The sequence below is a fragment of the Ranitomeya imitator genome, chromosome 9 (genome assembly GCF_032444005.1).
Source record: "Ranitomeya imitator isolate aRanImi1 chromosome 9, aRanImi1.pri, whole genome shotgun sequence".
In the NCBI taxonomy this organism is placed as follows: domain Eukaryota; kingdom Metazoa; phylum Chordata; class Amphibia; order Anura; family Dendrobatidae; genus Ranitomeya; species Ranitomeya imitator.
Window position 1 is genome coordinate 142,618,041 of NC_091290.1, and position 144,179 is coordinate 142,762,219.

Consider the following 144,179-nt stretch of genomic DNA (forward strand, 5'->3'; position numbering starts at 1 on the left):
TTTTTAAGCAAAAAATAAAAAGTGGAGTCTGATCGTGGCTAATCCCTGATCTGATGCTCATACTTCTTTGTCGGAAGGACGACCCTTCTCTGCAAACACTTCTCCAGCCGCCGCGCTCGCTGAGATGACTTTCAATCTTATTATGCCATAACATAAGCAGTCATCAGCTCGGGCCATATTTATACCTATCCTGCCCTAAATTGCTTTGAGACCGTGCCGCACTCGAAATCGGGAAATAAGAAAGCAACTGTGTATATTGGAAGTGACGCCGGCCCCTTTGAACCCTGTTCACACACCACCTTTGTTTTTTTTTCTATGGGGAGGCGAATGTTGTGTCACTTTTTTTGCATATTTTTTTTTATTGAAGACTAATTCTCATCAGTATTTGTGGGGAATAAAATTAATGGTACCGCGATGGGCACGGACGTTAGGTCTCTGAGATTGGCACCAGCAGCCAGGATCTCAGGTGTTAGTCTGATGCTTTGTGATGTGCAATTTTGCTTTTCTTTTTCCTCCCCTCCGGATGTTGACGCCAGATTTGGTTGACTGGCAGGAGGTAAGAGTTAACTCCTTAATTTCTCCTGACATGTAATATTCCAGGAAATCCATGCTACGTTGCTATACTATGTTGAAAGCTAGAGGAAAAGCTGAGAAATTCATTATGAGGGGCTAATTAGGGGAAAACTGCAATACTGCACTCAGCCAGTGCAAAAGAGTGGCGCTGTTTTTGGGGAAATAAAGCAGCCACGATTTTAAACTCTTGCACAACACCCTTTGACGAAACACTGACTATTCACTTATACTGTACAATTTCTTAGGGGGTATTAAAAAATGCAAACACCTTTGGGGGGGTAATTTTTTATTGAAATGCATTTATCTTGGGCTAATTATTTTTGCAATTGGGTTTCATTAAAAATTTTGCACCGTTTGCCGGCCGCAGAATGAGTTAACTGAGAATCTGTCAGTGAGCTCGTTGCAACAAGGAATTTCTATCTCTTTTCTCTGTTTTTTTTTTATCTCAGTTGATTTATGAGCACATGAAAATTCGGTTCAAGTTCGATGTGGTCAGCGCTCATCAGTCAGCACGGGGGAGTTTAGAAAAAGACAAAATGGTTTCATAAGCTCTCTTCTCAGAAGGAGCTCACTGACTGATTCTAAGTTAACTCATTCTGCGAAGGAGAAAAAAAAAAGCCAAACGGTGCAAATATTTTAACAAAAATCAATTGCAAAAAAAATGGTTTAAGGCTAAAATATATGGATTTAAGTGAAACAAATGTCTCAAAAGTTTAATGAATGCAAAAGTTGCTGCGCCCGTTCTAGTGGGAGATTTCTAATACACTGCTGAGTGTTTGTTACAATTGTATCGGTTGTGAGCAAACTCCAGAACTCTTCTCCTGTACTTATACATTGTAGCAAGGAGACATTTGTGCCCTATGTGCGACTAATGGCATCTTCAGGTGACATGAAAAAGGACTAACACGTGGCGGCACAGGGCTCATTTTGTAGTCGTGGAGACGCATAGGTCACATAGGAGCGGTGTACTCAAAACGGTAATGGATTAGTCTTTTTTTTTCTTTTGCAAAAGTATTCATACCGTTTAATATTTGCATTAGGCAAATGGAGGCTAGCGCAGTCCGGAACGCGTAAATATGAAATATATGTAAATAGCGCGGGTCGAGCACAATGTCAGTAATATTTCATGCCGTACACCCACTGTATAATTGAAGGGGGGGAAGCGTATCATTATTTTATGCAAAGAGCATAAAAGCCTCTCCATGGCGCAGGCAGATGTATAAATCATCACTTTCCGTCCCAGGAATAAGTGTGAAGGTTCTGGAGGTAAGCAATATTCCGAATGCAAACAATATTACAACTCTTTAATCTTCCGTTCACGGCACAAGTCAGCTTCCTACTTTGCATAAATCTCAGCGGGGGGCGACACAGAAGTAAACGCTGTAACGCCGTTGTGTCGGTGCCTTGTTTCCCCGGCGTCACTCTTCATGTCTGTGCTCTTACCCTTTGCTCCTTTCCCCCTGACCAGCTGGGATAGTGTAACGCCGCTGTGTCTGTGCCTTGTTTCCCCGGCGTCACTCTTCATGTCTGTGCTCTTACCCTCTGCTCCTTTCCCCTGACCAGCTGGGATACTGTAACGCCGCTGTGTCTGTGCCTTGTTTCCCCGGCGTCACTCTTCATGTCTGTGCTCTTACCCTCTGCTCCTTTCCCCTGACCAGCTGGGATACTGTAAAGCCACTGTGTCTGTGCCGTGTTTCCCCGGCGTCACTCTTCATGTCTGTGCTCTTACCCTCTGCTCCTTTCCCCTGACCAGCTGGGATACTGTAACGTCGCTGTGTCTGTGCCGTGTTTCCCCGGCGTCACTCTTCATGTCTGTGCTCTTACCCTCTGCTCCTTTCCCCTGACCAGCTGGGATACTGTAACGTCGCTGTGTCTGTGCCGTGTTTCCCCGGCATCACTCCATGTCTGTGCTCTTACCCTTTGCCCCTTTCCCCCTGACCAGCTGGGATACTGTAACGCCGGGGTGTCTGTGCCTTGTTTCCCCCTGACCAGCTGGGATAATGTTGACTGTTACCTGGATGGATGCGGCTCAGTTCCCTGCTCTGCTGCGTAGCCGTACGTCTTTGCTCTGCAGCACGACCATCCGCGTGTGCGTTCCCTGGTTGCCGCTGTGAAGCTCTCTGCAGGTTGTGAGGTCCTCTGCGGCTGGTGCATGACTTTCCACGTGTGTCCAGGCCTCAGTTCCTGTGCTGGCTATGCTGGTTTCTGTGTGTACTTAGGGTGCGCACGGCCACACCTTCCCCGCTTTTATTAGTGGCAGGGTGTGCACTTGAATTGCTGTCCCTAACCAATTGCTGAGGGGCAGCTCCTATTTAAAGTTCCTCTTCCCTGTTGTGTGTTGCCAGAGCTCCTCATTAGGTTCCTGAGCTTAGCCATGTGTGTTTGGGCCTTCTGGTCTGCCTGCTATCAGTTCTAGGAAAGCAGATGTCTTTGTCCCTGGTCCCATCCCGTCCTGTCTATATGTTGGTACCAAAGTCCTTGTCTTGAATGTGGAACCATGTACCCAGCGACAAAGTTTCTTGTAACCTGTGTCTGGAAAATTAAACCTGTGTTTGTCTTTTGAAGTTGTAGTTAACATAAACCAAAATAACAGCGTCATACATGTTAAAATAATAACGGCATGTAGGAGTTAAATAAAATAGCACACAGTGTCCAGGAATTGTGCCATGTAATAAATAATAATGCCATACAGTGCCAATAAAACATCACATCGTGCCTAAATAATAATGCCATACAGTGCCAATAAAACATCACATCGTGCCTAAATAATAATGCCATACAGTGCCAATAAAACATCACATCGTGCCTAAATAATAATGCCATAGAGTGCTAATAAAACACCATGTAGTGCCTAAACAATACCATGCAGTACCAACAAAACCCCATGTAGCTCCTAACAAATACCACTATAGAGCGTCTAACACCATATAGTGCATAAATAATACCGCAACACAGTGCCTTAATAACATCAAATAGTGCCTAACTAATACCATAATACAGGGCTGTAAAATTAATATCCTGTAATGCCTAAATAATATTGCCATATGGTGCTCTAATAACTGCACCAATTAGCTCCTAAATAATACCACCATATAGTGCTAAAATAATATTGACATGTAGTGCTTATATAATAATGTCATCAGTGTCCTGATAATACCATGTAGTGTTTTAATAATGATGCATTGTAATACCCTAATAAAAGGCTATATTTAGCTTCTATAATAATGCTATATAGTGCCTTAATAATAATACCATATAGTCCGGGAATAATAATGCCATAAAGTGTCCAAACATTACCACTATGTAGCAGCGAAATAATGATATCATACAGTACCCCGATAGTGACACTGTACAGTGCATAAATATGACAGATCAGTGGTTGTTATAACGCGATACCGGGTGCTAATAATACCACCTGACCATACCGTGGCCTGGAAGTACCGCTATACCGTGCCTAAATAACACCTATGAGCAATATCCAGATTACAGGTTCTGGGGTTTTAGTCATAAAAGACTTGGAGAGACTGGTGCAGTTACATGGTGGGGCCCAGGGCATGATAGGGGTCCTTTAGCGCCCTCCTATGATCTGACCCCCTTCATGCCATATGTAGACATCTTTTATTGTTATAATTGCACCATTAATTAGTAAATAAATTCTAATTAAAATCTATAAAAAGTTTCCTTTTTTCGGGTTCTGAACGTGAGCCTTATCCTGGTCGTGCCATTTCATGGCGGCACAGGTCCCCCGTATGCAGAGCCGCACAGGTTAATCTCCACAGCCTCCGTATTAGGAGCCCGATAAGAGGTTTCCACATTCTCCGTATGACCTCACGTGAAAGGGATCGCATTATTTTCCGGAGCGCAGTGAGGCGTGTGCATAAAAACCCTGAAGAAAGACTCAGCGAGGGGTCGCACTGTAAAATGCCGCATGCAGCCCCGGTCTCTGCCCACGCCTCGTTCTATGTTCTGAAGCTCTTGAACATGTAAAAAGAGGAGATCTGGAAAAAGTAGGGGGCGAGCGAAATAAGTGATGTCCTGGTGCTAACTATCCCAGAAACAATGACGTCCACCTCCACAAAGTGCATGGATATTTATGAAAAAAAAACAAGGAAATTTTACTTGTGCCATTAAATATGTCTGGCCCCGGAGGGCCCCTGTGACTCCAAACTACATAACATTCTATGATCCCACCCTTCTCCGGCTTTGCCCCATTGATAATTAGCACCTTACTAAATAGGAGCCCCCCTTTAGACATCACAGAGGAAGCACTTTGATGTTCTGAAATACTTTGTGCTGCTGTGGACTCTGGTCCTATCACTCGTCCACAGTCCTGATACTGACATTGCCCCTATCGCAGGCACCTTTTGTCTGATTATTGGCTCATAATTTGATTGGATAGGTCACTGTTCACTACAAAGTCAACATACTCCTGACCTGAAATACTCTGTTCCTCTGGAGGACCATGGTTATTCTACATCACTTTCATTCCCTCCTCACACATACATACATTCCTTCCCTTACTAATGTCACCACATGAGTGAACAGGTCACTGCCCCCTTACAAAATCAGCACACTTGTCTGGTGAAATATTTGTGCTGCTGTGAACTCTGGTCCTATCACTCATCCACAGTCCTCTCCTCAGATGCCTGATTATTGGCCCATGATTTGAGTGGACAGGTCACTGCTCCCTACAAAGACAACATACTCTGTCCTGACCTTAAATACTCTGTTCCTCTGGGGGAGATCTGTCTTCTTTATTCCCTACTCAAAAACACAACCCTGTCTTTACTAGTGTCATCACGAGAGTGAACAGGTCTCTGCCCCCATACAAAGTCAGCACACTTATCTAGTGAAATATTTGTACTGCTGTGGTCCTATCACTCATCCACACCTCAGATACTGACATTGCCTTTATCACAGGCACCTTTTGTCCAATTAGTGGCTCATAATTTGAGTGGATAGGTCACTGCTCCCTACCTACCAACCTACTCCTGACCTGATATACTCTGTCCATCTGGGGGACCATAGTCATTCTACATCACCTTCTGCTTTCTTCATTCCCTCCTCACACATACATCCCTTTCATAGGTCACTGCCCCCTTACAAAATCAGCACACTTGTCTGATAAAATACTTTGTGCTGCTGAAGGGCCCTGCATCTTCATCTATCTATCTATGACTATCTATGACTTTCCAAATATCTCCCTTACCCTCCTCACATCATGACGTGCCTTTAAGGACCAGACAGGTCATCTTCTCCTGACAAGATCAACTCGCTCGTCTCCTGCTGCTTCTGTTCCTTCCAGGTTCTGATTGGCTACGCCATGTTCTATCTCCTCCCCTTTTAAACAAGCTCCTCCCAAACTTGCAGCAGATGAAAAAAACAACAGAAATGCTACACTTTTAGCCGATTAAACAAATCACCCTACATAAAAAAAAATGTGGAAACAAATGAAAAAAAATAAAAAAATCGCTTTCGTTGGGTTAATAGGACTCCTCCAGCAGTGCGTCCATCACTGGAGCGATCGCGCACGCCTCCTGTGCAACACAATGTAATTACAAGCAGCATAACAAGAATTAACTAGACAAAGGACGCGGTCTGAAACGCGATGGTTTCCATAGAGACTGAACGCCGCGAGGAGAGATCACGTCCCAGACCTTACTACTTGGAGGAATCGTAAATTACAGAATGGGCTGTCACCTGTGAGCACAACACATCATCTCCATTTAATGACATGTTGGAAGTGTTATGTGTTCATTCTACTCAGGTCGAAGGCTCGAAAGGAAGGAGTTGGCAGAAGAAGAGGTGGAATCCACCGATGATCGGTTACTGGGTGAGAGTAACACTCAGGAAGTACTGGCCCAAATCATTTATGCATTTGCGCCTTTTTTCGGATACTTTTGGATGTGTTTGTTGGCTTTGTATTTGCACTTTATTTTTCTATTACTTTACGCCTTTTTAAAAATCTATTTATATGATCGCCTGGCTTTTTCTTTGAGGGTGAGATTTGGGATTTCTAGACGCTTTCTGCTAATTCATCAATTTCAACTTTAATTTGCTGGAAATGTTCTCCAGTCTATCCCTCCACCTCGAAGCAGATATTTTGGAGTCCTGAGATCGGAGCTTTGGAGCCCTGAGATCGGAGCTTTAGAGCCGAGATCGGAGCTTTAGAGCCCAGAGATCGGAGCTTTAGAGCCCTGAGATCGGAGCTTTAGAGCCCAGAGATCGGAGCTTTAGAGCCCTGAGATCGGAGCTTAGGAGCCCAGAGATCGGAGATTTGAAGCCCAGAGATCGGAGCTTTGGAGCCCTGAGATCGGAGCTTAGGAGCCCAGAGATCAGAGCTTTAGAGCCCTGAGATCAGAGCTTAGAGCCCTGAGATCGGAGCCTTGGAGCCCTGAGATCAGAGCTTCGGAGCCCTGAGATCGGAGCTTTAGAGCCCTGAGATCGGAGCCTTGGAGCCCTGAGATTGGAGCTTTAGAGCCCTGAGATCGGAGCTCTGGAGCCCAGAGATCGGAGCTTTGGGGCCCTGTCCTGAATGGAGCTGAAGTGTTAATTCCAGCACTTCGGCAGTCATGTGGACAGTTAATAATGTGCAGACCGAACATGCACACCACAACTCTATTCAAGAAGGGGCTGCACAGCTCTGTTCTCGGAGTTTCAACATCATGGTCTTGGGTCCTGATTGGTCAGCAATCAACGTAGGAATAAAGGGTAACTAGATATATATGGGGAATAACCTTTTAAAGTCGGATGACATGTGAGGAGCATTGGGCGGTGTACCTTGAAGGTGCTTGATGTCAGATGGGATTTCAACAAGGTACTCTACCATGGAAAGGGTATTGAGATACTGGGTTGGGACATCAATCCAAATATTTGTCTACCCCATGAGGGAACGTTTAGAAATGACTGAGTGTTGATATCCAGAATGGATAAATGGCCTGAGACACCTAGTATTCGTAGGCCCAACTCAACCTACATGGTCTACACTAACCCTCATCCTCCTGAGGTCATCAGGAACACTCATCATGGCCATGGTTTTGGCATTATTCGTTGAAGTGATCAAGAAAAATCTGGATAAGGCTCCTGGGAAGTCATAAAGCCGTGACAGATTTGGCAAAGAATGATCTAAATAACACCAAACTCGCCTCACTAACTCATTTTGAGGTTCACCAAGGTTTTGGGATTTTTGTCGTCAAAAGGGATAAACAGACAACTATGTCTGCCAAAGTAAGAAAATCTAAAAAATGGTCAAGATTAAACAGACAATATGTAACATAGTAACATAGTTTGCAAGGCCGAAAAAAGACATTTGTCCATCCAGTTCAGCCTATATTCCGTCAGAATAAATCCCCAGATCTACGTCCTTCTAACGAACCTAATAATTGTATGATACAATATTGTGATGCTCCAGGAAGGCATCCAGGCCTCTCTTGAACCCCTCGACTGAGTTCGCCATCACCACCTCCTCAGGCATCAAATTCCAGATTCTCACTGCCCTAACAGTAAAGAATCCTCTTCTATGTTGGTGGAAAATCCTTCTTTCCCCAAGACGCAGAGAATGCCCCCTTGTGCCCGTCACCTTCCTTGGTATAAACAGATCCTCAGAGAGATATTTGTATTGTCCCCTTATATACTTATACATGGTTATTAGATCGCCCCTCAGTCGTCTTTTTCTCTAGACTAAATAATCCTAATTTTGCTAATCTTTCTGGGTATTGTAGCTCCCCCATCGCCTTTATTAATTTTGTTGCCCTACTTTGTACTTGCTCTAGTGCCATTATATCCTTCCTGAGCACCGGTGTCCGAATCTGTATACAGTACTCCATGTGCGCAATGCAATCCATGATCCTGTTTGCCTTGGCAGCTGCTGCCTGGCACTGGCTGCTCCAGGTAAGTTTATCATTAACGAGGATCCCCAAGTCCTTCTCCATGTCTGATTTACCCAGAGGTTTCCCGTTCAGTGTGTAATGGTGATATTGATTCCTTCTTCCCATCTGTATAACCTTACATTTATCATTACCACATCTGCCACCTCTCGGCCAAAGTTTCCAACTTATCCAGATCCATCTGTAGCAGAATACTATCTTCTCTGGTATTGACTGCTTTACATAGTTTTGTATCATCTGCAAATATCGATATTTTACTGTGTAAACCTTCTACCAGATCATTAATGAATATGTTGAAGAGAATACAAACATTGACCCCTGCGGTCCCCACTGGTCACAGCGACCCAGTTAGAGAATCTACCATTTATAACCACCCTCTGCTTTCTATCACTAAGCCAGTTACTAACCCATTTACACACATTTTCCCCCAGACCAAGCATTCTCATTTTGTGTACCAACCTCTTGTGCGGCACGGTATCAAATGCTTTGGAAAAATCAAGATATACCACGTCCAATGACTCACCTTGGTCAAGTCTATAGCTTACCTCTTCATAAAAACTGATTAGATTGGTTTGACAGGAGCGATTTCTCATAAACCCATGCTGATATGGAGTTAAACAGTTATTCTCATTGAGATAATCCAGAATAACATCTCTCAGAAACCCTTCAAATATTTTACCAACAATAGAGGTTAGACTTACTGGCCTATAATTTCCAGGTTCACTTTTGGAGCCCTTTTTGAATATTGGTACTACATTTGCTATGCGCCAGTCCTGCGGAACAGACCCCGTCGCTATAGAGTCCCTAAAAATAAGAAATAATCGTTTATCTATTACATGACTTAGTTCCCTTAGTACTCGTGGGTGTATGCCATCCGGACCCGGAGATTTATCTATTTTAATCTTATTTAGCCGGTTTCACACCTCTTCTCGGGTTAGATTGGTGACACTTAATATAGGGTTTTCTTTGTCTCTCGACATTTCACCTAGCATTTTATTTTCTATACCGTGGAGAAGAAGGTGTTTAATATATTAGCTTTAGCCTTGTCATCTACAACCATTAGGTCTAAAAGTGCTGCTCCTCCTGGTTGGATTCTGCACCAATTGGGAAAGATAATTTTTCTTGGTTACAAACAGAAACCTGTTGCCTTTATGGGATTCTCAGGTCTTTGTTTCCCTGTTCATATCCGGGTCGTTAAAGCCCCCATAACAAAGACCTCATTATGGGTTGCAGCTTCATCTATCTGCCTTAGAAGTAGACTTTCCATGATTTCGGTTATATTTGGGGGTTTGTAACAGACCCCAATGAGAATTATGTTAATATTTTTCCCTCCATGTATTTCGACCCATATGGACTCGACATCCTCATTCCCTTCGCTAATATCCTCCCTTAAAGTGGACTTTAGACAAGACTTTACCTAAAGACAAACCCCTCCTCCTCTCCGACTTTTACGATCCTTTCTAAACAGACTGTAACCCTGTTATTCCCAACTGTAGATATTTCTGCTTCTAGTTCTTCCATCTTGTTTGTCAGGCTTCTGGCGTTTGAGAACATGCAGTTTAGAGGATTTTGTTTTGTTCCAAACGTCTTGGTCTTCCAGCTCCCCCAGGGTTTCGTAGACATCACTTCATCCTGAACCCACTCTACAACCCCCGGGTTCCGTAGACATCACTTCATCCTGAACCCACTTTACAACTTGTTACACCTCCCATCAAATTGTGGCCCCCGAGGGCCTACACCCACCATATTCAGGGCCCGGAGATCGAGTAGAATTCACGTAAATTGGACAATCTTAATTCTAATACACATTGCATTCCGACTTCTTTTATTTCAGAGATCAAAGCCAATGGAAAACATCTAAGGGAAAAGTTAGTAAATGTAGAAAGCCACAAATACCGCACTAATGACTTACTGCAGGCAGGAGACAATGTCGGGCACTGACCTTCGCCGTGCTCCAGTCCTGCTTATCCATAGCAGAATGCAAATACTGTAAAACTACCGGTGTAAATAATGAAAAGATCAATACAGTGTGAGACGTGATAGTATCCTGACTTCATAAAAAGGAAGCTCCACCCCGAAACATGATAATTGTCAGCAACACACTGAGGAAGCTAGGGTCAGAATCCATCAAGAAACATTCTTCGTTATATTCTGGCAAAGACCACTGCAAAATGTTCAGTTTGTCTGATTTTTCTCTTTCTAGGTCTATTTTTGAGTAAAATGTAAATTGTTCTTTTATTCTATGAACTGCTGACAACATGTCTCTGAAGTTCCAAGCAATAAATTTTGTATTTATTTTCTGAAAATGAGAAATGGTCAAAATAACAAAAAAATACATTGCTTGCAGACCTCAAATAATGCAAAAAAAAAACAAGTTCATAATAATTTAGAAACAACAATACTAATGTTTTAACTCAGGTAGAATTCAGAAATCAATATTTTGTGGAATAACCATGATTTTTAATCCCAGCTTTCATGCGTCTTGGCATGCTTTACACCAGTCTTTCACACTGCTTCTGGGTGACCTTATGCCACTCCTTGTCCATCTTCCTCTTGATTACATTCCACAGGTTCTCAATGGGGTTCAGGTCTGGAGATTGGGCGGCCATGACAGGGATTTGATGTGGTGGTCCTTCATCCACACCTTCATTGACCTAGCTGTGTGGCATGGTGCATTGTCCTGCTGGAAAAAAACAGTCCTCAGAGTTGGGGAACATTGCCTGAGCAGAAGGAATCAACTGTTTTTCCAGGATAACCTTGTATGCGGCTTGATTCATGTGTCCTTGTACATAGGAGCAGTATTATAGTAGTTATATTCTTGTACATAGGAGCAGTATTATAGTAGTTATATTCTTGTACATAGGAGCAGTATTATAGTAGTTATATTCTTGTACATAGGAGCAGTATTATAGTAGTTATATTCTTGTATATAGGGGTAGTATTATAGTAGTTATATTCTTGTACATAGGGGGCAGTATTATAGTAGTTATATTCTAGTACATAGGGGCAGTATTATAGTAGTTATATTCTTGTATATAGGGGTAGTATTATAGTAGTTATATTCTTGTACATATGGAGCAGTATTATAGTAGTTATATTCTTGTACATAGGTGGCAGTATTATAGTAGTTATATTCTTGTACATAGGAGCAGTATTATAGTAGTTATATTCTTGTACATAGGAGCAGTATTATAGTAGTTATATTCTTGTACATAGGGGGTAGTATTATAGTAGTTATATTCTTGTACATAGTGGCAGTATTATAGTAGTTATATTCTTATACATGGGGGTAGTATTATAGTAGTTATATTCTTGTACATAGTGGCAGTATTATAGTAGTTATTTTCTTGTACATAGGGGGTAGTATTATAGTAGTTATATTCTTGTACATAGTGGCAGTATTATAATAGTTATATTCTTATACATAGGAGCAGTATTATAGTAGTTATATTCTTGTACATAGGAGCAGTATTATAGTAGTTATATTCTTGTACATAGGGGGCAGTATTATAGTAGTTATATTCTTGTACATAGGTGGCAGTATTATAGTAGTTATATTCTTGTACATAGGAGCAGTATTATAGTAGTTATATTCTTGTACATAGGAGCAGTATTATAGTAGTTATATTCTTGTACATAGGGGGTAGTATTATAGTAGTTATATTCTTGTACATAGTGGCAGTATTATAGTAGTTATATTCTTATACATAGGGGGTAGTATTATAGTAGTTATATTCTTGTACATAGGGGGCAGTATTATAGTAGTTATATTCTTGTACATAGGAGCAGTATTATAGTAGTTATATTCTTGTACATAGGGGCAGTATTATAGTAGTTATATTCTTATACATAGGGGGTAGTATTATAGTAGTTATATTCTTGTACATAGTGGCAGTATTATAGTAGTTATATTCTTGTACATAGGAGCAGTATTATAGTAGTTATATTCTTGTACATAGGAGCAGTATTATAGTAGTTATATTCTTGTACATAGGAGCAGTATTATAGTAGTTATATTCTTGTACATAGGAGCAGTATTATAGTAGCTATATTCTTGTACATAGGAGCAGTATTATAGTAGTTATATTCTTGTACATAGGAGCAGTATTATAGTAGTTATATTCTTATACATAGGGGGTAGTATTATAGTAGTTATATTCTTGTACATAGTGGCAGTATTATAGTAGTTATATTCTTGTACATAGGAGCAGTATTATAGTAGTTATATTCTTGTACATAGGAGCAGTATTATAGTAGTTATATTCTTGTACATAGGAGCAGTATTATAGTAGTTATATTCTTGTACATAGGGGCAGTATTATAGTAGTTATATTCTTGTACATAGGGGCAGTATTATAGTAGTTATATTCTTGTACATAGGAGGCAGTATTATAGTAGTTATATTCTTGTACATAGGGGCAGTATTATAGTAGTTATATTCTTGTATATAGGGGCAGTATTATAGTAGTTATATTCTTGTACATAGGAGGCAGTATTATAGTAGTTATATTCTTGTACATAAGGGGCAGTATTATAGTAGTTATATTCTTGTACATAGGGGCAGTATTATAGTAGTTATATTCTTGTACATAGGGGGCAGTATTATAGTAGTTATATTCTTGTACATAGGGGCAGTATTATAGTAGTTATATTCTTGTACATAGGGGGCAGTATTATAGTAGTTATATTCTTGTATATAGGAGCAGAATTATAGTAGTTATATTCTTGTACATAGGGGGCAGTAATATAGTAGTTATATTCTTGTATATAGGAGCAGTATTATAGTAGTTATATTCTTGTACATAGGGGCAGTATTATAGTAGTTATATTCTTGTACATAGGAGCAGTATTATAGTAGTTATATTCTTGTACATAGGAGCAGTATTATCGTAGTTATATTCTTGTACATAGGGGGCAGTATTATAGTAGTTATATTCTTGTACATAGGAGCAGTATTATAGTAGTTATATTCTTGTACATAGGAGCAGTATTATCGTAGTTATATTCTTGTACATAGGGGGCAGTATTATAGTAGTTATATTCTTGTACATAGGGGCAGTATTATAGTAGTTATATTCTTGTACATAGGAGCAGTATTATAGTAGTTATATTCTTGTACATAGAGGCAGTATTATAGTAGTTATATTCTTGTACATAGGGGCAGTATAATAATAGTTATATTCTTGTACATAGGGGCAGTATTATAGGAGTTATATTCTTGTACATAGGAGCAGTATTATAGTAGTTATATTCTTGTATATAGGAGCAGTATTATAGTAGTTATATTCTTGTACATAGGGGCAGTATAATAGTAGTTATATTCTTGTACATAGGGGCAGTATTATAGTAGTTATATTCTTGTACATAGGAGCAGTATTATAGTAGTTATATTCTTGTATATAGGAGCAGTATTATAGTAGTTATATTCTTGTACATAGGGGCAGTATTATAGTAGTTATATTCTTGTACATAGGGGGCATTATGATTACTCTTCACACATAAGCATACTATATATGATATAACATCTTTTCTTATAATTTCTATCCTTTCTTATTCTACTTGTGCTTACCTTGTACTCTTCCTATTTTTACACACCTTAGATCAGTCACACATTTTACATCACTAGCTCAGGCGCCTCCTTCCCCAGAGACCTTTGTGTTAAAGTATTTTGTGTCTCAGGACTAGCAGGTGAATCTGTGGACAACCAATCCGTCTTTACTCACCTGGGAACTGAGACCTTGCTGGAGCAGGAGCCCCGAGGCATCTTGTCTTCCTGGAGACTTGACCGATCTGCACATTTATTCTGTAGCTGCAGTGATTCCTGCACATACATTTTAGAAAAAAAGAGATTATATTCATTCAATTACCCAATGGAACAAGCAAATTACTATATTAGAAGAATACGTTGCATAGTCTATTTATTTGTATATAATCCAGCCCTCAGGGGACTTGATAAATGGAAATGGCGAATTATTGGATTATAAAAAGTCCACAAATCCTCAGTTATGTAGGGTTACTTAAGTATCTGCAGTCTAAGGCCAGAGCACCAATGCACCACTAACATGTAGCTTCAAGTTTATGAGGGTCCTTGGGTGGAGTGGCAGTGGGACCCTATGTGCAGTTAAACCCTGATCTTCCAGGATCTCTGCTATGTGTCTCCCTGCACTTTTCAGGACATCTCCTGTCTGCCTGCATCTTCCTGGACCTCTGCTCTGTTCTTGACCTTCCATGACCTCTGATACACATCTCCCTACATCTTCCAGGACGTCTCATGTCCGACTGTGGCTTCCAGTACCTCTGCTACCTGTTTACGATCTTCCATAACCACTGCTACATGTCTGCCTATGGCTTTCAGGGTGTCTCCTGTCCACCTGTGGCTTTGCAGATGGCCTGGCATGCTCCCATATTATCATCTGACTGGGCCTATATAAGGCCTACCAAAACACACACTTGTTTCTCAGTTATCAGACTTTCTAGTAATTCTGCTATCTGTTTCTGGTTTTCCTGTACCTTGGCTATGTGTCTGCCTGTGACTTCCAGAATATCTACTGTCCTCCTGCAGCTTCCATTACCTCTTCTACCTGTTCCTGGTCTTCCAGGACCTCTGCTATATATCTACCTGCAGCTTTCAAGACATCTCCTGTCCACCTGTGACTTCCAGTATCTCTGCTACCTGTTCCTCGTTTTCTAGGACCTCTGCTTTGTGTCTGCTTCTTCCAGGATGTCTCCAGTTCACCTGCGGCTTCCAGTACCTCTTCTTCCTGTCCCTGGTCTTCCAGGACTTCTGCTTTGTATCTCCCTACAGGTTCCAGGATGTCTCCTGTCTGCCTGGGGCTTCCAGTACCTCTGCTTCCTGTCCCTGGTCTTCCAGGACTTCTGCTTTGTGTCTCCCTACAGCTTCCAGGATGTCTCCTGTCTGCCTGGGGCTTCCAGTACTTCTGCTACCTGTTCCTGATCTTCCAGGACCTTTGCTTTGTGTCTGACTACAGCTTTCAGGATGTCTCCTGTCCGCCAGCAGCTTCCAGTATTTCTGCTACCTATTCTCGGTCTTCCATGACCTCTGCTACATGTTTCCCTGAAGCTTTCAGGACGTCTCCTCTCTTCCTGAAGCTTTCAGAACCTTTTACCTGTTCCCAATCTTCCATTACCTCTGCTACATGTCTACCTGCACTTTCCAGGATGTCTCCTGTCTTCCTGCAGCTTCCAGAACCTCTGCTACCTGTTCCCAGTCTCCCATTACCTCTGCTACATGTCTACCTGCACTTTCCAGGATGTCTCCTGTCTTCCTGCAGCTTCCAGAACCTCTGCTACCTGTTCCCAGTTTTCCAGGATCTCTGCTACCTGTTCCCAGTCTTCCAGGATCTCTGCTACCTGTTCCCAGTCTTCTAGCACGCCCGCTACTCGTCTCTGGGCTCCTATCTGTTGTCTCCCTTTCCTCTGCTGCCTAGTAAGTCTAACAAATGCCCTAGGCAGCTGCCTAACCATCACATGGGAATACTCATGGAAGACTTTTGAAATATTGTAAATCAATATAATGGATATTAACTTGTAAAGAAACAGCTAACAGCTAGCAAGAAAAAGAATAATGTTTATTCTGATGTTTCCTTCCACATGCTGGGGCGGAAAAAAGCCCACAATTATCATTATGGGTGACTAAAACCTCTTTAATTCATACATTTTGGAAGAACTGACCACGGTGGATATTATGTTCGTATTTAGAACAATTCTGCTCTTTTCTCAGCTTCTTGCCCTTTTATGAGCTCTCTGCTTTGTCGAATATCTCTTCCTCTAATGGGATTAATTAAATCTTGCTTGTCCTGGCTTTATGAATGTAGCTACGCTCACCTATTGCATTAACTGGTCAACTTCAGCTCCATCACTATCTATCTTCATGTCAGCAGAACCGAGACATTTACAGGATTGCATTTTTTTCCAGCAAATGATACAATCCTTGATGCGCCTGAAGTACCAAGGCCAAGTATGCAGCAGATTCCTCGCCGTCCTGCTCTCGAATCTCGTCTATTCCTGCCACTTCCAGCGCCATAAACTTATATTCTTAAAGGGAACCTGTCATCAGAAAATTACCCATTCTTACATGATTTGTGTTACATTTACAAAAAAAAAAATGTTTGACAATGTTTGTTTTTGTATTTCAAGATATTTATTGAAAATAAGAACCTTGCACTTTTAACAATGGCCAAGATCTGGTTCGAGTTCGGTTAAAGTTCTTATACCCGAACCGAACTTTGGAAAAAGGTTTGAGTAGGGTGCCAGAACCTGAACTTCCACAGGTCCGCTCATCGCTACTCAGGATCCACCAATCTCAATAGAATTACCTCTGCACACGCTCATTAGATGCGTCCATAAGGTCAGACTCATTTTATTGCTGCTAATGTATATGTGAATTTCCTGAAACAGAATTTTAGAGTCGAAAAAAGCCCCAGTGGCCGGTGTGAAAATTGTAAGATTACTAAAAAAAATTGTACTAAATAGAAGTATGGGGAAAAAATTGGCAAAAATAAAAATGCATAAAAAACTGATTTACACAATAGGTCATTTTCTGATCAGAGCTTCCCTTTAATCTACAGTACTAGAAAGGGTTAAACACTTCATGACACCCCTTCTTCCTTTGGGCAATTTGCACTTATGGATTTTCGAATTAAAAAAAAACTTGACACAACTTGTACCCTTGAATCCATCTCATTCTAAAAGTCTGGGCATTAATAGACATCTACTCATTTGTTTGAAGATCTGAGGTTGGGCACAGATGAAGTTGGTGCACAGATGAAGTTAGGGCACTGATGAAGGTTGGGCACTGGGGAACACTGTGGCAAAGATGAAGGTAGGGCACAGCATAAGGTTGGTCACGGATGAAGGTTTGGCACAGATGAAAGTAAGGTACAGCATAAGGTTGGGCATGGATGAAGGTGGGGCACAGAATAAGGTTGGGCACGGATAAAGGTGGGACACAGCATAAGGTTAGGCATGAATGAAGGTTGGGCACAGAAGAAGTTAGGGTACAACATATGGCTGCGCACAGATGAAGGTGGGGTACAGCATAAGGTTGGGCACAGATGAAAGTGGGGCACTGATGAAGGTTGGCCACTGAGAAAGATTGGGCAAAAATAAAGGTGGGGCACAGCATAAGGTTGGGCATGGAAGAAGGTAGGGCACTGATGAAGGTTGGGCTTGGATGAAGGTTTGGCACAGATGAAAGTGGGGCACAGCATAAGGTTGGGCATGGATGAAGGTGGGGCACAGAATAAGGTTGGGCACGGATAAAGGTGGGACACAGCATAAGGTTAGGCATGAATGAAGGTTGGGCACAGAAGAAGTTAGGGTACAACATAAGGCTGGGCACAGATGAAGGTGGGGTACAGCATAAGGTTGGGCACAGATGAAAGTGAGGCACTGATGAAGGTTGGCCACTGAGGAAGATTGGGCAAAAATGAAGGTGGGGCACAGCATAAGGTTGGGCATGGATGAAGGTAGGGCACTGATGAAGGTTGGGAATGGATGAAGGTTTGGCACAGATGAAAGTGGGGCACAGCATAAGTGTGGGCATGGATGAAGGTGGGGCACAGAATAAGGTTGGGCATGGATAAAGGTGAGACACAGATGAAGGTGGGTCACGTATTAAGGTTGGGCAAAGATCAAGGTGAGTACAGCATAAGGTTGAGCACGGAAGAAGTTTGGGCACCGATGAAGGTGGGGCACAGCATAAGGTTGGGCACAGATGAAGGTGGGGTACAGCAAAGGGTTGGGCACAGATGAAAGTGGGGCACAGCATAAGGTTGGGCACAGATGAAAGTGGGGTACAGCATAAGGTTGGGCATGTATGAAGGTTAGGCATAGATGAAAGTGGGGCACACATGGAGGTTGGGCACAAATTAAGGTGGAGAACAGCATAAGGTTGGGCACATATGAAGGTTGGGCACAGATGAAGGTGAGGCACAGCATAAAATTGGGCACATATGAAAGTTGGACACAGATGAAGGTGGAGTACAGCATATGATTGTGCACATATGAAAGTTGGGCACAGATGAAGGTGGGGCACAGCATAAGATTGGGCACGTTTGAAGGTTGTGCACAGATGAAGGTGGGGCACAGCATAAGGTTGGGTACAGATGAAGGAGGGGAAAAGCATAAGGTTGGGCATGTATGAAGGTTGGGCACAGATGAAGGTTGGGCACAGATGAAGGTGGGGAACAGCATAAGGTTGGGCATGTATGAAGGTTGGGCACACATGGAGGTTGGGCACAAATGAAGGTGGAGAACAGCATAAGGTGAGGCACATATGAAAGTTGGACACAGATGAAGGTGGGGTACAGCATAAGATTGGGCATGTATGAAGGTTGGGCACAGATGTAGGTGGGGCACAGCATAAGATTGGGCACATATCAAAGTTGGGCACTGATGAAGAATGACAACTGAGGAAGATTGGGCAAAAATGAAGATGGGGCAAAGCATAAGGTTGGGCATGGATGAAGGTGAGGGCACTGATGAAGGTTGGGCATGGATGAAGGTTTGGCACAGATGAAAGTGGTGCACAGCATAAGGTTGGGCATGGATGAAGGTGGGGCACAGAATAAGTTTGGGCATGGATAAAGGTGGGACACAGATGAAGGTCGGTCACGTATTAAGGTTGGGCATAGATCAAGGTGGGGCACAGCATAAGGTTAGGCATGAATGAAGGTTGGGCACAGATGAAGGTGGGGTACAACATACGGTTGGGCACAGATGAAAGTGGGGCACTGATGAAGGTTGGCCACTGAGGAAGATTTGGCAAAAAATGAAGCTGGGGCACAGCATAAGGTTGGTCATGGATAAAGGTGGGGCACTGATGAAGGTTGGGCATGGATGAAGGTTTGGCACAGATGAAAGTGGGGCACAGCATAAGGTTGGGCACAGATGTTAGTTGGTACAGCATAAAGTTAGGCACAGATAAAGGTTAGAGATGAAGGTTGGGCACAGATGAAAGTGGGGCACCACATAACGCTTTTGAGCACATCAGTGGTGTTCTAATTTATTACTATGGAAAATGGTACAAAACTCCATATAGTCAGATCTGATTTTAGGCATAAATGTGCCCTAGGAGGTGCTCACCACGTTCATATATATGAAGAGTTAGTCTATTCTGATGTCACCAGGAGGATCTGGCATAAATTACTAAAAAAAAAAAAATTTCTATTGGGGGTTGTAGCATTTTTCCAAAAATACTGGTGAGACATGACAAAAAGTTAATGGAGAGAGACATAGTATGCTTCATTATCAGTAAATCCAGTTCAATAGCAGAAATTCTGTAATCTGGCATCAAAGAGTCCCATTACCGCCACTGCTATTCGGTGCTGTAGCTGTAAGTAAATATGTCTATAAGGACCAATCATGGCTTTCTTGCTATTGCAGAATGGGTAACAATTTGGCCCCCTGAGCTCATATTGTCAGCAGATGTGCAGGGACGCATCGTGTTTACCATTGCCGTATGGCTGTGATACATGTATAAGGTTCTTTATCTTCCACACTTGGATCTATCAGGTGGTGCAGGATGCGGGCAGCACAAGGAAACAAACAATGGCTTCCTGCAGCAGCACAACAGGTTCAGGATTCTTGCACAATGGGCCACATTTCGTTATCCAAATTGTCACAGTCTGCGAAATATATAATTGGGCACCTTCTATAGATATTGGTGGCATATATAGCAGCGCAATGTAGTCTCATAAATAGGGAGTGTCATGTCCAACATAGAAAGTGCTGAAAATATGCTGCACCCCTGACACCTCAATGCCGGTACGCCAACGTAGGTTTTAAAATTAGGTGAATAGTCCGGCTCAGCAGGACTGGAGTTTCCTTTTTCTTTTTCAAAAAGAAATTATAGTGCGTACAAAAGAAAAAGGTACATGGTCGACATGATATCGTCGATGTGTTTCGACGGCACTAGGCAGTCTTACTCATGGCCACACTGCTGGGGAACTAAAAGTCCCAACATGGCGAGACACAGGTTGCTCTAAATATTCTATATCCTGCTCTAAAATCCTTTCTTGTCTCCTTCCCCCCTTTTCCTTGCAATCTATGGGACCCGCTCCCAGCAGCTCCACATGAGGGTCAGACAGTGGAAACTTAGAGGCAGTACGCCCCCTCCCTGTGACAGCGCCACTGCCTGGATTTTCCGTCCACAGCTGTTTGGGAGGCTAAGATCCATCTCTGTTTAGTCTGCAGTGCGTTCCCTCCATCTATGAGGATGCAAAGGGAAATGTAAGGAGAGGAACCGCATGTAAGAAGTGGGCATTGGTCCCTCGTCATTGGCACAGATCTCCGCCGTGAACCACCCTTCGCCTGCCACGGGATGATGTGAAATCCACGTAGGAACAGGTTAATTTGCTCCCTATACTGCCTGCTAAGCCTGTTCCATCTGACTGCATAGGCTGGGGAGTGGGGGGAAGCTGGATTCAGCTCTGATTGCTAACTTTGCAGAAAGGAGAGAAGCCAAAGACTGGAAGACACCGTATTCCTGAAAGAGTGCTCGGAAAGGCAGGCTTGCCAGCTGAGGAGCCCTGGAATGATGCTGTCCCCAGCTCCCGTCATCATCCCCTGCAGTTCCTGGATTTTCTCTGAATCAGACACCGATGCTCTTGTGCATGATCTTCAGACTGCATGGCAGAGCTGAGAGGTGAGCAATCTATTTTGTCTGCTGCTCCTGATACTATACCTGTAGGGTATCCGTCCCCCCCTTCCTTACCCTAAACTGTGCACCCCTCTGCAGACCTCGGTTACTTGGTATGAACAGAGAGAATGAAGTCATTGCATAAAAATATGACAAGTAGGACTTCATTTTCTCCTGGACTTCATTATATCCATGGTGTAGGTGGCTTATAAAAGGGGAGGGGGGGCATAGAATATAAGTTTTGTCATAAGCTGTATCTGTAGATCTCCAAGACTGGGATCCCAGATATATCTGTGTGTCCTTCACCATAGTCCTGCATACACTAATTCATTGTAAGGAGCTTTAAATGGGGGGAGGGAGTTGGGGATTTTTGCAATCATGTGCAATGAAAATAAAATGCGTATATAAGAGGTATTAACCCATGCATGTAACGGGGGAAGAGATTTAAAATCTGCACTCAATGGGTTAAATCCTAATAGCGGATGGGGGGGAGAATTATTTTAATTTGCATTTTAATCCTTAAAGCGTGATAACCTTTCGATTAGATACAGTTGCTGTCAGCTCCTGAGGCAGACAGGAAGCTGCCGAAGGGTTTTTTTTGTTCCCATTAGTTGGGTTCACTTCGCCTCAATAAGAGATTTTAATGACCCTATTGTTGTGACGAGTGCAATCCCGATTCATGGGCTCCCTTATACAGTCTCTTCCACTGATTCATGAGATTCCCTGTAGAGACACTTCCCCTGATTCATGAGATCCCCTACAGAGTCTCTTCCCCTCAATTCATGAGATCCCCTACTGAGTCTCTCCCCCCAATTCATGAGATCCTCTAAATAGTCTCTTTCCCCTGATTCATGAGATTCCCTGTAGAGACACTTCCCCTGATTCATGAGATTCTCAATAGAGTCTCTTCCCCCCAATTCATGAGATCCCCTATAGAGTCTCTTCCTTGATTTATGGGCTCCCCTCTCTGCCTCAATTCATGGGCTCCCCTGTAGAGTCTCTTCCCCCGATTCATCAGATCCCCTATAGTCTGAGTCTCTTCCCCCAATTCATGAGATCCCCCTAGTCTCTCCCCAGTTCATGATATCCCCTATAGTGTCTCTCCCCAGTTCATGATATCCCCTATAGTGTCTCTTCCCCCATTCATGAGCTCCCCTATAGAGTCTCTCCCCCAATTCATGAGATCCCCTATAGAGTCTCTCTCCAATTCATGAGCTCCCCTATAGAGTCTCTCCCCCAATTCATGAGATCCCCTATAGAGTCTCTCTCCCCCAATTCATGAGCTCCCCTATAGAGTCCCCCCAATTCATGAGATCCCCTATAGAGTCTCTCCCCCAATTCATGAGATCCTCTATAGAGTCTCTCTCCCCAATTCATGAGATCCCGTATAGAGTCTCTCTCCCCCAATTCATGAGATCCCCTATAGAGTCTCTCTCCCCAATTCATGAGATCCCCTATAGTGCCTCTTCCTGTAAACAATACAGTTTCTATATATTTCCCCCTCTCTTCCCTTGTAAAGAAAAGGGGGAAGAGGGTTGTGCTATAGTCTCCAGTCCTGGAGGTAGGTGGATGTAGGAGATGCGATGAGCACTATATGGAGGTGCTTCCAGGCTTGGAGGGGTTAAACAGACGTGCTCCATCACATCCCTCCCCTTCTGGCTTTAGTGAAGTGGAGACCAAGGCAGATGAAGCGATGAGGAACATTTTTTGGCCATAGTGGATGCTGTTTTCTACTCCCTCTGCCATTTGATGTTCCCCCTGAAGGACCTTTGCAGAATTTGGGGGCTCTTGGTTTTCTGGATATCCCGGATGATGGGGACCACCTGTTTTCCAGTTTTTCCTCCCTATTTTGCACTTGTTCAGGTCTTTCATGTTGATGTGGCTTTTGGAGTGTAAACACGAATCTCCAAACCTTTTGGTTCTCCTTGCAGATCTGTCCTACTCAGATTGGATCCAGAGAGGATAGAGGATAGACGGGTGATCTCATCTGGATTCTACGATCCCCTCCACTCCCTCCAAAAAAAAACCCAATATCTCAAAATCCAAATCTGAAAACGACAAGGAATCGATTGCTCAAGTGATCAGGAATGAGATGAAGACTTCTCCTTGAGTCTCCACCAGATTTTCATTTTTATTCTTTTTCTTGGCATGGGTTTCGGAAGGATCTGGTGTCCACTGGACCACAGTTGATCCCAGCAGCCTCAATGTGGATTTTATAATCGGGTTTCGATTTGTGAAGGAAATAACAGTGATAACTTTCCGCCTCCTACGTGTTCCGCACATTTGCCATGGGATTGGAAATTGCCTAAATTCTCTTGTCGGAAACCAGTTGTGTATTTCGTTTTCGTGAGATGTATGAGATGGAAAAGCAAGGATTGTTCAGTGCCCTGTGTTACCTGATGCTCAACTCCCCGCTCCTCTTCACTGTACACGGTGAGTACCTTTTATTATCTTGGATGATTTTGCTCCTTTTTTTTGCATCCTGCACCATTTTTAGCCATTTTTAGGGACAGGCAGGTGCAGCATAAAATAAAAGCTCCCCCCCAAAATTAGAATTTCCTATGAGAGATGTAGACAATAATGGAACATCTGCCCGGAATATGGATGCAAGTATAGGGGGATGTAAATGGGTCATTGTACAGGTGATCGAATGGGGGGAGTGATGTGCATTGGGTTTGCATTGATTTGCACAATTGCTGGTTGATTGGTTCTGGGGGGGGGTCTGCACCGAGGGGGGGGGGTATGTCATTATAAGTGAAAGTAGCCAGGGATTGCTGTCCGTGGAGGAGTGGATGCTGAGTAATATTGCATTATGTTGCTTTTTAATCTGCCGGAGTCTCATTGAACAGACCCCAGAGTAAAGCCAGATCAGATTAGAGCAGAACAGTCTGATCTTGTCTATTAATCTCTGCTGTTAACCACCTCCCTCCCCCCTGTAAATTCTATCTTCTGCTCTCAGCCACATTCACTGAAGTCCCCAAAGATGTGACTATAAGGGAGGGAGATGATATAGAGATGCCTTGTGCTTTTCGTGCCAGCGGGTCCTCATCCTTCTCTTTGGAAATCCAATGGTGGTACCTAAAGGAGGCGACCAGGGAGACTGTGCTGGAGTTATCACTCACTGCCCCCGGGAGCAGGAACAAGGTAACGATCCGACTACGACTACGTTCCACGTAACACTGGACACATGACTGACAAGACCCCCCATCCCTGCCGCAGCCCTGACCATTAGGAAATGCAGGAGCAATTCCCAATTTATCACTGCACCCCCCAATCCCCAAGAGGCTCCGCCAGCCCCACAATTAGTTATTTAAATGGAGGTAAATAGATATTGACAAGCGGAGTTATTGAGCTAAATGTATGCAAGGAAAGGCAGCCGCAGGAGCGGAATGCATGGAGCTGCCAAGAAGCATTGCACAGGATGAGCCGCTCCCCGAGCCCCCGCACTGGGAAAACACTGTTTGCTATTTTGGAGATAGAAGTCAATTGACCCCTTTTTAATACAGGGGCAGCTCTGTGCTACTGCAATCATTTACGTTTATGTCATTTGGCCCAGGATGTGAGGAGGATCTGCTGTCCAAGAGCAGAGCCAGGGAGGCTGCAGAGAGGCCAAGAATATAGAGGAGGAGGCTGCAGAGGAGGCCAAGTGTATAGAGGAGGCTGCAGAGGAGGCTAAGGCTATATAGGAGGAGGCTGCAGAGGAGGCCAAGTATATAGAGGAGGCTGCAGAGGAGGCCAAGTATATAGAGGAGGCTGCAGAGGAGGCCAAGTATATAGAGGCGGCTGCAGAGGAGGCTAAGACTATACAGGAGGAGGCTGCAGAGGAGGCCAAGTGTATAGAGGAGGCTGCAGAGGAGGCTAAGGCTATACAGGAGGAGGCTGCAGAGGAGGCCAAGTATATAGAGGAGGCTGCAGAGGAGGCCAAGTATATAGAGGAGGCTGCAGAGGAGGCCAAGAATATAGAGGAGGCTGCAGAGGAGGCTAAGACTATACAGGAGGAGGCTGCAGAGGAGGCCAAGTGTATAGAGGAGGCTGCAGAGGAGGCCAAGTATATAGAGGAGGCTGCAGAGGAGGCCAAGTATATAGAGGAGGCTGCAGAGGAGGCTAAGACTATACAGGAGGAGGCTGCAGAGGAGGCCAAGTATATAGAGGAGGCTGCAGAGGAGGCCAAGTATATAGAGGAGGCTGCAGAGGAGGCCAAGTATATAGAGGCGGCTGCAGAGGAGGCTAAGACTATACAGGAGGAGGCTGCAGAGGAGGCCAAGTGTATAGAGGAGGCTGCAGAGGAGGCTAAGGCTATACAGGAGGAGGCTGCAGAGGAGGCCAAGTATATAGAGGAGGCTGCAGAGGAGGCCAAGTATATAGAGGAGGCTGCAGAGGAGGCCAAGTATATAGAGGAGGCTATAGAGGAGGCCAAGACTATACAGGAGGAGGCTGCAGAGGAGGCCAAGTATATAGAGGAGGAGGCTGCAGAGGAGGCCAAGTGTACAGAGGAGGCCAAGTATATAGAGGAGGCTGCAGAGGAGGCCAAGACTATACAGGAGGAGGCTGCAGAGGAGGCCAAGTGTATAGAGGAGGCTGCAGAAGAGGCTAAGACTATACAGGAGGAGGCTGCAGAGGAGGCCAAGTATATAAAGGAGGCTGCAGAGGAGGCCAAGTATATACAGGAGGAGGCTGCAGAGGAGGCCAAGTATATAGAGGAGGCTACAGAGGAGGCCAAGTATATAGAGGAGGCTGCAGAGGAGGCCAAGTATATACAGGAGGAGGCTGCAGAGGAGGCCAAGTATATAAAGGAGGCTACAGAGGAGGCCAAGTATATAGAGGAGGCTGCAGAGGAGGCCAAGTATATACAGGAGGAGGCTGCAGAGGAGGCCAAGTATATAAAGGAGGCTACAGAGGAGGCCAAGTATATAGAGGAGGCTGCAGAGGAGGCCAAGTATATAGAGGAGGCTGCAGAGGAGGCCAAGTATATACAGGAGGAGGCTGCAGAGGAGGCTAAGACTATACAGGAGGAGGCTGCAGATGAGGCCAAGAATATAGAGGAGGCTGCAGAGGAGGCCAAGTATATACAGGAGGAAGCCAAGTATATAGAGGAGGCTACAGAGGAGGCCAAGTATATAGAGGAGGCTGCAGAGGAGGCCAAGTATAAAGAGGAGGCTGCAGAGGAGGCCAAGTATATACAGGAGGAGGCTGCAGAGGAGGCCAAGTATACAGAGGAGGCTGCAGATGAGGCTAAGACTATACAGGAGGAGGCTGCAGAGGAGGCCAAGTATATAGAGGAGGCTATAGAGGAGGCCAAGACTATACAGGAGGAGGCTGCAGAGGAGGCCAAGTATATAGAGGAGGAGGCTGCAGAGGAGGCCAAGTGTACAGAGGAGGCCAAGTATATAGAGGAGGCTGCAGAGGAGGCCAAGACTATACAGGAGGAGGCTGCAGAGGAGGCCAAGTGTATAGAGGAGGCTGCAGAAGAGGCTAAGACTATACAGGAGGAGGCTGCAGAGGAGGCCAAGTATATAAAGGAGGCTGCAGAGGAGGCCAAGTATATACAGGAGGAGGCTGCAGAGGAGGCCAAGTATATAGAGGAGGCTACAGAGGAGGCCAAGTATATAGAGGAGGCTGCAGAGGAGGCCAAGTATATACAGGAGGAGGCTGCAGAGGAGGCCAAGTATATAAAGGAGGCTACAGAGGAGGCCAAGTATATAGAGGAGGCTGCAGAGGAGGCCAAGTATATAGAGGAGGCTGCAGAGGAGGCCAAGTATATACAGGAGGAGGCTGCAGAGGAGGCTAAGACTATACAGGAGGAGGCTGCAGATGAGGCCAAGAATATAGAGGAGGCTGCAGAGGAGGCCAAGTATATACAGGAGGAAGCCAAGTATATAGAGGAGGCTACAGAGGAGGCCAAGTATATAGAGGAGGCTGCAGAGGAGGCCAAGTATAAAGAGGAGGCTGCAGAGGAGGCCAAGTATATACAGGAGGAGGCTGCAGAGGAGGCCAAGTATACAGAGGAGGCTGCAGATGAGGCTAAGACTATACAGGAGGAGGCTGCAGAGGAGGCCAAGTATATAGAGGAGGCTGCAGAGGAGACCAAGTATATAGAGGAGGCTGCAGAGGAGGCCAAAAATATACAGGAGGAGGCTGCAGAGGAGGCCAAGTATATAGAGGAGGCTACAGAGGAGGCCAAGACTATACCGGAGGAGGCTGCAGAGGAGGCCAAGTATATAGAGGAGGCTGCAGAGGAGGCCAAGACTATACAGGAATAGGCTGCAGAGGAGGCCAAGTATATAGAGGAGGCTGCAGAGGAGGCTAAGACTATACAGAAGGAGGCTGCAGAGGAGGCCAAGTATATAGAGGAGGCTACAGAGGAGGCCAAGACTATACCGGAGGAGGCTGCAGAGGAGGCCAAGTATATAGAGGAGGCTGCAGAGGAGGCCAAGACTATACAGGAATAGGCTGCAGAGGAGGCCAAGTATATAGAGGAGGCTGCAGAGGAGGCCAAGGATATACAAGAGGAGGCTGCACAGGAGGCCAAGTATATAGAGGATATAGAGGAGGCTGCAGAGGAGGCCTAGACTATACAAGAATAGGCTGCAGAGGAGGCCAAGTATATAGAGGAGGCTGCAGAGGAGGCCAAGACTATACAGGAGGAGGCTGCAGAGGAGGCCAAGACTATACAGGAGGAGGCTGCAGAGGAGGCCAAGTATATAGAGGAGGCTGCAGAGGAGGCTAAGACTATACAGGAGGAGGCTGCAGAGGAGGCCAAGTATATAGAGGAGGCTGCAGAGGAGGCCAAGACTATACAGGAGGAGGCTGCAGAGGAGGCCAAGTATATAGAGGAGGCTGCAGAGGAGGCTAAGACTATACAGGAGGAGGCTGCAGAGGAGGCCAAGTATACAGAGGAGGCCAAGTATATAGAGGAGGCTGCAGAGGAGGCTAAGACTATACAGGAGGAGGCTACAGAGGAGGCCAAGTATATAGAGGAGGCTGCAGAGGAGGCCAGGGATATACAGGAGGAGGCTGCAGAGGAGGCCAAGTATATAGAGGATCCTGCAGAGGAGGCCAAGTATATAGAGGAGGCTGCAGAGGAGGCCAAGTGTATATATAGGAGGAAGATGCAGAGGAGACAAAGTATATAGAGGAGGAGGCCAAGTATATTGAGGAGGATGAACAGGAGGTCAAGTATATAGAGGAAAAGACTGCAGAGGAGAGGTCCAAGTATATAGAGGAGGCTGCAGAGGAGAGGTCCAAGTATATAGAGGAGGCTGCAGAGGAGGCCAAGTGTATAGAGGAGGCTGCAGAGGAGGCTAAGACTATACAGGAGGAGGCCAAGTATATAGAGGAGGCTGCAGAGGAGGCCAAGGATATACAGGAGGAGGCTGCAGAGGAGGCCAAGTGTATAGAGGAGGCTGCAGAGGAGGCTAAGACTATACAGGAGGAGGCTGCAGAGGAGACCAAGCATATAGAGGAGGCTGCAGAAGAGGCTAAGACTATACAGGAGGAGGCTGCAGAGGAGGCCAAGTATATAGAGGAGGCTGCAGAGGAGGCCAAGTATACAGAGGAGGCTGCAGAGGAGGCCAAGTATACAGAGGAGGCCAAGCATATAGAGGAGGCTGCAGAGGAGGCCAAGTGTATATATAGGAGGAAGATGCAGAGGAGACAAAGTATATAGAGGAGGAGGCCAAGTATATTGAGGAGGATGAACAGGAGGTCAAGTATATAGAGGAAACGACTGCAGAGGAGAGGTCCAAATATATAGAGGAGGCTGCAGAGGAGAGGTCCAAATATATAGAGGAGGCTGCAGAGGAGAGGTCCAAGAATACAGAGGAGGCTGCAGGGGAGAGGTCCAAGTATATAGAGGAGGAGGCTGCAGAGGAGACCAAGTATATAGAGGAGGCTGCAGAGGAGGCCAAGTGTATATGTAGGAGGAAGATGCAGAGGAGACAAAGTATATAGAGGAGGAGGCCAAGTATATAGAGGAGGCCAAGTATACAGAGGAGGCTGCAGAGGAGACCAAGTATACAGAGGAGGCCAAGTATATAGAGGAGGCTGCAGAGGAGGCCAAGTATATAGAGGAGGATGCACAGGAGGCCAAGTATATAGAGGAGGATGAACAGGAGGCCAAGTATATAGAGGAAAAGACTACAGAGGAGAGGCCCAAGTATATAGAGGAGGCTGCAGAGGAGAGGTCCAAGTATATAGAGGAGGCTGCAGAGGAGAGGTGCAAGTATATAGAAGAGCAGGCCGCAGAGGAGAGGTCCAAGTATATAGTAGAGCAGGCCGCAGAGGAGAGGTCCAAGTATATAGAGGAGGCTGCAGAGGAGAGGTCCAAGTATATAGAGGAGGAGACTGCAGAGGAGAGGTCCAAGTACAAAGAGGAGAAGGCTGCAGAGGAGGGGTCCAAGTATAGAGAGAAGAAGGCTGCAGATGAGAGGTCCAGGTATAGAGAGGAGGTCGCAGAAGAGAGGCCCAAGTATATAGAGGAGCAGGCAGCAGAGGAGAGGTCCAAGTATATAGAGGAGGCTGCAGAGGAGAGGTCCAAGTATATAGAGGAGGCTGCAGAGGAGAGGTGCAAGTATATAGAAGAGCAGGCCGCAGAGGAGAGGTCCAAGTATATAGAGGTATAGAGGAGGCTGCAGAGGAGAGGTCCAAGTATATAGAGGAGGCTGCAAAGGAGAGGTCCAAGTATATAGAGGAGGCTGCAGAGGAGAGGTGCAAGTATATAGAAGAGCAGGCCGCAGAGGAGAGGTCCAAGTATATAGAGGAGGCTGCAGAGGAGAGGTGCAAGTATATAGAAGAGCAGGCCGCAGAGGAGAGGTCCAAATATAAAGAGGAGGAGACTGCAGAGGAGAGGTCCAAGTACAAAGAGGAGAAGGCTGCAGAGAAGAGGTCCAAGTATATAGAGGAGGCTGCAGAGGAGAGGTCCAAGTATATAGAGGAGGCTGCAAAGAAGAGGTCCAATAATAGAGAGGAGGCTGCAGAGGAGAGGTCCGATTATATAGAGGAGGCCGCAGAGGAGAGGTCCAAGTACAAAGAGGAGAAGGATGCAGAGGAGAGGTCCAAGTATAGAGAGGAGGCTGCAGAGGAGAGGTCCAAGTACAAAGAGGAGAAGGATGCAGAGGAGAGGTCCAAGTATATAGAGGAGGCTGCAGAGGAGAGGTCCAAGTATATAGAGGAGGCTGCAGAGGAGAGGTCCAAGTATAGAGAGGAGGCTGCAGAGGAGAGGTCCAAGTATAGAAAGGAGAAGGCTGCAGAGGAGAGGTCCAAGTATATAGAGGAGAAGGCTGCAGAGGAGAGGTCCAAGTATATAGAGGAGAAGGCTGCAGAGGAGAGGTCCAAGTATAGAGAGGAGAAGGCTGCAGAGGAGAGGTCCAAGTATAGAGACGAGGAGGCTGCAGAGGAGAGGTCCAAGTATAGAGAGGAGACTACAGAGGAGAGGTCCAAGTATATAGAGGAGGCTGCAAAGGAGAGGTCCAAGTATAGAGAGGAGGCTACAGAGGAGAGGTCCAAGTATATAGAGGAGGCTGCAAAGGAGAGGTCCAAGTATAGAGAGGAGGCTGCAGAGGAGAGGTCCAAGTATAGAAAGGAGAAGGCTGCAGAGGAGAGGTCCAAGTATATAGAGGAGAAGGATGCAGAGGAGTGGTCCAAGTATATAGAGGAGACTACAGAGGAGAGGTCCAAGTATATAGAGGAGACTACAGAGGAGAGGTCCAAGTATATAGAGGAGGCCGCAGAGGAGAGGTTCAAGTATATAGAGGAGGCCGCAGAGGAGAGGTCCAAGTATATAGAGGAGACTACAGAGGAGAGGTCCAAGTATAGAGAGGAGAAGGATGCAGAGGAGAGGTCCAAGTATATAGAGGAGACTACAGAGGAGAGGTCCAAGTATAGAGAGGAGAAGGATGCAGAGGAGAGGTCCAAGTATATAGAAGAGGCCACAGAGGAGAGGTCCAAGTATAGAGAGGAGGCTGCAGAGGAGAGGTCCAAGTATAGAGAGGAGGCTGCGGAGGAGAGGTCCAAGTATAGAGAGGAGTCCGCAGAGGAGAGGTCCAAGTATATAGGGGAGTCCGCAGAGAAGAAGTCCAAGTATATAGGGGAGTCCGCAGAGAAGAAGTCCAAGTATATAGGGGAGTCCGCAGAGAAGAAGTCCAAGTATATAGGGGAGTCCGCAGAGGAGAGGTCCAAGTATATAGAGGAGGCTGCAGAGGAGAGGTCCAAGTATATAGAGAAGGAGGTTGCAAAGCAGAGATCCTAGTATAGAATGGAGGCTGCAGAGGAGACCAAGTATATAGATGAGGAGGCCAAGCATAGAGAGGAGGAGGCTGCAGAGAAGAGGTCCTAATATCCAGAGGATGGTGGTCTGATTTATTAGATTATATTCTGATAATCTGTAGATCTATCAGTCCAGAGAGGCTGGAGGAGAAGACACATGGAGGAAATCTATATACAGGAGGTGATATATATATACAGCAGATGTGTACAGGTGATACATGGAGGTGAGACACACAGATATCTACACATGTAAGGGACACTCATCCTGATCTCTGCAGATAATCTCCTGTCCCTCCTCTGCCCTCTGCACATCTGTCTCTGATCACTCTCTCCCTCATTCTTCTTCCTCTCCTCTCTCCCCTCTTCATCTCTCCCCTCTCATCACCCTTCTCCAGCTCTCCCCACATTTTCCCTTTCCATCTCTCCCCTCGTCCTCCCTCTCCATCCTCCCCTCTCCATCTCTCCCCTCGTCCTCCCTCTCCATCCTCCCCTCTCCATCTCTCCCCTCCTCCTCCCTCTCCATCTCTCCCCTTGTCCTCCCTCTCCGTCTCTCCCCTCTTCCTCCCTCTCCATCTCTCCCCTTGTCCTCCCTCTCCGTCTCTCCCCTCTTCCTCCCTCTCCGTCTCTCCCCTCTCCATCTCTCCCCTCTTCCTCCCTCTCCGTCTCTCCCCTCTCCATCTCTCCCCTCTTCCTCCCTCTCCATCTCTCCCCTCTTCCTCCCTCTCCATCTCTCCCCTCTCCATCTCTCCTCTCGTCCTCCCCTCTCCATCTCTCCCCTCCTCCTCCCTCTCCATCTCTCCTTTCTGCATATCTCACCTCTCCTCTCTTTGCCTCTTACTCATGTTTCCCCCTTTACATTTCTTCTTTTTCTCTTCTTCTTCCTCTGCCTCACTTACAGCCTCACCTTATTGTCCTGTCTTTCTTCTTCTCTCTTTTCTGTTATTTTCTTTCTTTACTATTTTTTTCTTTTTTTTTCTCTTTCTTTCACCTGTTATTTCTCCAGGTGCAATTACTTCCTTCTCCACCCCGCCCTGCCGATCAATATCTATCCGCCCCAATATTTGGGTTCCCACTTGCTTCCCTTTGTGCAGGGTTATCTGCTGTGATTTTTCATTTGCTCCTCTTGGTTTGTGCAGATATTCTGATATTACAATATATTATTACTGCCCACCCTCCATAGACCCCAATGTGAGATTTTCGGGGGTACAGTGATACCCCCTGGTCTTTTCATGTTTGTGCACAACATTTCCATTTTCTTCTCCTCACCGTTGCGTGAAATGTTTGCACATTGTGTGGGAGGACGGATCTGAGTACGTAGCAGAGATCGGCAATTTATCCCTGCTACTTGTATGTGTAAACACCACGGAGGTGAACATGCGCCAGGGAGCAGCACCGGGCTCCTGCTGAGAAGATACTGCTTACCGTCATGGTGGCCACAAGATGGCTGATGAAAGCCTCATTCATGCGGTATTATGCGCAGGTGCATGACCTCCAAAAGGGGCAAATGTTGACATGACAGATAGAAATGGCACAGTGGTCCCACAATGGCGCAGAGGTCCCACAATGGCACAGTGGTCCCACAATGGCGCAGAGGTCCCACAATGGCGCAGTGGTCCCACAATGGCGCAGTGGTCCCACAATGGCACAGTGGTCCCACAATGGCGCAGAGGTCCCACAATGGCGCAGAGGTCCCACAATGGCGCAGTGGTCCCACAATGGCGCAGAGGTCCCACAGTGTAACGCCGCTGTCCACTCACTTCTATTTCTCTCTCATTTTTTTCAGGTCGTTGCCAATAAGGACGGAACAAAAATCAGTGTAAGTCGCCAGATCTCTCTTTAATTTAATCCTATTTGTAAAAATTAGCAAAAATGAAGCATCGCAGCCATAGACGACAGTGGAGGCTCATTTGGCCAAAGGTTTTGCTTCGGTACATTAAATGTGAAGCTGCGTGATCATAATGGTGGGCAAATAGGGAGTCAAATCACAAATTGGTGAAACCGCTCATCTCAGATGTAGCAGTGTTGATCATGTTTGGTGGATGCCAACAAGTCACTCCGCATTGGCCTGGTGCGCAACTGAGGAAGCAAAGCGAAACCTAGAGGAAAGAAAGTCCAACTCCAACAAGTAGATGTAAAATCACATAGCACAACCATACGTTGAGCCAGATGAAAAATTAGCTTTTTCTGGACCATCTGCAGTTCTTCATAATGCACAATCCCTCCTGTTTTGGAGGCGGATGTGGTCCCCTGTGTGATTGCATAGGTTGCAGCACTGGTATGTCTACTCCTGCACTGCATCCTTCCAACATGGACTTCGATGGCATTTTGTCCCCAGGGAGACGGGATGAGATTAATAAGAGCGGAGGATGAGCTGCAGATTATGTGATTGCGGCCTGAATCGCCGGTGATGGGTGGTTTTATCTTCGATGCTTCATTCTCTGACTCGGGATCGATAGTGAATGAGTTCAGCTTAAAGTTTAGGATATTTTAGGAGGAAATCTATCAGTGCCGAGGCTGTAATAAAGGCCTTTATGGGGAGGCTTAAACCACAATGGGTGAAAATTGGGAAGACTGGAAATGATGGAGATGAAAAAAAAACTAGATAAAGAAGCAATCAGAGTCAGGAACAATGGGGGCTTTATCCTCTACAGGGGCCCCCACCCCTCCTCTATTCAGGCCAAGCACAAATATGTTCCACCGACCCTGCATCAATGTACTGGTGCCTCTAAGTCTATGCTCACACCATCCAAGGGGGCCATAAGGAACTAAGCCTGTGCTCACCCTGTTCGAGGGGGCCATAAAGAACTAAGCCACTATTCACCCTGTCCGAGGGGGCCATAAAGAACTAAGCCAGTACTCACCCTGTCCGAAAGGGCCATAAAGAACTAAGCCAGTATTCACCCTGTCCGAGGGGGCCATAAGGAACTAAGCCTGTACTCACCCCGTCCGAGGGGCCATAAGGAACTAAGCCTGTACTCACCACGTCCGAGGGGGCCATAAAGAACTAAGCCAGTACTCACCCCGTCCGAGGGGGCCATAAAGAACTAAGCCAGTATTCACCCCATCCGAGGGGCCATAAGGAACTAAGCCTGTACTCACCCCGTCCGAGGGGGCCATAAAGAACTAAGCCAGTACTCACCCCGTCCGAGGGGGCCATAAAGAACTAAGCCAGTATTCACCCTGTCCGAGGGGGCCATAAGGAACTAAGCCAGTACTCGCCCTGTCCGAGGAGGCCATAAGGAACCAAGCCAGTACTCACCCTGTCCGAGGAGGCCATAAAGAACCAAGCCAGTACTCACCCCATCTGAGGGGCCATAAGGAACTAAGCCTGTACTCACCCTGTCCGAGGGGGCCATAAGGAACCAAGCCAGTACTCACCCTGTCCGAGGAGGCCATAAAGAACTAAGCGAGTACTCACCCTGTCCGAGGGTGCCATAAGGAACTAAGCCTGTACTCACCCCGTCCGAGGGGCCATATGGAACTAAGCCTGTACTTACCCGGTCCGAGGGGGCCATAAAGAACTAAGCCAGTACTCACCCTGTCCGAAAGGGCCATAAAGAACTAAGCCAGTATTCACCCTGTCCGATGGGGCCAAAAGGAACTAAGCCTGTACTCACCCTATCCGAGGGGCCATAAGGAACTAAGCCTGTACTCACCCCGTCCGAGGGGGCCATAAAGAACTAAGCCAGTACTCACCCTGTCCGAGGCGGCCATAAGGAACTAAGCCAGTACTCACCCTGTCCGAGGGGACCATAAAGAACTAAGCCAGTATTCACCCTGTCCGAGGCGGCCATAAGGAACTAAGCCAGTACTCACCCTGTCCGAGGGGACCATAAAGAACTAAGCCAGTACTCACCCTGTCCGAGGAGGCCATAAAGAACTAAGCGAGTACTCACCCTGTCCGAGGGGGCCATAAAGAACTAAGCCAGTATTCATTCTGTCCGAGGGGGCCATTAGGAACTTAGCCTGTACTCACCCCGTCCGAGGGGCCATAAGGAACTAAGCCTTTATTCACCCGGTCCGAGGGGGCCATAAAGAACTAAGCCAGTACTCACCCTGTCCGAGGCGGCCATAAGGAACTAAGCCAGTACTCACCCCGTCCGAGGAGGCCATAAAGAACTAAGCCTGTACTCACCCCGTCCGAGGGGCCATAAGGAACTAAGCCTTTATTCACCCGGTCCGAGGGGGCCATAAAGAACTAAGCCAGTACTCACCCTGTCCGAGGCGGCCATAAGGAACTAAGCCAGTACTCACCCCGTCCGAGGGGGCCATAAAGAACTAAGCCAGTACTCACCCCGTCCGAGGGGGCCATAAAGAACTAAGCCAGTATTCACCCCGTCCGAGGGGCCATAAGGAACTAAGCCTGTACTCACCCCGTCCGAGGGGGCCATAAAGAACTAAGCCAGTACTCACCCCGTCCGAGGGGGCCATAAAGAACTAAGCCAGTATTCTCCCTGTCCGAGGGGGCCATAAGGAACTAAGCCAGTACTCGCCCTGTCCGAGGAGGCCATAAGGAACCAAGCCAGTACTCACCCTGTCCGAGGAGGCCATAAAGAACTAAGCGAGTACTCACCCTGTCCGAGGGGGCCATAAAGAACCAAGCCAGTACTCACCCCATCTGAGGGGCCATAAGGAACTAAGCCTGTACTCACCCTGTCTGAGGGGGCCATAAAGAACCAAGCCAGTACTCACCCTGTCCGAGGAGGCCATAAAGAACTAAGCGAGTACTCACCCTGTCCGAGGGGGCCATAAGGAACTAAGCCTGTACTCACCCCGTCCGAGGGGCCATATGGAACTAATCCTGTACTTACCCGGTCCGAGGAGGCCATAAAGAACTAAGCCAGTATTCACCCTGTCCGAGGGGGCCATAAAGAACTAAGCGAGTACTCACCCTGTCCAAGGGGGCCATAAGGAACTAAGCCTGTACTCACCCCGTCCGAGGGGCCATATGGAACTAAGCCTGTACTCACCCGGTCCGAGGGGGCCACAAAGAACTAAGCCAGTACTCACCCTGTCCGAAAGGGCCATAAAGAACTAAGCCAGTATTCACCCTGTCCGATGGGGCCATAAGGAACTAAGCCTGTACTCACCCTATCCGAGAGGCCATAAGGAACTAAGCCTGTACTCACCCCGTCCGAGGGGGCCATAAAGAACTAAGCCAGTACTCACCCTGTCCGAGGCGGCCATAAGGAACTAAGCCAGTACTCACCCTGTCCGAGGGGACCATAAAGAACTAAGCCAGTATTCACCCTGTCCGAGGAGGCCATAAGGAACCAAGCCAGTACTCACCCTGTCCGAGGAGGCCATAAAGAACTAAGCGAGTACTCACCCTGTCCGAGGGGGCCATAAAGAACTAAGCCAGTATTCATTCTGTCCGAGGGGGCCATTAGGAACTTAGCCTGCACTCACCCCATCTGAGGGGCCATAAGGAACTAAGCCTTTATTCACCCGGTCCGAGGGGGCCATAAAGAACTAAGCCAGTACTCACCCTGTCCGAGGCGGCCATAAGGAACTAAGCCAGTACTCACCCCGTCCGAGGAGGCCATAAAGAACTAAGCCTGTACTCACCCCGTCCGAGGGGCCATAAGGAACTAAGCCTTTATTCACCCGGTCCGAGGGGGCCATAAAGAACTAAGCCAGTACTCACCCTGTCCGAGGCGGCCATAAGGAACTAAGCCAGTACTCACCCCGTCTGAGGAGGCCATAAGGAACTAAGCCTGTACTCACCCCGTCCGAGGGGCCATAAGGAACTAAGCCTTTATTCACCCGGTCCGAGGGGGCCATAAAGAACTAAGCCAGTATTCACCCTGTCTGAGGGGGCCATAAGGAACTAAGCCAGTACTCACACTGTCCGAGGGGGCCATAAGGAACCAAGCCAGTACTCACCCTGTCCGAGGAGGCCATAAAGAACTAAGCGAATACTCACCATGTGCGAGGGGGCCATAAAGAACTAAGCCAGTATTCACTCTGTCCGAGGGGGCCATAAGGAACAAAGCCTGTACTCACCCCGTCCGAGGGGCCATAAGGAACTAAGCCTGTACTCATCCTGTCCGAGGCGGCCATAAAGAATTAAGCCAGTACTCACCCCGTCCAAGGGGGCCATAAAGAACTAAGCCAGTATTCACTCTGTCCGAGAGGGCCATAAGGAACTAAGCAAGTATTCATCCTGTCTGAGGCGGCCATAAAGAATTAAGCCTGTACTCAGCCTGTCCTAGGGGTCCATAAGGAACTAAGCCAGTACTCACCCTGTCCGAGGGGGCCATAAGGAACTAAGCCAGTACTCACCCTGTCTGAGGGGGCTATAAGGAACTAAGCCTGTACTCACCCCGTCCGAGGCGGCCATAAGGAACTAAGCCAGTACTCACCCTGTCCGAGAGGGACATAAGGAACTAAGCCTATACTCACCCCGTTTGAGTGGGCCATAAGGAACTAAGCCTGTACTCACCCCATCCGACGGGGCCATAAGGAACTAAGCCTGTACTCACCCCGTCCGAGGGGGCCATAAGGAACTAAGCCTGTACTCACCCTGTCCGAGGAGGCCATAAGGAACTAAGCCAGTACTCACCCTGTCCGAGGAGGCCATAAGGAACTACGCCTATACTCACCCCGTCCGAGGGGCCATAAGGAACTAAGCCTGTACTCACCCCGTCCGAGGGGCCATAAGGAACTAAGCCTGTACTCACCCCGTCCGAGGGGCCAAAGGGACTAAGCCTGTACTCACCCTGTCCAAGGGGGCCATAAGGAACTAACCCAGTATTCACCCCGCCTGAGGGGACATAAGGAACTAAGCCAGTACTCACCCTGTCCGAGTGGCCATAAGGAACTAAGCCAGTACTCACCCTGTCCGAGTGGCCATAAGGAACTAAGCCAGTACTCACCCTGTCCGAGGGGGCCATAAGAAACGAAGCCTGTACTCACCCTGTCCATTCGTTTTTAAAAGCTGTTATCAAGCCAATAGATCAATAACAAGCCATCATGTTGTGTTGGTTGGGACTCGTGTGAAATTATTTAATTGCTTGCTGTCAGTAAATAAAACTGGTGCATAGAAGTCTACACAATCCTGGACTCACGGGGGTCACATGGCCGAATACTGAAATATTTAGCAGCTTACAAGGTAACAAGGAGAATAGATAACATGGGTGTGTTTGTAGTTAGTAGGATTCACTATCAGGCGGCTTTCAGCAATAATTTTATTACAAAGCCCACAGCAAATCCCCTCGACGATATAATAACCCACCTCCCACCGCAGATCATAAATTATCTATGTGCTCAGGATGTAGGAACCACAAGGGCAAGAAAAGTAGACGGAAGGTGAAATGTAACAGAGCAACATGGAGATAGATAGATAGATAATAGATAGATAATAGATAGATAGATAATAGATAGATAATAGATAGATAGATAGATAATATAGATGATAGATAGATAATAGATAGAGATAGATAGATGATATCCGCCCACCATTCCCAGGAGTAAGCTGCATTTGACATGAGCTCCTGAAATTTAAGCAATTTATACCTTGTAATGGGCAACCTGTAAGACGAAACTTGGAAAATACGTGCTCCATGGAAGGCAAAAGCGAGCAGGACTAAAATACACCCAAGAAAGAAAAATATAAACCAGGATAAAAGAGGAATTTCGATGATAAGGAAGATCTACCCCCTGCACAGGATTCAAGCGGCAGAGCATATGAAAGCTGGAAGACCCCAGAGCTAAACACCAAGAGGTAAGGCCATCTCTCTGCATCTCAAACCCTTTAGCATTGAACTCTATAGAATCAAAACCTATAGAATCTCCCCAGAAAACAAGCACAATATAAAATAAGCAACATGGAAAGAAATAATATTTTGGATAATGAAAATCCCAGCACTATAGCTAAGCCCCCTATAGAGGTCAGTGCCTCAGCTCCAGCAGATGGCAGGGTCTCAGGCGTCAAGGAGATAACATATCCCAGAGATCACAGGAGCTTGAGAGAAAAAAAGGCCATAAAACATTCCATCATCAAAGAGGAACCAGAAACTCGCTTTTCGGACTTTACTAAGAAAGAGAAGAGAAAAGCAAATTATCTCTTCTATAGTGAGCAGCCTGAGGCATGGCACACAGCCTTGTGCAAATACTATAAAAACATTCTAAAAAATGGCATCAACAGGGGCCGACAAATCAGAGTAAAAGACCCACAAAACAAGGATATCTCACTCACCATCAATCTATACCACTCTGGCATAATAGTCATACAGGGCAATGAGGACAACCTCGAGGCATTTGAGGAAATCTTCCCTCATATCAAACTCAAGGCTCAAAAATATAAAATAGTAAAGCCAGCACGTAGAAAGAGTGATGGGCCCACACGTACAAAAAAGACCACCAGGGACCCCCCTGCAGCCCAAAGCCCTAATAATGCACTCCCCTCATTGGACACCCTCAGAGAATGCCTGTCCCAGCTGGAGAGGGACTTCACACTGCTTAAGGAACAGATCCAAAGACAGACAAATGACCCAACAGATGCAGAGATAACCAAACTGAGGTGTGTACTGGACTCAGCGGTGCAGGAAATCAAACATGAACTATATGAACTACGGCAAGAAAATGCTAAATTAAAAGGAGAAATAGAAAACCTAAAGAGCCAGACACCACCCCTAACACAGGAGGGGGACCCAGGGAAGGAGACAGGTGAAGACACAATGAGAGCTAACAGCCAAACCACCACTAACTTAAATAACTGCCTATATATTGAGGGCAAAAGAGAAAATAACCAAGAACCACAGGATGGGCCAGACCCAAGCACCAAACAAACCCCAAGTCTAGAACAAAAACAGACCACAACAACAGGACAGAGCAACAAGAAGAACGTAAACAGAATCTCCCATAGGAGCAGCCAACCAACATGTCCGGATATAGTCCTGATTATAGACTCCAACGGAAAATACCTCAATACAAGGCGACTCTTCCCAGGAAAAAAGGTCTCCAAAATCCGCTGCTCAACTATAGAACAAGCAAAGGCCGTAATTGACAATCCATATTTCACCAACCCAAACCACATCATCATACATACTGGCACCAACAATCTCCAGGACCAACACCAGCAGGTAGCAGGACAATTGTGTCAGCTGGCAGAGACCACACAACAGAAGTTCCCCAGCAGCAAGATCATCCTGTCATCTCTGCTGCCAAGAAAAGATTCCTTCCAATACATCACCCAAGACGTCAACAGAGAACTAATAGCCAAGATCAATACGATGCTAGACATCACCCTGGCACAACATCCCATCATAAACCTCCACCACCTGTATGATGACAAACATCTTAACAACCAAGGAGTCAGCCTTCTTGCCAAAGAACTTAAAGACATTGTACTCAACAGAGTCCCTGGACCAAGAACCCATACAAACCGAAAACCTATAGGAAGAGCACCAACTAACAGACCTAATATGGAATATGCTCAACGAACTGAAAACTGCAACCTGTATGGAAAACCAGTCTATGAGAGACACAAACCATGGAAGACACCACCCTCCCCACACAGAGTGAAACAGAGCAGTGAGCTGGCAGAAATAAAGACCATGATCAGCTCCATATGCAAGAAACTCACGCGACTGGACCAATTGCCTACAACAAGTTCACCAGTCAGCAACCCAAGATGTCCTATGCAGGACAGCCCATTACAAGGTATACAGCTACACAATGTCAACTCTAATCATTAGTAGCTGGAACATCCAGGGCCTGAACACCTCAGCCTTTGGATACAAGACAAATGACCCAGACTTTAACCAAAGACTGAAAGACATTGATATACAGATCCTCCTTGAAACATGGACTAAGGCCAATAATGAATCCTATGTCCCCATCGGATACAGGGAATTCTCTGTCTCCGCCCTGAAAAACAAAAACATCAAACAGGGCCGGAGCTCAGGAGGAATATTAGTATGGTACAAAGAAGAGCTCCATGAACATATCAGAGCAGTGAAGAGAGGAGACAGCCATATCTGGATAAGAATAAGCCGCTCCATCCTCACATCCGTGGCCGACATCTACCTCTGTGCAGTGTACGTAGCACCTCCAGAGTCTCCATACTTCAACCCAGACAGCTTTGAGACCCTAAAGACTGAAGCTGCCCATTTCCAGACTCTTGGGAACGTTCTCATCTACGGAGACCTCAACGCAAGAACGGGAAGAGAAAGAGACTACCTGACCACTGATGGAAACATCTATATACTTGGAGCAGATACCGACTGTGACAACCCAGTGCACACCGACAGGAACAGCTATGATTGCACAGTTAATAAAAGTGGCAGAACGCTGTTGAACCTATGCCGAAGCCTTGGACTTCGTATCCTCAATGGCCGCACCAAGGGAGACTCACTGGGAAGACATACCCTAAACTCCCATGTGGGCAGCAGTGTGATAGACTATGCCATCACAGATATGGACCCTACAAATATTGGCGCCCTTATAGTCACCCCACAAACACATCTGTCAGACCATAACCAACTGCTCCTATACATCAAATCCACAAAGAAATCACCCTCACAAACCCCGCAAAAGACCGGCCTCTTTAGCCTGCCACCATCCTTCAAATGGTCCAAGATGTCGGCCCCAAAATACAAAGATGCCATCAACAGACCAGAGATCAAGGAGAAGCTCCAATGTTTCCATAATAACGTGTATGAACTCAACCCAGAAGGAGTACACCTAGCGGTAAGAGACCTTAACGACATTCTATGTGCCATGGCAGAAATGTCTGACCTGAAAAGAATCATCAACAAGAGACCGAGTAAACAAAATCCCAACAACTGGTTTGACAAAGAATGCAAGACCATACGGAAGGCCCTAAGAATGGCCTCAAATAAAAAACACAGAGACCCCAATAACCCCACTCTGAGAGAAGCCTACCACACCGTACAACGAAATTACAAAGCCATCCTCAGAAAGAAAAAGCAAAACGACATCTCTACCAAACTCCTCCAACTCCAAGATGCCCTTGAAGACAACAAATTTTGGGAACTGTGGAATCACCTTGGATCCAACCAGAAAAGCAACAGCCTCCACATCCAGAGCGGCAACATCTGGCTCCAGTACTTCAAGGACCTCTACAATGACATCCCAAGTGAAGACCTGAACCTGGCACAAAAAGAGCTTGTGAAAAAACTGAAAGATATGGAGGAAAAGTTCAAAGATTTCCAAAATCCTCTGGATACACCAATCACACTGACAGAAATAACAGAAAGGATCACACAGATAAAAGGTAAAAAAGCCAGTGGTCCAGATGGGATCCTCCCAGAAATGCTGAAATACAGCCCTCCAGACATCCAGGCTGCGATAACAAAACTCTTTAATATTGTACTGCAGGCCGGCTGCTTCCCCAAAAACTGGAACCAAGGCCTCATAACCCCTATACACAAAAATGGGGACAAGTACGACCCAGCAAACTACCGAGGGATATGTGTCAGCAGCAACCTGGGTAAACTCTTCAACTGCATCCTGAACAAGAGGATCCTCACCTTCCTCACCGAGCACAACGTCCTCAGCAAGAGCCAAGCAGGGTTCATGCCAAACCACCGCACCACTGACCACATCTACACTCTGCACAGCCTCATCAAGAGCCACGTCCACAATACAAAGAACGGGAAGATATACGCTTGTTTTGTGGACTTCAAGAAGGCCTTCGACTCAGTGTGGCACCCAGGACTATTCCTAAAATTGCTGGGGAGCGGAATAGGAGGCAAAACATATGATGTCATCCGAAGCTCCTACACAGAGAACAGTTGCAGTGTGAAGGTCAACGGAAGGAGGACAGCCTATTTCCAACAAAGTCGAGGAGTGAGACAGGGCTGCAGCCTCAGTCCAACGCTCTTTAACATCTACATCAACGAGCTGGCAGTGGCCCTAGAGTCCTCCTCAGCACCAGGACTCACCCTCCATGACACCCAGGTGAAATTTCTGCTGTATGCAGATGACCTCGTGCTGTTATCACCAACTGAGAAAGGCCTCCAAGATCATCTGAAAATCCTAGAGACCTTCAGCAGCACATGGGCACTGCCAATCAACGAGAAAAAAACTAATATCATGGTGTTCCAGAAAAGAAAGCAGAAACCCACTGGCAATCCTACCTTTATGATAGACAACCGTCCACTTACTGAAACCAACAGGTACACCTACCTGGGCCTAGAACTCAGCCAGTCAGGGAGCTTCAAGCAAGCCATAGAGTCACTAAAAGACAAGGCATCCAAAGCCTTCTATGCCATCAGAAGGCGTCTGTACCACCTCAAGGCACCAGTAACCGTATGGCTAAAAATTTTTGACTCCATCATTGCCCCAATTCTTCTATACGGTAGTGAGGTCTGGGGCCCAGTCTCATACCCAAACTGGTCAAAGTGGGACGCTGGGCCGACAGAAATATTCCACCTAGAGTTCTGCAAGCATCTTCTCCAAGTCCATCGGATCACATCAAATAGCGCCTGCCGAGCAGAGCTGGGCAGATTCCCACTACACATCGCAATAAAGAAGAAGGCGCTGTCATTCAAGGCTCATCTACAAAGTAGCAGTCCCAGCTCCTACCATCACAAAGCCTTACTACACCAGGAAGCCTCAGGAAGCCTCCCAAGGAAAAGTACCCAAAGCCAGTCTGACCAAGCCATCAACCTCCATGGCCTGACAAAAGGTGAAATCCAGAAAATGGTACACAAAGTCAAAGAGGAATATCTCAGCATCTGGAGGAACGACATAAACAAATCCCAGAAACTGACAATATACCGGAATCTACAGAGGGAGTACAAACTGGCCCCATATCTAGAGAAACTAGAAAACCCCAAAGATCGACAGATCCTGAGCCGGTACAGACTGAGCGCCCACAGCCTACTCATCGAATCCGGGCGGCACCGACAGAACTACAAGCCTCGAGAGAACAGACTCTGCCAGCAGTGCCCCCAGGAGGCCGTGGAGGATGAGGCCCACTTCCTGCTGAGGTGCCCCAAATACTCCGCAGTGAGGGACACTCACTTCAAGAGACTGTCTGATCTCCTCCCAGATTTCACCTCCAAGGAGGAGGAAGAGAAACTGCCGATAATACTGGGGGAAGAGGAAAGTGCAGTGGCCGTAGCAGCGGAATATGTCAGTGCCTGCCACAGACTAAGAGGAGCCTGATATGTCATGGACTCCCGTACCCCAACACTGGACATATCCCTATCCCCCGACTAAAGAGCCCGATATGTCATGGACTCCTATACCCCACCCTGGAAACATCCCCTATCCTCTAAAAGGAATTTGATATTCCCTGGACCTCTATATGACCCCCCTCCCCCACCCCCGTATTTTTACCATATGCTTTGGCAATGCTAACATGTACTTAGTCCTGCCAATAAAGCTCATTTGAATTTGATAGAGATAGATAAGATAGATAGATAATAGATAGATAATGATAGATAATAGATAGATAGATAATAGATAGATAATAGATAGATAATAGATAGATAGATAATAGATAGATAATAGATAGATAGATGATAGATAATAGATAGAGATCGATAGATAAGATAGATAATAGATAGATAATAGATAGATAATAGATAGATAATAGATAGATAATAGATGGATGATAGATAGATAGATAGTAGATAGATAATAGATAGATAGATAGATAGATAATAGATAGATAATAGATAGATAATAGATAGATGATAGATAGATAGATAGATAGATGATAGATAGATAGATAATAGATAGATGATAGATAGATAGATAGATAGATAATAGGTAATAGATAGATAATAGATAGATAATAGATAGATAGATAATAGATAATAGATAGATAATAGATAGATAGATGATAGATAGATAGATGATAGATAGATAGATAATAGATAATAGATAGATGATAGATAGATAGATGATAGATAGATAATAGATAGATGATAGATAGATAGATAATAGATAGATAATAGATAGATAGATAATAGGTAATAGATAGATAATAGATAGATAATAGATAGATAGATAATAGATAGATAGATAATAGATAGATAATAGATAGATAGATAGATGATAGATAGATAGATAGATGATAGATAGATAGATAATAGATAGATGATAGATAGATAGATAGATAATAGATAGATGATAGATAGATAATAGATAGATAATAGATAGATGATAGATGATAGATAGATAGATAATAGATAGATGATAGATAGATAGATAGATAGATAGATAGATAGATAGATAGATAGATAGATAATAGATAGATGATAGATAGATAGATAGATAGATAGATAGATAATAGGTAATAGATAGATAATAGATAGATAATAGATAGATAGATAATAGATAATAGATAGATAGATAGATAGATAGATAGATGATAGATAGATAGATGATAGATAGATAGATAATAGATAGATAGATAGATAGATGATAGATAGATAGATGATAGATAGATAGATAATAGATAGATAGATAATAGATAATAGATAGATAATAGATAGATAGATGATAGATAGATAGATAATAGATAATAGATAGATAATAGATAGATAGATAGATAGATAGATAGATAGATAGATAGATAGATAGATGATAGATAGATAGATGATAGATAGATAGATAATAGATAGATAGATAATAGATAATAGATAGATAATAGATAGATAGATGATAGATAGATAGATAATAGATAGATAGATAATAGATAATAGATGGATAATAGATAGATAGATGATAGATAGATGATAGATAATAGATAGATGATAGATAGATAATAGATAGATGATAGATAGATAATAGATAATAGATAGATAATAGATGATAGATAGATAATAGATAGATAATAGATAGATAGTCTCTATGTGCAGCTGAGTTTTCAGGTTGTGTGATTAATGTCTCCAGTCACTGGCAGGAAGCAGAGATATTGAAGATGAATTAGAAATCGGAATAAATGGAATGCAGATGATGCTTTTATGATCATTTTTGCTTTGTCTGTTCGCTGATGGGAATATCTGGGAATTAGAGGGGGATTAACATCTGGTTCTCATTGCAGACTGTTCGGGTCCAGGGCAACGACATCTCCCACCGGCTGCGGCTCTCCAACGTCAGGAAGCTGGACGAAGGAGTGTACGAGTGCCGGGTGTCGGACTATGGGGACGATGAGACTCAGGAACACAAGGCCCAGGCAATGCTTCGGGTCATTTCTCGCTATTCTCCACCCGACATGCAGGCGGCCGAGGCCGTATCCCACATCCAGAGCAGCGGACCCCGCAGGAATAACCCTGGTAATAGAGCAACTCCAGAGCCTGGAAACAAGCGCCCCAACCCTCCAGGAGGAAGTCTGGCCTCATCCCCGGCCACTGCAGCCTCCTCAGCCTCCCCTGCACCTGGGAAAGCAGCTATTCTGCGGCAGCAGCACGGCAGCGGTGAGTTATCTGCTGATCTGCACTGCCATCTAGTGGATTCTGCTGGGTACTGCGTGAAAAAGTCTATGGCATCTTGATACAGGAAAGATATATATATATACTAGATGGTGGCCCGATTCTAACGTATCGGGTATTCTAGAATATGTAGGTAGTATACAGCACAGGCTACGTACTATATTGCACAGTGACGTAGTGTATAACGCAACCGACGTAGTATCTAACATAGCTATGTAGTATATAGCAGAGCTACGTAGTATATTGCACAGCCACGTAGTATATAACATAGCCACGTAGTATATTGTAGAGGCACGTAGTATATTGCATAGCTACGTCACGTATATTGCCCTGTCACGTAGTATATAACACAGAGCATGTACTATATAACACAGCCACGTTGTATATTGCACAGTCACGTAGTATATAACACAGAGCATGTAGTATATAACACAGCCACGTAGTATATAACAGAGCCACATAGTATATTGCACAGTTGACGTAGTATATAACAGAACCGTCACAGCCACGTAGTATATTGCCCTGTCACGTAGTGTATAACACAGAGCATGTAGTATATAACACAGCCACGTTGTATATTGCACAGTCACGTTATATATTGCCCAGCTACATCGTATATAGCACAGAGATGTAGTATATAACATTGCCTACGCAGTATGTAACACAGCCCACGTAGTATATTGCAATGTGGGCACTATATTCGTGGTTAAAAAAGACTTAAAATAAAAAAATAAACATATACTCCCCTTCCGAGGGCCCCTTGTAGTCCTGTCGCCCGTGTGCGGTGCACTCGGCAGCTTCCGGTCCCAGGGTTGGTATGAGCGCAGGACCTGTGATGACGTCGCAGTCACATCACCATGACGTCATGGCAGGTCCTTCTCACATAGCATCCTTGGCACCAGAACCTGCCGCTTGCACTGCCGAGAACAGCGCGCCACGCCGGAGGGTGAGAATAATGTTTTTTTTATTATTATCATTTCTAACATTAGATCTTTTTAGTATTGATGCTGCATAGGCAACATCAATAGTAAAAAGTTGATCACACAGTGTTAATAGCTGCATTAACGAAGTGCATTACACCGCGGTCCGTTAACACTGGCATTAACCCTGTGTGAGCGCTCAGCGCTGACTGCAGGGCAGAAGAGCAGCGGCCATTTCGCTGCCAGACTATGGCCATCGCCGATTGGTCGTGGCAATGGTCGTGGGCGTTTTGCCACCACCAATCAGCGACTTGGATGTCCATGACAGACAGAGGCCGCGACCAATGAATATCCGTGACAGACAGACAGACAGACGGAAGTGGCCCTTAGACAATTATATAGCAGATATATATATATCTTTGTACCATGTTAGCCAGTAGATAGACAAATATTTAGAATTGAGAGTCCTCAGTGGTTGATGCCTGATCATAGCACAATGGACCTGAAAATACTTGTATTGAAAGTTACCTTCAAATCTCAGCGAGACAGGAGAGTCTGGGAATATAAGCTGATGACGACCTTTGACACTTAGTGCAGGAATGAATGTGTTGCATGGATTTATGTCCTTTTACATCAATTAAGGAATTTTCACTTTAGACCTTATGGGGCATCATAACAGAACCAGACCCCAATCAGAGGAACTGTTCCAATATTTATGGACACAACTGTTTATCACTCTCCCATAATGACAGTTCTGTGCTGTGTTGTGTATAAATATGTGATTCTTCAGATGTTGTATTAGTCTTTGCCTGAAGAAGAGACCTGAGTAGTCTCGAAAGCTTGCAATTTGTTACCATCTTTTCAGTTAGCCATTAAAAGGCTAACTGGCGGTTACATTGATCTGCTATATCATTGGATTTGTTTTATCGCTACTTTTAAAGGAAGAAAGTAAAGTTCCTGTAGCAAAATGTTGGGTCCCCACCTAAATGTGAATCAGTCCAACAGAATCCAGAAATGTTCATTAGGCCGGGATCACACATGCGAGAAACATGTCCGTGTCTCGCATGTGAAATCCAAGCTCTGGCGCCGGCACTCCAGAGCGGAGCGTGCGGCCGCATAGCAACACATGGAGCCGCACGCTCCGCTATGGAGTGCCGGCGCCAGAGCTTGGATTTCACATGCGAGACACGGACATGTTTCTCGCATGGGTGATCCCGGCCTTAAAGAGAAATTATTCCCTATGTATCTATAGTAGAAGCATTTGACATTTCCGTCATCTTGTGCCCATCATAACTGTTGGCGGTACATATATATATATATATACACACACTACGGTTCCAAAGTTTAGGGTCACCCAGACAATTTTGTGTGTTTTCCATGATAACTCATACTTTTATTAATCCAATGAGTTGCCAAATGAATGTAAAATCTAGTCCAGACATTGACAAGGTTCAAAAAAAAAGATTTTTATTTGAAATAATTTTTCCTTCAAACTTTGCTTTGGTCACAGAATGCTCCTTTGCAGCAATTCCAGCATTGCAGACCTTTGGCATTCTAGCAGTTAATTTGCTGCGGTATTCTGGAGAAATTTCACCTTATGCTTCCAGAAGGCCCTCACACAAGTTGGTTTGGCTAGATGGGCACTTTTTGCACCATACGGTCAAGCTGCTCCGACAACAGCTCAATGGGGTTGAGATCCGGTGACAGCGCTGGCCACTCCATTACAGATAGAATACCAGCTGCCGGCTTCTTCCCTAAATAGTTCTTGCATAATTTGGAGGTGTGCTTTGGGTCATTGTCCTGTTGTAGGATGAAATTGGCTCCAATCACGCGCTGTCCACAGGGTATGACATGGTGTTGCAAAATGGAGTGATAGCCTTCCTTATTCCATATCCCTTTTACCTTGTACAAATCTCCCACTTTACCAGCACCAAAGCAACTCCAGCCCATCACATTACCTCCACCATGCTTGACAGATGGCGTCACACTCTTCCAGCATCTTTTCAGTTGTTCTGCGTCTCACAAATCTTCTTCTGTGTCATCCAAACACCTCAAACTTGGATTTGTCCGTCCATAACACTTTTTTCCAATCTTGCTCTGTCCAATGTCCGTGTTCTTTTGCCCGTATTATTTTATTTTATTAGCCAGTCTCAGATATGGCTTTTTCTTTGCCACTCTGTCCTGAAGGCCAGCATCCCGGAGTCACCTCTTTACTGTAGACGTTGACACTGGCGTTTTGCGTGTACTATTTAATGAAGTTGCCAGTTGAGAACCTGTGAGGCGTCGATTTCTCAAGCTACAGACTCTAATGTACTTGTCTTGTTGCTCAGTTTTGCAGCGGGGCCTCCCACTTCTCTTTCTACTCTGGTTAGAGCCTGTTTGTGATCTCCTCTGAAGGGAGTAGTACACACCGTTGTAAGACATCTTCAGTTTCTTGGCAATTTCTCACATGGAATAGCCTTCATTTCTAAGAACAAAAATAGACTGTTGAGTTTCGCATGAAAGTTCTTTTTTTTCTGGCCATTTTGAGAGTTTAATGGAACCAACAAATGTAATGCTCCATATTCTCAACTAGCTCAAAGGAAGGTCAGGTTTATAGGTTCTGTAATCAGCCAAACTGTTTTCAGCTGTGCTAACATACTTGCACAAGGGTTTTCAAGGGTATTCTAACCATCTATTAGCCTTCTTACACAGTTAGCAAACACACAGTACCATAAGAACACTGGAGTGATGGTTGTTGGAAATGGATCTCTATACACCTATGAAGATATTGCATTACAAACCAGATGTTTGCAACTAGAATAGTCATTTACCACATTAACAATGTATAGAGCGTATTTCTGAATCACTTAATGTTAGCTTCATTGGAAAAAAACTGTGCTATTCTATAAAAAAACACAAAAATTCTAAGTGACCCTAAACTTTTGAACGGTAGTGTATATACATATGTACATATACAGTTAGGTCCATATATATTTGGACAGAGACAACATTTTTCTAATTTTGGTTATAGACATTACCACAATTAATTTTAAACAAAACAATTCAGATGCAGTTGAAGTTCAGACTTTCAGCTTTCATTTGAGGGTATCCACATTAAAATTGGATGAAGGGTTTAGGAATTTCAGCTCCTTAACATGTGCCACCCTGTTTTTAAAAGGACCAAAAGTAATTGGACAGCTTCAATAATTTTAAATAAAATGTTCATTTTTAGTACTTGGGTTGAAAACCCTTTGCTGGCAATGACTGCCTGAAGTCTTGAACTCATGGACATCACCAGACGCAGTGTTTCCTCCTTTTTGATGCTCTGCCGGCCTTCACTGCGGTGGTTTTCAGTTGCTGTCTGTTTGTGGGCCTTTCTGTCTGAAGTTTAGTCTTTAACAAGTGAAATGCTGCTCAATTGGGTTGAGATCAGGTGACTGACTTGGCCATTCAAGAATATTCCACTTCTTTGCTTTAATAAACTCCTGGGTTGCTTTGGCTTTATGTTTTGGGTCATTGTCCATCTGTAGTATGAAACGACGACCAATCAGTTTTGTGCATTTGGCTGGATCTGAGCACAAAATATGTCTCTGAATACCTCAGACTTCATTCCGCTGCTTCGGTCCTGTGTCACATCATCAATAAACACTAGTGACCCAGTGCCACTGGCAGCCATGGATGCCCAAGCCATCACACTGCCTCCGCCGGGTCTTACAGATGATGTGGTATGCTTTGGATAATGAGCTGGACCACGCCTTCGCCATACTTTTCTCTTTCCATCATTCTGGTAGAGGTTGATGTTGGTTTCATCTGTCCAAAGAATGTTCTTCTAGAACTGTGCTGGCTTTTTTAGATGTTTTTTAGCCTTTTTATTCTTGATGCTTATGAGTGGCTGCACCGTGCAGTGAACCCTCTGTATTTACTTTCATGCAGTCTTCTCTTTATGGTAGATTTGGATATTGATACGCCGACCTCCTGGAGAGTGTTGGTCACTTGGTCGGCTGTTGTGAAGGGGTTTCTCTTCACCATGGAGATTATTCTGCGATCATCCACCACTGTTGTCTTCCGTGGGCCCCCAGGTCTTTTTGCATTGATGAGTTCACCAGTGCTTTCTTTCCTTCTCAGGATGTACCAAACTGTAGATTTTGCCACTCCTAATATTGTAGCAATTTCTCGGATGGTTTTTTTCTGTTTTCGCAGCTTAAGGATGGCTTGTTTCACCTGCATGGAGAGCTCCTTTGACCGCATGTTTACTTCACAGCAAAACCTTCCAAATGCAGCACCACTCCTCAAATCAACTCCAGGCCTTTTATCTGCTTAATTGAGAATGACATAACGAAGGGATTGTCCACACCTGTCCATGAAATAGCCTTGGAGTCAATTGTCCAATTACTTTTGGTCCCTTTAAAAACAGGGTGGCACATGTTAAGGAGCTGAAACTCCTAAACCCTTCATCCAATTTTACTGTGGATACCCTCAAATTAAAGCTGAAAGTCTGAACTTCAACTGCATCTGAATTGTTTTGTTTAAAATTCATTGTGGTAATGTTTATAACCAAAATTAGCAAAATGTTGTCTCTGTCCAAATATATATGGACCTAACTGTATATATACCACTACTCATGGCTGGCCGTATTCTCAGAGCGCTGCCATCACTTTTCACATTTCTTCCTTTCTTCTGAAGGTGACAAATGTTGTCAGGCGGCCACCACAGCTCAATGGTAAAGGAGACTTCTAGGAGGCTTGCTAGATGAGACAAGTGGAGAGGACTCCCAACGTTTAATATTAGGTGATATATGTAGTAGGTAATCTGCCACTGCCTACAATTAAAGGAATAACGTCAATTTTCTACAGCAAAAATACATAATACTATCATATAGGGCCCACTTAACACTCCAAATCAAACACTGCCACATAGTGCCTATATAATGTCACCATACAGTTTACCAAATACTGCCATATAGTTCCTATACAATACCAACATACAATGTCTACCAAGCACTGCCATATAGTTTCTATACAATACCACCATAAGTTGTGTACAAAATATTTCCATATAGCGCCTATACAATACCACCATATTGTGTCTACCAAATACTGCCATATAGCGTCTATACAATACCACCATACTGAGTCTACCAAATACTGCCATATGGTGCCTATACAATACCACCATACTGTATCTACTAAATACTGCCATATAGTGCCTGTATAATACCACCATACTGTGTCTACTGAATAATGCCATATAGTGCCTATACGATACTACCATACTGTATCTACCAAATACTGCCATATAGTGCCTGTATAATACCACCATACTGTATCTACTAAATACTGCCATATAGTGCCTGTATAATACCACCATACTGTGTCTACTGAATAATGCTATATAGCGCCTATACAATACCACCATACTGTGTCTAGCAAATACTGCCATATAACGCCTATACAATATCACCATACTGTGTCTACCAAATACTGCCATAAGGTGCCTATACAATACCACCCTACTGTGTCTACCAAATACTGCCATATGGTGCCTATACAATACCACCCTACTGTGTCTACCAAATACTGCCATAAGGTGCCTATACAATACCACCCTACTGTGTCTACCAAATACTGCCATAAGGTGCCTATACAATACCACCCTACTGTGTCTACCAAATACTGCCATATGGTGCCTATACAATACCACCCTACTGTGTCTACCAAATACTGCCATATGGTGCCTATACAATACCACCCTACTGTGTCTACCAAATACTGCCATAAGGTGCCTATAATATACCACCCTACTGTGTCTACCAAATACTGCCATATGGTGCCTATACAATACCACCCTACTGTGTCTACCCAATACTGCCATATGGTGTCTATACAATACCACCAAACTGTGTCTACCAAATACTTCCATATAGCGCCTATACAATACCACCATACTGTGTCTACCAAATACTGCCATAAGGTGCCTATACAATACCACCATACAGTGTCTACCAAATACTGCCATATAGCGCCTATACAATACCACCATACTGTGTATACCAAATACTGCCATATGGTGCCTATACTATACCACCATACAGTGTCTACCAAATACTGCCATATAGTGCCTGTATAATACCACCATCCTGTGTCTACCAAATAAAGCCAAATAGTGCCTATGCAATACTACCACACAATGTCTACCAAATACTGCCATACAGTGGTTACACTATGTATAGTGTCTGCCAAATACCATCACATAGCACTCTCTCCATATCGCCATACACTATGAAACATCACCACAGATTACAGGATTAATACCTCCATACAGCGTCTACATGATACCACCATATAGTGCTCACTTAAATTTACCAAACAGTGCCTACAAAAACTGCCATATAGTGCTCACTATATAACACTGCTATACTGTGGTCACATCGTACTAAATATCCCCAGCAGTGGGTACCATACTGGCTGATACTCTCCAGGGAGGGATGTAGTGCGTCTCCCCTGCAGGTCCCCTTTAATGGCCTCCTCAGTACAGTAGCGTAGCGGTAAGGAGTGTGTAGAGGGCTCTCTGCCAGTGGAGATCAGACGACCGCAGCTCTGAGCAACTGCGGAAAAAGTCACTTTTTGTCTATTTAAATTTTAAATATCCACTGATGTGCTGGAACAGTCGCCCTGGAGGCCCCCGGCGGAGCACAAAGTGCAGCCAGACAGTATTTAAAATTAATAATTAATACCGCAAACAGTGTCGTTAGCCTATCCGCTCTCCTCGGGAGTCCCAGCAGCCGGAGGTGGTGAGATGAAAGCAGCACTGGCTCTGGAGTCCATTCAATGAGATCAGCCGCTGCGGCTCGGACCGAGAGCCCTGATGGGAGGATTTAAAGAGGAAACTCCCAATAACACATTCTTTAATGGAATGCATCTGAATGTGCGTGTACAACTTTATGTGAAGTGTGTTTGTTTCTTATGTGAATTAGGTTATTAGGTTCCTTATTTTTATCCTTTCCAATTGTATAAAACCACAACTCCAGGCATGCCCTGACAACTGGGGTTTTCTGGTTCCACGGGGTCTTAGAATCCTAGAATGTTAAGAGTTGGCAGGGACCTACAGGGTCATCGTGTCCAACCCCCTGCTCAAAGAAGGATTCACTAAACCATCTCAGACAGATGTCTGTCCAGCCTCTGAAGACTTCCATTGGAGGAGAACTCACCACCTCCCATAGCAGCCTGTCCCACTCATTGATCACCCTCACTGTCAAAAAGTTTTTCTAATATCTAATCTGTATCTTCTCCTTTTCAGTTTCATTCCATTGCTTCTCGTGTTTCCATGTGCAAATTAGAATAATGATGATGATCCCTCTACACTGTGACAGGCCTTCAGATATTTGTAGACCACTATTAAGTCTCCTCTCAGTCTTCTTTTTTGCAAGCTAAACATTCCCAGATCCTTTAACCGTTCCTCCTAGGACATAGTTTGCAGTCCGCTCACCATCCTGGAAGCTCTTCTCTGACCTTGCTCCAGTTTTTCAATGTCTTTTTAAAAATGTGGCCAGAACTGGACACAGTATTACAGATGAGGCCTGACCAAGGAGGAGAAGAGGGGGGTAATTACTTCACATGATCTAGACTGTATGCTTCTGTCACGCTGTAAGTGGCATTAAAGGGGCAGGATGGCGTACTGGGACCCGCACCTGTCCCTAACACTTTAATGGGGCCCTGGCTTTCCCTTATCTCAGGGGTACCTATGATGGTTAGGAGGCCTGAGCCGCCAGAGTATCCCTGTCTCCTGTGCAGGCCCTATCAGTGGCCCCCTCTCCCCCCAAAGGAGGTGGACTGCACCAGTGTAATAATACAACAAATAACAGGGTATACAAACAAGGTAACTAAAAGTCTCAAACTCACCAAATGCTCACACAACCACAGAGGAAACACAGAGAAGGGAAGAGAAGGAATAAACTAGGAAGGAAAACAGGTTAAACATGCAACCAAAACCGCAGACACCAATCTCTGTAAATAAACCTCCAACACCAACACTACGCTCCTTCAACCTCCAAGCCAGGCAGTAGAACTGATCACTGACAATAGCTGAAGTCAGGACTGGGTCTATATAGAGGATCAGATTACAAAAATCCACTTCAGCTGAGAGAGACCCAGCTCTCAGCAACTCCGCAATAAGGTTAACTCCTGCACTGCTGGCACAAAGCAGCCAGGTCAGAATATAGGTGAAGAGCTTCTGTTCACTGTGTGTGAATGAGGCCCTGAGCGCTGCGGTTCTCTGGAACCTCTCTGTCGCGGTAGCCCCATGACAGCTTCTCTTAATACATCCTAGACCTGTATTTGCCTTTTTTGCTGCTGCATCGCACGTTTGGCTCATGTGCAGTCTGTGATCTATTAGTTTACCCAAGTATTTTTCACACGTGCTGTTGCTTAGTTCTATTCCTCCCATTCTGTTGGATGTGCGACCGTTTATTACCACTCTGAGGATGATCACTGAGCCAGTCTTGCTTTAGTCCACTGGTCCCCAATGTGTAGCTTTTCAAGTTGCAAAACCACAACTCTCATCATGTCCGAAGATAAGAGGCGCTATGGATCTTGTATTAAATCACTAATTTGCTGCTGTCCAGCTTAAAAAAAAAAAAAAACTACAAATTTGGTCTCATGCTGAAAGATAATCAAATTAGTAATCCCTGGCAGTAGGACGCTCAAACAATGCAAAATGTATACTAAGAAAACAGTTCAGAAAAGATGTATAGCATCCAATAGGATTAAAGTAGAAAAACTGTTCTACGCGGAAATATCAAAAGCATATAGACACAAGTGTATAATGAACAATAGAAATAGGACAACTTTATTAAATACCGTAAAAAATGTGAATCATAGAAAAGTAGCCAATGGTGCTGATGAGCCAAAAAATGAAAGTGGCACCACCGAAAAAGCAGGCAAGACTAAATTGTATAAATAATGGAGAATTATACGATACAGAGCATAAACAGGTAAGTATAACAAATCCGAATATTCAATACGGGAACACTATTATAGCTCATATTATGTCAAATCATTTGAAACATACAGAGTGCCCATTGTTATGAAAGGCAATTCAGAATCACAATGGACATGGAGGTCAGAGCACATACAGTGAACTGACAATAACCCAAAATAATAGAACGAGCTCTGAGACGTGGGAACTCTGCAGACCGCAATCCCTAAGCCTATCAAACCACATTAGAGGTAGCCGTGGAGCGCTCCTGACCAGAACCTAGGCGCCTCGTCACAGCCTGAGAAACTAGCTAATCCTGAAGATAGAAAAATAAGCCTACCTTGCCTCAGAGAAATTCCCCAAAGGAAAAGGCAGCCCCCCACATATAATGACTGTGAGTAAGATGAAAACACAAACATAGAGATGAAACAGATTTAGCAAAGTGAGGCCCGACTAGCTGAACAGAACAAGGATAGGGAAGATAACTTTGCGGTCAGCACAAAAACCTATAAAAAAAAAACCACGCAGAGGGGACAAAAAGACCCTCCGCACCGACTAACGGTACGGAGGTGGTCCCTCTGCATCTCAGAGCTTCCAGCAGGCGAGAAAAACCAATAAAGCAAGCTGGACAGAAAAATAGCAACAAAATAACATAAGCAAAAACTTAGCTTTGCAGAGCAGCAGGCCACAGGAATGATCCAGGGAAAAAACAAGTCCCACACTGAAACATTGACAGGAAGCATAGATCAAAGCATCAGGTGGAGTTAAGTAGAGAAGAAGCCAACGAGCTCACCAGATCACCTGAGGGAGGAAACTCAGAAGCTGCAGTACCACTTTCCTCCACAAACGGAAGATCCCAGAGAGAATCAGCCGAAGTACCACTTGTGACCACAGGAGTGAACTCTGCCACAGAATTCACAACAGTACCCCCCCCTTGAGGAGGGGTCACCGAACCCTCACCAGAGCCCCCAGGCCGACCAGGATGAGCCACATGAAAGGCACGAACAAGATCGGGAGCATGGACATCAGAGGCAAAAACCCAGGAATTATCCTCCTGAGCATAACCCTTCCATTTAACCAGATACTGGAGTTTCCGTCTTGAAACACGAGAATCCAAAATCTTCTCCACAATATACTCCAACTCCCCCTCCACCAAAACCGGGGCAGGAGGCTCAACAGATGGAACCATAGGTGCCACGTATCTCCGCAACAATGACCTATGGAATACGTTATGTATGGAAAAAGAATCTGGAAGAGTCAGACGAAAAGACACAGGATTAAGAACCTCAGAAATCCTATACGGACCAATAAAACGAGGTTTAAACTTAGGAGAGGAAACCTTCATAGGAATATGACGAGAAGATAACCAAACCAGATCCCCAACACGAAGTCGGGGACCCACACGGCGTCTGCGATTAGCGAAAAGTTGAGCCTTCTCCTGGGACAAGGTCAAATTGTCCACTACCTGAGTCCAAATCTGCTGCAATCTGTCCACCACAGTATCCACACCAGGACAGTCCGAAGACTCAACCTGTCCAGAAGAGAAACGAGGATGGAACCCAGAATTGCAGAAAAACGGTGAAACCAAGGTAGCCGAGCTGGCCCGATTATTAAGGGCGAACTCAGCCAAAGGCAAAAAGGACACCCAGTCATCCTGATCAGCAGAAACAAAGCACCTCAGATATGTTTCCAAGGTCTGATTGGTTCGCTCGGTCTGGCCATTAGTCTGAGGATGGAAAGCCGAGGAAAAAGACAAGTCAATGCCCATCCTACCACAAAAGGCTCGCCAAAACCTCGAAACAAACTGGGAACCTCTGTCAGAAACAATATTCTCTGGAATGCCATGCAAACGAACCACATGCTGGAAGAACAAAGGCACCAAATCAGAGGAGGAAGGCAATTTAGACAAGGGTACCAGATGGACCATCTTAGAAAAGCGATCACAGACCACCCAAATTACTTGACATCTTTTGAGAAACGGGAAGGTCAGAAATAAAATCCATAGAGATATGTGTCCAAGGCCTCTTCGGGACCGGCAAGGGCAAAAGCAACCCACTAGTACGAGAAGAGCAGGGCTTAGCCCGAGCACAAATCCCACAGGACTGCACAAAAGCACGCACATCCCGCGACAGAGAGGGCCACCAAAAGGATCTAGCCACTAACTCTCTGGTACCAAAGCTTCCAGGATGACCAGCCAAAACCGAACAATGAAGTTCAGAGATAACTCTATTCGTCCACCTATCAGGGACAAACAGTTTCTCCGCTGGGCAACGATCAGGTTTATTAGCCTGAAATTTTTGCAGCACCCGCCGCAAATCAGGGGAGATGGCAGACACAATTACTCCTTCCTTGAGGATACCCGCCGGCTCAGATAAACCCGGAGAGTTGGGTACAAAACTCCTAGACAGAGCATCCGCCTTCACATTTTTAGAGCCCGGAAGGTACGAAATCACAAAGTCAAAACGGGCAAAAAACAACGACCAACGAGCTTGTCTAGGATTCAAGCGCTTGGCAGACTCGAGATAAGTCAAGTTCTTATGATCAGTCAATACCACCACGCGATGCTTAGCTCCTTCAAGCCAATGACGCCACTCCTCGAATGCCCACTTCATGGCCAGCAACTCTCGGTTGTCCACATCATAATTACGCTCAGCAGGCGAAAACTTCCTGGAAAAGAAAGCGCATGGTTTCATCACTGAGCAACCAGAACCTCTCTGCGACAAAACAGCCCCTGCTCCAATCTCAGAAGCATCAACCTCGACCTGGAACGGAAGAGAAACATCTGGTTGACACAACACAGGGGCAGAAGAAAAACGACGCTTCAACTCTTGAAAAGCTTCCACAGCAGCAGAAGACCAATTGACCACATCAGCACCCTTCTTGGTCAAATCGGTCAATGGTTTAGCAACACTAGAAAAATTGCAGATGAAGCGACGATAAAAATTAGCAAAGCCCAGGAACTTTTGCAGACTTTTCAGAGATGTCGGCTGAGTCCAATCATGGATGGCTTGGACCTTAACAGGATCCATCTCGATAGTAGAAGGGGAAAAGATGAACCCCAAAAATGAAACCTTCTGCACACCAAAGAGACACTTTGATCCCTTCACAAACAAAGAATTAGCACGCAGGACCTGAAAAACCGTTCTGACCTGCTTCATATGAGACTCCCAATCATCCGAGAAGATCAAAATGTCATCCAAGTACACAATCAGGAATTTATCCAGGTACTCTCGGAAGATGTCATGCATAAAGGACTGAAACACTGATGGAGCATTGGCAAGTCCGAACGGCATCACGAGATACTCTAAATGACCCTCGGGCGTATTAAATGCAGTTTTCCATTCATCACCTTGCTTAATTCGCACCAGATTATACGCACCACGAAGATCTATCTTTGTGAACCAACTAGCCCCCTTAATCCGAGCAAACAGATCAGATAACAATGGCAAGGGGTACTGAAATTTAACCGTGATCTTATTAAGAAGGCGGTAATCTATACAAGGTCTCAGCGAACCATCCTTCTTGGCTACAAAAAAGAACCCTGCTCCTAATGGCGACGATGACGGGCGAATATGCCCCTTCTCCAGGGATTCCTTCACATAACTGCGCATAGCGGTGTGCTCAGGCACGGACAAATTAAACAATCGACCTTTTGGGAATTTACTACCAGGAATCAAATTGATAGCACAATCACAATCCCTATGCGGAGGTAGGGTATTGGACTTGGGCTCATCAAATACATCCCGGTAATCAGACAAGAACTCTGGGACCTCAGAAGGAGTGGATGACGAAATTGACAGAAATGGAACATCACCATGTACCCCCTGACAACCCCAGCTGGACACCGACATGGATTTCCAATCTAATACTGGATTATGGGCTTGTAGCCATGGCAACCCCAACACGACCACATCATGCAGATTATGCAACACCAGAAAGCGAATAACCTCCTGATGTGCAGGAGCCATGCACATGGTCAGCTGAGTCCAGTATTGAGGCTTATTCTTGGCCAAAGGCGTAGCATCAATTCCTCTCAATGGAATAGGACACTGCAAGGGCTCCAAGAAAAACCCACAACGCTTAGCATATTCCAAGTCCATCAAATTCAGGGCAGCGCCTGAATCCACAAATGCCATGACAGAATATGATGACAAAGAGCAGATCAAGGTAACGGACAGAAGAAATTTTGACTGTACCGTACCAATGGTGGCAGACCTAGCGAACCGCTTAGTGCGCTTAGGACAATCAGAGATAGCATGAGTGGAATTACCACAGTAGAAACACAGACCATTCAGACGTCTATGTTCTTGCCGTTCAACTCTGGTCAAGGTCCTATCACACTGCATAGGCTCAGGTTTAAGCTCAGGTAATACCGCCAAATGGTGCACAGGTTTACGCCCACACAAGCGTCGACCGATCTGAATGGCCAAAGACATAGACTCATTCAAACCAGCAGGCATAGGAAATCCCACCATGACATCCTTAAGGGCTTCAGAGAGACCCTTTCTGAATACAGCTGCCAGCGCAGATTCATTCCATTGAGTGAGCACTGACCACTTTCTAAATTTCTGACAATATACCTCTATCTCATCCTGAGCCTGACAAAGAGCCAGCAATTTTTTTTCTGCCTGATCCACTGAATTAGGCTCATCGTACAGCAACCCAAGCGCCAGGAAAAACGCATCGATATTACTCAATGCAGGATCTCCTGACGCAAGAGAAAACACCCAGTCCTGAGGGTCGCCGCGCAAAAAAGAAATGACGATCCTAACCTGTTGAATTGGGTCACCAGAAGAGCGAGGTTTCAAAGCCAGAAATAGTTTACAATTATTTTTGAAACTCAGAAATTTAGTTCTATCTCCAAAAAACAAATCTGGAATAGGAATTCTCGGTTCAAGCAAAGAATTCTGGACCACAAAATCTTGAATATTTTGAACTCTTGCCGTGAGCTGATCCACATATGAAGACAGACCTTTAATGTCCATTGCTACACCTGTGTCCTGAACCACCCAAATGTCTAGGGGAAAAAAAAGACAAAACACAGTGCAAAGAAAAAAAATGGTCTCAGAACTTCTTTTTTCCCTCTATTGAGAATCATTAGCACTTTTGGCTTCCTGTACTGTTATGAAAGGCAATTCAGAATCACAATGGACATGGAGGTCAGAGCACATACAGTGAACTGACAATAACCCAAAATAATAGAACGAGCTCTGAGACGTGGGAACTCTGCAGACCGCAATCCCTAAGCCTATCAAACCACACTAGAGGTAGCCGTGGAGCGCTCCTGACCAGAACCTAGGCGCCTCGTCACAGCCTGAGAAACTAGCTAATCCTGAAGATAGAAAAATAAGCCTACCTTGCCTCAGAGAAATTCCCCAAAGGAAAAGGCAGCCCCCCACATATAATGACTGTCAGTAAGATGAAAATACAAACATAGAGATGAAACAGATTTAGCAAAGTGAGGCCCGACTAGCTGAACAGAACGAGGATAGGGAAGATAACTTTGCGGTCAGCACAAAAACCTATAAAAAAAAAACCACGCAGAGGGGACAAAAAGACCCTCCGCACCGACTAACGGTACGGAGGTGGTCCCTCTGCGTCTCAGAGCTTCCGGCAGGCGAGAAAAACCAATAAAGCAAGCTGGACAGAAAAATAGCAACAAAATAACATAAGCAAAAACTTAGCTTTGCAGAGCAGCAGGCCACAGGAATGATCCAGGGAAAAAACAAGTCCCACACTGAAACATTGACAGGAAGCATAGATCAAAGCATCAGGTGGAGTTAAGTAGAGAAGAAGCCAACGAGCTCACCAGATCACCTGAGGGAGGAAACTCAGAAGCTGCAGTACCACTTTCCTCCACAAACGGAAGATCCCAGAGAAAATCAGCCGAAGTACCACTTGTGACCACAGGAGTGAACTCTGCCACAGAATTCACAACAGCCCATATTCCATAACTATATACCAATAAAACATAAATGCTACACCTATATTACCCCCATAAGCAGAAAGAGTGAACATGTCTTACCAGTGCCCAAGCGATGTTGCCACAACCCCTACGCGCGTTTAGGCAGTGTGCCTTCGTCAGGGGGGGGAGAGTGGCATCATAGCCTCAATTTACAAACCTAGGATAACCAATCGTAGTGTGTCTAGCACATATTCATATGTCTGCGACAAGCAGGAAGTTGGGAACGGAATGCCGGTACTTGTAGTTTAATATGGGGTTATTGGTATGAAAACTGAGAAAATATCTATCCTCTTGGATAGTGTGCCGGGAGCCAATATGGTGGATGCTAGGTTTGCACGGGACCTTGGTCTTCCCTGTAGTTCTCTGGCGAAGTCCATCCCTATATTTGCGATTGACTCTGTGCTTCTCGGTCAGGGAAATCTTACGCAAGTAGTGCATAATGTGAACCTGCACATAGGGGTCTTCACAGGGAGCCCCTTTCTTGATATATCCTGGAAGGTCTCCCTGTGTTGGGTCTTCCCTGGCTAACTGCATAATCCGGTTATTGACTGGCAGTCCAAAGAAATAATCAAATTGTGAGTGCCATATTTTCTACTGTTTCCCATAAAACCATACCCTCTTTTCTGTCTGATTTTGTGGATGTGTTCTCAGAAAAGGGGTGCCGAGGACTGCCTCCCCACCGCGTGTACGATTTCCCCGTAAACTTGCTCCCTGGAGCGAAATTACCAAAAACCAGATTATACAATCTGTCTGGTCCTGAAAGGCAGGCTATGAAGGATTACATCTCTGAGAGTCTGGCTAAGGGACATATTAGATCCTCTACTTTGCCCATAGCGGCGGAGTTTTTCTTTGTTAAGAAGAAAGATGGAGGTCTTTGTCCCTGTTTAGATTTTCGCGAGTTAAATCGGATTAATATAGAGGACCCGCATCCCTTCCCACTCATTCCTGACTTATTTAATCAGATTGTTGGGGCAAAATGGTTCTCTAAATTGGACCTCAAGGGAGCCTCTAATCTGATCAGGATCAAGGAGGGGAATGAGTGGAAGACAGCCTTTAACACTCCTGAAGGGCATTATGAAAACCTTCTCATGCCCTTTGGTTTGACTAATGTTCATGCCGTTTTCCAACATTTTGTTAATTGCATTTTTCGTCACCTTGTGCATAGATTTGAAGTGGCGCATCTTGACGATATTTTAAGATACTCACCTGATCTCAAGTCACCTCAGGTACACTTCCGGCAGATGTTACGGGTTTTGCAGGATAAAAAACAGTATGACAAGTTGAAGAATTGTGTATTCGCCATACAAGAAGTTCAGTTCCTTGGTTTTCTAGTGTCTGCTGTAGGTTTCCGGATGAATCCTGATAAGATCTGTGCAGTTCTGGAATGGGATCTGCCAGAAAATCTGAAAGCCTTGCAATGCTTTTTGTTGTTTGCTAACTAATTTCAAAAGATTATCCAAAACTTTTCAGCGATTGTCAAACTCCTTACAGATCTGACAAAGAAAGGTACGGATTTCTTGAAGTGGTCCGACTGCGCCCGTCCTTTTCTTCTTTGTAGAAATGTTTTTCCACTGCTCTTGTACTCATTCATCCTGATGTGTCCCAACCATTTATTGTCAAGGTTGATGCATCTGAGGTGGGATCGGGGCTGTGTTGTCTCAAGGGTCGTCCCCTGGGAAGTGGTATCCATGTGCCTTCTTCTCTAAAAAAAAAATATCACCGGCAGAAAAAACTATGATGTGGGGAATAGAGAACTTTTGGCCATCAAGTTGGCTTTTGTGGAGTGGCGTCGCTTTTTGGAGAGGGTGGTCCACGCTGTCACTGTCGTTACTGAGCATGAAAATCTGTTGTACCTCGAATCCGCTAAACATCTTAATCCTAGACAAGTTGGATGATCTTTGTTTTATACCAGATTTTATTTTATTGTCACTTACCTTCCTGGGATTAAGAACATCAAAGCTGATGCTTCGTCTCGAAGTTTCCCTGGGGGTGGTTGTTCGGATGACGCTGTCCCTATTTTACAGGAAGGGGTGGTCATCTCTGCCGTGTGTTCTGAGCTGGAGGGGGAAGTATTCAAGGCTCAGGGGGACGCCCCTGCTTCTCCTTCAGGGAAATTATTTGCACCATTGCATCTGCGTCTGAAAGTTTTAGAGGCACATCATAGCTCGGCCATCGCTGATCATCCAGGTAGTAAAGCGACATTGGACCTCCTTTCTCATAATTTTTGGTGGCCAAGGCTGCATCGGGATGTAGTTGACTTTGTGTCTTCCTGTAATGTCTGTGTGCAAGCTAAGACCCCGCATACTCGTCCTTCTGGGTCTCTTCTACCATTAACCAGACCTGACCGGCCATGGACACACTTATCCAGGGATCTTATTACAGATCTTCCTTCCTCCTCTGGTAAGACTGTTATCACAGTTGTGGTGGATAAGGTTCAGTAAAATGGTGCACTTAATTGTTTTACCTGACGCTAAGACCTGGCTCAGGTGTTTGTCACTGAGATCGTGAATCTTCATGGGGTTCCCTCCGATGTGGTGTCAGATCAGGGGACCCAGTTTGTATCTAAATTCTGGAGGTCATTTTGTTCTCACCTGGGGATGCATCTATCCTTTTCTTCGGCTTTCATCCCCAAACTAATGGTCAGGCTGACCGTCTAAACCAAAGTCTGGAGTCAGGTGTTTTGTGTCAGATAACCAGAGGGATTGGTCGTCTTTTCTACCATTAGCTGAGTTTGCCATTAACAATCGTCACAGTGAGTCCACTGGTAAGTTACCCTAAACAAGGTCCAGCTGCCCCTTGTGGAACTAGGGGTACTGTCACGCGTCCCTGGGAGACCTGCCGTTAGAAGGTCACAACGAGTAATGAATCGCAGGTCCTCTTTAGATACGGTGTGACTTGTGTCCTATTTTTAAATTGATTTCCTTTCCATCAGTGCTGATAAGGTTAAGGACTCTTTCCTTGCTGGCTGGAAACATACAGGTGGTTAATCCCAGCTGCAGCAGACCTCATCTCCTCTCCCTACATATACTAGTTCTGGGCGTTTCTTCCCTACTGGCAAAAAAATCTTCTTTCTGGAGTTATTAGAGAGTTCTGTGTGCAGTAGCTTTGTGAGTGTTAATCTCCTTACCCTTATTCCCATTGGATTTGTCATTCCTCTCTTTCTCTACCTTTCTCCCTGTTTTTGGTGATTTTTGTTGCATGATAGTGGCTTTTAGTTACCCATTTCTGTCTTTTGTCTGGTTTCCCTTACGTTACTGTCCCATGCCACATGGGGGAAGGGGCAGATTAGGGTTTTGCAGGAGCATGGTAAGGTCAGAAACTCAGGCCTCTCTACCATCAAGAGTACTCCTGGTACAGGGATAGTTAGGCTCGCAATTCCAGGGACAATTCCTCTCCCTTAAATCACACCGTCACATCATGACACAAACAGATCAGACTACAGAAGGGTTGTTTGTAGTCTGTAACCATGGAGAACTCTCTGTTAGATACATTGTAGCAATGCAGACTGAGCAGTAACAACACCAGGTCACATTCATCGATGCGTTTTCGCTCGTATTTTGCCTCAAATAACTCTTAATTAGTGACTTTTCGATTAACGACAAATTCAGCAGAGGATTTTCATCTTTTTTTTTGAAAGTTGTCTTTTGTTGCTTAGATTCGTTGTTTAATTTTTTCATGACCATGCAAAGTAGCTTTTCCAGATGAATGTAAAATGTTGCGATATTTGGTGCACATGTTCTCCAGTCCTCCCCTGCAGTGATTTGATTTTTGTAATTTAATTTGGTGCAATTTTTGATCCATTTTGCAAAATGTGCAAGTTTTATTTTAGTGCTGAAATGTCTCAAAATGGGTCAAGGATAGAAAAAAAAATATTTTTTTTTGTTTCTAAAAAATTGATGATGCATGCGTATTATTTTTTTAATTGGGCGCAAGAAAAAGCAAGAGAAATAAGAAAAGGAACACAAAAAATACTGCAATCTAGAATCCCTATCAGTATGTCTTTGGAGAGTGGGAGGAAACCGGAGAACCCGGAGGAAACCCACGCAAATATGGGGAGAACATACAAACTCCTTGCAGATGTTGTCCTCGGTGGGATTTCAACCCAGGACCCCAGCACTGCAAGGCTACAGTGCTAACCACTGAGCCACCGTGCTGCTGTACAGCGTATTACCGCAGCGTACAGTGCATTACCGCAGTAAATAATAAAGTGAAGTGTTACGCCTGGACATCAGTAATCAGCCGCAATGTCGGATTTTCTTCATAAAATGATGGATTTGATGCCATGTTCACCTTCCCGGGGGCTTACACCAATGCAGCGACATTTTCCCCACACTGAGAATATAAGTAAAGATCTATCAAAGGTAAATGTAGATCTGGAGCCTCAGATGGGAAATCTTCTATATTTAGCTGAGTTATCAGCATTATTAATGTGCCACCTGCAATCAGCCGTAGACCAGATCCAGTGCGGGAGAATCAGGAACCTGACGGGGGTCACGAGGGACACAAGGTCACAGAACAACACTGTGCCCAATACTCTCACTGTGGCAGAGACTTGTGCCCTGGCACACAGTGGTCGGAGTATTGCCATAATATGGGGATTAATACCAGTACTATAAATCAAAACGGAGTTTTATATAACATTTCCACTGAAGACAACTGCAGAGTAATTGTCCTAAGTGAACGCAGCCTGAAATTGCATTTGGAAATAATGCTGTACTGCGATGTGGAAAATGTCCAGAACTATGTTATGAGCACAGTATGGTTGCATTACACTATCATTTACAAACTGCTGAGACTTGCAGAATGACTAATTTTTATCCCTGATATTGTACTTGTAGTCCTGGAAGTATGGAGAGCTCTTTGAGCTAAGGCTCTCAGCTGTGCACTGTTAGCAGCTCCCATCTCCTATATAATCTGGGTCCTGGCTAGCACTCATTGTCAGAGATAGCTTTTGCTGCATGGCTTGGAAGTTGTTGTTGGTTGTTATTGGAGAAGGCATTTGGTGGATTTATCTGTGACTGTTGCTAGGTTTTGAGTGTGTGAGAATTCCCTTTCTTCTCCTACTTTAGTTTAACTCCATTCTTTACTGCCTGGTATTTACCTCTGTTATAAATATATTTGTATGTTTGGTATTTTTTATTATCCCTGTTTGTATTACCTTGTTAGTCTGGTTGGTCTATTATGGTACACTACTATGGGACACTTCCCTCTTCCCTGGGTAGGGGAAGGGCACAGACTGAGGGCGGATTCAGGAGCTAAGGCAAGGAATGTGGCCCTGACGTCTTCACCATCAGAAGTAAGGCTAGGTTCAGATTGCGTTAGTGTAATCCGTTTAGCGCCTAGCGCTAGCGGATTGCGCTAACACAATGTTTTGTAAAGGGGTCGCGTTAAACGTCCCCGCTCTCGCAGATATCCGATCTGCGAGAGTGGGGAACGGACCTCGGGCGCGCCTCAGACGCTGCAAGCAGCGTCCGCAGCGCGCCACAAAACACCGGCACATCGCTAGCGCGTGCCGAAAATGGCACGCGCCAGTGATGCGCGTCCCCATTGCTGTGAATGGGCACGCTAACGGACGCGTTGCACGGTGTTAATTTCACCATGCAACGCTGTCTGTTAGCGCGGTCCCATTAACGCAATGGGAACCTAGTCTAATCCAGGGTGCCGGGCAAGCCCCTGGTCCCAGTACACCCGACAACAGAGTCGTGACTTTAGCTCTGACCGAAACTATTTTTTGATCCATGATGGATCCTATGACTGCTCTGACAGAGCAATTGCAGCAGCTCAGCCTGAAAGTGGCAGATCTATGCACTGTCGTTTTGCAGCACCCTAACACATCAGGATTAGGGACTATGACTCCTAGGCAACCCTTAGTAGAGCCCAAGATCGCTATGCCTGACAGGTTCTCTGGGGGACATGACAAATTTGTTGTTTTCAAGGAGGGCTGCAAGCTATGCTTCAGGTTATGTCCTTGCTTCTCCGGAATTGAGGAGCAACGGGTGCGGATAATAACCTCTCTCCTTCAGGGTCATGCCCAAGCATGGGCATTGTCTCTCCCATCTTATTCCCAGTCGCTACAGATGATGGAGGAATTTTTTCTGGCGCTGGGTATTATAAACGACAATCACAACCATGTCTTCCTGGCTGAGTCCACACTACATCAGCTTCAGCAGGGAGACCGGCCGTCGGAGGAGTATTACTCCGGGTTTCGGAGGTGGTCCATTGACAATAAGTGGAATAACCCCGCACTCCGTCATCAGTTCTGTGAGGGGCTTATAGTGAGGGTGAAGGATGCCTTAGCTCTGTGTGAGACTCCAATTTCCCTTGAGGCAGCTATGTCTCTGGCTATCAGGGTGGATCGCCCTCTTCGCCAAAGACATAAGGAGACACCCCAATGTGCAGGAGGTCCGGGGCCAAGGGGAATGTGGTCTGAGTCATCTGAGGCACCTATGAAGTTTTGTGCGGCTACTCATTCTGGAAAGCAGTCTGTTGTTCGACGCAAGGGGGAGTATATTTTTACTGTGGTAGAAAGGGCCATTTCGTGGGCACGTGTCCTTCCCTATCTGATAAACAGCCACCGGTAAATTAAGGAGCCGGGCTGCAGGGAGGTTAGCAACCCGGGGGTACATATCACCTCCGTGAGTGGGAGACAATTTTTTCTGCCAGTCGAAATCCATCTGGGCAAAAATAAGGTGGTTATTTCTGCATTTCTGGACAGTGGGGCAGAATTTAACTGGCCTCAAACCACATACACTATCCAGACCTATACCCATAATCTGTATCCACTCTGCATGTTTGGAATAGGGATATTTTACTCAAGTCGTCCAAAGTTTACATCTTCAGGTAGGGTCATGCACTCTGAGATGAGAGGGTCTGCAATCTCCTGTGGTTTTTGGACTTCTTTAGCTCACTCTGCACCACCCTGTGGTAGATTGGCAGACTCGGGAGGTGGTAAAATGGAGTATCATCAAGGACACTGTTTGGGAACCCGGCTGGCAAGGGTGGATACCCAGTCTGTGCCTAAATACCTGTCTGACTTTAGGGATGTATTCTTGGAGCAGGGCTGCCAAGAACTTCCTCCTCATTGTCGCCATTAATCCTGTTCCTGGGGCCAAGTTGCCTAAGAGCAGACTATATAATATCTCTGGTACAAAGAGACAGGCCATGAAGGACTATATCGCAGAACGTTTGGCAAAGGGTCATATCAGACAATCCTAATCCTCCATTGCTGCTGTTTTTCTTTGTAAAGAAGAATGATGGGGGGTTACGCCCCTGCCTAGATTTCCGCCAACTAAATCCGATCACGGTCCGGGATCCGTATCCACTCACTGTCATCCCGGACCTCTTTAATCAGATTGCAGGAGTAAAATGGTTTCCTAAACTGGATCACAGGGGGCGTATAATCTCACTCGCATTAAAGAGGGGAATAAGTGGAAAACAACTTTCAATATGCCTGAAGGACACTATGAGAGCCTTGTGGTGCCATTTGGGTTGACAAACTCTCCTGCCATCTTTCAGCACTTTGCACATGACATCTTTAATCACCTGGTAGGTAGATTTGTGGTAATGTATCTTGATGACATATTAATTTATTCACCTGACCTGGAGTCACATCAGGTACATGTCAGGCAGGTCTTACACATACTCAGAGACAATAAATTACTTGTCAAACTGGAGATATGTATATTCTTGGTTGAAGAGATCCCATTTCGAGGATATGTTTTATTGTCCACTGGTTTTTGCATGAATCCGGCGAAAGCCTGGGCGTTACTGGATTGGCATTGTCCTGAGGATTTGAAGGTGTTACAAGTTTTTGGCTTTCGCCAACTACTACCGTAAGTTCATCAAACACTTTTCGGTAGTGGTCAAACCTCTGGCGGATATGACAGGAAGCGGACATACTTTTTGAGTGGTCCAGTCCATCCAGGGAGGCATTCGATACTTTGACGGAGTGTTTTGCATATGCGCCAATTCTCATACAGCCTGACATCACTCAGCATTTTTTCATCGAAGTTGACGGATCTGAGGTGGGGGCTGTGATGTCGCTTGGTGGGTCTCCTTGGTAAATGACATCCATGTGCTGATTTTTTGAAAAATCAGTCATTAGCAGAGAGAAATTTTGACATTGGTAACATGGAATTCTTGGCAATCAATTTGGGCCTTTGAAGAGTGCCATTATTTTTTGAAGGGGCAGTTCATCCGGTTATGGTAATCACAGATCATAAGAATCTTGTATATTTAGAGTCTGCAAAATGTCTAACGCATCGACAGGAAAGATGGACTTTGTTCTTCACCAGGTTTAACTTTTTGTCACATTTAGGCTGGGGAACAAGAACAATAAGGCGGATGCCTTATTACATTGTTATCCTGGGGTGGAGATAATTGTGAACCGGTTCCTATACTACAAAAAGGGGTGGTTATTCCGTCTATATGCTCCGATCTCGAAAAAGATGTTGTTGACTCTCAGGGGGTCGCCCCTGCTGCTTATCCGTTAGGTAAACTGTTTGATCCTGTAAAGCTCCATCTGAGAGTTCTTAGTGAACATCATGATTCGGTCTTGGCTGGACATCACCACCACTGATCGTCTTACTCAGCATTTTTGGTGGTCAGGGGTACATTGGGAAGTCAGGGAGTATGTGGCCACCTGCAGTGCTGTTCGCGTGCTAAAACTTCTCATACTCGTCCATCTGGGTCTCGCAACCATTGGCGATTCCCAGTAGACCTTGGACTCATTTATCAGTCAATTTTATCAATGATCTACCCATGTCGGCAGGTAACACTGGAATTTTGGTGGTGGTGGACAGATTCATTAAAATGTCTAATTTTATTGCGCTACCCGCTTTACCTAATGCCAAGACTTTGGCACAAATTTTCATCAGAGAGATTGTAAACTTACATGGAATCCCTACTGTTATTGTTTGTGACCGGGGGGTGCAGTTTATTTCCAAATTTTGGAGCATGTTTTGCACTCGTTTGGGGATCCATATGTCGTTCTCTTCAGCATTTCTCCTCTTCCTGCACTAATTAGAAGCACTTCACCTTCTTATTAAATGGTGTAAATTTCTTTGGGCAGTACAGTGCTTAATCTGCTTTGTTGCGAGCTCCTGGAGAGTTTAGACTCTCAGCTGAGCAGGGTTATCCACTCCCATCTCCTCCATAATCTGGCCCCTGGCTAGAACTCATTGTCAGAGCTATCTTATGCTGCATGGCTGGAGGTCGTTGGTGGTTGTTTTTGTTGGAGGAGGCGTTTGGTCGATTTTATCTCTGACTGTTGCAATATCTGGTTTTGAGTGTGTAATGAATTATTACACACTCAAAACCAGACTTTGGTTTAATCCCATCCTCCACTCCCCGATGTTTACCTCTGTTGTTTGTGTGTGTATTTGTATGTTTGGTGTTTTTTGTTATCTCGTTCGTATTACCTTGTTAGTCTGGTTGGTGTACTACAGTATACTACTACTTCTCTCTTCCCTGAATGGGGGGAGGGTACAGATGGAGGGTGGATTCAGGAGTTAAGGAAAGGTATGTGGCCCCGGCGTCTTCACCATCAGAAGTAATCTGGGGAACAGGGCGAGCTAGGGCGCCACCAGCATGAGGGATAGGGAAGAAGCTCCTGGTCTCGGGACACCTGACAATACAGTCATGACAAATATGATATTACTATACAGGATCTGTATATCAGTATTATTCTTGCATTGTATGACATGTTTGGGCGGACAACATATTTGAGCACCGCAAGTCTATGTTATTTTGTTAACTATATCTTAGGTTGTTTAGACACAGTGGGAAGTATGTGACAGTATTATGCAGACTTTTTAGATTGATACTGTATTTAAAGGGGACCAGTTACGTCCAGAAACTCCATGTACCTGCCGATATAGGGTTAATCTGCAGGGAAATAGCATTTTACTCCTGTGTAGCCGGCTTACTGGAGCAGCAGCTAGAGAGACAAAATGAAGTGATAGCCTACCTGCAACAAGAATGTAATCAGGCCTACATTAGCATTCCTTGTCCTACACCTGGTGGGGTCATGTTTTTCTTTGTTCCTCTCTGCAGGAGAGCATCATGGAATACACAAAACTGCAGACAGGCTGAGACAGGGCTTGTGGAACATTCATTATTTGAGCTATGTTTAAGGGGGAAGGTGTGAGTATCTCTGCCCAACAAGGGGGCTGATCCCAAGAGAGGTAGGACAATAAGCCACACGTTTGGTTAGTTAGTTGATGCTGTGTCCTGGGAAGGTGCCATGAATGGAGATCGGAGATCATTTGCCACTTGGGATTGTGATGTCTCACCACCCTGCTGGATTTGAGGACCAAATCTAAAGACTGTTGAATATTTCTTGGCGTCGGATTACCGGGTGGCGCCCCCGGATTTGTCCTTTTTTCCGTGGCCACCTTGCAGACTTTAAGAAACGATATCTACATTTGATGTTATATTCTCCAGGTCTCAATAAAAGTTGGATTGTTCATCGGCCTGCTGTCCCCGTCACAGATGGGTTCTCTTCAAGGCATATCTGTCTTTTGAGAATAAGCTGTCCTGTGTGTACATGAGGAATAACACTATTTCTGGACATTTTATGACCTGTATCCAGCATGTTCACCAGTTTTACCATTTGCTCCATCTCAAATTCTCACTTGTCTCTGGGCTGGTGGGTAGAAATTGGCTGCTATGATTTTTCCCATACACAGCATGAGGCAAGCAAATGATGGATTCCTGCTCTCCTGTATTCATGTAGTAAATGTTCAGAAGCAGCAACAGCATGGAGGACATTATACCCAGCACTGTGCAGTGTAGCTGTGAATCCAGAGCTATGTCGAAATAACTACTCACTAGAAAGCAAAAGCACTGTCTCATGTTTTGCTACTTCTCCCCTTCCCATTTTCCATTTTATTTTGAACAAGATTGATTTGAGCAGTGTTTCAGAGTGTATGATGAATTTAGAAGGCAGTGGAAAAGTGGCTCTTAAGTGAAGAAGTTGATTTTTCTGATAAGTTATGAAGTTTCTTAAAATGACAAATTATTTTCTGAAAATTATGAAGTTTCTTAATTGTGCTGGTATGGCCATTTAAATTGGTATGTGAGCAGAATATTGTAGTATTTTGAGTGCTCTCTATGGCGGTCTTCTTTGGCCACTTTGCATGGGTCTATACTGATTGGCCTGTAAAACAGATATAATGGTCCTGAATGGTTATTAGATTTGCACCTTATTTTGTCTAACTTTTAGTTTTTTTTTACCTGTTTTTCTTGAACTTAAAGGCTCAGTTGTGACTAAGGAATAAGGAGTGATCCACAGTCAGGTCTGTGGTGCGGAGTCATATACTGTCCTCTGATGACAAACACTGGGGAATAAAGGGATCAATGCATCATGTTCCTTAGAGCAATGACTTTATAAAGTTTTCATTTAGTGAGGATCTTGTGATAAAGTCTTACCCTGCACACACAGAATTGCTTGTCATCAGTCACATCATCAATTAACACTAGTGACTCGGTGCCATTGGAAGCCATACATGCCCACGCCATCACACCGCCTCCACCGTGTGTTAGAGGATAGGCTATGCTTTGGATCAGGAGCCATTCCAAGCCTTCTCCATACTTTCTTCTTCTCATCATTCTGGTCTTAGTTTTGCGTTTCCAGAACTGGTCAACTTCTTTTGATGTTTTTTGGCATAATTCAACCTTAATATTTTCAGGCTGAATAATGGTTTGCACCTTGTGGTTGAACCCTCTGTATTTGCTGTCTTGAAGTCTTCTCTTTCGGGTGGAGATAAATACAGACACACTAACTTCCTGCAGAGTTTTCTTCACTTGGGTGGATGTTGTGAAGGTTTTTTTTTTCCGCGATGGTAAGGATTTTACAATCAGCCACAAATGTTTTCGGTGGACGCCCAGGCCTTTTCGAGTTCCCAAGCTCAATGTACCAAACTGTTGATTTGGCCACTTCTGACATTTATGCTATCTCTCTGATGGATTTCATCTTTGTTTTCCCATCCTTATGATGGTCTGCTGCTCCTCCTTTGAGAGCTCCTTTGTCTGAATGTTGTGGGTTCACAGCAACAGCTTTCAAATGCAAATGCCACGACTGGAATCATCTCCAGACCTTTTACTTGCTTAACTGGTGATGGATTCATGAGAAAATGGCCCATGCAGCCCATTAAAGAGCTTTTGCAGTAATTGTCCAATTGGACCCTTTAGAAAGAGTCAGCTACATATTAAAGAGCTGTAATTCCTTAACCCCAATTCCAATTAGGATGTGATTCCTCTCAAATTAAACCTGAGAGTCGGCACTTTATGCCCAGATTGATTATAGAACTGTATCTTGAATACGTTTTGGTAAACAGCTAACATGTCAAAACTAGTGTCACCGTTCAAATATTTCTGGACCTCACTGTATAGTTCACATACATGCACATAAGCCTTCAGGCACTCACACTCAACAGTGCTGAGGAAATGTGGAAATTCCGCAAACTTCTACAACTGTCTAAAATATTATTATAAAATATTTATATTTTATTTATAAATATCATTACTTGACCCTTTTTGGAGAGCTGATTGAGTGGTCTACTGACTCAGAGCTCATGTGCTCATCTCAGTTATTTTGCTTCTGAACTTTAGCAACTAGTGGGGTCTTCTGCACCCAGATCCCTTGTGACATCACAAGGACATGCCAGAGGTCATATACAATGCTCGGTAGCCACAGACTCCAGCTAAACACCCTTTTTGCTTCTCTTTGCCTCCTGACCTTGCACGCCCCCTAGTGGCCACTTTGCACAACCTCTTACTTTGGTAGACCGGTCACAGGGCATCATCTAGTGATCATCTATAACTGCTATTAAATAGCAAGCGCTGACTTATCCTGCAGCTCCACCTCTGGTTAAATACAGCATTGCACTGTATGAATGTAATGCAGAGACATGTTGGGTCCTCTGTACTCTAATATATGGATATTTGGAACAGAAGATCCCCACCTCTATTAACTAAGAATTTTCTTGTAGAGTATTTTCCAATCCAGCCACTCCCTTTAACTATCACTCCCAGCAGAAAACACATTTATTGAATTCTGTAGTGTTTCATTTCTCCTCTGGGGGAGCTGCAGGGAAATTGAACACTGATAAGGTCTCCTCTTAGCTACAAAAAAGCCCCACTGCCCAGAGTGGACTTTTGCTTTAACATACTTTGCTACTATGACTCAATGGTAGCAGACCACGAGGGATGCCGATACAGTTGAAAGCAATGATGGTTGAGGGAGCCGTCAGCTGACAAACCTTCTCCCATCATTCCCTCTCTGCGTCTGAGCTCTGTGACATCATAACAGTGATGACGTCACTACAGCGCGCCCTCTGTGCTGAGCAATGCAGAGGGTCAGAAAACATGCTGAGGAGAACAGAGCTGGAGGACTATATAGGGCCCATGATACTGTATGAAGGACTATATATAGGGCCCATGATACTGTATGGAGGACTGCATAGGGCCCATAAAGCTGTATGGGGGACTATATGGGCACATTATAGTGTATGGAGGACTATATGGGGCCCATAATACTGTATGGAGGACTATGTGGGGCCTATAATACTGTATGGAGGACTACATAGTGCCCATGACACTGTATGGAGGACTATGTGGGGCCCATAATACTGTATAGAGGACTATTTGGGGTCCATTACACTGTATGGAGGTATATGTTGGGCACCTTATGCTGTATGGAGGACTATGTGGGGTCCATTTTGCTGTATGGAGGACTATGTGGGGTCCATTTTGCTGTATGGAGGAATACGTAGGGCCCATTATACTGTATGGAAGACTATGTGGGACCCATATTACTGTATGGAGAAATATGTGGGGCCCATTATATGGTATGGAGAACTATGTGGGACCCATAATGTTTGGAGAAATATGTGGGGTCCATTACACTGTATGGAGGACTATATGTGGGTCATTATACTACATAGAGGGTTATGTGGGGCCATTATACTATTTGGAAGGCTATGAGGGGGGTATTTTTCTGTTTGGAGGGCTATGTAGGGCCCATTACACTATTTGGAGGGCTATGTGGGGCCCATTATACTGCTTGCGGGTCTATGTAGGGGGGTCATTATCTGTTTGCAGGTATATGTGAGGGGCCATTATACTGTTTGCAAGTATATGTGGGGGCCAATATACTGTTTGCAGGACTATGTGGGGGCAATTATACTGTTTGCACGACAATGTGGGAGGGAATTATACTGTTTGCGATGCTATTTTGTGTGCCATTATACTGTTTGGAGGGCTATGTGGGGGCTATTATACTGTTTGGAGGAATATGTGGAGGCTGTTATATTGTTTGGAGGGATAAGTGAGGGTCATTATACTGTATGCAAGCAAGTATACAATGTGAAGATTTTTGTGGGGTCCATAATACTGTGCAGAGGGATGTGAAGGGGCCAGTACGCTGTTTGGAGGACTGAGTGGGGGCCATTAAACTGTTTGGAAGGCAAGTGGGGGACATTATACAGCGTGGATGATTGTATAGGGGCCATCATGAGTGGAGGGGTGTGGCGGCCATTATACTCTAAGGAGGTACATTATACTGTATGGAGGTCTGTGTGGCCATCACAGTTGGGGCATCATACTGTGTTTCGGGGGCACACTATAGTTGGCATTATACTTTATTGGGGGCAATGAAAGGGAAGTCTATGGGCTTGAATAGGAGGAAAATGACTTTGCAAGAGTTGCAAAGTTGTGATATATACTTTTCTGTGACCCATCCAATATTACATTTTTTTGGGGGGAGGGGCCCAGTTAGAACATCTGCTATGTGGCCCCATGATTTCTATGTACGGCTCTGATATGACTCATAGATTTGTCATCCAGCTATTCCAGATCCAGATAAAACAAAAAAAAAAAGTAGATAAAGAAACAATTCAAGAACATTTATGGAAGGAAAAGAAGCACTTTACAGGTCAACTCAGGTAAAAGGAAAACGAATAGTAATAGAGAGTGTGACTAAGCGCTGATTTAATGGTTCCCCCTGATTTGTAGTCAGAAAGCTTTCCAGTCTAGGAGCCTGAGCCGGTATGAAATATTTGCAGCACTCTCCGCAGAGGAGATGTGGGGGTGGTAGGGTGAGGGCGGGCAAGGGGGGCAGATAATTTTGTAATACTTTTATTAATTTGACCATCAAGTAAATAAACCTTATTATTTTGATTGAAAGGACAAATATGTTCCAGTTTGTCAGATGTGATTAGTCCCCAGAACCCCGAGACGAGCTGCCGGCTGATGTAGGAAACCGCTGGTCGTTTCACTCTAGCAGTAGGGAGCAGCGCGCAACACTGATTTCTACTGATTGGTCCATTCAGAAACAAGTGATTACCGGGAAACAAAGCAACACCTGGTCATAACACTATAGAAAAAGGGAAGTACCTGGTATAACCTGGGCATCGCCTCTATATAATTATACATGTACAGCTGGTATAAACTGGGCATCTCTTATATATACGGATATATGTACAGCTGGTATAACCTGGGCATCTTCTCTATATAATTGTATATGTACAGATGGTATAACCTGGACATCTCCTGTATATAATTATACATGTACAGCTGGTATAACCTGGGCATCTCCTGTATATAATTATATATGTACAGCTGGTATAACCTGGGCATCGCCTCTATATAATTATACATGTACAGCTGGTATAACCTGGGCATCTCCTGTATATAATTATATATGTACAGCTGGTATAACCTGGGCATCGCCTCTATATAATTATACATGTACAGCTGGTATAACCTGGGCATCTCCTGTATATAATTATATATGTACAGCTGGTATAACCTGGGCATCCCCTCTATATAATTATACATGTACAGCTGGTATAAACTGGACATATCTTATATATACTGATATATGTACAGCTGGTATAACCTGGGCATCTTCTGTATATAATTATACAAGTACAGCTGGTATAACCTGGGCATCTCCTGTATATAATTATATATGTACAGCTGGTATAACCTGGGCATCCCCTCTATATAATTATACATGTACAGCTGGTATAAACTGGGCATCTCTTATATATACGGATATATGTACAGCTGGTATAACCTGGACATCTTCTGTATATAATTATATATGTACAGATGGTATAACCTGGGCATCTCCTGTATATAATTATACATGTACAGCTGGTATAACCTGGGCATCTCTTATATATACTGATATATGTACAGCTGGTATAACCTGGGCATCTTCTGTATATAATTGTACATGTACAGCTGGTATAACCTGGGCATCTCTATATAATTATATATGTACAGCTGGTATAACCTGGTCATCTACTGTATACAATTGTTTATGTACAGCTGGTATAACCTGGGCATCTTTGGTATATACTGATTTATGTACAGCTGGTATAACCTGGACATCTCCTGTATATAATTATATATGTACAGCTGGTATAACCTGGGCATCTCCTGTATATAATTATACATGTACAGCTGCTATAACCTGGGCATCTCCTGTATATAATTATATATGTACAGCTGGTATAACCTGGGCATCTCCTGTATATAATTATACATGTACAGCTGGTATAACCTGGGCATCTCCTGTATATAATTATATATGTACAGCTGGTATAACCTGGGCATCTACTGTATATAATTGTACATGTACAGCTGGTATAACCTTGGCATCTCTGGTATATACTGATTTATGTACAGCTGGTATAACCTGGACATCTCTTGCATATTATGATATATGTACAACTGGTATAACCTGAGCATCTCCTGTATATACTGATATATGTACTGCTGGTATAACCTGGGCATCTTTGGTATATACTGACATATGTACAGCTGGTATAACCTGGGCATCTCTTGTATATAATTATATATGTACAGCTGGTATAACCTGGGCATCTCCTGTATATAATTATATATGTACAGCTGGTATAACCTGGACATCTCTTGCATATTATGATATATGTACAACTGGTATAACCTGAACATCTCCTGTATATACTGATATATGTACTGCTGGTATAACCTGGGCATCTTTTGTATATACTGACATATGCACAGCTGGTATAACCTGGGCATCTCCTGTATATAATTATATATGTACAGCTGGTGTAACCTGGGCATCTCTGGTATATAATTATATATGTACAGCTGGTATAAACTGGGCATCTCCTGTATATAATTATATATGTACAGCTGGTATAAACTGGGCATCTCTGGTATATAATTATATATGTACAGCTGGTATAACCTGGGCATCTCTGGTATATAATTATATATGTACAGTTGGTATAACCTGGGCATCTCATCTCCTGTATATACTGATATATGTACAGCTGGTATAAGTTATACATCCTCTGGTATAACCTGGGTATAATCTCCTTCTTGTGCTGGGCAGTGATCAGATAACGTGCTCACATTGTGCCCGTGCTGCAGGATGTGGAGGACTTGGCATATTTTGAGTAGACATAATATTTTATTTCTGCCAAAGTAAATTATGCTGCTGAAATGAAAGTCGTGTTCATGATAATGAATGCAAAGAGGAGCGAGGTTCCCGAGCAATCCTCGCCTCCTGCTGCCATCTCTTTACCAGGAACATTTGCATTTTTTTGTCTTTTGCTGAGAAAAATAAATACCCTTCATCCCAGCATCATTTCACCCCTGATAGCGCAGTTTGGTGCCAAGGACCACCACGACCATCTGTGCGGTGGACCCCACTATCATATATGGGGACAGTATTACCATAGTCCCAGAACACCCCTTTAATAATATGGAGACATATCGCTGCATAACAAGGTAGCATTACTGATCACCTTGTTGGGGGGCGATAGCTGCCATACTTGTTACCGCCTGGTTTTCCCTGAATCAGATGTTACAAAAAAAATATTTCATGAGTGTGTATTTGTCTGGTCATAGCGGGGTCCACACTTGCTTTCTAGTAAGTGTTTTATCTCACTCAAGAGCTGGATTCACATCTGCATCTGTATCATCCTTGATGCTAAAAAAAACTGCTAAAATCCATCTTGGTCAAAACAAAATGGACTTCCAGCTCACTGAGGGCAGCTGCCTAAGAAAATGTATGATGTTGGAAGGAAAAGAAGTAGTAAAATAAAAAACTCTGCTTTTTGCTTTCTACTAAGTGTTTTATCTCACCCCAGAGCTAGATTCACATCTGCACTGTTCAATACTGCTGCATAATATCCTCCATTCTGCTGCTGCACCGTACAGACAGGAGATAAAGAATCCCTCATGTCTGTTTGTGCTTTGTAGGGCAGATATCATAGGAGCTAGTCTCTATCCACTAGCTTAGAGACAACTGAAAATTTAGAGAAAAGGATTTAACAATGCAGGATACAAGTCATGAAATGGTATTGACCCGCAGTACAGTAGCTTATTCTGAAAGTACAGGTACGCTTTAATTATGGAGACCGACGCATTTCATATTCTTTTCACTTAAAGTAAAAATCTTCCATCTCATGGGTCAGAGGCCGGGATTTCCATCTTCCCACCAGAGCTTTTTGCATTTACAGTAGCAGCCAAATCCTGTGCCCTAAGGGGTCCGCGTAATTGTGTTGTCTCAGTGCAGCGCTGTCTGCAAGGATTCCTGCGTGCCAGGTTATCTGCCCGCAGAGGGAAACTACTGAATAGTCTGGTAATGACACCAGCCTGGCACATACCGCATCCTGGCATGTCTGGAGTCTTACAGCATGGATCTGCCCATTGCCCGGGCTGTGGCAGGGTGGATGGCACTGTGCTTGCATATTACTGAGCCAGCGCCAGTAAGCCGGTTCAGTCCCTAATGATATTAAGCAGAACCTAGCAGTAAAAAATAACTTATTGTATTAATCAAGTTTTACATCATCTCCTCCCCCCTCCCTGCACAATGACTCCTGCACGGGTCACAGAGCATGCCCACAACACAACCTTCAAAAGAAAAAAAAAACTTCAAATACTTACCCTCCAATCCACCCCCCCAAAAAAATGTGTTTAATAAAACGATATGATCGCGGCAGCCACTCCCAGCATTCAGTCCTTGTACGGACGCACATTCTGCAGGGCCGGGGTCCGGACGTTTCTGCGTGGCCGCTCGCTATCTGCAGCTCTTTGTGCGCCTCTGATAATGTCTGTGATTAGATTTCCCTTGGCTCATCGCTGATTACCGTCCCCCGTGCAGCTGCCCGGTATAGAAAGCCCGAGTGGTTTGTGCTGAGGCCACCAAACAGGCTAATTTCCATCTTCTATACATTCACCATGTAACCCTGATTGCATAAAGCGCACAATGCGAGCGCGAAAAGCTGCACACTGCGGCCAATCAGCAGATCAAAATATCCCTGATTAGATATTATAAGTGGAGCGCGTCGCTTCCAGAAAGAGGAGTTCTCATGTTGGCCGCAGCTCATAGGGGGGGGAATTCGTTGCCCAAGTTGAAACGCTGACCCGGAGGACCCCCATTACGCAACGACCTCCCTGACATTGATATACAGCGTACAAATAACATCCAATAACTGAAAAACACAGCAGCTTAGAGGTAAAATATTGATTAGGATTATGGCTGATAACTAGGGAGGAGCCGATCCGTGGAAATTCAGGTTCTGGTACCCATCCCAAACTTTATTCCAAAGTTCCAGAACTGCACCCGAACTTCCACCAGAACCTGAACCTCATAGAAAACAATAAGAACCCATACTTTTAATCTTTCTCCCTCACCCTCACCATCCTCTCCCTCCTCTTCCTGCTCCTCCTCTTTTTCGTCCTCTTCCTCTTTGTCCTCCTCCTCTTCTTCTTCCCCCACTTCCTCCTCCTCCTCCCAGACTTCTCTGAACATTGCACCAGACTTCAGGGAGAAGTCCATGTTCGGCGTTTACCCCGGCCACTGACTGACCGATACGAACCCTGGACTTTTACCTTGGGGTTCGCTCATCTCCACTGATAACAGAACAATTGGTAGAATTTGAATGCACAGTTAATTGAGAGAAGCTCGTCTTCAAGATGATCTTTCCCACTGGTCTCCCGTCTCCTTCCTATCCTATAAGCCTCACGTCCCCCTGCAACAACTCTTCCGTTGGATGCATTGAGACATATACAGAAGGATAGAGATACAGGACCCCGAGAGTTCACACCAAGGAGGTCAAGGAATAGTAATATTGGTAAGGAAGAAGGTCCTGGCAGGGCTGTACCTAGACATGTTTATTTCACGGTTCCTTGTAGGACTAACAGTGTTTAGTTCAATTCCCTTTTTTATCCTCCAGACCCATTGGGAAAACCTGTGCACCCATAGTAATAAATAAGAACTATTTATATGGATTTTAAGTTCCATAAACAGCCGTTTCCCTGCTTGCTGATGGCTTCTTCATAGGACAGCGTAAAATTAACTATGGAGGCAATAGATGGTAGTGAAATGTGGAGCATCCCTTTAAGTAGTTGCCTACCTAATGATATAAAGCAGACCTGGGTCACATCCGGTGCTCTGGCTATATATACTATATATAGAATGCTATGTGGGGCTCATATTGTATATACGGGGCTGTTTGTGGGCTCACATTGTATATAGGGCTATGCTGGGACACAGACTATATAAGGACTACGTGGTGGCTCATACTGCATATATGGGCTGCATGGGGGCGGATATTGTATGTAGGGCTCATACTATACATAGAATGCTATATGTGGGCTCATACTGTATATAGCGGGCTATGTGGTGGTTCATATTGTGTATGGAGAGGTTGTGTGGAGGCTCACACTCCATATAGGGGGATATGTGGGGGATCATATTGTGTATGGAGAGGTTGTGTGGGGGCTCACACTCTATATAGGGGCTATGTGGGGGTTCATATTGTGTATGGAGAGGTTGTGTGGGGGCTCACACTCTATATAGGGGGCTATGTGGGGGTTCATATTGTGTATGGAGAGGTTGTGTGGGGGCTCACACTCTATATAGGGGGCTATGTGGTCGTTCATATTGTGTATGGAGAGGTTGTGTGGAGGCTCACACTCCATATAGGGGGATATGTGGGGGATCATATTGTGTATGGAGAGGTTGTGTGGGGGCTCACACTCTATATAGGGGCTATGTGGGGGTTCATATTGTGTATGGAGAGGTTGTGTGGGGGCTCACACTCTATATAGGGGGCTATGTGGGGGTTCATATTGTGTATGGAGAGGTTGTGTGGGGGCTCACACGCTATATAGGGGGCAATGTGGGGGATCATATTGTCTACGAATAGGTTGTTTGGAAGCTCACACTCTATATAGGGGGCTATGTGGGGGATCATATTGTGTATGGAGAGATTGGAGGCTCACACTCTATATAGGGGGCTATGTGGGGGATCATATTGTCTACGAATAGGTTGTTTGGAGGATCACACTCTATATAGGGGGCTATGTGGGGGATCATATTGTGTATGGAGAGGTTGTGTGGAGGCTCACACTCTATAGGGGGCTATATGGGGGATCATATTGTGTACGGAGAGGTTGTGTGGAGGCTCACACTCTATATAGGGGGCTATGTGGGGGTTCATATTGTGTATGGAGAGGTTGTGTGGAGGCTCACACTCTATATAGGGGGCTATGTGGGGGTTCATATTGTGTATGGAGAGGTTGTGTGGGAGCTCACACTGTATATAGCGGGCTATGTGGGGGATCATATTGTGTACGGAGATGTTGTGTAGAGGCTCACACTCTATATAGGGGGCTATGTGGTGGATCATATTGTGTACGGAGAGGTTGTGTGGAAGCTCACACTCTATATAGGGGGCTATGTGGGGGTTCATATTGTGTATGGAGAGGTTGTGTGGGGGCTCACACTCTATAGGGGGCTATGAGGGGGTTCATATTGTGTACGGAGAGATTGTTTGGAGGCTCACACTCTATATAGGGGGCTATGTGGGGGATTATATTGTGTACTGAGAGGTTGTGTGGAGGCTCACACTATATAGGGGGCTATGTGGGGGATCATATTGTGTACGGAGAGGTTGTGTGGGGGATCACACTCTATATAGGGGGCTATGTGGGGGTTCATATTGTGTACGGAGAGGTTGTGTGGAGGCTCACACTCTATATAGGGGGCTATGTGGTGGATCATATTGTGTACGGAGAGGTTGTGTGGAGGCTCACACTATATAGGGGGCTATGTGGGGGATCATATTGTGTATGGAGAGGTTGTGTGGAGGCTCACACTCTATATAGGGGGCTATGTGGGGGTTCATATTGTGTATGGAAAGGTTGTGTGGGGGCTCACACTATATATAGGGGGCTATGTGGTGGTTCATATTGTCTGCGAAGAGGTTGTTTGGAGGCTCACACTCTATATAGGGGGCTACGTGGGGGTTCATATTGTCTACGGAGTGGTTGTGTGGAGGCTCACACTCTATATAGGGGGCTATGTGGTGGTTCATATTGTCTGCGAAGAGGTTGTTTGGAGGCTCACACTCTATATAGGCGGCTATGTGGGGGTTCATATTGTGTACGGAGAGATTGTTTGGAAACTCACACTCTATATAGGGGGCTATGTGGGGGATCATATTGCGTATGGAGAGGTTGTGTGGAGGCTCACACTCTATATAGGGGGCTATGTGGGGGGTCATATTGTGTATGGAGAGGTTGTGTGGGGGCTCACACTATACATAGGGGGCTATGTGGTGGTTCATATTGTCTGCGAAGAGGTTGTTTGGAGGCTCACACTCTATATAGGGGGCTACATGGGGGTTCATATTGTGTACGGAGAGGTTGTGTGGAGGCTCACACTCTATATAGGGGGCTATGTGGTGGTTCATATTGTCTGCGAAGAGGTTGTTTGGAGGCTCACACTCTATATAGGCGGCTATGTGGGGGTTCATATTGTGTACGGAGAGATTGTTTGGAGACTCACACTCTATATAGGGGGCTATGTGGGGGATCATATTGCGTATGGAGAGGTTGTGTGGAGGCTCACACTCTATATAGGGGGCTATGTGGGGGGTCATATTGTGTATGGAGAGGTTGTGTGGGGGCTCACACTATATATAGGGGGCTATGTGGTGGTTCATATTGTCTGCGAAGAGGTTGTTTGGAGGCTCACACTCTATATAGGGGGCTACGTGGGGGTTCATATTGTGTACGGAGAGGTTGTGTGGAGGCTCACACTCTATATAGGGGGCTATGTGGTGGTTCATATTGTCTGCGAAGAGGTTGTTTGGAGGCTCACACTCTATATAGGTGGCTATGTGGGGGTTCATATTGTGTACGGAGAGATTGTTGGGAGACTCACACTCTATATAGGGGGCTATGTGGGGGATCATATTGCGTATGGAGAGGTTGTGTGGAGGCTCACACTCTATATAGGGGGCTATGTGGGGGGTCATATTGTGTATGGAGAGGTTGTGTGGGGCTCACTCTATATAGGGGGCTATGTGGTGGTTCATATTGTCTACGAAGAGGTTGTTTGGAGGCTCACACTCTATATAGGGGGCTATGTGAGGGGTCATATTGTGTATGGAGAGGTTGTGTGGGGGCTCACACTATATATAGGGGGCTATGTGGTGGTTCATATTGTCTGCGAAGAGGTTGTTTGGAGGCTCACACTCTATATAGGGGGCTACGTGGGGGTTCATATTGTGTACGGAGAGGTTGTGTGGAGGCTCACACTCTATATAGGGGGCTATGTGGTGATTCATATTGTCTGCGAAGAGGTTGTTTGGAGGCTCACACTCTATATAGGCGGCTATGTGGGGGTTCATATTGTGTACGGAGAGATTGTTTGGAGACTCACACTCTATATAGGGGGCTATGTGGGGCATCATATTGCGTATGGAGAGGTTGTGTGGAGGCTCACACTCTATATAGGGGGCTATGTGGGGGGTCATATTGTGTATGGAGAGGTTGTGTGGGGGCTCACACTATATATAGGGGGCTATGTGGTGGTTCATATTGTCTGCGAAGAGGTTGTTTGGAGGCTCACACTCTATATAGGCGGCTATGTGGGGGTTCATATTGTGTACGGAGAGATTGTTGGGAGACTCACACTCTATATAGGGGGCTATGTGGGGGATCATATTGCATATGGAGAGGTTGTGTGGAGGCTCACACTCTTTATAGGGGGCTATGTGGGGGGTCATATTGTGTATGGAGAGGTTGTGTGGGGCTCACTCTATATAGGGGGCTATGTGGTGGTTCATATTGTCTACGAAGAGGTTGGAGGCTCACACTCTATATAGGGGGCTATGTGGGGGTTCATATTGTGTACGGAGAGATTGTTTGGAGGCTCACACTCTATATAGGAGGCTATCTGGGGGATCATATTGTGGACGGAGAGATTGCTTGGAGGCTCACACTCTATATAGGGGGCTATGTGGGGATCATATTGTGTACGAAGAGGTTGTGTGGAGGCTCACACTCTATATAGGGGGCTATGTGGGGGTTCATATTGTGTATGGAGAGGTTGTGTGGGGGCTCACACTATATATAGGAGGCTATGTGGTGGTTCATATTGTCTGCGAAGAGGTTGTTTGGAGGCTCACACTCTATATAGGGGGCTATGTGGGGTTCATATTGTGTACGGAGACGTTGTGTGGAGGCTCACACTCTATATAGGGGGCTATGTGGTGGATCATATTGTGTACGGAGAGGTTGTGTGGAGGCTCACACTCTATATAGGGGGCTATGTGGGGGATCATATTGCGTATGGAGAGGTTGTGTGGAGGCTCACACTCTATATAGGGGGCTATGTGGGGGTTCATATTGTGTATAGAGAGGTTGTGTGGGGCTCACTCTATATAGGGGGCTATGTGGTGGTTCATATTGTCTACGAAGAGGTAGCTTGGAGGCTCACACTCTATATAGGGGGCTATGTGGGGGTTCATATTGTGTACGGAGAGATTGTTTGGAGGCTCACACTCTATATAGGAGGCTATGTGGGGGATCATATTGTGTACAGAGAGATTGCTTGGAGGCTCACACTCTATATAGGGGGCTATGTGGGGGATCATATTGTGTACGGAGAGGTTGTGTGGAGGCTCACACTCTATATAGGGGGCTACGTGGGGGATCATATTGTGTACGGAGAGGTTGTGTGGGGCTCACACTCTATATAGGGGGCTATGTGGTGGTTCATATTGTCTACGAAGAGGTTGTTTGGAGGCTCACACTCTATATAGGGGGTTATGTGGGGGTTCATATTGTGTACGGAGATATTGTTTGGAGGCTCCCACTCTATATAGGGGGCTATGTGGGGGATCATATTGTGTACGGAAAGGTTGTGTGGAGGCTCACACTATATAGGGGGCTATGTGGGGGATCATATTGTGTACGGAGAGGTTGTGTGGAGGCTCACACTCTATATAGGGGGCTATGTGAGGGATCATATTGTGTACGGAGAAGTTGTGTGGGGGGCTCACACTCTATATAGGGGGCTATGTGGTGGATCATATTGTGTACGGAGAGGTTGTGTGGAGGCTCACACTCTATATAGGGGGCTATGTGGGGGTTCATATTGTGTATGGAGAGGTTGTGTGGGGGCTCACACTCTATAGGGGGCTATGTGGTGGTTCATATTGTCTACGAAGAGGTTGTTTGGAGGCTCACACTCTATATAGGGGGCTATGTGGGGGTTCATATTGTGTACAAAGAGATTGGAGGCTCACACTCTATATAGGGGGCTATGTGGGGGATCATATTGTGTATGGAGAGGTTGTGTGGAGGCTCACACTCTATATAGGGGGCTATGTGGGGGTTCATATTGTGTATGGAGAGGTTGTGTTGGGGCTCACACTCTATAAAGGGGGCTATGTGGGGGATCATATTGTGTACGGAGAGGTTGTGTGGAGGCTCACACTCTATATAGGGGGCTATGTGGGGGATCATATTGTGTACAGATAGGTTGTGTGGAGGCTCACACTCTATATAGGGGGCTATGTGGTGGTTCATATTGTCTGCGAAGAGGTTGTTTGGAGGCTCACACTCTATATAAGGGGCTATGTGGGGGTTCATATTGTGTACGGAGAGATTGTTTGGAGGCTCACACTCTATATAGGGGGCTATGTGGGGGATCATATTGTGTACGGAGAGGTTGTGTGGAGGCTCACACTCTATATAGGGGGCTATGTGGGGGATCATATTGTGTACGGAGAGGTTGTGTGGAGGCTCACACTTTATATAGGGGGCTATGTGGGGGATCATATTGTGTACGGAGAGGTTGTGTGGAGGCTCACACTCTATATAGGGGGCTATGTGGGGGATCATATTGTGTACGGAGAGGTTGTGTGGAGGCTCACACTCTATATAGGGGGCTATGTGGGGGATCATATTGTGTACGGAGAGGTTGTGTGGAGGCTCACACTCTATATAGGGGGCTATGTGGGGGATCATATTGTGTACGGAGAGGTTGTGTGGGGGCTCACACTCTATAGGGGGCTATGTGGTGGATCATATTGTGTAAGGAGAGGTTGTGTGGAGGCTCACACTCTATATAGGGGGCTATGTGGGGGTTCATATTGTGTATGGAGAGGTTGTGTGGGGGCTCACACTCTATAGGGGGCTATGTGGGGGATCATATTGTGTACGGAGAGGTTGTGTGGAGGCTCACACTCTATATAGGGGGCTATGTGGGGGATCATATTGTGTACAGATAGGTTGTGTGGAGGCTCACACTCTATATAGGGGGCTATGTGGTGGTTCATATTGTCTGCGAAGAGGTTGTTTGGAGGCTCACACTCTATATAAGGGGCTATGTGGGGGTTCATATTGTGTACGGAGAGATTGTTTGGAGGCTCACACTCTATATAGGGGGCTATGTGGGGGATCATATTGTGTACGGAGAGGTTGTGTGGAGGCTCACACTCTATATAGGGGGCTATGTGGGGAATCATATTGTGTACGGAGAGGTTGTGTGGAGGCTCACACTCTATATAGGGGGCTATGTGGGGGATCATATTGTGTACGAAGAGGTTGTGTGGAGGCTCACACTCTATATAGGGGGCTATGTGGGGGATCATATTGTGTACGGAGAGGTTGTGTGGAGGCTCACACTCTATATAGGGGGCTATGTGGGGGATCATATTGTGTACGGAGAGGTTGTGTGGAGGCTCACACTCTATATAGGGGGCTATGTGGGGGATCATATTGTGTACGGAGAGGTTGTGTGGGGGCTCACACTCTATAGGGGGCTATGTGGTGGATCATATTGTGTAAGGAGAGGTTGTGTGGAGGCTCACACTCAATATAGGGGGCTATGTGGGGGATCATATTGTGTATGGAGAGGTTGTGTGGAGGCTCACACTCTATATAGGGGGCTATGTGGGGGTTCATATTGTGTATGGAGAGGTTGTGTGGGGATCACACTCTATATAGGGGCTATGTGGGGGTTCATATTGTGTACGGAGAGATTGTTTGGAGGCTTACATTCTATATAGGGGGCTATGTGGGGGATCATATTGTCTACGAAGAGGTTGTTTGGAGGCTCACACTCTATATAGGGGGCTATGTGGGGGTTCATATTGTGTAAGGAGAGGTTGTGTGGAGGCTCACACTCAATATAGGGGGCTATGTGGGGGATCATATTGTGTATGGAGAGGTTGTGTGGAGGCTCACACTCTATATAGGGGGCTATGTGGGGGATCATATTGTGTACGGAGAGGTTGTGTGGGGGCTCACACTCTATAGGGGGCTATGTGGTGGATCATATTGTGTAAGGAGAGGTTGTGTGGAGGCTCACACTCAATATAGGGGGCTATGTGGGGGATCATATTGTGTATGGAGAGGTTGTGTGGAGGCTCACACTCTATATAGGGGGCTATGTGGGGGTTCATATTGTGTATGGAGAGGTTGTGTGGGGATCACACTCTATATAGGGGCTATGTGGTGGTTCATATTGTCTACGAAGAGGTTGTTTGGAGGCTCACACTCTATATAGAGGGCTATGTGGGGGTTCATATTGTGTACGGAGAGATTGTTTGGAGGCTTACATTCTATATAGGGGGCTATGTGGGGGATCATATTGTCTACGAAGAGGTTGTTTGGAGGCTCACACTCTATATAGGGGGCTATGTGGGGGTTCATATTGTGTACGGAGAGATTGCTTGGAGGCTCACACTCTATATAGGGGGCTATGTGGGGGATCATATTGTGTACGGAGAGGTTGTGTGGAGGCTCACACTCCATATAGGGGGCTATGTGGGGGTTCATATTTTGTATGGAGAGGTTGTGGGGGGGCTCACACTCTATATAGGGTGCTATGTGGGGCTTCATATTGTGAACGGAGAGATTGTTTGGAGGCTCACACTCTATATAGGGGGCTATGTGGGGGATCATATTGTGTACGGAGAGGTTGTGTGGAGGCTCACACTCTATATAGGGGGCTATGTGGGGGTTAATATTGTGTACGGAGAGGTTGTGTGGGGGCTCACACTTTATATAGGGGGCTATGTGGGGGATCATATTGTGTATGGAGAGGTTGTGTGGGGGCTCACACTCTATATAGGGGGCAATGTGGGGGATCATATTGTCTACGAATAGGTTGTTTGGAGGCTCACACTCTATATAGGAGGCTATGTGGGGGATCATATTGTGTATGGAGAGATTGTTTGGAGGCTCACACTCTATATAGGGGGCTATGTGGGGGATCATATTGTCTACGAATAGGTTGTTTGGAGGATCACACTCTATATAGGGGGCTATGTGGGGGATCATATTGTGTATGGAGAGGTTGTGTGGAGGCTCACACTCTATAGGGGGCTATATGGGGGATCATATTGTGTACGGAGAGGTTGTGTGGAGGCTCACACTCTATATAGGGGGCTATGTGGGGGTTCATATTGTGTATGGAGAGGTTGTGTGGAGGCTCACACTCTATATAGGGGGCTATGTGGGGGTTCATATTGTGTATGGAGAGGTTGTGTGGGAGCTCACACTGTATATAGCGGGCTATGTGGGGGATCATATTGTGTACGGAGATGTTGTGTGGAGGCTCACACTCTATATAGGGGGCTATGTGGTGGATCATATTGTGTACGGAGAGGTTGTGTGGAAGCTCACACTCTATATAGGGGGCTATGTGGGGGTTCAAATTGTGTATGGAGAGGTTGTGTGGGGGCTCACACTCTATAGGGGGCTATGTGGGGGTTCATATTGTGTACGAAGAGATTGTTTGGAGGCTCACACTCTATATAGGGGGCTATGTGGGGGATTAAATTGTGTACTGAGAGGTTGTGTGGAGGCTCACACTATATAGGGGGCTATGTGGGGGATCATATTGTGTACGGAGAGGTTGTGTGGGGGATCACACTCTATATAGGGGGCTATGTGGTGGATCATATTGTGTACGGAGAGGTTGTGTGGAGGCTCACACTCTATATAGGGGGCTATGTGGGGGTTCATATTGTGTACGGAGAGGTTGTGTGGAGGCTCACACTCTATATAGGGGGCTATGTGGGGGATCATATTGTGCACGGAGAGGTTGTGTGGAGGCTCACACTCTATAAAGGGGGCTATGTGGTGGATCATATTGTGTACGGAGAGGTTGTGTGGAGGCTCACACTATATAGGGGGCTATGTGGGGGATCATATTGTGTATGGAAAGGTTGTGTGGAGGCTCACACTCTATATAGGGGGCTATGTGGGGGTTCATATTGTGTATGGAAAGGTTGTGTGGGGGCTCACACTATATATAGGGGGCTATGTGGTGGTTCATATTGTCTGCGAAGAGGTTGTTTGGAGGCTCACACTCTATATAGGGGGCTACGTGAGGGTTCATATTGTGTACGGAGTGGTTGTGTGGAGGCTCACACTCTATATAGGGGGCTATGTGGTGGTTCATATTGTCTGCGAAGAGGTTGTTTGGAGGCTCACACTCTATATAGGCGGCTATGTGGTGGTTCATATTGTGTATGGAGAGATTGTTTGGAAACTCACACTCTATATAGGGGGCTATGTGGGGGATCATATTGCGTATGGAGAGGTTGTGTGGAGGCTCACACTCTATATAGGGGGCTATGTGGGGGGTCATATTGTGTATGGAGAGGTTGTGTGGGGGCTCACACTATACATAGGGGGCTATGTGGTGGTTCATATTGTCTGCGAAGAGGTTGTTTGGAGGCTCACACTCTATATAGGGGGCTACATGGGGGTTCATATTGTGTACGGAGAGGTTGTGTGGAGGCTCACACCCCATATAGGGGGCTATGTGGTGGTTCATATTGTCTGCGAAGAGGTTGTTTGGAGGCTCACACTCTATATAGGCGGCTATGTGGGGGTTCATATTGTGTACGGAGAGATTGTTTGGAGACTCACACTCTATATAGGGGGCTATGTGGGGGATCATATTGCGTATGGAGAGGTTGTGTGGAGGCTCACACTCTATATAGGGGGCTACGTGGGGGTTCATATTGTGTACGGAGAGGTTGTGTGGAGGCTCACACTCTATATAGGGGGCTATGTGGTGGTTCATATTGTCTGCGAAGAGGTTGTTTGGACGCTCACACTCTATATAGGTGGCTATGTGGGGGTTCATATTGTGTACGGAGAGATTGTTGGGAGACTCACACTCTATATAGGGGGCTATGTGGGGGATCATATTGCGTATGGAGAGGTTGTGTGGAGGCTCACACTCTATATAGGGGGCTATGTGGGGGGTCATATTGTGTATGGAGAGGTTGTGTGGGGCTTACTCTATATAGGGGGCTATGTGGTTCATATTGTCTACGAAGTGGTTGTTTGGAGGCTCACACTCTATATAGGGGGCTATGTGGGGGGTCATATTGTGTATGGAGAGGTTGTGTGGAGGCTCACACTATATATAGGGGGCTATGTGGTGGTTCATATTGTCTGCGAAGAGGTTGTTTGGAGGCTCACACTCTATATAGGGGGCTACGTGGGGGTTCATATTGTGTACGGAGAGGTTGTGTGGAGGCTCACACTCTATATAGGGGGCTATGTGGTGATTCATATTGTCTGCGAAGAGGTTGTTTGGAGGCTCACACTCTATATAGGCGGCTATGTGGGGGTTCATATTGTGTACGGAGAGATTGTTTGGAGACTCACACTCTATATAGGGGGCTATGTGGGGGATCATATTGCGTATGGAGAGGTTGTGTGGAGGCTCACACTCTATATAGGGGGCTATGTGGGGGGTCATATTGTGTATGGAGAGGTTGTGTGGGGGCTCACACTATATATAGGGGGCTATGTGGTGGTTCATATTGTCTGCGAAGAGGTTGTTTGGAGGCTCACACTCTATATAGGAGGCTATGTGGGGGATCATATTGTGTACAGAGAGATTGCTTGGAGGCTCACACTCTATATAGGGGGCTATGTGGGGGATCATATTGTGTACGGAGAGGTTGTGTGGAGGCTCACACTCTATATAGGGGGCTATGTGGGGGGTCATATTGTGTATGGAGAGGTTGTGTGGGTCTTACTCTATATAGGGGGCTATGTGGTGGTTCATATTGTCTACGAAGTGGTTGTTTGGAGGCTCACACTCTATATAGGGGGCTATGTGGGGGGTCATATTGTGTATGGAGAGGTTGTGTGGGGGCTCACACTATATATAGGGGGCTATGTGGTGGTTCATATTGTCTGCGAAGAGGTTGTTTGGAGGCTCACACTCTATATAGGGGGCTACGTGGGGGTTCATATTGTGTACGGAGAGGTTGTGTGGAGGCTCACACTCTATATAGGGGGCTATGTGGTGATTCATATTGTCTGCGAAGAGGTTGTTTGGAGGCTCACACTCTATATAGGCGGCTATGTGGGGGTTCATATTGTGTACGGAGAGATTGTTTGGAGACTCACACTCTATATAGGGGGCTATGTGGGGGATCATATTGCGTATGGAGAGGTTGTGTGGAGGCTCACACTCTATATAGGGGGCTATGTGGGGGGTCATATTGTGTATGGAGAGGTTGTGTGGGGGCTCACACTATATATAGGGGGCTATGTGGTGGTTCATATTGTCTGCGAAGAGGTTGTTTGGAGGCTCACACTCTATATAGGGGGCTATGTGGGGGTTCATATTGTGTACGGAGAGGTTGTGTGGAGGCTCACACTCTATATAGGGGGCTATGTGGTGGTTCATATTGTCTGCGAAGAGGTTGTTTGGAGGCTCACACTCTATATAGGCGGCTATGTGGGGGTTCATATTGTGTACGGAGAGATTGTTGGGAGACTCACACTCTATATAGGGGGCTATGTGGGGGATCATATTGCGTATGGAGAGGTTGTGTGGAGGCTCACACTCTTTATAGGGGGCTATGTGGGGGGTCATATTGTGTATGGAGAGGTTGTGTGGGGCTCACTCTATATAGGGGGCTATGTGGTGGTTCATATTGTCTACGAAGAGGTTGTTTGGAGGCTCACACTCTATATAGGGGGCTATGTGGGGGTTCATATTGTGTACGGAGAGATTGTTTGGAGGCTCACACTCTATATAGGAGGCTATGTGGGGGATCATATTGTGTACGGAGAGATTGCTTGGAGGCTCACACTCTATATAGGGGGCTATGTGGGGATCATATTGTGTACGAAGAGGTTGTGTGGAGGCTCACACTCTATATAGGGGGCTATGTGGTGATTCATATTGTCTGCGAAGAGGTTGTTTGGAGGCTCACACTCTATATAGGCGGCTATGTGGGGGTTCATATTGTGTACGGAGAGATTGTTTGGAGACTCACACTCTATATAGGGGGCTATGTGGGGGATCATATTGCGTATGGAGAGGTTGTGTGGAGGCTCACACTCTATATAGGGGGCTATGTGGGGGGTCATATTGTGTATGGAGAGGTTGTGTGGGGGCTCACACTATATATAGGGGGCTATGTGGTGGTTCATATTGTCTGCGAAGAGGTTGTTTGGAGGCTCACACTCTATATAGGGGGCTATGTGGGGGTTCATATTGTGTACGGAGAGGTTGTGTGGAGGCTCACACTCTATATAGGGGGCTATGTGGTGGTTCATATTGTCTGCGAAGAGGTTGTTTGGAGGCTCACACTCTATATAGGCGGCTATGTGGGGGTTCATATTGTGTACGGAGAGATTGTTGGGAGACTCACACTCTATATAGGGGGCTATGTGGGGGATCATATTGCGTATGGAGAGGTTGTGTGGAGGCTCACACTCTTTATAGGGGGCTATGTGGGGGGTCATATTGTGTATGGAGAGGTTGTGTGGGGCTCACTCTATATAGGGGGCTATGTGGTGGTTCATATTGTCTACGAAGAGGTTGTTTGGAGGCTCACACTCTATATAGGGGGCTATGTGGGGGTTCATATTGTGTACGGAGAGATTGTTTGGAGGCTCACACTCTATATAGGAGGCTATGTGGGGGATCATATTGTGTACGGAGAGATTGCTTGGAGGCTCACACTCTATATAGGGGGCTATGTGGGGATCATATTGTGTACGAAGAGGTTGTGTGGAGGCTCACACTCTATATAGGGGGCTATGTGGGGGTTCATATTGTGTATGGAGAGGTTGTGTGGGGGCTCACACTATATATAGGAGGCTATGTGGTGGTTCATATTGTCTGCGAAGAGGTTGTTTGGAGGCTCACACTCTATATAGGGGGCTATGTGGGGGTTCATATTGTGTACGGAGAGGTTGTGTGGAGGCTCACACTCTATATAGGGGGCTATGTGGTGGATCATATTGTGTACGGAGAGGTTGTGTGGAGGCTCACACTCTATATAGGGGGCTATGTGGGGGATCATATTGCGTATGGAGAGGTTGTGTGGAGGCTCACACTCTATATAGGGGGCTATGTGGGGGTTCATATTGTGTATAGAGAGGTTGTGTGGGGCTCACTCTATATAGGGGGCTATGTGGTGGTTCATTTTGTCTACGAAGAGGTAGCTTGGAGGCTCACACTCTATATAGGGGGCTATGTGGGGGTTCATATTGTGTACGGAGAGGTTGTGTGGAGGCTCACACTCTATATAGGGGGCTATGTGGGGGATCATATTGTGTACGGAGAGGTTGTGTGGAGGCTCACACTATATAGGGGGCTATGTGGGGGATCATATTGTGTACGGAGAGGTTGTGTGGAGGCTCACACTCTATATAGGGGGCTATGTGGGGGATCATATTGTGTACGGAGAGGTTGTGTGGGGCTCACACTCTATATAGGGGGCTATGTGGTGGTTCATATTGTCTACGAAGAGGTTGTTTGGAGGCTCACACTCTATATAGGGGGTTATGTGGGGGTTCATATTGTGTACGGAGATATTGTTTGGAGGCTCCCACTCTATATAGGGGGCTATGTGGGGGATCATATTGTGTACGGAAAGGTTGTGTGGAGGCTCACACTATGTAGGGGGCTATGTGGGGGATCATATTGTGTACGGAGAGGTTGTGTGGAGGCTCACACTCTATATAGGGGGCTATGTGAGGGATCATATTGTGTACGGAGAGGTTGTGTGGGGGGCTCACACTCTATATAGGGGGCTATGTGGTGGATCATATTGTGTACGGAGAGGTTGTGTGGAGGCTCACACTCTATATAGGGGGCTATGTGGGGGTTCATATTGTGTATGGAGAGGTTGTGTGGGGGCTCACACTCTATAGGGGGCTATGTGGTGGTTCATATTGTCTACGAAGAGGTTGTTTGGAGGCTCACACTCTATATAGGGGGCTATGTGGGGGTTCATATTGTGTACAAAGAGATTGGAGGCTCACACTCTATATAGGGGGCTATGTGGGGGATCATATTGTGTATGGAGAGGTTGTGTGGAGGCTCACACTCTATATAGGGGGCTATGTGGGGGTTCATATTGTGTATGGAGAGGTTGTGTTGGGGCTCACACTCTATATAGGGGGCTATGTGGGGGATCATATTGTGTACGGAGAGGTTGTGTGGAAGCTCACACTCTATATAGGGGGCTATGTGGGGGATCATATTGTGTACAGATAGGTTGTGTGGAGGCTCACACTCTATATAGGGGGCTATGTGGTGGTTCATATTCTCTGCGAAGAGGTTGTTTGGAGGCTCACACTCTATATAAGGGGCTATGTGGGGGTTCATATTGTGTATGGAGAGGTTGTGTGGAGGCTCACACTATATAGGGGGCTATGTGGGGGATCATATTGTGTACGGAGAGGTTGTGTGGGGGCTCACACTCTATAGGGGGCTATGTGGTGGATCATATTGTGTAAGGAGAGGTTGTGTGGAGGCTCACACTCAATATAGGGGGCTATGTGGGGGATCATATTGTGTATGGAGAGGTTGTGTGGAGGCTCACACTCTATATAGGGGGCTATGTGGGGGTTCATATTGTGTATGGAGAGGTTGTGTGGGGATCACACTCTATATAGGGGCTATGTGGTGGTTCATATTGTCTACGAAGAGGTTGTTTGGAGGCTCACACTCTATATAGGGGGCTATGTGGGGAATCATATTGTGTACGGAGAGGTTGTGTGGAGGCTCACACTCTATGTAGGGGGCTATGTGGGGGTTAATATTGTGTACGGAGAGGTTGTCTGGGGGCTCACACTCTATATAGGGGGCTATGTGGGGGATCATATTGTGTACGGAGAGGTTGTGTGGAGGCTCACACTCTATATAGGGGGCTATGTGGGGGTTCATATTGTGTATGGAGAGGTTGTGTGGAGGCTCACACTCTATATAGGGGGCTATGTGGGGGTTCATATTGTGTATGGAGAGGTTGTGTGGAGGCTCACACTCTATATAGGGGGCTATGTGGGGGTTCATATTGTGTACGGAGAGGTTGTGTGGAGGCTCACACTCTATATAGGGGGCTATGTGGGGGTTCATATTGTGTATGGAGAGGTTGTGTGGGGGTTCACACTCTATACAGGGGGCTATGTGGGGGATCATATTGTCTACGAAGAGGTTGTTTGGAGGCTCACACTCTATATAGGGGGCTATGTGGGGGTTCATATTGTGTACAAAGAGATTGGAGGCTCACACTCTATATAGGGGGCTATGTGGGGGATCATATTGTGTATGGAGAGGTTGTGTGGAGGCTCACACTCTATATAGGGGGCTATGTGGGGGTTCATATTGTGTATGGAGAGGTTGTGTTGGGGCTCACACTCTATATAGGGGGCTATGTGGGGGATCATATTGTGTACGGAGAGGTTGTGTGGAAGCTCACACTCTATATAGGGGGCTATGTGGGGGATCATATTGTGTACAGATAGGTTGTGTGGAGGCTCACACTCTATATAGGGGGCTATGTGGTGGTTCATATTGTCTGCGAAGAGGTTGTTTGGAGGCTCACACTCTATATAAGGGGCTATGTGGGGGTTCATATTGTGTACGGAGAGATTGTTTGGAGGCTCACACTCTATATAGGGGGCTATGTGGGGGATCATATTGTGTACGGAGAGGTTGTGTGGAGGCTCACACTCTATATAGGGGGCTATTTGGGGGATCATATTGTGTACAGAGAGGTTGTGTGGAGGCTCACACTCTATATAGGGGGCTATGTGGGGGATCATATTGTGTACGGAGAGGTTGTGTGGAGGCTCACACTATATAGGGGGCTATGTGGGGGATCATATTGTGTACGGAGAGGTTGTGTGGGGGCTCACACTCTATAGGGGGCTATGTGGTGGATCATATTGTGTAAGGAGAGGTTGTGTGGAGGCTCACACTCAATATAGGGGGCTATGTGGGGGATCATATTGTGTATGGAGAGGTTGTGTGGAGGCTCACACTCTATATAGGGGGCTATGTGGGGGTTCATATTGTGTATGGAGAGGTTGTGTGGGGATCACACTCTATATAGGGGCTATGTGGTGGTTCATATTGTCTACGAAGAGGTTGTTTGGAGGCTCACACTCTATATAGAGGGCTATGTGGGGGTTCATATTGTGTACGGAGAGATTGTTTGGAGGCTTACACTCTATATAGGGGGCTATGTGGGGGATCATATTGTCTACGAAGAGGTTGTTTGGAGGCTCACACTCTATATAGGGGGCTATGTGGGGGTTCATATTGTGTACGGAGAGATTGCTTGGAGGCTCACACTCTATATAGGGGGCTATGTGGGGGATCATATTGTGTACGGAGAGGTTGTGTGGAGGCTCACACTCCATATAGGGGGCTATGTGGGGGTTCATATTTTGTATGGAGAGGTTGTGTGGGGGCTCACACTCTATATAGGGGGCTATGTGGGGCTTCATATTGTGAACGGAGAGATTGTTTGGAGGCTCACACTCTATATAGGGGGCTATGTGGGGGATCATATTGTGTACGGAGAGGTTGTGTGGAGGCTCACACTCTATATAGGGGGCTATGTGGGGGTTAATATTGTGTACGGAGAGGTTGTGTGGGGACTCACACTTTATATAGGGGGCTATGTGGGGGATCATATTGTGTACGGAGAGGTTGTGTGGAGGCTCACACTCTATATAGGGGGCTATGTGGGGGATCATATTGTGTACGGAGAGGTAGTGTGGAGGCTCACACTCTATATAGGGGGCTATGTGGGGGTTCATATTGTGTATGGAGAGGTTGTGTGGAGGCTCACACTCTATATAGGGGGCTATGTGGGGGTTCATATTGTGAACGGAGAGATTGTTTGGAGGCTCACACTCTATATAGGGGGCTATGTGGGGAATCATATTGTGTACGGAGAGGTTGTGTGGAGGCTCACACTCTATGTAGGGGGCTATGTGGGGGTTAATATTGTGTACGGAGAGGTTGTCTGGGGGCTCACACTCTATATAGGGGGCTATGTGGGGGATCATATTGTGTACGGAGAGGTTGTGTGGAGGCTCACACTCTATATAGGGGGCTATGTGGGGGTTCATATTGTGTATGGAGAGGTTGTGTGGAGGCTCACACTCTATATAGGGGGCTATGTGGGGGTTCATATTGTGTATGGAGAGGTTGTGTGGAGGCTCACACTCTATATAGGGGGCTATGTGGGGGTTCATATTGTGTACGGAGAGGTTGTGTGGAGGCTCACACTCTATATAGGGGGCTATGTGGGGGTTCATATTGTGTATGGAGAGGTTGTGTGGGGGTTCACACTCTATACAGGGGGCTATGTGGGGGATCATATTGTGTACGGAGAGGTTGTGTGGGGGCTCACTCTCTATATAGGGGGCTATGTGTGGGCTCATACTGTTTATGATGTGAAGGGTCATACAGTCTATGGGGGATGTCAGCATACTTAATTCTGCTCAATACTATGTGATACAATTAATCTTATAAAATGATTATAATTACCGTAATATATTGATATTGAGCAGAATTAATTTCAGCCTCCACAACAGTCACGGTCTCTCCTGTGGCCCCTCGGGAAAATGACTTGCCCACCCCTGATGTAGAGGATCACACCGCAACCTAGTGCCCAGGTTTGCACCATCCTCCGCGCCATTTGTACACTGACGGTACACAGCTGATATATTGCAGATTCTCTTTTTCTAATACTTTTAAACATTTTGTCTTGGATGGAAACTGCGCAAATCACATATTCGGAGATAATTTTCAGTTTCAGAATGTTCTTCCTCTAATCCCAGGTCGGCTAAAAAAGAACTTATCAAATCAAGCTGTCAAAAAGTCATTGAAATCAAAAGCTGCAAATATTCATTCCTGGCAATTGTTTCTTAAAAAATAGCCGCCGCTAATCAAGAGGAGCGAGCGAGAAAGCGACAGGCGAGCCCCAATCGCGGCTGTTTATTCATCAGTGTCGCAGCTGCCCTTCTACTCCGCGGTCCCAGCTGCTCCTCACGTTCTTCGTGAAGGAGTGATGACATTTCTGGAGACACCATGTATCAAGTGGATGACAGTCGCACGGAGGAATGGGCGATAAGAAAGGCGGCCTCAAGTTTCAGAAATAACACAATGTTTTTTAGCGTTTATATTTTTTTGTTAACACCTGGGAAAGAATCAAGGAAGTAACAAGAACTTTTTTTTAAATTATCTTTTATTTTACTTTTATTATATTTTCTTCATTTCTTTTTTTTTGTATTATTAAATGTTATTATTTATATATTATCTTTTATTATGTATTATTATTGTATAATCTTTTATTATCACTTATTTTTTATTATTATGTTATTATTTTCTATTGTTATTGTTTAATATTATTTTTATGATATTTTATTAATTATTTTTTATCTTATTATTTGTTATTTTATTTCCTTCTTAATTTTTTTTATTATTCTATATATTTTTTAAATTTATTTTTATTCTAGCTTTTATTTTTATTATTGTATTATTATTATTATTATCTTTTATTATTATTATTATTTTATTATTATTGTTTTTATTAATTATTTATATAGCACCATTGATTCCATGGTGCAGTACATGAGAAGGGATTACATACAAATTACAGATATCACTTACAGTAAGTAAACTAACAATTACAGACTGATACAGAGGGGCGAGGACCCTGCCCTTGCGGACTTAAGGTACCTTCACACATAACGATATTGTTAACGATATCGTTGCTATTTGTGACGTAGCAACGATATCGTTAATGAAATCGTTATGTGTGACAGCGACCAACGATCAGGCCCCTGCTGGGAGATCGTTGGTCGCTGAATAAAGTCCAGAACTTTATTTCGTCGCTGGACTCCCTGGAGACATCGCTGGATCGGCGTGTGTGACACCGATCCAGCGATGTCTTCACTGGTAACCAGGGTAAACATCGGGTAACTAAGCGCAGGGCCGCGCTTAGTAACCCGATGTTTACCCTGGTTACCATGCTAAAAGTAAAAAAAAACAAACACTACATACTTACCTACCGCTGTCTGTCCTCCAGCGCTGTGCTCTGCACTCCTCCTGTACTGTCTGTGAGCCGGAAAGCAGAGCGGTGACGTCACCGCTCTGCTTTCCGGCTCCCAGACAGTACAGGAGGAGAGCAGAGAAGCAGAGCGCAGCGCTGGAGGACAGACGGCTGTAGGTAAGTATCTAGTGTTTGTTTTTTTTTACTTTTAGCATGGTAACCAGGGTAAACATCGGGTTACTAAGCGCGGCCCTGCGCTTAGTTACCCGATGTTTACCCTGGTTACCGGCATCGTTGGTCGCTGGAGAGCGGTCTGTGTGACAGCTCTCCAGCGACCAAACAGCGACGCTGCAGCGATCCGGATCGTTGTCGGTATCGCTGCAGCGTCGCTAAATGTGAAGGGGCCTTTACATTCTACAAGAGGTGGGGAAGGAGACAGTAGGTTGAGGGTTACAGGAGCTCCGGTGATGGTGAGGCGGTAGCTCCGGTAGTGATGAGGAGGCAGCGGGGTCAGTGCAGGCTGTAGGATTTCCTGAAGAGATGGGTTTTCAGGTTCCGTCTGAGGGATCCGAATGTGGTTGATAGTCGGACGTGTTGGGGCAAAGAATTCCAGAGGATGGGGGATATTCGGGAGAAGTCTTGGAGGCGGTTGGGTGAGGAGCAAATAAGTGTGGAGGAGAGAAGGAGGTCTTGGGAGGAGCAGAGAGTTAAGGATGGACTGGAGAGGTGCAAGGGTGTTAGCAGGGAGGCCACAGAAAAGGATGTTGCAGTAGTCCAGGCGGGAGATGATGAGGGCATGCACAAGCATTTTAGTAGATTGACGGTTGAGGAAAGGACGGATTCTAGAGATATTTTTGAGCTGGAGGTGACAGGAGGTGGACAGAGCTTGGATGTGCGGTTTGAAGGACAGGGCAGACTCAAGGGTTACTCCGAGGCAGCGGACTTACGTACGGGTGAAAGCGTGATGTTGTTAATTGCGATAAATAGGTCAGGTAAGGAAGATCTATGGGATGGAGGAAAGATGATGAGTTCCGATTTGTCCACACTGAGTTTGAGGAAGCGAGAGGAGAAGAAGGAGGATATGGCTGATAGACACTCTGGGATTCTGGAGAGCAGGGAGGTGACGTCTGGGCCAGAGAGGTAGATCTGAGTGTCATCAGCATAAAGGTGGTACTGGAATCCATGGGACTTTACGAGTTGTCCCAGGCCAAGTGTATAGATTGAGAAGAGTAGGGCCATGTGCACACGTACAGTATTTTTCGCGTTTTTTCGCTATAAAACGTGATAAAAACGCGGAAAAAAACGCTTCCATATGCCTCCTACTATTTACAATGTATTTTGCATTTCTTGTGCAAATGTTGCTTTTTTTTCCGCGAAAAAATCGCATCGCGGAAAAAAAAGCAACATGTTCGTTAAATATGCGGAATTGCGTGGATTCCGCACACCTAGGAGTGCATTGATCCGCTTACTTTCCGCATGGGTCTGTGCACACTTTGCGGGAAGTAAGCAGATCATGTGCGGTTGGTACCCAGGGTGGAGGAGAGGAGACTCTCCTCCACGGACTGGGCACCATATAATTGGTTAAAAAAAAAGAATTAAAATAAAAAATAGTCATATACTCACCCTCGATGTCTTCCCGCCTCTCTGCGCTGCATGCTGCCGCTTCTGTTCCTATAGATGGTCTGTGTGAAGGACCTGCGATGACATCGCGGTCCTGTGATTGGTCGCACGACCGCTCATGTAACCGCTCACGTGACCGTGACGTCATCGAAGGTCCTTCACACACACACCATCTAAAGGAACGAACGCCGCTGAGGAGATCTGCTGTCTGCGGGTGAGTATAACCTTTTTTTTTATTTTATTATTTTTAAACATTCTATCTTTTACTATAGATGCTGCATAGGCAGCATCTATAGTAAAAAGTTGGTCACACTTGTCAAACACTATCAAACACTATGTTTGACAAGTGTGACCAACCTGTCAGTAAGTTTTCCAAGCGATGCTACAGATCGCTTGGAAAACTTTAGCATTCTGCAAGCTAATTACGCTTGCAAAATGCTAAGAAAACCGCAAAAAAAAAAACGGGGAAAAAACGCAAAAAAAAAATGCGGATTTCTTGCAGAAAATTTCCGGTTTTCTTCAGGAAATTTCTGCAAGAAATCCTGACGTGTGCACATACCCTAAAGGTCCTAGAACAGAGCCTTGGGGGGACTCCACCAGAGAGAGGGTGGGATGAGGAAGTAGTGCGGGAGTGGGAGACGCTGAATGTGCGGTTGGAAAGGTATGAGGAGATCCAGGATAGGGCGAGGTCTTTGATGTCAAAGGAGGAGAGGATCTGTAGTAGGAGGCAGTGGTCAACTGTGTAGAAAGCAGAGGACAGGTCTAGAAGGAGGAGTACAGAGTATTGTCCGTTAGCTTTGGCGGTAAGTAGGTCGTTAGTGATTCTGGTCAGGGCTGTCTCAGTTGAGTGATGGGGCGGAAACTCCCATTATTATTTTTATCATTTATTTTGTACTATTATATTATTTTTATCATTGTTTATTAACATGTATTATTGTTATCTTTTATTATTTATATATTTTTATTATATTTTGTTATTTATAACTTTTTTACTATCTTTTAGAATTGAATTGTTGTATTAATATTGTGATTTTTTTTATACAAATTATTACGAGGTGACTTTTTTACAATCTGTGTGTAATCACTCTATATATGAGTTTCACTTTTTGCATTGAAGAACTGAAATAAATTAACTTGTTGATGATATTCTAATTTTGTGAGAAGCACCTGTACCTATATCTTGTATATGTATACATGTGCATATATGTATATATATGTACATATACACTATATATATATACTGTATATATATATATATATAGTAGCATGGCTAAAGGTTGCATAGTTGACGGGAGGTATGTGTCACATAGGTGGCTTGTCGCTGTGATGTATCCCGAAGTGTTTTCTTTGATGCACATAAAGCAATGGGAGGGTCTGACTACCCATATACCTCACCCCTGGGTAAGGGGCATAACCATGCCTATCTATATGTGTTTCAGGACCTGTGGTGATGTCATAACCACATGTCTAATCATGTGATGGGTTCCTGGGTGTGGTTAGGTCTATAAAAGAAAGGCTAATGCTTAACCCTGCTGTTGTCTTCGGTCAAAAGCGACCGACCTTGAACTTCAATATTCTTTAAAATATTCAAGATGCGGCTCTGAAACCCGTGGCCGACCGACCCATCCTCATTTAAGTCAATCAACCACAAGGTTCAGAACCGCGTCTTGAACACCCCCAAAAATGCCAAAGTTCAAAATCGGTCTCCCCAGACCGAAGACAACAGCAGGGTTAACACAGGAAGTATATGTGTGTGTGGAGGTGAAACCCTCCAGAGTGTGTTAAGGCTCCAGGACTGAGCCTGAAGGACTGGACACTTGTTTTCCTTTTCCTGAGCCAAAGGCTATTTGTTTTCTGTTTTTGCTATGTGGTTTATGGAGCAATAAACCCTGTGAACTTTTAATGGAACGTGCCTCTTGAGTGTCAACCGTCGCACCTGAGCGAGTACAACCCCCACAATATGTATGTATATATATATATATATATATATATAATTTCTTTTCTTCTGTGCATTACAGATACACCCATTTCCCCAATACATCTCCTTCCTGCTTATGTCGGTGCCATCAGTAAATATATTACTGAATATATTTGTATTTATTTTTTGCATGGAAACTGCAGCATTGAGTGTTTTTAGCATTGCAGCAGGCGCCTCCATGTACGTTATAATACATGCAATATTAAGAAACCGTTTGCACAACCTTATGAGTCCAGACTATGTGCAGAATACAGAGCAGGCCGGCCATGGTAGATATTTCTGCTTTGCTCAGTGTCCGAGCAACCAAGTGTGACCGATGCCAATTCAATCATAGACGTGTTGATTGCAACGCTGCCCTCTGGAGGCTGTCTGTGTAATAGCGGTTTATTTAAATTTGCGCTGCGGCAGCGTGTGCGTTTTGGGATGGATTCACTGTATCTGTTATTAAAGGGGGTTGTCCCAAACTTTAGGGGGTTCGGGCTTTAAAGAAGTAGGAATTAAGAGGAGAACCCCTTTAAGTCGAGTCATAGAAGCCCATCATGAAACTATTGATTGACTGGATCTCATTTTGATATATTTCCCCACAGATTGCAATGACCCGGTGCTTGATCTCCGGCCCCTGTAATGAGGTCATAGCCGATATTCCTACTATTGATCCTGTATTATAATGAAGGGGCCGGGTAGATGCTCACATTTCTATTTCTCCAGCCTTGGGGGTCTCGGAGGACCCTGCAGGAGTCTGATCATCACATCTCATTTACAATTCCATGAATACACAAATGCGGGGAAGGATGCTGCCATGTTTACTTCTCATTACAAGGCTCAGCTCGGTAATTCCGCCTGGCGGTGTGTACGGCGCTCTATACGGGGGACACGTGGAGGAGGGTAATTGAATATAATGTGATTTCGTAAACCAGTACACAGGGGCCGCTTGGCTGCACAAATTGAAATTGCATCTGTAGGCACAATGTGTTACAGCTGTTATGACAAATATATAGGAAGCCAAATCTTGACACAGGTATACATTACATTTATCTATTCCCGTAATCGCCGCTCTTAAAATAACAAAAAGGGAGGCGTTAAAGGGACATCAACCCGAAAGTGATTGTAAACATTTTCAGGACTGATGTTCTCTGCTGGTTTATGTTATGTTAGATCGATCACAGCGCAGATTTTGTCATGCGGAACTTCAGAGATTTTAGTTTTTCAGCCTGGAGTCAGCACTAGAGGGCGCTCCCTGCTTATACACTAAACATAATAAGAAGAAAGTATGCAGTGAGCTCCCCCTAGTGGTGACTGCAGATAGACAGCATATGATTATTTAACGTTCTCTGTTCTTGTTTTTGATTTTTTAGGGATTGGGAGGAGTGTAAATAGTTGTTCTGTTGCTCATTTTCTCCTCTATTTTCCATATTTTTCATTGACACCTATTGCATAATGTAACCTGTAACTTTACTGACCACCACTTACAACAGTCACTGTATTTGTGAGAAATCATTCTTCTCTTGCTTCCCTGATATCTCACTAACTAAATTAGGACCAGCTAGTCCCTCTCCACTTCACTGTGCTCCTCCCATTGTTCTGCTGCTCCCAGTCTCTGCGCCTCCCTGCTCTACTCATTCTTTATATCCCTCCCATTCTCCTGTCAGCTCCTCCCACTCTCCTCTATATCCCATCCATAATTCCATTCTCCTCTATATTCTTCCTTTTCTCCTCTGCTCCTCCTATTTTCCTATGCTCCTCCTACTTTCATCTCAGCTCCTCCCATTCTCTTCTCTATCCCTTCCAGTTCCCTCTATATCCCTCGCATTATCCTCTCAGCTGCTCCCACTCTCCTCTATATGCCTCCTTTTCATCTCTCTGCTGCTCCTATTCTCCTCCCATTCTCCGTTCTTCGTTCTATTTTTCTGTCTGCTCCTCATATTTTCCTCTATATTCCTCCAATTCCTTTTCAGCCTCTCCCACTCTCCTCTTTATCATTCCCTTTCATCTCTCTGCTCCATCTATTCTCCACTGCTCTTCCTACTTTCATCACTGCTCCATCTATTCCCCACTGCTCCTCCTACTTTCCTCTCAGCTCCATCTATTCTCCACTGCTCCTCCTACTTTCCTCTCTGCTCCATCTATTCTCCACTGCTCCTCCTACTTTCCTCTCTGCTCCATCTATTCTCCTCTGCTCCTCCTACTTTCCTCTCTGCTCCATCTATTCTCCACTGCTCCTCCTACTTTCCTCTCTGCTCCATCTATTCTCCTCTGCTCCTCCTACTTTCCTCTCTGCTCCATCTATTCTCCTCTGCTCCTCCTACTTTCCTCTCTGCTCCATCTATTCACCACTGCTCCTCCTACTTTCCTCTCTGCTCCATCTATTCTCCACTGCTCCTCCTACTTTCCTCTCTGCTCCATCTATTCTCCACTGCTCCTCCTACTTTCCTCTCTGCTCCATCTATTCTCCACTGCTCCTCCTACTTTCCTCTCTGCTCCATCTATTCTCCACTGCTCCTCCTACTTTCCTCTCTGCTCCATCTATTCTCCTCTGCTCTTCCTACTTTCCTCTCTGCTCCATCTATTCTTCTCTGCTCTTCCTACTTTCCTCTCTGCTCCATCTATTCTCCACTGCTCCTCCTACTTTCCTCTCTGCTCCATCTATTCTCCACTGCTCCTCCTACTTTCCTCTCTGCTCCATTTATTCTCCACTGCTCCATCTACTCTCCTCAGCTCTTCCTACTTTCCTCTCTGCCTAATCTATTCTCCACTGTTCCTCCTACTTTCCTCTGCTCCTCCTATTCTCCTCTACTCCTCCTACTTTCCTCTCTGCTCCATCTATTCTCCTCTGCTCCTCCTACTTTCCTCTCTACTCCATCTATTCTCCACTGTTCCTCCTACTTTCCTCTCTGCTCCATCTATTATCCTCTGCTCTTCCTACTTTTCTCTCTGCGCCATCTATTCTCCACTGCTCCTCCTACTTTTCTCTCTGCTTCATCTATTCTCCAGTGCTCTTCGTACTTTCCGCTCTGCTCCATCTATTCTCCACTGTTCCTCCTACTTTCCTCTCTGCTCCATCTATTCTCCACTGCTCTTCCTACTTTCCTCTCTGCTCCATTTATTCTCCACTACTCCTCCTTCTTTCTTCTCTGCTCCATCTATTCTCCACTGCTCCTCCTACTTTACTCTCTGCTCCATCTATTCTCCACTGCTCTTCCTATTTTCCTCTCTGCTCCATCTATTCTCCACTGCTCCTCCTACTTTCCTCTCTGCTCCATCTCTTCTCCTCTGCTCCTCCTACTTTCCTCTCTGCTCCATCTATTATCCACTGCTCTTCCTATTTTCTTCTCTGCTCCATCTATTTTCCTCTACTCTTCCTACTTTTCTCTCTGCTCCATCTATTCTCCACTGCTCCTCCTACTTTCCTCTCTGCTCCATCTATTCTCCACTGCTCCTCCTACTTTCCTCTCTGCTCCATCTATTCTCCACTGCTCTTCCTACTTTCATCTCTGCTCCATCTATTCTCCACTGCTCCTCCTACTTTCCTCTCTGCTCCATCTATTCTCCACTGCTCTTCCTACTTTCCTCTCTGCTCCATCTATTCTCCACTGCTCTTCCTACTTTCCTCTCTGCTCCATCTATTCTCCACTGCTCTTCCTACTTTCCTCTCTGCTCCATGTATTCTCCCCTGCTCCTCCTACTTTCCTCTCTGCTCCATCTATTCTCAACTGCTCTTCCTACTTTCATCTCTGCTCCATCTATTCTCCTCTGCTCTTCCTACTTTCCTCTCTGCTCCATCTATTCTCATCTGCTCTTTCTACTTTCCTCTCTGCTCCATCTATTCTCCACTGCTCCTCCTACTTTCCTCTCTGCTCCATCTATTCCCCACTGCTCCTCCTACTTTCCTCTCTGCTCCATCTATTCTCCACTACTTCTCTTTCTTTCTTCTCTGCTCCATCTATTCTCCACTGCTCCTCATACTTTCCTCTCTGCTTCATCTATTCTCCACTGCTCCTCCTACTTTCCTCTCTGCTCCATCTATTCTCCACTGCTCCTCTTACTTTCCTCTCTGCTCCATCTATTCCCCACTGCTCCTCCTACTTTCCTCTCTGCTCCATCTATTCTCCACTACTCCTCCTTCTTTCTTCTCTGCTCCATCTATTCCCCACTGCTCCTCCTACTTTCCTCTCTGCTCCATCTATTCTCCACTACTCCTCCTTCTTTCTTCTCTGCTCCATCTATTCTCCACTACTCCTCCTTCTTTCTTCTCTGCTCCATCTATTCTCCACTGCTCCTCATACTTTCCTCTCTGCTTCATCTATTCTCCACTGCTCCTCCTACTTTCCTCTCTGCTCCATCTATTCCCCACTGCTCCTCTTACTTTCCTCTCTGCTCCATCTATTCTCCACTGCTCCTCCTATTTTCCTCTCTGCTCCATCTATTCTCCACTGCTCCTCCTACTTTCCTCTTTGCTCCATCTTTGGTGAAGAGATGCTGAGGGGACTGGGGAAAGTATAATTTATAATATAAGCACTGGAAATACAGAGTGGAAGTATTATTTATTAAGATGTATCAGCCTATGTTACAGGAAAATAATGGAGTGCTACTTTAAGAGGACAACTGTCGATACCAGTTTCGTTATTTGAGCCTTTTTGCTTGGTGCGGGCAATATGCAAATTTTTAAGGTCTTTCTCAAGGGGGGCAATCCTTACAGGGTAATTATACAGAACAGCATAGACACGCCCCTGAGGATCCTGTGAGCAACAACTCCTTGTAAAAACCATAAAAACTGGGCCCACATCCATTGACTCATATGGCAGAATTTAAAAAAAAATACTCAGGGGAGCAACAGACATAAAATGAGAGGAAAAACGGCCTCATTTTTCCCTGGTGACTAGCTCTTCTCAAAGTCTATGCCAATGAAGGTGATGTCAAGATGAGACTACATTGAGAAATGTATGAATATAGGGTTGATATTGGTAAATTGACACAAATTGAATTACTTATCTTGCAGAAATCTTGGTCGGTATACACTAGTCACATCCAAAGCTGCAATGAAATGTCAACTTGTTTATTCTCTAGCTGTTCAGGCTGCCATCTCACTGCTGCCACCTATTGGGTCAATGCCGGTATTGCGTACGATAGAAGCAACATTCTAATCAGATTATCTCTTGTCTTGCAGGAACGGGACCAAATCTTGCCAGTGATCCAATCCTCTACACGTTCCTGTTGGTACTTCATCAGCTCGTCTTCTTACTACTCAATCACTGATGGACCATTTTGTGAATCATTCCTGAACCAACCAAACAAGCCCATATGAACTTTATCCAAATCCCTCCCCTTTAATGAAAGCTGCAAATTTAGAAAGGACAGGAAAAAAAAAAGACTGAATGAAGCATGGCAAATACTTCACGGTGAAAAAAAAATTAAAATGTAATTTTAAAAAAACAAACAAAAAAAAAACAAAACATATTTTTGGAGAATCTTATAAGAAATGAACCTCCCAAAATGACGCGACAAGTTTCCAATGAAAACAAAGAGTCTGGTCTCCGCCTTGCTGCGCGCACAGCCCGTTATGATTTCTGAACATGACTTTGAGATCCATAACTTATCAGGCATTTCCGTTAAAAAAAAATAATAATAATAAAAAAAATTGTTGTCATTCTTTTCGTTCTTTTTTGCACGAACTGTTGATCAGTTATTTTTATGATGACCTGTAAGTTTATTGAGTTGCCAGCGACATTTTCCCGGGGGAAAAAAAAAAAAAAGAATATTTTTAATTAGAATGTGCTTGACGTTTTGGATTTTTTTTTTACCCTTTTTCTTTAATTAAATTATTTAATTTCAGTAATTTTTTTTTTCTTTGTCAGAAGGCACATGTCAGATCCATCATCAATCACCATCGATAATATTTATTTTTAAATAAAGATTGGAAACATGAAAAGAAAATTTGTTTATAAATGAAAAAAAAAACTACTGTATTGTATAATGCTGAATAACAGTTGAATAAAATGATTTTGAGATAAGACACCAATATTTTATATTTGGTAAAAACTTTGGAATTATCTACAATTTATGCAAAAAAAAGAGAAAAATAAAGGGAATCTGTCCACGGGGGTAAACAAGCAAATTTGTCACTAGATTTTGCTATAAAAAATGAACATTATTGTTAAAGTGATAAATTAGACCTGAGGAGACTGGAGTATTTACTGTTAAAATTCATATTGCTTCGTCTGGCTGGCATAAATGACAGCTCTTTGGTGTTCTTCCTCCCTGCTGCCACTAAATGTCAGCCCACTTAAACGGATTGCCAGCTCCTCAGCGTCCCACCTCTCTGCTGCTGATTTGCCACCCACCCAGCTTGACTGACAGATCCTCAGCGTGCCTTCTTTAAACCACTACAGAGATCTCTCACTGTTCAGTACAAGCTGCAGCATGAAGCCGGGCGGGCAGAGATTAAAGGGAACCTGTCACGCACAAAATCGAAGATGAGCTAAGCCCACCGCCATCAGGGGCTTATCTACAGCATTCTGTAATGCATTCTGTAATGCTGTAGATAAGGTCCCGATGTATCCTGAAAGATGAGAAAAACAGGTTATATCATACTCACCCAGGGGCGGTCTCGCTGCGGTCCGATCCTATGGGCGCTGGGCCTCTCTGACCTTTCCCGGCGCCTGAGCATTGCAGTACTTTGCTCTGCCCTCAACAGTGAAGACATAGTACGCCTGCGTCGGAGCCGCAGCGTGAAGATAAGAGGACGTCATCCTATGAAGAAAGGAGGCCCCGGACAGGACCGCGACCCCATCGGATCGGACTGCAGCGGAACTGCCCCAGGGTGAGTATAATCTAACTTCTTTTTCTCATCTTTCAGCATACATCGGGGGCTTACCTACAGCATTACAGAATGCTGTAGATAAGCCCCTGATGACGGTGGGCTTAGCTCATCTTCGATTTTGGGGGTGACAGGTTCCCTTTAAATATCTGTGAGTCAGTCTGAGAGGGCAGATATTGAATAGCTGTCAGTCTGGGTGGAGATTGAATGGTTGTCAGTCTCGGTGGGTGGAGACTGAGTAGCTGTCAGTCTGGGTGGGCGGAGACTGAGCAGCTGTCAGTCTGGGTGGGCGGAGACTGAGTAGCTGTCATTCTGGGTGGGCGAAGACTGAGTAGCTGTCATTCTGGGTGGGCGAAGACTGAGTAGCTGTCATTCTGGGTGGAGATTTAATAGCTGTCATTCTGGGTGTGTGGAGGCTGTATAGCTGTAATTCTGGGTGGAGATTTAATAGTTGTCAGGTTGGATAAGTGGAGACGGAATAGATGTCAATCTGGGTGGGGGAGACTGAATAGTTGTATGCCCGGGTGGGGGAGACTGAATAGCTGTCAGGCTTGGTGAGTGGAAACTGAATAGCTGTCATGCTGGGTGGGTGGAGACTGAATAGCTGTCAGTCTGGGTGGGTGGAACCTGAATAGCTGTCAGTCTGGGTGAGTGGAGACTGAATAGCTGTCATGCTGGGTGGGTGGAGACTGAATAGCTGTCAGTCTGGGTGAGTGGAAACTGAATAGCTGTCAGTCTGGGTGAGTGGAGACTGAATAGCTGTCAGTCTGGGTGAGTGGAGACTGATTAGCTGTCAGTCTGGGTGAGTGGAGACTGAAAAGCTGTCAGTCTGGGTGAGTGGAGACTGAATAGCTGTCAGTCTGGGTGAGTGGAGACTGAATAGCTGTCAGTCTGGGTGGGTGGAACCTGAATAGCTGTCAGTCTGGGTGGATGGAACCTGAATAGCTGTCATGCTGGGTGGGTGGAGACTGAATAGCTGTCAGTCTGGGTGGGTGGAACCTGAATAGCTGTCAGTCTGGGTGAGTGGAGACTGAATAGCTGTCATGCTGGGTGGGTGGAGACTGAATAGCTGTCAGTCTGGGTGAGTGGAACCTGAATAGCTGTCAGTCTGGGTGGATGGAACCTGAATAGCTGTCATGCTGGGTGAGTGGAGACTGAATAACTGTCAGGCGGAGTAGGCAGAGTGAATACACTTGGACTCATGAGCTCTCTCACTCTAACTGGTCTCATAAAATGCACATAAAATCAACTTACGGTACTTTGATATGGATAACCACGCCGGTAAATACACCAGTCTCATCAGGTCTAACAGATCTATCTGCTATATATACAGATTATATTGCAAAATCTTTTGACAGATCTGGTTTAAAGCTTTTGGACCCCAGCAAAAATTGTAACAGGACTCCCAACTATGATGTGTCATTTCCAATACTGGTATTCTCACGCTGGGAAAGAAGACCTTAGGGTGACATAACGGTCTGAAGGCTAAGTATGATTGCGACTTCTAAAGATAAACCCCTGTATTTGTCACTAGTACAGGTTTGCTTTAAATTAAGCGCTGAGACGCTTTGAAGCCACATGCAAATTAGGCTGGAAGTGAAAAGGGGGCGTGTTTCTGCAATCGAAGTACATTGAGACACCCCCAATGTGCTTCTTGACTCATTTGCATGTGACTTTCAAAGCTTCTCAGCACTGGCACGTCGGATTACTACACAATAAGGGTTCAATGGAGGACTGGACCCAATAAAGGTGGAGGGGTGCCTTGTGATCAGTGAAGAATTGCAGCTTTTAAAGGGATGGCGGTTGGTAAAGATTTCATTTTCTTTTACAAAGACAACCTAAAAGATGTCCCTTTGCATAAATTTAGTGGTCCTATGGTCTTGATAAATTTCAGAAGTTTTTTAAGTCATTTACAGGGATTTTTGTTAGAGATGCAGACTTTTCTTTTGTCCTCCTCCCTGCCCAGGACGTCTTTTCCAATCCAAACCCAAGAGGAATTTGGTCCAGTGATGTTCACGGTTCCCCATAACGTTTTCGTTTCTCCCCAAGGAATGTTTTCGGATAAATATACCTTTAAATAGACTGATAGCATCACTGTATGAACACGCTGGAGTCTGCAGCGAGTTTCCGACACCCCGCAATTTGCGGCATTTAAGGAAAACATTGCATATTGAACCACTAGATGCCAAAAGAAAAAGGAGCTCACAGCATGGACCATTACTGGGTATTTTTAGAGTTTCGTACCTGGGAATTTGGAAAAAAAAAGCCAAGAAATCCCGTTCTACAGAAGTGAATTACAATACACCAGGCGAGGAGCGCAGCGGGGGATTAAAGAAAGAGGAAGGAGAGATGGAAAATATATGCGGATGCCAATGAGCAGACATTTAAAAGTATTATCTCTGCGAAACAAGAGCCCAGAGTGTTGATGAGAAGACGGAAGAAGTGGTAGAGGAGGCGGCAGAGGTCACATCACCGGCTTATTGTGTCGGCGAAACGGGGGAGAAACCAATGTACTAATCACAAGACCCCAAAAGGTGATCCAAACCGGGAAGAAAGGGGAGATCCGGAGCCCATAGAAAGGCACGGAGCGGGCATCGAGGGGTGTTCTTAGCTTGAAGTATTTACAACCTCATCTTTTGCTGTTCTTTTTATATAGTTGGGTTCTGGAGACAAAATTTAAAGGGTTTTCGGTACCTCAATTTATGTGCTGACTAGTTATGAGTGAATGTGCTCTGGTAAGCTGTTTTTGTCGTGCTCGAATAATATGTTCGAATCCCCGCAGCTGCATGTTAGGCAATCCCTACATGTGTTACGGCTGTCAAACAGCCGCGAGACATGCAGCCACAGGGACTCGAACATATTTTTGGAGCATGCCGAAGACACTTGGTTAGCTCCCGAGCTTGCTTATCCCCATCACTACAGAAAACCCTTTTCTGAATCATTGGACACTGAGCATTTCATATTTTCTACATATTGTGATGGGGTCACTGGCACGGTATATAAGGAAAGATATGTCACTGCGCATAATAGCGTCAGTGATGTGAAACCAGGATATTTTCCTCCAGCACAGTATGTATTGTGAGGGTTACATTAAAATTGCATACCTGGGTTGGTTTTATGTGGACATCTATAGAGTGGGTGGGAGGGTGTCCACCTTATCCCCACCTGCAGAGTCGGAAAGCCGTGGGCTGACAGGATCTGTGTGATGTCACAGTCATGTGATCAGTCACATGGTCTGGGATTAAATAGCTGGACTTGAGAGGGAGTCGGTGTGTTGTGGTTTGGAGAGACTCCAAACGTGGCTCCAGGTGGAGCTGAAGACACATGTTGGTCTGAGAGGAAGAATCCTTCCGACACAAGGACTTTTTATTTTCCAGTTATGCCAGAAAGGCCATGATTACTTTGCTGAACCCTGCTATGGTTTATGCTCTTCCAGAATAAACTAGCAGGTGTTTTTCCACGAGAAGCGTTCTTGTGTCTTGGGAAGCAGCTGAGTAAGTCTACCCCTCACCCAAGCCCTTTAAAAAGGGTTTGGCCTGTAGTGGACAACCCCTATAAAACTGCAGGTGCGCCATCCCACTGTACCAGTGCTTCTCCCCCATGCAGATGAATCTTGTGCAGTGATTTAATGATTTATATTCATTTCTTACAGATACACTCATACGTCTTGGAAATAGTCCAGGGCTTCAGAAAATACAGCATTTGGGCCAAGTATCATATTAAAGTGCACATATATATTATCTACACACATAGATATATATATTCCATTTTGAGGACTACGTCTTAAGCCCCGTAAATCCCCTTTCTGCAAACGTGCGACACCTTTAAATCCCTTTTTTTTTTGTAAAAGAAGAAATAAAAAGATCTGATTTTCCGAGGATACAGGTGGATAGTAATGATTTAAATTAAAATGGAGCGCGTTGAGTCGGTCGCCGGCTGTGTGGAGAATGCAGGATTTCATAAGCCTTTCGGAGGGGCTCACTGGCTCAATCTATTGTGAAAAATTGCTCATTCCTGACAACATAATTATATTACTTTCAAAGAAGTGGATAATAAGAGATCTCGCGGGGCAACTGCGCTCTGAAAACTTGGGTCTTGTTTCTGAGCAGTAATTACAATCCTGCCGGTGGCTTTTGTATATTGTGTAAAGGTAATGGAGTTTTCGTCTGTAAATAAAAACATTTTTTTTTCCACTAAGAAGATAAAGAAAACAACGTTTCAATGTTTTAATTTTTCTTTTCCACCTCTCAGCAATAATAATACTACTTCTATACGTTCAGCACATAGTTTTGTTACGGTCCGGCCAGGTAAGTGGAGGAGAGTTAGCGCCCGAATACTTTTGTTATATATTACCGGTGCATATAGCGTATACAGGCATAGGTCCAGGGGGCACAGAATATTGGACATGTGGAGACAGCAGAGTCATCTCCGAGTCATCTCAGTCATCTTGAGTCATCTCAGAGTCATCAGAGTCATCCATCAGCGATGGAGTTTCAGCAGACTCAACTTAAGTAAGCAAGTAGAGATGAGCGAACCCAAACTTAAAAGTTCGGGGTTTGTAATGTACAGTTAGTGTCCGGTGCTACACTCCGAACACGGACCGTTTTAACGTTCGGAGTTCCGGTGGAAGTCCTGGAAGAAGTGAGCGAAAATTTTCCTGCTCCAAAGTTTTGGTCCATATTGTTTTCACCCCGAACTTCTATGTGTCTGCTCATCCCTATATGCAAGGACTCTGGCTTAAAACGAGGGGCGCCATATTTAGGACTTAGCATACAGGTCGTAGGCACAGATCTCAGAGCCACGTCTATACCCCAAGGGTTCCTTATCAGCAAGCCCGAATGTTTCCAGGGTACAAAGTTCAGGATCATGAAGGCCGGGTCAAGGGGTTCTGTATGCTGGACGTGGGGAAAACTTGAGCTCAATTTGTGGCAAGAAGAGGGGTCCTTGCTGTCTCATGCTCAAGATTCAAGATACAGACCCGGATATATGTGGGGAGTGTGGAATTGAGTCTACAACCGCCAGCGAATCTGTGTTTTGCATCAGGATCTTTGCAAGCACATATTTGAACCCCCAGGTAAAGACACGGATTACAAGATGCCCACCCATATCCCATCCAGGAACTGATTCAGATCCAGTGTTCAAAATGGAGTTACAAGTCCACAGATTTATATTCCCCTCATTGTGAAAGCAAATCCAGTGGGTTTCGGGGAACCTAACCCTTTAGGGCAGCACAAAGTAAGCATGGAAAGCAGAGAGGTCAATGGATGGGGGATAGAATCATTGCACCCACATTAGATAATTGGCACTGATTTAAAAAAGGATCCAACAAAATTAAAGGTGGGGTGTCATTTTTACAACCCATTTTTCAACTGAATCCTAGAATGTTAGAGTTGGCAGGGACTTCCGGGGTCATTGTGTCCAACCCCCTGCTCAAGGAAGGATTCACTAAACCATCTCAGACAGATGTCAGTCCAGCCTCTGTGTGAAAACTTCCATGGAAGGAGAACTCACCACCTCTCATGGCCGCCTGTTCCACTCATTGATCACCCTCACTGTCAAAAAGTTTTTTCTAATATCTAATCTGTATCTTCTCCCTTTCAGTTTCATTCCATTGCTTCTCGTGTTTCCGTTTGCAAATGAGAATAATGATGATCCCTCTACAATGTGACAGACCTTCAGATGTTTGTAGCCAGCTATTAAGCCTCATATTAGCCTTCTTTTTTAGAAGCTAAACATTCCCAGATCCTTTAACCGTTCCTCGTTGGACATAGTTTACAGTCCGCTCACCATCCTGGTCTCTCTTCTCTGAACTTGCTCCAGTTTGCCTGCCCCTATGGGTCTAGCCCAAGGTCTAGAGATCATCTAGTATAAAGTAAATAGGTAAACGGTAGAAAAACACACCTGAAAAATATCTAAAATATGGTTGCAATTTCCAAAATGCAGAGGACAACCTGGACTAAACTGGGCTAAAAATAAAAAAAATATACCTTTAATAAAGCAACCCAAAAAAATGTCAAGAAGGATCTGGAAATTCACGGCTTTAACAAATGCCTGAATGTTTTGCTACCAGCGGAGATATAAATAGGTGAAGGAATTTTTTTCTTTCTTCTCCTGAACAATTCCTGATTACATCCCCATTATTTTCTGTTCTAATAATTTTCTGTCATGCTCCGACTGCCACTTGGCAGAAACGTGTCACGGGGTTTTTATATTTAGGAAACACGGGCGAATCTCTCAAAAACGCAATTTTTTTTTTCAATTTCATTATTTCAACCACCAAAATAAAATAAAAAATCATTCTTTGAAGACCTGACATCTACTGCACACTTAACAGCGGTGGGAGGAAGTCAGAAAACCCGAAAATGTATTTCAGGTCCGATGAGTTGGAGCAACAAGATTCATCTTCATCTTTGTACATGGCGGGCAGACAAAGGTAGACAGTACAAATTCGTGTGCAAATGTGCTTGTCGGAGAAATTCCGGTTAGAGAAGAGACGAAAAAAGAACAATAGAGATAAATTATTCAGACTGTTTCTATAGGATTTCTGTGTGGGGCCATCAAGGTAAATGTAAATGTTTCCCCTTATCCAAGAAGAACTGCATTCTACTTATGGTGGGTTTAATGGACTTCTCTCTTTGGTATTGTTAGACTGCATCATGCATCGTCCTCCAAAGATGTCCACTACGCCTAACACAGCATGGCCACCTAATTAATCCAGAATTGTGGCTTGTTTAGATAAAAAAAAACTGTCTTTCATGCCCTACACCACTTTTGTTATGTGTCTTAAACAAGTGGGAAAGGGGACGGAAAAAAGTTGTTTGACCTAATTTGCAATCCCGTACACCAAATTCTGCCAATTTTGGAGTAACTTAGTTGATGAAAGTGAGACAACAATAGTGTAACCCGGACACTTCAAAGATGAGTTAAATTTATAAAAGAGCAAGAGTCATTCATTCTAAATCTGGCACATTGTAGGAATGGCTAGTCTTGGTTTGCACTTTCTAAACATTGGACAGCCTCAATGTATGTATTTTGACTAAAGTGTTCCTTTAGGGAAAGACAGGGAGCTTCAGCTGCTCCACTGCAACGTCTTTAAAGTAGACCAAGCAAACATCTACATATTACCACTGATCTTCAATGGAGGCCAAGCAAGTTCCTTCTCTTGCTCAACAGCTAAGTCTTCTAAGGAGATCCAGCAAGACCTTCACTCCAAATGAAGACCATGCAAGTCATTTCTCTTGCTACACTCCTAGGTCTTCATTGCAGACCCAGCAAGACTTCCACTCCAAATGATGACCATGCAAATCCTTTCTCTTGCTACATTCATAGGTCTTCATTGGAGACCCAGCAAGACCTGCACTCCAAATGATGACCATGCAAGTCCTTTCTCTTGCTACATTCGTAGGTCTTCATTGGAGACCCAGCAAAACCTGCACTCCAAATGATGACAATGCCAGTTCACTCCAATTTAGAACATACTATTCCCGTCTTCCTTGATATTTCTTCAATGTTTACCAAGCAAGCCCTTCGCTCCAATGGAGATCAGACAAATCCTTTCTCTTGCTCCACTGCTATGACTTTCATAGAGACCAAGCACACAAGTCACTTCCCTTTCTCCATGACTATGTCTTCAATGGATACATGGCAAGGCCTCCACTCCAATGAAGATCAAATAAGTCCATTCTTTTGCTCCAATACTATGTCTTCAATAGAGACCAGGCAAGTCCTCCACTCCCCGAGTCCAGAAAAGTCTCTTCTCTTGATCTGATGGTCGAGCTTCAGAATAGAGCAAGCCAATCCATTTTCACTACATTGCTATTACTTGTAAGTAGGACAAGCAATCCTCTTCACTTACTCCAACGCTCTAGCTTAGAAACAGACCAGGGTTGTCCTTTTTATTGCTACACTGGTACGCCTTCAATAGATACTAGGTAAATCCCTCCAATATCCCACTACTCTATCTTCAGTGAAAACCAAGTAAGTCTTCTCCACTTCATCAGAGAAGACAACTCTTCTACTCTATCTTCCAGTAGATACGTCAAGTCAATCCCTTGTGCCACTGTTATGTCTTCAGTTGAGACTAGGCAAGTCCCTTCTCTTGCTCAACTGTTGTCGTCAAGGTAGACCAGGCTCTTTTGTACTAAAATTCTATGTCTTTAATCAAGATGTGGAAGACCCTTCCTAAAGTTAAGCCTCACCCACCAGACAACATCTGAAGATGGAAGAGGAGGACTCTTATTTAGTCATTTTATTAACCCCTTTCTGACATCGGACGTACTATCCCGTCCATGTGGGGTGGGCCCCTATGACCATGGACGGGATAGTACGTCCAGCGCGATCGGCGGCGCTCACGGGGGGAGCGCGGCTGATCGCGGCCGGGTGACAGCTGTTTATCGCAGCTGACATCCGGCACTATGTGCTGGGAGCGGTCACGGACCGCCCCCGGCACATTAACCCCTGGCACACCGCGATCAAACATGATCGCGATGTGCCGGAGGTGCAGGGAAGCACCGCGCAGGGAGGGGGCTCCCTGCGGGCTTCCCTGAGCCCCCCGCAGCAACGCGATGTGATGGCATTGCTGCGAGGGTCTTACCTCCCTCCCTCCCTGCTCGAGCCCTGGATCCAAGATGGCCGCGGATCCGGGTCCTGCAAGGAGGGAGGTGGCTTCACAGAGCCTGCTCAGAGCAGGCACTGTGAAGGCTGCAGCGCTGCATGTCAGATCAGTGATCTGACAGAGTGCTGTGCAAACTGTCAGATCACTGATCTGTGATGTCCCCCCTGGGACAAAGTAAAAAAGTAAAAAAAAAAATTTTCAAATGTGTAAAAAAAAAAAAAAAAAATATTCCAAAATAATGAAAAAAAAAAAAATATTATTCCCATAAATACATTTCTTTATCTAAATAAAAAAAACAAAACAATAAAAGTACACATATTTAGTATCGCCGCGTCCGTAACGGCCCGACCTATAAAACTGGCCCACTAGTTAACCCCTTCAGTAAACACCGTAAGGAAAAAAAAAAAAAAACGAGGCAAAAAACAACGCTTTATTATCATACCGCCGAACAAAAAGTGGAATAACACGCGATCAAAAAGACAGATATAAATAACCATGGTACCGCTGAAAACGTCATCTTGTCCCGCAAAAAACGAGCCGCCATACAGCATCATCAGCAAAAAAATAAAAAAGTTATAGTCCTGAGAATAAAGCGATGCCAAAATAATTATTTTTTCTATAAAATAGTTTTTATCGTATAAAAGCGCCAAAACATAAAAAAATGATATAAATGAGGTGTCGCTGTAATCGTACTGACCCGAAGAATAAAACTGCTTTATCAATTTTACCAAACGCGGAACGGTATAAACGCCTCCCCCAAAAGAAATTCATGAATAGCTGGTTTTTGGTCATTCTGCCTCACAAAAATCGGAACAAAAAGCGATCAAAAAATGTCACGTGCCCGAAAATGTTACCAATAAAAACGTCAACTCGTCCCGCAAAAAACAAGACCTCACATGACTCTGTGGACCAAAATATAGAAAAATTATAGCTCTCAAAATGTGGTAACGCAAAAAATATTTTTTGCAATAAAAAGCGTCTTTCAGTGTGTGACGGCTGCCAATCATAAAAATCCGCTAAAAAACCCGCTATAAAAGTAAATCAAACCCCCCTTCATCACCCCCTTAGTTAGGGAAAAATTTTAAAAATGTATTTATTTCCATTTTCCCATTAGGGCTAGGGTTAGGGCTAGGGTTAGGGCTAGGGTTAGGGCTAGGGTTAGGGCTAGGGCTAGGGTTAGGGCTAGGGTTAGGGCTAGGGTTAGGGTTAGGGCTAGGGTTAGGGTTAGGGCTAGGGTTAGGGCTAGGGTTAGGATTAGGGTTAGGGTTAGGGCTAGGGTTAGGGCTAGGGTTAGGGCTAGGGTTAGGGTTAGGGCTAGGGATAGGGCTAGGGTTAGGGCTAGGGTTAGGATTAGGGTTAGGGCTAGGGTTAGGGCTAGGGCTACAGTTTGGGTTGGGGCTAAAGTTACAGTTAGGGTTTAGATTACATTTACGGTTGGGAATAGGGTTGGGATTAGGGTTAGGGGTGTGTCTGGGTTAGAGGTGTGGTTAGGGTTACTGTTGGGATTAGGGTTAGGGATGTGTTTGGATTAGGGTTTCAGTTATAATTGTGGGGTTTCCACTGTTTAGGCACATCAGGGGCTCTCCAAACGCGACATGGCGTCCGATCTCAATTCCAGCCAATTCTGCGTTGAAAAAGTAAAACAGTGCTTCTTCCCTTCCGAGCTCTCCCGTGTGCCCAAACAGGGGTTTACCCCAACATATGGGGTATCAGCGTACTCAGGACAAATAGGACAACAACTTTTGGGGTCCAATTTCTCCTGTTACCCTTGGGAAAATACAAAACTCGGGGCTAAAACATATTTTTTGTGGGAAAAAAAAGATTTTTTATTTTCACGGCTCTGCGTTATAAACTGTAGTGAAACACTTGGGGGTTCAAAGTTCTCACAACACATCTAGATTAGTTCCCTGGGGGGTCTAGTTTCCAATATGGGGTCACTTGTGGGGGGTTTCTACTGTTTAGGTACATTAGGGGTTCTGCAAACGCAATGTGACGTCTGCAGACCATTCCATCTAAGTCTGCATTCCAAATGGCGCTCCTTCCCTTCCGAGCTCTGCCATGCGCTCAAACGGTGGTTTCCCCCAACATACGGGGTATCAGCGTACTCAGGACAAATTGGACAACAACTTTTGGGGTCGAATTTCTCCTCTTACCCTCGGGAAAATACAAAACTGGGGGCTAAAAAATAATTTTTGGGGGAAAGATTTTTTTTTTTAATTTTCACGGCTCTGCGTTACAAACTGTAGTGAAACACTTGGGGGTTCAAAGCTTTCACAACACATCTAGATGAGTTCCTTAGGGGGTCTAGTTTCCAAAATGGTGTCACTTGTGGGAGGTTTCTACTGTTTAGGTACATTAGGGGCTCTGCAAATGCAATGTGACACCTGCAGACCATTCCATCTAAGTCCTCATTCCAAATGGAGCTCCTTCCCTTCCGAGCCCCCCCATGCGCCCAAACAGTGGTTCCCCCCCACATATGGGGTATCAGCGCACTTAGGACAAATTGGACAACAAATTGTGGGGTCGAATTTCTCCTGTTACATAGTTACATAGTTACATAGTTATTAAGGTTGAAGGAAGACTATATGTCCATCTAGTTCAACCCATAGCCTAACCTAACATGTTGATCCAGAGGAAGGCAAAAAAACCCCATGTGCAAAGAGTAAGCTCCACATTGGGGAAAAAAATTCCTTCCCGACTCCACATACGGCAATCAGACTAGTTCCCTGGATCAACGCCCTATCAAGGAATCTAGTGTATATACCCTGTAACATTATACTTTTCCAGAAAGGTATCCAGTCCCCTCTTAAATTTAAGTAATGAATCACTCATTACAACATCATACGGCAGAGAGTTCCATAGTCTCACTGCTCTTACAGTAAAGAATCCGCGTCTGTTATTATGCTTAAACCTTTTTTCCTCCAACCGCAGAGGATGCCCCCTTGTCCCTGTTTCAGGTCTATGATTAAAAAGATCATCAGAAAGGTCTTTGTACTGTCCCCTCATATATTTATACATTAAAATAAGATCACCCCTTAGTCTTCGTTTTTCCAAACTAAATAGCCCCAAGTGTAATAACCTATCTTGGTATTGCAGACCCCCCAGTCCTCTAATAACCTTGGTCGCTCTTCTCTGCACCCGCTCCAGTTCAGCTATGTCTTTCTTAAACACCGGAGACCAGAACTGTGCACAGTATTCTAAGTGTGGTCGAACTAGTGACTTGTATAGAGGTAAAATTATATTCTCCTCATGAGCATCTATGCCTCTTTTAATGCATCCCATTATTTTATTTGCCTTTGTAGCAGCTGCCTGACACTGGCCACTGAATTTAAGTTTGTCATCCACCCATACACCCAGGTCTTTTTCATTGACGGTTTTGCCCAGAGTTTTAGAATTAAGCACATAATTATACATCTTATTACTTCTACCCAAGTGCATGACCTTACATTTATCCCCATTAAAGCTCATTTGCCATTTATCAGCCCAAGCTTCTAGTTTTCATAAATCATCCTGTAATATAAAATTGTCCTCCTCTGTATTGATTACCCTGCAGAGTTTAGTGTCATCTGCAAATATTGAAATTCTACTCTGAATGCCCCCTACAAGGTCATTAATAAATATGTTAAAAAGAAGAGGGCCCAATACTGACCCCTGTGGTACCCCACTGCTAACCGCTACCCAGTCCGAGTGTGCTCCATTAATAACCACCCTTTGTTTCCTATCCCTGAGCCAGCTCTCAACCCACTTGCACATATTTTCCCCTATCCCCATTATTCTCATTTTATGTATCAACCTTTTGTGTGGCACCGTATCAAAAGCTTTTGAAAAGTCCATATACACTACATCCACTGGGTTCCCTTGGTCCAATCTGGAACTTACCTCTTCATAGAAACTGATCAAATTAGTCTGACATGAACGGTCCCTAGTAAACCCGTGCTGATACTGGGTCATGAGGTTATTCCTCTTCAGATACTCCAGTATAGCATCCCTTAGAATGCCCTCCAGTATTTTACCCACAGTAGAGGTTAAGCTTACTGGCCTATAATTTCCGAGTTCAGTTTTTGTCCCCTTTTTGAATATTGGCACCACATTTGCTATACGCCAGTCCTGTGGCACAGACCCTGTTATTATGGAGTCTTTAAAGATTAAAAATAATGGTCTATCAATGACTGTACTTAATTCCTGCAGTACTCGAGGGTGTATCCCATCCGGGCCCGGAGATTTGTCAATTTTAGTGATTTTTAGACGCCGCCGCACTTCCTGCTGGGTTAAGCAGGTGACATTTAATTGGGAATTTTTATCACTAGACATTTTGTCTGCCATGGGATTTTCTTGTGTAAATACTGATGAAAAAAAGTCATTTAGCATATTGGCTTTTTCCTCATCCTCATCCACCATCTCACCCAGACTATTTTTAAGGGGGCCAACACTATCATTTTTTAGTTTCTTACTATTTATGTAGTTAAAGAATATTTTAGGATTATTTTTACTCTCTCTGGCAATGAGTCTCTCTGTCTCAATCTTTGCTGCCTTGATTTGCTTTTTACAGAATTTATTTAATTTTCTGTAATTATTTAATGCCTCCTCACTACCTACTTCCTTTAATTCTCTAAATGCTTTCTTTTTGTCACTTATTGCGCCCCTTACAGCTCTATTTAGCCATATTGGTTTCCTCCTATTTCTAGTATTTCTATTTCTAGTATTTCTAGTTACCCTCGGGAAAATACAAAACTGGGGGCTAAAAAATAATTTTTGTTGGAAAAAATGTTTGTTTTATTTTTACGGCTCTCCATTATAAACTTCTGTGAAGCCCTTGGTGTGCTCAGCACACATCTAGATAAGTTCCTAAGGGGGTCTACTTTCCAAAATGGTGTCACTTGTGGGGGGTTTCTACTGTTTAGGTACATTAGGGGCTCTGCAAACGCAATGTGACACCTGCAGACCATTCCATCTAAGTCTGCATTCAAATGGCACTCCTTCCCTTCTGAGCCCTCCCATGTGCCCAAACAGTGGTTCCCCCCACATATGGTGTATCATCGCACTCAGGACAAATTGGGCAACAAATTTTGGGGTCCAATTTCTCCTGTTACCCTCAGGAAAATACAAAACTGGGGGCTAAAAAAATAATTTTTGTGGGAAAAAAAGTTTGTTTTATTTTTACGGCTCTGCATTATAAACTTCTGTGAAGCACTTGGTGGGTCAAAGTGCTCACCACACCTCTAGATAAGTTCCTTAGGGGGTCTACTTTCCAAAATGGTGTCATTTGTGGGGGGTTTCAATGTTTAGGCACATCAGTGGCTCTTCAAACGCAACATGGCGTTCTATCTCAATTCCTGTCAATTTTGCTTTGAAAAGTCAAACGGCGCTCCTTCCCTTCCGAGCTCTCCCATCCGCCCAAACAGTGGTTTACCCCCACATATGGGGTATCAGCGTACTCAGGACAAATTGTACAACAACTTTTGGGGTCCAATTTCTTCTCTTACCCTTGGGAAAATAAAAAATTGGGGGCGAAAAGATAATTTTTGTGAAAAAATATGATTTTTTATTTTTACGGTTCTACATTATAAACTTCTGTGAAGCACTTGGTGGGTCAAAGTGCTCACCACACCTCTAGATAAGTTCCTTAGGGGGTCTACTTTCCAAAATGGTGTCACTTGTGGGGGGTTTCAATGTTTAGCCACATCAGGGGCTCTCCAAACGAAACATGGCGTCCCATCTCAATTCCAGTCAATTTTGCATTGAAAAGTCAAATGGCACTCCTTCGCTTCCGAGCGCTGCCATGCGCCCAAACAGTGGTTTACCCCCACATGTGGGGTATTGGCATACTCAGGACAAATTGTACAACAATGTTTGGGGTCCATTTTCTCCTGTTACCCTTGGTAAAATAAAACAAATTGGAGCTGAATTAAATTTTTTGTGAAAAAAAGTTAAATGTTCATTTTTATTTAAACATTCAAAAAATTCCTGTGAAGCACCAGAAGGGTTAATAAACTTCTTGAATATGGTTTTGAGCACCTTGAGGGGTGTAGTTTTTAGAATGGTGTCACACTTGGGTATTTTCTATCATATAGACCCCTCAAAATGACTTCAAATGAGATGTGGTCCCTAAAATAAAATGGTGTTGTAGAAATGAGAAATTGCTGGTCAACTTTTAACCCTTATAACTCCCTAACAAAAAAAAATTTTGGTTCCAAAATTGTGCTGATGTAAAGTAGACATGTGGGAAATGTTACTTATTAAGTATTTTGTGTGACATATCTCTGTGATTTAATTGCATAAAAATTAAAAGTTGGAAAATTGCGAAATCTTCATAATTTTCGCCAAATTTCCGTTTTTTTCACAAATAAACGCAGGTACTATCAAAGAATTTTTACCATTGTCATGAAGTACAATATGTCACGAGAAAACAATGTCAGAATCACCAGGATTCATTGAAGCGTTCCAGAGTTATAACCTCATAAAGGGACAGTGGTCAGAATTGTAAAAATTGGCCCGGTCATTAACGTGCAAACCACCCTTGGGGGTAAAGGGGTTAATATTAGGAGGACTTGTATATGCTTCTCTAGAAATGGCCCATGAATGGCCCATGTCATGGATGACAATGGAGAGATCACCCAGATCCCACTGCTGTCACCAATAAATTCTACAGAAAATTTGCAGTGGATTTGTCTCATGCAAACATACCCTAAAGGGGAAAAGGGTCCGTTAAAAGATTTTTCTTTGGGACCTAGAAGTTATCTGTTAACGTCACCCCCTAAAATTGCATTGTATTGTAAATAAGCCACCATAAAGTGATGTTTGGATTCACGTAAAAAGCGAAAAGGATGATATCACCCCCATATCTGAAAGGTGGGTGAGAGGCGTTGAGTTGGGCGTTACCAAAAAAGTTTTGTTGCGCAAACATTCTCCTTTCTTACTCTCAGACTTTGTTTTGCATTAACACTATTTTCATAAATTCTCTCCAATAAGTTACACCTTATTTTGGGATGTACTGTGCCTTTAAGCGCATCAAGTCTGAGTGATGAGTGTTGGTGTTTCTATGTGAGGTGCAGAATAATGAGCTCGGCGCCGCTGAAAACATCATTATTCTTGTTTGGATAGGATTGTTTTTAAAACGAAATTACGTTGACTTATCTGTTTCTCTTCAGACGACACATTCGACGGTGAAACTGTGAAATATTTTGGTGGAACTAATATTTGTGGTGTTAATTAAAGATGCTTATTAATGATTAATGCTGGAATGGATGCACGTCACAAACAGGTGGGAAGGATGCGAAGAGTAATGCATAACGACAAAGAAAAGTCTAAAATACACATCCGGTTTCCTCTCGCACTCCAAGACATAAAACAGCTGAGGGGGACACGTTGATCCCACCGATGCCACCAATACGTCATGGATGACACCGGAGAGATCACACAGATCCCACCACTGCCATCAATACGTCATGGATGACACCGGAGAGATCCCACCGCTGCCACCAATACGTCATGGATGACACCGGAAAGATCCCACAGATCCCACCGCTGCCATCAATATGTCATGGATGACACCGGAGAGATCACACAGATCCCACCGATGCCACCAATATGTCATAGATGACACCGGAGAGATCACACAGATCCCACCGCTACCACCAATATCTCATGGATGACATTGGAGAGATCCCACAGATCCCACCAATACGTCATGGATGACACCGGAGAGATCCCACAGATCCCACCGCTGCTACCAATATGTCATGTATGACACCGGAGAGATCCCACAGATCCCACCGCTGTCACCAATACGTCATGGATAACACCGGAGAGATTACACAGATCCCACCGCTGCCACCAATATCTCATGGATGACACCGGAGAGATCACACAGATCCCACCGATGCCACCAATACGTCATGGATAACACCGGAGAGATTACACAGATCCCACCACTGTCACCAATTACAATTACACAATTGACGATAAGTGATGGACAAGGCCGCATAGGCCGGTTATTGGGGAACTCACCTTGAGCGTATGGTTTATACACGTCCGATACCATCACATGGAATATATATATAAATATATATATACCCAGATACAGTCACTGCCAGTTCCACAATAAAGGAGCTGCTAGCTGCCAAAACCAGTCGTTTATACAGGCCGATTGGACACCCGTTACAGGTAGTGTATGGCTTCCGGGGTGCGGTTTACAGAACAAGAGGAACAGAACTATTAAATTGTATATATTTTATCCAGAGAGGTAGACAGTGTTTATAAGAGAAATATACAAAATGGGAACAAAGCAATATGATATATAATCACAAACTACAATACCCAGTTGGGGTAGATGGGGAACTACAATACCCAGAGAGATTAGCAAAACTAGGATTATATAGTCTAGAACAGACGACTGAGGGGCAATCTAATAACCAGGATCTCCTCTCATGGAGCATGCTTTACAGGTACTCCTCTGGTGGGGCATGCCTTGCCGGTACTCCTCTAGGGAAGCATGCTTTACAGGTACTCCACTGGTGGAGCACGCTTTACAGGAAGTCCTCTGGTGAAGCATGCTTTACATGAACTCCTATGGTGGAGCACGCTTTACGGGTACTCCTCTGGTGGGGCATGCTTTACAGGTACTCCTCTGGTGGAGCATGCTTTACAGGAACTTCTATGGTGGAGCACGCTTTATGGGTACTCCTCTGGTGGAGCATGTTTTACAGGTACTCCTATGGTGGAGCATATTTTACAGGTACTCCTCTCGTGGAGCATGCTTTACAGGAACTCCTCTCGTGGAGCATGTTTACAGGAACTCCTCTCATGGAGCATGCTTTACAGGAACTCATCTCGTGGAGCATGCTTTACATGTATTCCTCAGGTGGAGCATGCTTTATAGGTTCTCCTCTGGTGGAGCATACCTTACAAGCACTCCTCTGGTGGAGTATACTTTACAGGAACTCCTCTCGTGGAGCATGCTTTACAGGAACTACTCTGGTGGAGCATGCTTTACAGGTACTGCTCTGGTGGAGCATGCTTTACAGGTACTCCTCTGGGGAAGCATGCTTTACAGGAACTACTCTGGAGGAGTATGCTTTACAGGTACTGCTCTGGTGGAGCATGCTTTACAGGTACTGCTCTGGTGGAGCATTCTTTACAGGTACTCCTCTGGTGGGGCATGCTTTACAGGTACTCCTCTGGTGGAGCATGCTTTACAGGAACTCCTATGGTGGAGCACGCTTTATGGGTACTCCTCTGGTGGAGCATGTTTTACAGGTACTCCTTTGGTGGAGCATATTTTACAGGTACTCCTCTCGTGGAGCATGCTTTACAGGAACTCCTCTCGTGGAGCATGTTTACAGGAACTCCTCTCATGGAGCATGCTTTACAGGAACTCATCTCGTGGAGCATGCTTTACATGTATTCCTCAGGTGGAGCATGCTTTATAGGTTCTCCTCTGGTGGAGCATACCTTACAAGCACTCCTCTGGTGGAGTATACTTTACAGGAACTCCTCTCGTGGAGCATGCTTTACAGGAACTACTCTGGTGGAGCATGCTTTACAGGTACTGCTCTGGTGGAGCATGCTTTACAGGTACTCCTCTGGGGAAGCATGCTTTACAGGAACTACTCTGGAGGAGTATGCTTTACAGGTACTGCTCTGGTGGAGCATGCTTTACAGGTACTGCTCTGGTGGAGCATGCTTTACAGGTATTCCTCTGGTGGAGCATACTTTACAGGAACTCCTCTCGTGGAGCATGCTTTACAGGAATGCCTCTCGTGGAGCATGCTTTACAGGAACTACTCTGGTGGAGCATGCATTACAGGTACTCCTCTGGTGGAGCATGCTTTACAGGTACTGCTCTGGTGGAGCATGCTTTACAGGTACTCCTTTGGTGGAGCATGCTTTACAGGTACTCCTCTCATGGAGCATGCTTTACAGGAACTCCTCTCGTGGAGCATGTTTACAGGAACTCCTCTCATGGAGCATGCTTTACAGGAACTCATCTCGTGGAGCATGCTTTACATGTATTCCTCAGGTGGAGCATGCTTTATAGGTTCTCCTCTGGTGGAGCATACCTTACAAGTACTTCGCTGGTGGGGTATACTTTACAGGAACTCCTCTGGTGGAGCATGCTTTACAGGAATGCCTCTCGTGGAGCATGCTTTACGGGTACTCCTCTGGTGGAGCATACTTTACAGGTACTCCTCTGGTGGAGCATGCTTTACAGGTACTGCTCTGGTGGAGCATGCTTTACAGGTACTCCTCTGGTGGAGCATACTTTACAGGAACTCCTCTCGTGGAGCATGCTTTACAGGAATGCCTCTCGTGGAGCATGCTTTACAGGAACAACTCTGGTGGAGCATGCTTTACAGGAACTCCTCTAGGGGAGCATGCTTTACAGGAATGCCTCTTGTGGAGCATGCTTTACATGTACTCCTCTGGTGGAGCATACTTTACAGGTACTCTTCCGGTGGAGTACGCATTACAGGTACTCCTCTCGTGAAGCATGCTTTACAGGTACTCCTCTCGTGGAGCATGCTTTACAGGTACTCCTCTCGTGGAGCATGCTTTACAAGTACTCCTCTCGTGGAGCATGCTTTAAAGGTACTCCTCTGGTGGAGCATGCTTTACAGGTACTCCTCTCGTGGAGCATGCTTTACAGGAACTCCTCTCGTGGAGCATGCTTTACAGGTACTCCTCTGGTGGAGCATACTTTACAGGAACTCCTCTCGTGGAGCATGCTTTACAGATACTCCTCTCGTGGAGCATGCTTTACAGGTACTCCTCTCGTGGAGCATGCTTTACAGGTTCTCCTCTCGTGGAGCATGCTTTACAGGAACTCCTCTCGTGGAGCATGCTTTACAGGTACTCCTCTGGTGGAGCATACTTTACAGGAACTCCTCTCGTGGAGCATGCTTTACAGGTACTCCTCTGGTGGAGCATACTTTACAGGCACTGCTCTGGTGGAGCATGCTTTACAGGTGCTCCTCTGGTGGAGCATGCTTTACAGGAACTCCTCTCGTGGAGCATGCTTTACAGGAATGCCTCTCGTGGAGCATGCTTTACAGGAACAACTCTGGTGGAGCATGCTTTACAGGAATGCCTCGCGTGGAGCATGCTTTACAGGAACAACTCTGGTGGAGCATGCTTTACATGAACTCCTCTAGGGGAGCATGCTTTACAGGAATGCATCTTGTGGAGCATGCTTTACATGTACTCCTCTGGTGGAGCATACTTTACAGGTACTCTTCCGGTGGAGTATGCTTTACAGGTACTCCTCTCGTGGAGCATGCTTTACAGGAACTCCTCTGGTGGAGCATGCTTTACAGGTACTCCTCTCGTGGAGCATGCTTTACAGATACTCCTCTCGTGGAGCATGCTTTACAGGTACTCCTCTCGTGGAGCATGCTTTACAGGAACTCCTCTCGTGGAGCATGCTTTACAGGTACTCCTCTGGTGGAGCATACTTTACAGGAACTCCTCTCGTGGAGCATGCTTTACAGGTACTCCTCTGGTGGAGCATACTTTACAGGCACTGCTCTGGTGGAGCATGCTTTACAGGTACTCCTCTGGTGGAGCATACTTTACAGGAACTCCTCTCGTGGAGCATGCTTTACAGGAATGCCTCTCGTGGAGCATGCTTTACAGGAACAACTCTGGTGGAGCATGCTTTACAGGAATGCCTCGCGTGGAGCATGCTTTACAGGAACAACTCTGGTGGAGCATGCTTTACAGGAACTCCTCTAGGGGAGCATGCTTTACAGGAATGCATCTTGTGGAGCATGCTTTACATGTACTCCTCTGGTGGAGCATACTTTACAGGTACTCTTCCGGTGGAGTATGCTTTACAGGTACTCCTCTCGTGGAGCATGCTTTACAGGAACTCCTCTGGTGGAGCATGCTTTACAGGTACTCCTCTCGTGGAGCATGCTTTACAGGAACTCCTCTGGTGGAGCATGCTTTACAGGTACTCCTCTGGTGGAGCATGTTTTACAGGTACTCCTCTGGTGGAGCATGCTTTACAGGTACTCCTCTGGTGGAGCATGCTTTACAGGTACACCTCTGGTGGAGCATGCTTTACAGGTACTCCTCTGGTGGGGCATACTTTACAGGTACTCCTCTGGGGAAGAATGCTTTACAGGTACTGCTCTGGTGGAGCATGCTTTACAGGTACTCCTCTGGTGGAGCATGCTTTACAGGTACTCCTCTGGTGGAGCATGCTTTACAGGTACTCCTCTGGGGAAGAATGCTTTACAGGTACTCCTCTGGTGGAGCATGCTTTACAGGTACTCCTCTGGTGGGGCATGCTTTACAGGTACTCCTCTGGGGAAGAATGCATTACAGGTACTCCTCTGGTGGGGCATGCTTTACAGGTACTCCTCTGGGGAAGAATGCTTTACAGGAACTCCTCTGGTGGAGCATGCTTTACAGGTACTCCTCTGGTGGGGCATGCTTTATAGGTACTCCTCTGGTGGGGCATGCTTTACAGGAACTCCTCTGGTGGAGCATGCTTTACAGGTACTCCTCTGGTGGGGCATGCTTTACAGGTACTCCTCTGATGGGGCATGCTTTACAGGAACTCCTCTGGTGGGGCATGCTTTACAGGTACTCCTCTGGTGGGGCATGCTTTACAGGAACTCCTCTGGTGGAGCATGCTTTACAGGTACTCCTCTGGTGGAGCATGCTTTACAGGTACACCTCTGGTGGAGCATGCTTTACAGGTACTCCTCTGGTGGGGCATACTTTACAGGTACTCCTCTGGGGAAGAATGCTTTACAGGTACTCCTCTGGTGGAGCATGCTTTACAGGTACTCCTCTGGTGGAGCATGCTTTACAGGTACTCCTCTGGTGGAGCATGCTTTACAGGTACTCCTCTGGGGAAGAATGCTTTACAGGTACTCCTCTGGTGGAGCATGCTTTACAGGTACTCCTCTCATGGAGCATGCTTTACAGGTACTCCTCTCGTGGAGCATGCTTTACAGATACTCCTCTCGTGGAGCATGCCTTACAGGTACTCCTCTCGTGGAGCATGCTTTACAGGTACTCCTCTCGTGGAGCATGCTTTACAGGAACTCCTCTCGTGGAGCATGCTTTACAGGTACTCCTCTGGTGGAGCATACTTTACAGGAACTCCTCTCGTGGAGCATGCTTTACAGGTACTCCTCTGGTGGAGCATACTTTACAGGCACTGCTCTGGTGGAGCATGCTTTACAGGTACTCCTCTGGTGGAGCATACTTTACAGGAACTCCTCTCGTGGAGCATGCTTTACAGGAATGCCTCTCGTGGAGCATGCTTTACAGGAACAACTCTGGTGGAGCATGCTTTACAGGAATGCCTCGCGTGGAGCATGCTTTACAGGAACAACTCTGGTGGAGCATGCTTTACAGGAACTCCTCTAGGGGAGCATGCTTTACAGGAATGCATCTTGTGGAGCATGCTTTACATGTACTCCTCTGGTGGAGCATACTTTACAGGTACTCTTCCGGTGGAGTATGCTTTACAGGTACTCCTCTCGTGGAGCATGCTTTACAGGAACTCGTCTCGTGGAGCATGCTTTACAGGTACTCCTCTCGTGGAGCATGCTTTACAGGAACTCCTCTGGTGGAGCATGCTTTACAGGTACTCCTCTGGTGGAGCATGTTTTACAGGTACTCCTCTGGTGGAGCATGCTTTACAGGTACACCTCTGGTGGAGCATGCTTTACAGGTACTCCTCTGGTGGAGCATGCTTTACAGGTACTCCTCTGGGGAAGAATGCTTTACAGGTACTCCTCTGGTGGAGCATGCTTTACAGGTACTCCTCTGGTGGGGCATGCTTTACAGGTACTCCTCTGGGGAAGAATGCTTTACAGGTACTCCTCTGGTGGGGCATGCTTTACAGGTACTCCTCTGGTGGGGCATACTTTACAGGTACTCCTCTGGGGAAGAATGCTTTACAGGTACTCCTCTGGTGGAGCATGCTTTACAGGTACTCCTCTGGTGGGGCATGCTTTATAGGTACTCCTCTGGTGGGGCATGCTTTACAGGAACTCCTCTGGTGGAGCATGCTTTACAGGTACTCCTCTGGTGGGGCATGCTTTACAGGTACTCCTCTGATAGGGCATGCTTTACAGGAACTCCTCTGGTGGGGCATGCTTTACAGGTACTCCTCTGGTGGAGCATGCTTTACAGGTACACCTCTGGTGGAGCATGCTTTACAGGTACTCCTCTGGTGGGGCATGCTTTACAGGTACTCCTCTGGGGAAGAATGCTTTACAGGTACTCCTCTGGTGGAGCATGCTTTACAGGTACTCCTCTGGTGGAGCATGCTTTACAGGTACTCCTCTGGTGGAGCATGCTTTACAGGTACTCCTCTGGGGAAGAATGCTTTACAGGTACTCCTCTGGTGGAGCATGCTTTACAGGTACTCCTCTGGTGGGGCATGCTTTACAGGTACTCCTCTGGGGAAGAATGCTTTACAGGTACTCCTCTGGTGGGGCATGCTTTACAGGTACTCCTCTGGTGGGGCATACTTTACAGGTACTCCTCTGGGGAAGAATGCTTTACAGGAACTCCTCTGGTGGAGCATGCTTTACAGGTACTCCTCTGGTGGGGCATGCTTTATAGGTACTCCTCTGGTGGGGCATGCTTTACAGGAACTCCTCTGGTGGAGCATGCTTTACAGGTACTCCTCTGGTGGGGCATGCTTTACAGGTACTCCTCTGATGGGGCATGCTTTACAGGAACTCCTCTGGTGGGGCATGCTTTACAGGTACTCCTCTGGTGGGGCATGCTTTACAGGAACTCCTCTGGTGGAGCACGCTATACAGGTACTCCTCTGGTGGGGCATGCTTTACAGGTACTCCTCTGGTGGAGCATGCTTTACAGGTACTCCTCTGGTGGAGCATGCTTTACAGGTACTCCTCTGGTGGGGCATGCTTTACAGGAACTCCTCTGGTGGAGCATGCTTTACAGGTACTCCTCTGGTGGAGCATGCTTTACAGGTACACCTCTGGTGGAGCATGCTTTACAGGTACTCCTCTGGTGGGGCATGCTTTACAGGTACTCCTCTGGGGAAGAATGCTTTACAGGTACTCCTCTGGTGGAGCATGCTTTACAGGTACTCCTCTGGTGGAGCATGCTTTACAGGTACTCCTCTGGTGGAGCATGCTTTACAGGTACTCCTCTGGGGAAGAATGCTTTACAGGTACTCCTCTGGTGGAGCATGCTTTACAGGTACTCCTCTGGTGGGGCATGCTTTACAGGTACTCCTCTGGGGAAGAATGCTTTACAGGTACTCCTCTGGTGGGGCATGCTTTACAGGTACTCCTCTGGTGGGGCATACTTTACAGGTACTCCTCTGGGGAAGAATGCTTTACAGGAACTCCTCTGGTGGAGCATGCTTTACAGGTACTCCTCTGGTGGGGCATGCTTTATAGGTACTCCTCTGGTGGGGCATGCTTTACAGGAACTCCTCTGGTGGAGCATGCTTTACAGGTACTCCTCTGGTGGGGCATGCTTTACAGGTACTCCTCTGATGGGGCATGCTTTACAGGAACTCCTCTGGTGGGGCATGCTTTACAGGTACTCCTCTGGTGGGGCATGCTTTACAGGAACTCCTCTGGTGGAGCACGCTATACAGGTACTCCTCTGGTGGGGCATGCTTTACAGGTACTCCTCTGGTGGAGCATGCTTTACAGGTACTCCTCTGGTGGAGCATGCTTTACAGGTACTCCTCTGATGGGGCATGCTTTACAGGAACTCCTCTGGTGGGGCATGCTTTACAGGTACTCCTCTGGTGGGGCATGCTTTACAGGAACTCCTCTGGTGGAGCACGCTATACAGGTACTCTGGTGCTTTTCCATTATACCTCTGATACTGAAGAGCATCTGCTTTACAGAGAACCAACAGGAGCAGTGGTGAGAAGTTTACAGACACCGGTCTTCTCTAAAGCGTAGGGAGTGGTAGGGACATCTAGATTAATAGAACCAGCACCAGTAGGGGGAACAATTTTATCTCTTGCTCCTCACATATATCTGGCCCACAGATTTTCAGCAGAACCATGTACTGTAGGTTAGGATTGAAGCTACAAGCACTAATATTTCCTGACTGCTCAGACCCCGGAATCAGTCATATGTCTACAGAAATGGTGCTGCCTATACAATCTATAGGACGGCTGCATTGTCTGAGCTCTTGGGGAAAACATAAAGCAATTAAGAGTGCGGCAGATCTGTAAAAGGTGTCAGCTCCCACTCCTCAATGCAGCAGAAAACGTTTTTCATTCGTTTGATTGGGGAGGGGAAAGTATTTATAGAGCGGTGCATTGAGCGAGCCTCGGTGTCACTCACATTGTAATATGTTTGAATGACAGGGATAAAATTAGTCAGCGACTCCCCTGGAAGCCAGTGATTTGTTTTCATTAGGTGAGCTGTTTGGTGAGAAGGTATATGTGTCTGGATTGCGGTATTAGCTGTTCCCTGTCTCTCCTCACTCAATGCGTCCTCTGCTCATGTACCAGAAGGAAAGGAACGAAGAAGAAACTAATGACAAATATTTACAATACTGGATAATATAAACATGAGAAAACTCTGTATTATAGTAGTTATACAATTGTACATAGGAGCAGTATTATGGTAGTTATATTCTTGTACATAGGAGCAGTATTATAGTAGTTATATTCTTGTACATAGGAGCAGTATTATAGTAGTTATATTCTTGTACATAGGAGCAGTATTATAATAGTTATATTCTTGTACATCGGGCAGTATTATAGTAGTTATATTATTGTACATAGGAGCAGTATTATAGTAGTTATATTCTTGTATATAGGAGCAGTATTATAGTTGTTATATTCTAGTACATAGGAGAAGTATTATAGTAGTTGTATTCTTGTACATAGGAGGCAGTATTATAGTAGTTATATTCTTGTACATAGGGGGCAGTATTATAGTAGTTATATTCTTGTACATAGGGAGCAGTATTATAGTAGTTATATTCTTGTACATAGGAGGCAGTATTATAGTAGTTATATTCTTGTACATAGGAGCAGTATTATAGTAGTTATATTCTTGTACATAGGGAGCAGTATTATAGTAGTTATATTCTTGTACATCGGGCAGTATTATAGTAGTTATATTATTGTACATAGGGGCAGTATTATAGTAGTTATATTCTTGTATATAGGAGCAGTATTATAGTTGTTATATTCTAGTACATAGGAGAAATATTATAGTACTTATATTTTTGTACATAGGAGGCAGTATTATAGTAGTTATATTCTTGTACATAGAGGCAGTATTATAGTAGTTGTATTCTTGTACATAGGGGCAGTATTATAGTAGTTATATTCTTGTACATAGGGGCAGTATTATAGTAGTTACATTCTTGTACATAGGGGCAGTATTATAGTAGTTATATTCTTGTACATAGGAGCAGTATTATAGTAGTTATACAATTGTACATAGGGGCAGTATTATAGTAGTTATATTCTTATACATAGGAGCAGTATTATAGTAGTTATACAATTGTACATAGGGGCAGTATTATAGTAGTTATATTCTTATACATCGGGCAGTATTAGAGTAGTTATATTATTGTACATAGGGGCAGTATTATAGTAGTTACATTCTTGTATATAGGGGCAGTATTATAGTAGTTATATTCTTGTACATAGGAGCAGTATTATAGTAGTTATACAATTGTACATAGGGGCAGTATTATAGTAGTTCTATTCTTATACATCGGGCAGTATTAGAGTAGTTATATTATTGTACATAGGGGCAGTATTATAGTTGTTATATTCTTGTACATAGGAGCAGTATTATAGTAGTTATATTCTTGTACATAGGAGCAGTATTATAGTAGTTATATTCTTATACATCGGGCAGTATTAGAGTAGTTATATTATTGTACATAGGAGAAGCATTATAGTAGTTATATTCTTGTACATAGGGGCAGTATTATAGTAGTTATATTCTTGTACATAGGAGAAGCATTATAGTAGTTATATTCTTGTACATAGGGGGCAGTATTATAGTAGTTATATTATTGTACATAGGGGGCAGTATTATAGTAGTTATATTCTTGTACATAGGGGCAGTATTATAGTAGTTATATTCTTGTATATAGGGGCAGTGTTACGCTATCTGAGACGAAAGCGAGAGTGGACCCTCTGGACCGTAGCAAGGTACTACCTCCGGGCGAGCGGACCAGGTGTTAACCAACCCCTATACAGGGATTGGCTGGGGCAGACCCGAAGAAGACCCTACCACGGTAGCAGATACCAGAAGGGACGGCTCAGGAAGAAATAACAAAGGAAGACACTGAACGGAACACAGGAGCGGATACACAGAGGCAGGGAAGCTGGAGCACAATGGAAGACACGGAGACTGGCAGACAAGCTGAACTGGAGGGAAGCAGGAGACGAAGGCGAAACTGCAAAGACAAAAACGGAAGGGATGACGGGAAAATGAAAAGACACACAGGCAGAAGGAACACGAGAAGTACCGGAAGGTACGAGCACAAGAGCAAAAGAGGCCAGAGACAAAGCAAAAAGCAATTGACACTCAGGCACCTCCTAGCTGGGGAGGTGGCCTGAAATAGTGAGGGTCTTACCGGGATTGGTTGGAGTGCCGGATCCCGGAAGTAGGAGAAGCCCGACAGGAGCGCAGGCGCCCTCCAGAGACCCCCGTGCGCCGGCGCAGACACCGAACATCCCCATCAGGACGAGGAGGAGGCGGGGCCAGCAGACGACGAGCGCGCCGTCCCCCGGAAGTGATGCGGCGGGGACGAGCAGCGGCGGAAGGAGCCGGCACCGCAGAAGAAGCAGAAGGAATGACGTGCCGGACCCCGAACGAAGTGCGGCCAGCGCAAGCAGGGGCAGCGCGCCGGCGGCCAGAAGCGGCGGCCGTAACAGTACCCCCCTCTTTAAGATCCCCTCTCCCAAAACTAGATAGAAATTTGTTTAGAAGATGAGGTGCATTAATATTCTCCAGCGGCTCCCACGATCTCTCCTCGGGGCCGAAACCCATCCAATCCACCAAAAAGAATTTCCTCCCGCGAACCCTCTTCATAGCCAAAATATCCCTCACCTCAAAAACGTTATCAGCACGAACGGGCTGAGGAGAGATACAGGAAGATGGATGGAAGCGGTTAAAAACAACAGGTTTGAGCAAAGATACGTGAAAGGTATTGGGAATACGGAGCGAGGCGGGCAGCTTCAGCTTGTAGGCGACATCATTGACTCGACTCAGAATCTCAAAAGGACCGATGTAGCGAGGACCAAGTTTATAAGAAGGAATCTTAAGTCTAATGTACCGTGAAGAAAGCCAGACCTTGTCACCGGGAGAAAACGGGGAAGAATCTAAACGTCTTTTGTCCGCATGTCTTTTCATCCTCAGAGATGCCATCTCAAGTGCTTCTTTAACCTCTCCCCATATAGAAGAAAAGAAGAAAAGTCCGAAATTACTGCATCAGCAGCTGGTACTGCAGACGCTGAGGAAACTGGGAGAGGCATATTCGGATGTTGACCAAACACAATGAAAAAAGGAGACTTTGCAGAGGATTCATGGGAGTGATTATTATATGCAAACTCAGCCCATGGCAGAAGACTGACCCAATCATTCTGGTGGACGTTAGAAAAGTGACGAAGGTAGGCAGCCACAATTTGATTTGTTCGTTCTGCTTGTCCATTAGTCTGAGGATGGTAGGCCGAAGAAAAGTCTAAAGTCACTTTTAAGAGTTTGCATAAAGCCCTCCAAAAATGAGATGTAAATTGTACACCTCTGTCAGACACGATGTTTTGAGGAAAACCGTGAAGTTTGAAGATTTCTGAAACAAAGATCTTCGCCAACTCTGGAGCCGAAGGTAGACCAGACAGAGGAACAAAATGAGCCATCTTGGAAAACCGATCCACCACTGTAAGGATGACTGTACAACCTGAGGAATTCGGTAGATCGGTGATGAAGTCCATGGCTATATGCTGCCACGGACTAGACGGGACGGGGAGAGGAAGCAGTCCTCCATGAGGAGATCGCCTAGGCACTTTATTCTTAGCGCAAGAAGAACAAGAGGCAATAAACTCCTCGATATCTTGACGTAACGCTGGCCACCAGTAGTAACGGGTAATGAGAAGGTGGGTCTTCTTTATGCCAGCATGGCCTGCTAACTTCGAGGAATGTCCCCAGTGAAGCACCTTCTCTCTGTCCCCCTCGGCCACAAAGGTCTTACCCGGAGGAGGATGGATCATGCTTACAGGAGCCACCGTGACGACTTTGCAAGGATCCAGAATATAAGCTGGTTCTTCATCGACCTCCTCAGGCTGTGAGAGTCTGGAAAGTGCGTCGGCCTTGATATTTTTGTCACCTGGCCGGAAGCGAAGCTCAAAGTCGAAGCGAGCAAAGAACAAAGACCATCGAGCTTGTCGTGGATTTAGTCTCTGTGCAGTTTGAAGATAGGCCAAATTCTTGTGGTCAGAGAGAATAACGAAAGGATGAACTGCTCCCTCTAGAAGATGTCTCCACTCCTCCAGAGCCAACTTGATGGCCAAAAGTTCACGGTCTCTGATGGTATAATTGCGTTCGGAGGCAGAAAATGTTTTAGAGAAGAATCCGCAAGGAACCAGTCGACCCGTAGAGGATTTTTGAGACAGCACAGCTCCAGCTCCCGTGGAGGAAGCATCCACCTCAAGAACGAATGGCTTGTTGACCTCAGGATGGTGCAATACTGGAGCGGACGAAAAAGACTGCTTCAGAAGAACAAAGGCATTCTCGGCCTCCGGGGTCCAAATCTTCGGGTTGGAACCCTTGTGGGTAAGGGCAGAAAGCGGCTGAATCAGAGACGAGAAATGGGATATGAACTGCCTGTAGTAATTAGCGAATCCCAGGAACCGTTGGATAGCCTTTATTCCATAGGGACGTGGCCAATTGAGAATGGCATTCACTTTCTCAGGGTCCATCTTGAGACCGGAATCCGAGATTATGTAACCAAGAAAGGGCAGTGAGGTCTGTTCGAAGAGACACTTCTCATACTTAGCATAAAGCCGATTCTCTCTCAATCGTTGCAGGACCAAACGAACACTTCTTCTGTGGGAAGGCAGATCCACAGAAAAAACCAGGATGTCATCCAAATACACCACAACACAAGAGTAGAGAAGGTCACGGAAAATATCGTTAACGAACTCCTGGAAGACTGCTGGAGCGTTGCAGAGGCCGAACGGCATGACCAGGTATTCATAATGGCCGTCTCGGGTGTTAAAAGCGGTCTTCCATTCATCGCCGGCACGAATACGAACAAGGTTGTAGGCTCCCCGGAGATCTAACTTAGTAAAAATTCGGGCCCCTCTAAGTCGATCAAAGAGCTCTGGAATGAGGGGTAGAGGGTACTTGTTCTTGACTGTAATGTTGTTCAAGCCTCTGTAGTCGATGCAGGGTCGAAGCGAACCATCCTTTTTCTTGACAAAGAAGAATCCCGCACCTGCAGGAGAAGAAGACTTACGAATGAATCCTTTAGTCAAGTTTTCTTGAATGTATTCGGACATCGCTCTGGTCTCAGTTGAAGAAAGTGGGTAAATCCTTCCTCTAGGTGGGATGGAACCGGGAAGAAGTTCGATCGGGCAATCATAGGAACGATGTGGTGGAAGAGTCTCAGCCTCTTCCTTATTAAAAACATCAGCAAAAGTCCAATAAGGAGAGGGCAATCCGGAGGGAATGGAAACTGTCTGAGGAGGAACTACAGGACTAACGGACAATAGGCATCGCTTATGACAAGTAGATCCCCAACGGAGCACATCACCCGAATGCCAGTCCAGAGATGGGTCATGAGTTCGAAGCCACGGCAACCCAAGTAACAAAGCATGGGCAAGGTGAGGCAAGACGAAAAAGGTGATCTTCTCCCGATGTAGGGCCCCGATCTGTAGTTCGACCTCCTCCGTAATTAGGGTGATGGCGTCTTGCAAGGGTCTCCCATCCACGGAAGCAATCAGACGAGGGGTATCCAAAGAGATAACTGGTATGCGAAGTCTCCGAACTGCCTCAAGACTGATAAAGTTGCCCGCCGCACCCGAATCCACATACGCAACCTCGGAAAATCGTTTGAGATTAAGAACAAGTAAGACAGAGAGAAACAGGGGTAGAGAGGAATCAGAAACACCTAGGGAGGCCTCTCTTACCTGTCCTAGGCGGAGGAGTTTTCCGGACGGTCAGGGCAGGATCGCAACAAGTGAGCAGCGCTACCACAATAAAAGCAGAGCCCTTGGGAACATCTCTCCCGACAACGCTGCTCTGCCATCTTGACACGATCTATTTGCATGGGCTCAGGTCCAGAGGCAGCAGAGGACGTCACAGGGCGCGGACTCCCCGACCTATGGACTGGTGGTAGAGAGCGAACAGGCTTCCTCTCCTTGGCGGTCTCACGGGTTCGCTCTTGGAAGCGTAGATCGATGCGCGTAGCGAGGGCTATGAGGTCCTCCAAAGAGGTGGGAGTATCTCGTCCAGCCAATTCATCTTTTATCCGACTGGACAGACCACGCCAAAAAGCCCCGACTAAAGCCTCGTTGTTCCACCCCAACTCAGAGGCTAAAGTGCGGAAGCGAATAGCATATTGGCCTACCGTTAGAGAGCCTTGCTGGAGACTAAAAAGAGACTCCGTAGTGGAAGCTAATCGCCCGGGCTCATCGAAAACTTTGCGGAAGGTCTCTAGAAAAAGAGCTAACTGAGAGACTATGGGGTCGTCCCGTTCCCAGAGGGGATTAATCCAGGCTAAGGCCTCTCCCTCTAAATGGGAAAAAATAAAAGCTACTTTGGCCCGATCAGTCGGGTATTGCTGGGGAAGAAGTTCAAAGTGGAGGCGGCACTGGTTTAGGAACCCCCTACAAAGTTTGGGATCACCG

At 45.3% G+C, this 144,179-nt stretch overlaps 1 protein-coding gene across 1 annotated transcript; it reads left to right on the forward strand.

Moving 5' to 3' along the window:
- Positions 1-20,643: 20,643 nt before the first annotated feature.
- VSTM2B (V-set and transmembrane domain containing 2B) lies at positions 20,644-111,912 on the forward strand. Its single transcript, XM_069739290.1, has 7 exons — positions 20,644-20,828; positions 20,931-21,126; positions 23,052-23,553; positions 24,080-24,264; positions 33,167-33,199; positions 46,412-46,784; positions 111,067-111,912. Exons 3-7 carry the CDS (start codon positions 23,472-23,474, stop codon positions 111,153-111,155), a joined length of 762 nt encoding a protein of 253 aa, XP_069595391.1. The 5' UTR covers positions 20,644-20,828; positions 20,931-21,126; positions 23,052-23,471; the 3' UTR covers positions 111,156-111,912.
- The last annotated feature ends 32,267 nt before the right edge of the window (positions 111,913-144,179 follow it).

Excerpts from the sequence above, each read along its gene's own strand:
- VSTM2B (XM_069739290.1), top strand. The coding sequence starts at position 23,472 with ATGTATGAGATGGAAAAGCAAGGATTGTTCAGTGCCCTGTGTTACCTG. Across the intron at positions 23,554-24,079 it reads GCTCCTCTTCACTGTACACG|CCACATTCACTGAAGTCCCC; the intron begins GTGAGTACCTTT and ends TTCTGCTCTCAG. Across the intron at positions 24,265-33,166 it reads CCCCCGGGAGCAGGAACAAG|GTCGTTGCCAATAAGGACGG; the intron begins GTAACGATCCGA and ends CATTTTTTTCAG.